At 41.3% G+C, this 143,418-nt stretch overlaps 9 protein-coding genes across 12 annotated transcripts in view; 1 reads left to right on the forward strand and 8 right to left on the reverse strand.

Moving 5' to 3' along the window:
* sars1 (seryl-tRNA synthetase 1) overlaps positions 1-368 on the reverse strand; it is a 6,831-nt gene extending 6,463 nt beyond the window's left edge. The window contains exon 1 of the mRNA XM_085394288.1: positions 163-368. Within this exon, the coding sequence (XP_085250414.1) occupies positions 163-298 (136 nt within the window). The 5' untranslated portion in view covers positions 299-368. The remainder of the gene's footprint in view (positions 1-162) is intronic.
* Positions 369-17,443: 17,075 nt separating this feature from the next.
* Positions 17,444-32,221, reverse strand: LOC146645090 (interleukin-17 receptor D). 2 transcript variants are annotated; one of them, XM_085393463.1, is made up of 12 exons: positions 31,909-32,221; positions 29,045-29,129; positions 28,174-28,332; positions 27,704-27,822; positions 26,427-26,550; positions 26,214-26,252; positions 25,973-26,118; positions 25,779-25,853; positions 19,574-19,640; positions 18,947-19,090; positions 18,627-18,799; positions 17,445-18,464 (listed from the first exon to the last, which is right to left on the reverse strand). In XM_085393463.1, the coding sequence occupies exons 1-12, from the start codon at positions 32,020-32,022 to the stop codon at positions 17,949-17,951; spliced, it is 1,761 nt and encodes a 586-aa protein (XP_085249589.1). In that variant the 5' UTR covers positions 32,023-32,221; the 3' UTR covers positions 17,445-17,948. The 2 variants fall into 2 exon arrangements, with proteins under 2 accessions (XP_085249591.1, XP_085249589.1); XM_085393465.1 differs by lacking the exon at positions 18,947-19,090 and having other exon boundaries at positions 17,444-18,464.
* A 134-nt stretch (positions 32,222-32,355) lies between these two features.
* Positions 32,356-46,593, reverse strand: fam50a (family with sequence similarity 50 member A). Its single transcript, XM_085393466.1, has 13 exons — positions 46,354-46,593; positions 45,534-45,618; positions 45,315-45,414; positions 40,576-40,697; positions 39,618-39,691; positions 39,168-39,234; positions 38,229-38,290; positions 38,015-38,091; positions 37,380-37,434; positions 37,127-37,175; positions 35,483-35,553; positions 34,397-34,507; positions 32,356-32,571 (listed from the first exon to the last, which is right to left on the reverse strand). Exons 1-13 carry the CDS (start codon positions 46,462-46,464, stop codon positions 32,563-32,565), a joined length of 993 nt encoding a protein of 330 aa, XP_085249592.1. The 5' UTR covers positions 46,465-46,593; the 3' UTR covers positions 32,356-32,562.
* A 450-nt stretch (positions 46,594-47,043) lies between these two features.
* Positions 47,044-50,716, reverse strand: cav4b (caveolin 4b). 2 transcript variants are annotated; one of them, XM_085393862.1, is made up of 5 exons: positions 50,451-50,716; positions 50,120-50,213; positions 49,751-50,029; positions 48,587-48,774; positions 47,044-47,532 (listed from the first exon to the last, which is right to left on the reverse strand). In XM_085393862.1, the coding sequence occupies exons 3-5, from the start codon at positions 50,027-50,029 to the stop codon at positions 47,349-47,351; spliced, it is 651 nt and encodes a 216-aa protein (XP_085249988.1). In that variant the 5' UTR covers positions 50,120-50,213; positions 50,451-50,716; the 3' UTR covers positions 47,044-47,348. The 2 variants fall into 2 exon arrangements, with proteins under 2 accessions (XP_085249988.1, XP_085249987.1); XM_085393861.1 differs by having other exon boundaries at positions 49,751-50,034; positions 50,451-50,714.
* Positions 50,717-51,146: 430 nt separating this feature from the next.
* Positions 51,147-82,494, reverse strand: LOC146645093 (SLIT-ROBO Rho GTPase-activating protein 3-like). 2 transcript variants are annotated; one of them, XM_085393806.1, is made up of 24 exons: positions 82,225-82,494; positions 73,188-73,545; positions 71,194-71,365; positions 70,921-71,083; positions 70,048-70,110; positions 69,779-69,952; positions 69,454-69,582; positions 69,052-69,273; positions 68,541-68,642; positions 68,200-68,385; positions 67,976-68,060; positions 67,526-67,553; positions 66,655-66,682; positions 64,875-64,935; positions 64,633-64,710; positions 62,181-62,309; positions 61,440-61,545; positions 61,082-61,309; positions 59,308-59,363; positions 59,039-59,210; positions 58,034-58,132; positions 57,728-57,835; positions 55,952-56,054; positions 51,147-54,170 (listed from the first exon to the last, which is right to left on the reverse strand). In XM_085393806.1, exons 2-24 carry the CDS (start codon positions 73,255-73,257, stop codon positions 53,946-53,948), a joined length of 2,787 nt encoding a protein of 928 aa, XP_085249932.1. In that variant the 5' UTR covers positions 73,258-73,545; positions 82,225-82,494; the 3' UTR covers positions 51,147-53,945. The 2 variants fall into 2 exon arrangements, with proteins under 2 accessions (XP_085249932.1, XP_085249931.1); XM_085393805.1 differs by lacking the exon at positions 66,655-66,682 and adding an exon at positions 67,197-67,293.
* Positions 82,495-84,070: 1,576 nt separating this feature from the next.
* On the reverse strand, positions 84,071-91,456 carry LOC146645094 (U8 snoRNA-decapping enzyme). Its single transcript, XM_085393625.1, has 5 exons — positions 91,369-91,456; positions 89,035-89,166; positions 88,842-88,882; positions 84,973-85,213; positions 84,071-84,882 (listed from the first exon to the last, which is right to left on the reverse strand). The coding sequence occupies exons 2-5, from the start codon at positions 89,164-89,166 to the stop codon at positions 84,637-84,639; spliced, it is 660 nt and encodes a 219-aa protein (XP_085249751.1). The 5' UTR covers positions 91,369-91,456; the 3' UTR covers positions 84,071-84,636.
* A 106-nt stretch (positions 91,457-91,562) lies between these two features.
* On the forward strand, positions 91,563-102,759 carry gss (glutathione synthetase). The gene is made up of 13 exons (XM_085393624.1): positions 91,563-91,764; positions 92,051-92,192; positions 93,566-93,711; positions 93,875-93,950; positions 94,948-95,087; positions 97,442-97,558; positions 97,892-97,972; positions 98,091-98,168; positions 98,293-98,362; positions 99,305-99,499; positions 99,643-99,724; positions 101,353-101,542; positions 101,667-102,759. The coding sequence occupies exons 2-13, from the start codon at positions 92,055-92,057 to the stop codon at positions 101,788-101,790; spliced, it is 1,437 nt and encodes a 478-aa protein (XP_085249750.1). The 5' UTR covers positions 91,563-91,764; positions 92,051-92,054; the 3' UTR covers positions 101,791-102,759.
* Positions 102,760-112,059: 9,300 nt separating this feature from the next.
* On the reverse strand, positions 112,060-112,999 carry mrpl49 (mitochondrial ribosomal protein L49). Its single transcript, XM_085394873.1, has one exon. The coding sequence runs from the start codon at positions 112,949-112,951 to the stop codon at positions 112,421-112,423; it is 531 nt and encodes a 176-aa protein (XP_085250999.1). The 5' UTR covers positions 112,952-112,999; the 3' UTR covers positions 112,060-112,420.
* Positions 113,000-143,191: 30,192 nt separating this feature from the next.
* The window catches only part of pim1 (Pim-1 proto-oncogene, serine/threonine kinase), a 4,016-nt gene continuing 3,789 nt past the window's right edge, over positions 143,192-143,418 (reverse strand). Inside the window, exon 6 of the mRNA XM_085394131.1 lies at positions 143,192-143,418. This exon is cut by the window's right edge and continues 1,490 nt beyond it. The gene's annotated coding sequence lies outside the window, so the exon portion shown is untranslated.

The raw sequence follows: 143,418 nt of genomic DNA on the forward strand, positions 1-143,418 counted from the left end.
CGGATCAAACAGTTAACCACAATTAAACTGTAACAGTTTAAAAAAGACATTTTGTTAAATGGAGTCTGGCGTGAACTCTTCTCCATTATAAGATTCATTGACGGCTACGCTAACATTAGCATCGTTAGCCACCGCGTTGACGTTAGCTGCAGAGTGACTTACATTTTCTCCACTCTGTGTCTGCGGCCACCAGCTTGTCAACCAGGGTAACATCTTTAAACCTCTTTCTTTGAGTCTCACGGACGACTTCGGGGTCGCCGCCTTTGTCGGTTCGAAACAGGTCCAAGTCGAGCACCATCTTTCCACGCTGGCTGTCAGAGAAGAAACCGATAGAGCTCTTGCCGACGCCGCCTCCCACCGAGTTGCCAGATTCTGTTGTTCACGTAAAAAAAAAAAAAAAAAACCCCTAACCACGTAATCCTAGTTGTACGGAGTCCCCGACGTCCATTGAGTTCTTTTGTTACTCCAATGCAAACAAGTATTTTAACTTGAATGAGATCAATATTTTGTTCATGATAAATACAATAGACCCAAATGCTCATGTTAACTAGGGTGTATTGTCAGTTTTTAAATACATTTAATTTATGAAATTAATTGTTAAAAAACATTTATACAGAAATTATCTCTGCTGGCTAATATGTTATTCAACAATGAAGTGCCACAAACTGCATTTCCTCTTATGTCTACTTGAGGCTACCTTGTGTGAGATTTCAAGTGCTGTGGGGGGCTGCCTGGTTAGTCTGCTTATCCCTGGAGGTGTTGAACAATATCAAAATGCATGCTCCACCAGTAGATCACAAAGCAAAACCAGATCAGGGAATTTCTAATTCATCGCCTGACGATCTGCCTCCCATCACAGCTGTTCCCTGCACCAAGCAGAATGAAGTTTCTCAAATACTCTTCAAAAACAGACCTTCAAAACACAGTTTAAATGTCTGGCAGAGCAGAAGGTGAAGACCTTGTCGATGGAAGCAGATCCTGATGCATTGTTAAAATGCTTTGAAAAACCAGGGTATTCTAGAATTCGAGGACAAACTCGGGGAGCATTTAACTCAATGCATAATCGTGATAAATGACTGTGATCTCAAATTTGATCAAAATAATTGGGCCCTGATCATTAAGTTTTTCTGGTAGAACCATTCAAAAAAGCTCTGTAAAACTGCTGTGGTGCAGCTCTACATAAGAGTCACTCTTGCATTTGCAAATGCAGAAGAAGTGAGTGACCAAAAAAAAAAACTAACTAACTAACTAATTAGCCAATTGAGATTGGCACACTGAAAAATAGCATAAATAAGAAAACATCAGCTTCTTCTTCCTCATGGGGAATAAACATCTCAGTTGGGACACCATAAAAACAGTATGTGTAAAACATGGGAACAGGGGCTGTCACAACTGGTAAGCACCTACTGTGTGTCCAGATGTACAAAAGAATTGGAAAAGTATCTGGAAACCTAAGCTCAGTGACTCACACTTGATCCCTGAAGCAAAAGCCTAAAATGTGAGTAATATACAACCTGGAGATGGACTCCTTTAGCTCAGATAATATGGCTCTCAAAATCTGCAGCACCTGAGCGACCCCTTCTTTGAAACACGTTCCGTTAAAAATAGGAAATACCGTATATTGCAATTATATTAGCAGTAATTATAATCATAACTGACCATTTATATATCCTACATTTGGAATTAGATGGTGTGTTCTCAGGGGTGAGAGACTGGTGGTTGGAGAAGACTTCAGAGGACATGTACCTGAAGGGAACAGAGGTGATGAGAAGGTGTTGCGTAGGTAAAGTGTAGAAGGACAAAAATACATATAAGAGTGGAGGAAGGTGCACACAGGTGAACTATTCTGTGCACACAGGTGAGCTGAGAATGTGCTGCCTGGCTTCCTTCTCTCCTGAGAAGAAAGCTAGGCAAAAATCGAAGTCACATTTTTCCTCTGGGGAGAATGTGACAAGGCAGCATCAGGTGGTAGTATGTAGGATGAATTTAGTCATTAAGAAGAGAAAACAAGTTAAGGCAGTCAAAGATTAAATGGTGAACATTGAAGAAAGAAGGATGTTGCAGAGAGTTCAGAAAGGAGGTGAGATAGAATTACTAGACGACTGCAGATGTACGGCTGAAGTAGGATAGTCAGAGAGATGAAGAAAGTGGACAGGGGTCCTGAGAGGCTAGGATTACAACAAAAAAAAGAGAGGTGACTTTTACAGAAAGACAAGCAGAGCCTGGACTTGCAAGAGAGTAGAGTGATTAAGGATCAAGATGGAAATGTACTAACCATTGAGGAGAGTCGCTATCTTTCTGCTGCTCCCTTTAGGGGTCACCACAGTGCGTCTTCTGCCTTTATCTCAGTCTATCCCAAGCATCCTTCTCCATTTTGTGTGACATGTTGTGTGTCCATCCTGGTTACTTTCAATGAAAGAGTTAGCATCTTAACATCTTCAACACAGACACACATACACCTTTGTTTTATTGGTAAATGTAAATGGGATTGCTTTTTCAAACAGGGCTGCTTGTTGCTTCAGGACCTGGACCTTCTTCTTCCTGGCGTTTGTCCCATGTGACAGGGTCAGCTTTGCGAAAAATCCGTCTCCATTTGGCACGATCGAAGGCGTCTTCTGGGGCGACATTGACGATCTTCATGTCAGCAACGCGGTTACTGGCCACCGGGCTCAAGCCTCATTGCTGTTTTTGCCACTGAGCTGTCGTCTAAGCGTACCACCTTAGATAGCTAAGGTCAGGACCTGGACCCCTGGCCATAATTGATGGCTCTGGCTCTCTACCAGAAAGCATGAAGGAGATTGAAATGCTAAATATAGATGATTCTTTTATTCTTGTTCTTTTGCCAAAAAGAATACACTCAAACATGGACAGACTTCTTTCATAAACCCCAACAAAGAAAGTAATTTCCAGCGTAGCAGAGGGTGTAATGTGAATATTTACAATAGACCCTTTTTCAAGTTTTCTTTGTTAGTTATTTGTTGATATATTAACAGTAAAAGGAAGTTCAACTTCCCATAAAATAATTTGTCCTTTTAAAAACACCTACTGGTGTTATGGAGGCATTTTGAGAATCCTAGAATACTCTTCTTAACCACGTGGAGGAAAAACTTTGTTTAATCATAGATGCTGATACATACAGAAACAAATCAAATCAAATCACTTTTATTGTCACATCACATGTGCAGGTACACTGGTACAGTACATGTGAGTGAAATTCTTGTGTGCAAGCTTCACAAGCAACAGAGGTGTGCAAAAATACAATAACATAAGACAAGCAACATATAAGAATGGCTAAATCTGAGAATTATATGAATAAATATATGTACAATATAAGGGTGTATGCATATTACTGAATGTGTATACTAAATATGTATATCTACGTGTGTGTATATATATGTGTGTGTGTGTACATATTTTACAAATAAATAGAGTAAACAATAAAATAAAAGTATATAAAATATACAGAGGTTGGTAGTTGGATATTGTGCAAAACAAGTGGCATTTATATACAGTATGGAGTGCATAATGTTGAAGTTCCAGTAGTGAAGGTGAGGTGTCTATGAAGTGTTCAGCAGTCTGATGGCCTGGTGGAAAAAGCTGTCTCTCAGTCTGCTGGTACGGGACCGGATGCTGCAGAACCTCCTTCCCGATGGAAGTAGTCTGAACAGTTTATGCTTTCCTCAGGCAGCGCTTCCTGTAGATGTCCTGGAGGGAGGGAAGCTCACCTCCAATTATCCGTTCAGAACACCGCACTACTCGCTGGAGAGCTTTGCAGTTGTAGGCGGTGCTGTTGCCATACCAGGTGGTGATGCATCCAGTGAGGATGCTCTCAATGGCACAGTGATAGAAGCTCCTGAGGTTGCGGGGGCTCATGCCAAATCTTCTCAGTCTCCTGAGAAAGAAGAGGCGCTGTTGCGCCTTCTTCACTGTTTTTGTTTATGTGTACTGACCACGTAAGATCCTCAGCCAGATGTACACCCAGGAAGCGGAAGCTGCTCACTCTCTCCACAGCAGCGCCGCTGATGGTGATGGGGGTGTGTACTTCTCTGCACCTCCGGAAGTCCACTATCAACTCCTTTGTCTTTGCGATGTTGAGGGTGAGATGGTTGTCTTGACACCAGTGGGTCAGGGCGCTGACCTCCTCCCTGTAGGCCGTCTCATCACCTTTGGTGATAAGACCCACCACTGTAGTGTCGTCCGCAAACTTCACAATGATGTTGGAGCTGTTAGTGGCCGTGCAGTCGTAGGTGTAGAGTGAGTACAGGAGAGGGCTCAGTACACACCCCTGTGGAGCACCAGTGTTCAGTGTGATGGAGGATGAGGTGATGCTGCCCAGTCTGACCACTTGGCGTCTGTCAGACAGGAAGTTAAGGATCCAGCTGCAGAGGGAGCTGCTCAGTCCTAGATCCTGCAGTTTCCTGTCCAGCTTCGAGGGAACGATGGTATTGAATGCTGAGCTGTAATCTACAAACAGCATTCTCACATACGTGTCTCTCTTCTCCAGGTGTGACAGGGCAGCATGGAGTGTCAGGGCTATGGCATCATCAGTGGACCTGTTGTGGCGGTATGCAAATTGCAGAGGGTCCAGTGAGTCGGGTAGTGCGGAGCAAACGAAGTCCCTGATCAGCTTCTCTTTTTTTTTTTTTTTTTTTTTTGCCTGTCCCGTTTGGCTCTTTTGCCCTCAGAATTATTGTCTAAAGGCAAAGAAAGATGCCCAACGGATTTACTTTACCAAATTGACCATCCCAGCCTTGCCGTAATGGTCCATTTGATTCACCTTTTATTGTTTATTTTATTTTCACTTGCTGAATACGGGACAGACTGGACTGGAGGAAAGAAGGGGAGAAAGAAAGAGGGAAAGAGAAACAGCTGAGAAGAGGGACGGGGAAGAAGGGCAAAAAACAAAAACCAACAGAATGGGCAGAAAAAAAAATGCATCTATCGATCACCTGGATCACCTGTTGAGAAAGAAAAAAGAAAACAAGCAGAAGAGAATAAACAACATCACAATGATATATGGGAATATGACAGTAAATACTAAATATTAAACATTATTGTGTAGCACATAAGATCAACAGAACACAGTGTGCTTTGAGGTAGGAGCCAAAAAGGGTGTAGTTTGTGGGTGTGATCACCCGTGTGTACACCTGTGAGCATGGACGCGCTTGTTTTTTTTTTTTTTTAAAAGGTTCCTTCATGTAACGATCTGCTAGAGGGTGTGGTGGGGCCACAGCCCCGTCCTCCAGGGCATGAAGCAGGTATGGAGGAGATCAAAACTCCAGACATCCAGAGGCCCCCAGAACACAAGAGACATGCAATGTTGCGTGGAGATCAGGGGCAGTACAGGGGCAGTGGTCCCCATCTTTAAGTAGGGAGACCGGAGGGTGTGTTCCAACTACAGGGGGATCACACTCCTCAGCCTCCCTGGGAAAGTCTATGCCAGGGTGCTGGAAAGGAGAGTTCATCCGCTAGTCGAACCTCGGATACAGGAGGAACAATGCGGTTTTCGTCCTGGTCGCGGAACACTGGACCAGCTCTTTATCCTCTCAAGGATACTTGAGGGTGCATGGGAGTTTGCCCAACCAGTCTACATGTGTTTTGTGGACTTGGAGAAGGCATTCGACCGTGTCCCTCGGGGTGTCCTGTGGGAGGTGTTGCGGGAATATGGGGTGTCTGGCCCATTGCTACGGGCCATTCGATCCCTATACAACCGTTGCAAGAGCTTGGTTCGCATTGCCGGCAATAAGTCGGACTCGTTCCCGGTGGGTGATGGGCTCCGCCAGGGCTGCCCTTTGTCTCCGGTTCTGTTCATAATTTTTATGGACAGGATTTCTAGGCGCAGCCAAGTGGCGGAGGGCTTTCACTTTGGTGGCCTCAGAATCTCATCTCTGATTTTTGCGGATGATGTGGTTCCGTTGGCTTCATCGGGTGAGGGCCTCCAGCTCGCATTGGAACGGTTCGCAGCCGAGTGTGAAGCAGCGGGAATGAGGATCAGCACCTCCAAATCTGAGGCCATGGTTCCCAGCCGGAAAAGGGTGGAGTGCCTACTCCGGGTCGGGGATGAGTTCCTGCCCCAAGTGGAGGAGTTCAAGTATCTTGGGGTCTTGTTCGCGAGTAATGGGAGAAGGGAGCCGGAGATCGACAGACAGATTGGTGCTGTGGCCCCAGTGATGCGGACGCTGCACCGGTCCGTCGTGGTGAAGAGGGAGCTGAGTGTAAAAGCGAAGCTCTCAATTTACCGGTCGATCTACGTCCCTACCCTCACCTATGGCCACGAGCTGTGGGTAGTGACCGAAAGAACGAGATCGCGGATACAAGCGGCAGAAATGAGCTTCCTCCGAAGGGTGGCTGGCCTCTCCCTTAGAGATAGGGTGAGAAGTTCGGCCATCCGGGAGGGGCTGAGAGTAGAGCCGCTGCTGCTCCACATCAAAAGGAGCCAGCTGAGGTGGTTCGGGCATCTGACAAGGATGCCTCCTGGGTGATAAGCATCGGACAAAAGACGTTGGACTTCTGGGACCATACGGCGCACCGGATTATAAAGTGCATTAAGCTGAAATTAAGCACTTAAGCTTAAAGGTAAATTGATTCGTTCTAAAATCCGTCATTATTATTTATAGAAAAAAAACAAATATACTGTATGTTTATTTTTCAAATAAATATTTGGGACTGAAAACTGGTTTTGATCTTCGGTTTCATTCTATAATACTGGACTTTTTTTTTCTTGAACTTTGAGTGTTTAAACGAGAGAGAAAAGTGGGACAATGTCGATGCCTGTCTGAGAAAAGTGTATAAAGTGAGTGTCACGGTTTGCCGGGGCAAGCCGTGTGAATAATAATGGATCCAAACTGCAGGCTGCTGAAGTGGAGGGTGAGTTTATTTGCAACCAAAAGGTACAACAGACAGGGTGGCGAAGAACAGAACGGTGAAAACTCTAAACTGGGAAAACTAAATAAAACACTAACCGGAATACGAACGTGATTTGCAGGGAGAATGACCAGAGAAACAACACAGAAGGGTGGAAGGGAAATAACACAGACGAACCAGCAATTACTATGACAGAAGACACAACTTAAATACAATCAGAGAACACAGGGAGATTACATACAGGTGGGAACACAGCTGGGAGTGATTAACATGACGAGACTAGGGAGGCAAACTGAAAACACTCACATAAGACACAGACCTTCACAATAAAACAGGAACTTACACAAGAAAAGACACAAACTAAGAAACGCGGACTAGATACAGGAACACACGGGCAGAACAGAGTAAACACTAACCAGAGAATTAACAGAACCACAATCACGAAGAGAAAACACAAAACGCTGGGTCAAAAGGACCCAGGATCATGACAGTGAGGGGTTTTACAGCCTTAAAACATCTAAAATAATTGTATAAAAATAAAAATAAAGTAGGCTACTTTGCGGATTTCACCTATTGCTGCTTATTTTTTAGAACATAACACCCGCGATAAACGAGAGAACACTATATACAAATACTGAGAAATATAGAATTTGAATCCTTTCTCTATTTTGCTCTGAGGCCAGGGGGGAAAGTATCACAAGTCGATGAACGCCATTTACAGATGTAGGCCCTATTCGGTAAATGCTCAAGACATCTTGAGAAATGTAAATCGCTGCTTGAGTCATCCATTTGGTTGACTTTTTTTTTTTTGGAAAATCGACCGTAAACAAGGTGCGAATATCACACCGAAAACGAAGCGCCTTACAGGAGTTTCCCCACCGGAAATAGCATATGCTATGGAGGAAAGGCTAATCAACGCCGTAGCAAACCCGCAGCTGTACGACACCAGTTCCTTTCTGTACCGAGACAGGAATAAAAAGGACCGAGCTTGGAGGAAGATATGTGAAAAGATCGGGCAACCTGGTAAGTTCATTCATTTCTCTTTTGAAATTTTTGACTGAGCCGAAGCCGCGCAAAAACTATTAGTACAATAGTACTAATAGGAAGGAATAATAGAGTTATGAAGATACTTGAAAAACACATAATTTTTGAATTCTATATACCCCTTTGTAACCCCTGTTCACCAAAGTCTATTTACCAACAAACGTAAAGCTATTACACATAAAAAATACACAGAAACATTGGAAATCACTTTTTGGTGTAACAGAGTCATAAATCACATTGTTATAATTACACAAAATGTGTTCTAAACCCCCAAACGGCTCCTTTTATACTTGACTTTTAGGACCTCCAAGCCTGTAGTTGTGTTCATTATCAGTTAGAGCCCCTCCTCATTCTTTTCTTCTTCTTCTTTGGTGCAATACTATAAATACAGTGTACCCCTTTTGCCTCTCCCCTTTTCCTACAATTCCCCTGTGGGAGAGGAGCTGGAGTGGGCAAATTATTTACTTGGAGGTCTTTCTTTCTTTTACCTTTTTTTTATCAGACACAACGCAGAATCACACCGGTTACATTGGCACAACACCGGCCTACTGTCTCGCTATTTTCCCATTGATGTACAAATACCTTTCTGCTTTTATGCATGTTGTCATATAGGAATATATGTTATTGTTTATTAATAAACAGCACACAGTGGTCCCGCTGTTCATGTTGCCTCGCTTTTTCGCAGATTTGTTTATTACACAGTACAGCTTTCAACAATGCGCATTGCATTCTGCAGCCTGATCGACAAATCTCCTCCGTGTCGCGTCTCCTGCACTTGCCAAATTTACCGTGTTTGGTTTTGATAACCATCACGTCCAATAGAAAAGACAACACAAAAACACCCATAAATGACCCTCATAACTTTTAATAATTTGTTATTTCTTACTCAGTTCAAACTATGGGTAGAAAATGCTGTGCTGTCATGTGACCTGTTCTCTCTGTCTCTGTCTCTGTCTCTGTCTCTCTCTCTCTTTCTCTCTCTCACACACACACACACACACACACACACACAGGTTTGATTAAACAAACAAAAAAAAGGAGCAATTTAAAAAACACCAGCATGCTCTCACCCAGGTGATACTTGAGCATACCTGACAGCTGCTGAGGGTCACCTGGACACAGAAACACAAACAGGTCTGATCTCATTTCCTTCTTCATGCTAAGCTCTGCTATAAGCCACAACTTGCTTTGCCGCGTGTTTGTAGATGACTGGAATCAGAGCAGAGTCTCTGCATGTCTTTATTAGGGTGGAAGCTGCTACTGATATTTGTGCAGCAGACTAAACAAACAGTTTGTGAACATTCAGCATGTTCAGTCCAATCAAAAAGCAGGAAAATAGCCCCACTGAGAAATCTCTACAAGGCACCTCTCAGCATAAGCTGCTGTAAAGAAGAGAGACGCTTTACACACGTGTGTGGAAAGTGTCCATGTGGATAAATTAAGAAAGTGAATGAAGAGAAGCTGTGTAGTTGAATAAAACTCACACATCAGCCTGCTGAGTTCATCCTGCGGCAGTGCATTGAAGGCATCGTCGTTGGGAGCGAAGAAGGTAAACACCTTCTCCTGGTTCAAAAGCTCAGTCATACCTGCTGTCTGGATGGCACTGACCAGCATGCAGAAACAGCATTAAATGATGTCAGCTTGAATAGAAACTACACAACAACACACTAACACCTCTGTTTGCTTTCAGTCCATATGCTACACCTGTGGGAAGCAGAAAGCTTGATGTGGTCTGCAGAGTTCATTACTAAGCAGACAACCACCCACAAACCAGACCTGGGACATGTTTCCTTTAGTTAGTTTGCCAAGTTCACACAACACAATACACAGCAAACTACCACTGAAAATAAAAAAAACTATTTAAAATATTTTAAATGAACTAACTGAAGCAAAATTGACTCCAAAACAACTATAAAACTATAAAAACAGACGATTCTGTCCACGGGTGCAAGAAGAACAACCTCAGTCCTTGAAATTAAAACAGGAGTACCAGAATTAAAAGCCAAACATCTAAAATCTTCAACGTAAAAACCAAAAAACCAACAGGAAGTATAACTGAAGAAATCGACTTTCTCCCTGGAAGGGCAGGAAAAGTCTCCTGTATCGGTTACCTGTGTCCTCTGGGCTTTGCTGCATGTATTTAGTGATTTCATGCGAAGACGAGGATCAATTATTGTCCTGTGAAGGTCTCTGTAGCTTACAAAGAAAAATGAATTAAAGAGACACACACACACAGAGGCAGCTAGACGAGGTAAAAACACTCCTGACTTCCTCTGTGATTTGTGGACAGCTGCAGTGAAGAGCAGCGCTGTGTCTGATCACACCACCTCAGTCGAGTTCAACACAAGTCCAGATCTGGAGTCGAGTATGAAGACCGAGTGCCAGCAAAGTCAGGAGGCTGGAACACACGTTTACAGGCTTTTCATTTCAGATGTGTTACTCCCCAGTCTAGGGGTACAGGAACGTAGCAAACGTAACAAAAATACACAGCCGGTGTTCTGGGAATCCATCCTACCTGACAAACCATCCTACCCGTTGTTCTGCACATGCGCACAACACGAAATTAAGTGGCGAACCGTCCTACCTTTATGAATATTAGCTAGAAGCATACTTTAACGGCTACAATTAAGTGGCAAATCATCCTACCTTTGTTAATAAGAGCTAGGAGAGCTGCTTTTGAGACACTAAGAACTCTGACTGTAAGCTTGACATAAGCTTCCTGCCCTTAGTCTCACTTCGTAGTACAATCCTGAGGTGATGGGAATGAGTCCGACTCCAAGAATCTGCTCAAACTGTGGCTGTAGTGTGAGGGACTTGCTGCCCAATCATGGTTTACAAACCCTAAAATAACATGAAAAATTCTTCTTCTTTTTTTAGGAATTGAAAGTTTTGAAAACATGTGAACTTTATTGATTCACTGATTCATTTATGAGTGTGGAGTCTAAACTCAGACCCCGCCGACTCAGAGAGTTATTCCCGTGAATGAAAAAAGAAGGCAACAGCATTGATCGATTTACTTACGCAAGGGAGGCCTCAGTCGCTATCTCAGAAACGCACTTCGAATCCCATCACGACTGACCCCGACTCCGGCCTCCGCTCGCTGCCTTTTATTGAAAAAAAACTGTCACAATAAACAATGGTTTACACAAGTACCTCCCCTCATAAACCCCCCTTGGTTACAAAGACAAGGCACTGTGATTGTGTGTGTGTGTGTGTGTGTGTGTGTGTGTGTGTGTGTGTGTGTGTGTGTGTGTGTGTGTGTGTGTGTGTGTGCATGACTTCCTGATCACAACTGTTTCTAACAACATCCTTGGTCATAAAGGGGGTAATCTCCCCCACACCCAATGTATGGCTCAATTCCTGTATTGGTTCACCATACACAACACAGTGAAGCCATAAAAAGGGCAGGAACCCCCCCTAGTGGTGCTCTATGTGAGTAAAATGACGCTGAGCAGTCTTGTTTTTGAATACCACGTTATTAAATGTGTCTGTTCTTCTTTGCAGCGTCACTGATAATTAGATAAGAGAAATCTGCATTAAACTGCACAAATTGTTGATGGAAGTTGTCCTTCCGTTTTTGGTTATGCCACTGCACCCAATGGTATCTTGATCCCACGGGCCCTGTTGAAACTGTCATTATATACCCCTGAATTAGAGGATGACTCTGCAGTATACTCACAGCTCACCTGGACCTGCATTTATGCCAAGTTGAATTAGTTACATCAGTCATTTTGGTCAATTATTTTGTGCCTATTTTAAAAATCACGCCTTTTAGGAGTAGTTACTGCCATGATAGCAACAAAATTCAAATATTTTTAGAAATCTGTTTTTAATAGTTTGATGTTGTGCTTCCATTGACCCATTGGTCAGATATTTATTTGCCTGCTTTAGTCTCTTATATGTGGGTGCACTTGATGTGTGTCTTTGTATAACTGGAGGGGACTTATTAACATGCACATAGTTGATCACCTCACTTGATTTGATGCCTTCATGGGCCTTAAGGTTTAAAGCTTCAGCTGAAACCGCTCACATTTTCTTCTTCTTTTGGCTGTTCCCTTTATGGGTCACCACAGAGGATTATTTCACCCTGTCCTCAACACCCTCTTCTGTCACACCAACCCTCTGCATGTCCTCCTTCGCTCCATCAGTCTTCTCCATTGTCCTCCTCTTTTCCTTACTTCGAGGCAGATCCATCTTCAGCATTCTTTATCCAACATGTCCAAATGATCTCAGCCTTGCCTCTCTGACTTTGTCTTCAAAGTGCTCAACCTGAGCTGTCCCTATGATAGACTCATTTCTAATCCTGTCCATTCTGATCACTTCCAGCAACCATCTTAACATCTCCAACCATCCCACCTCCAAGTCCTCTCAAAGGACACAACTGAATCAAGTAACTAATGCTTCCAGTGAAGAGCCACAGTGGGGAAATAATGGACCCCGAGGTGTCTGTGCTGCTGCACTGTGCACACTGGCAAGGGCTGCTCGGGTCTCAAGTACAAGTGGAACTTTCCGGGAGGGAAAAAGGCGCACAAAAGTGGCGCGCAGACGAAGGAAAACCCTGGAAAAATAATACTTTTACGTTTTGAAATCTACAAAGGTTTGCACTTTGAGAATCAACTTGTGAGAACTGCGAGTAATGCTCCTGTATGTGTGAAAAAAGCAGGCTCTCCAGGGCAGAAACAATGTTCCTATTTTTCTCCTCCTTCTCCCTGATGCTCTTCCACTTTAAGCTGGGTCCTTTTTATTCCTGTCTCTCTGTAAATAGTTATATTTTATATATTTATGTTTAATGTTTTTCTGTTTGAGAATTTTAATATTATTTCAAATTTTTGTAATGACTAATGTCTCAGTTCTATTACACAGCAAATATTGGCACACAGCTTGACATATGTAGAATTTATTTCATGTTATACTAATGGAAAAATATCCTACTATATAGGAACATAGTGAAGACCAATTATTTAAGAGAATAAAGAGAGGTTAGTTTATTTTGGAGGCAAGCTCCATTTATTAAGAATTTTTTTTAAAAAAGGCAGGAATGCTCTTTAGAGGTTTGTGGGTGGCTCAGAGCCGTTGTGGGGAAGTTACTGGGACTTCAAATGGGCTATTCGTTTGGCTGCCAAGACACTGCTCCCTCCGTCGAGAAGTGGGCCATGGACTTCTCCCTCACCAGGACAGCCTCTCTGGAGGAGTTGTTGGCTGCTACACGACCCAGGCCTTTGCCTTTTTTGAAAAATTAACCTGTGATAAGACACAGCATATCAAGATAGAATTGTTATTATCATATAACTAAAGAGGAACTGTTCACATTTTTATCTAGGTCTGAGTTTTAAGAAAGGCTGGTGACCCCTGCTATAGAGTCTGACAGCTGCAGGGATTATATACAAATATTCAACTGGTTCTATACCAGAATTAAACCAGGTCTAAATGCAAAAAAAAAAGGACCTTATAAGATAGACCTTGTGAGTATCACTGGAAATATTATAATCAGTTGTCTCCATACCACAGTTTATTATCAGTTAGGCAGTTGATGGCGGTAACCTCGGTCGATATATCCCGGCTCCCTGTGACGTAAAATTGGAAGAAGAAAAAAAAAGAGCCAGAATAAAACTTTCTACTACACGTTAGTACCATTCAAACAAAAAATAAAAAATGTTTAGTCAAATGAGAGCGCAGAGTGCAATAGTTTTAAGGCTGATTTACAGAAATTGCATTTTTTTCTAAACACAGGAGAAGTCCTCTCATTTCAATTGTGACATTTAAACTACAAAAAATGAAGACAATTATTTTTTTTATTGTTAAAAATCAGCACAGTTGGAAGTAAACTGTGTGTAGCAAACATTTGTTTGATGAGTTTGCTCACTTGATTTAAATGTCTGTTAAGGTTCTCAGTCATCCAGTTCATCGTAGTCTAAGGAGCTTGGAAAGAAAAGCGTCTGGACTTCTTTGCTAGAAGACGTTGCGCCTCTCATCCGAGAAGCTTCTTCAGTTCTAGGGTCAGATGGTGGAGAGCCCCATGGTTCAAGCTTCCTCTTCAGTAACCATTAATAGGGACCAAAGATTTGTCACATTGTCCCCATAAACATGTTTTTATAGAAATCATTGTGACACAAATATTTAGATTCTTATTTCACAATGTGCATGAACTCAAAATCTTTAGTTTCATATTTATAAAGTATCGAAAACAAGGGCGTAGATTTGGCATGGAAGGAAGGGACATGTCCCCACCAATATCCAGCGATTATTGAATTGTCCCCACCAATAATTTGATCTCTTCGAGTAAAGAAAAACTAACCCGATAGAAAGAAAAAACATCTGTCAACGTCTCATTCACCCAGCGGTGCAGAAAGACTTGAGTCCTACGTCATGTGACAAATATGGCCAATGTGATTGGCTGTGCCTTTCAGGGAGCTCTGTTTAGTTTTAGCAGCGGCAAGCCTGCGCTGGAGGAGAGGAGGATGGCAGCGCAAAGGAAGAACCTGGATATAAGAAAGTATTTTTCAAAGGAACCTGTAAGTCACTTAAAGCCAAGTTCACTCATAAAATATGTCTGTAAAAAGATGGGTAAGGTTAACAGTGACTCGAATGAGATTAAACAATGCTGCTGTATGTCCACCAGGAGAGACTGGACAGTATAGATGTAAAACCAATATGCCAGCAGTTTATCTCAGTTAACGAGAGGAGAAGGCATGTGTTTGGATCCTTCACATAGAGGACATTGAGTTGTTGTGTGGGACACCAGTAGTCCGTCTCTGTTGCTGTAACAGTAGTTCATGTTTAGAATTTAAAAAATCCCAGCTCACTGAGTTGATTGGGCCAATAGTGCCTAAAATGTTGCATAATCTTGCTGAGAGATCTTTTACTTTGTGGTAATCTTAGATGAGTAGTTTTATGGACAAAACCCACCAGGTCATTCAGTGTTCACTTAGTGCTAATGTATAACAGATGTTGGTGTAACTGAAGTAATGTTGTTAAGTCCTTAAAGTCATATTCTTTTATTGTCATGACTGTATTTGAAGCTATTTTTATGTTTGTATGATACCTGATTTATATGAAATATGGCTGAAGTGAACTAAAGCCTAAAATACTTAGTCAGTCATTTGTTTAAAAGTAATTTAACATTATATAATTCAAATGTAAAACTATGAATTGTAATTTTAAATGGTTTAAAAGCATGTAGAATAGCATATGTAGGAAAGTGTATTTCTCCTTTTATCAAGAAGCAAAAACAAAAAGGAAAAAATAAGAAACAGGGACTGGTGGACCTAAATCTTCACCTCCAAGTCCGTTCACATACAAGAGGAAGGGGAGTGAGCGGGTCAGCGCTCAGGGCACAGAAACTACGCTGGCTTGGAACACACACCATTTATTTCCATAAAAAACACAGCCAGAATCACAAATACAAGTTAAAATCCCCCGTATACAATAAAAAAAAAAAAAAAAAAAGAGTTCTCAATGCGCTAAAAACCCTGCCGGCAGAAATAACTATACACTATTAAAACAAAGCTAAACGAATGTCTCCCATATGCTAAAATTCCCCTCCCACAGTCCCATAATCCCACAGTACAGCCACACGCGGGCGAATGTTCCTTATCTGACACAGGAGAGGAATTTCTCTTCCGGGATGGAAACCACGCCGGGCAGAAGAACAAGGAGGGGGCTCCTGTCGCAGACCTGTCTCCTCCTGACAGCACGTCACCGCACAGTCTCGCCCCACTCCATACCTGCACCTACCTCCCTCGTAGCACTGTCAGATGCAGGCAGAGGGGCATCCCTGCCCTGTTGTGAATTGCGGCCATCGCCACCCACTGTTGTTGTTCCTGCCGTTGGGAGTGGATCGCCGAACGACTCGTGGCACCCCACAGTCAGGCAGCAGTTCCTTCAACACACGTGCGGGCTTACACGCGTTCCTTTTTCTCCTGCTCACCTTTCATGCATCGCTTCTCTTGTTTCTTCTTCTTCTTCTTCTTCTTCTTCTTCTTCTTCTTCTTCTTCTTCTCCTTCTTCTCCTCCTTCTTCTTCTCCTTCTCCTCCTCCTCCATTTTAATGGCGGTTGGCAAACAACCTTCTCTTGTCTCTGCGCTCACTATCCCCTTTAACAGGTCAGCCCGGCGGCTGATAGGGCATCTTAGTGAACGCCCCCACCTCACAGGTGCCTACAATTGTCTGCTTAGTCCACAGTGGATTAAAGGAATATGGTACAACAACACTAACACACATAATATAAATATGAGGATAAAACTATGCAATATAAATATCAATAAACAAACATGCAATATAAATATCACAATAAAATCATCTGTCTCAGCTGAACTATGGACACGCACACACATACACTTACACTGATAAGCACTCATACATCCCCCCTCCCCTTCCAATGCCTTTGATGCTTGTTCCCTCCTGGGAACACGAGGCGGGTCTGGGCCCGCGCTGGAGAGTCGGTACAGTGGCAGGATGGCTGCTGTGTTGCCTGGGATTACTCCTCATCCCTTACCCAACCCTGTTGCTGGTCACGTGCTCCATAATGTTGTACTGTGGACATTTATGTGCTTTCTGTGCAGAGGAGTGTTTTTGTTTCCTGTTCTCATGCTGTCCTCTATAGCCCAGCATGAATAGACGTCTCTTTTTTTCCTCTTGTACTTTCCCATTGTAGTGTATATTTCAGTGTTTTTTTCAGTAATGCAACCGTTCTCTGACTTGTATCCCCATGTGATGTCTGTGTACTGTGTGTAAGGTCGGGGGCGGGTTCATTCCACTGCCGGGCAACCTGCCACTGCTTGTGGCAAAAAAATTTGAACTTGAACTTGAACACACATTCACACACTGGTGATGGCAAGCTACAGTGTAGCCACAGCCGCCCTGGGGCGCACTGACGGAGGCGAATGGTGCCTTTCCAGATGTGTAAGGTGCCAATTCCATCTTCACCAATGCACCCCCATTGGTGCAAAAGAGATGCAAACTTTTGAACAAGCTGGATGTTCAGTCTCCTCTTTAATCCAGACAAAGCAGCGTCCATGTTTTCAAAAAGAATTTCAAATTTAAATTCGTCTGACCACAGAACAGTTTTCCACCTCGTCTCAGTCTATTTCAAATGAACTCTGGCCAAAATTAGACAACAGTGATCTGGATTATGTTCACATCTGGCTTCTTTTGTAAACTCATATCGTAAACTGTTGCCATTTAACCATATTAGTTGCAAATTGTTCCTCCAGCTGTTTCATTTTAGTGTCACTTGACTTTTCCAGCCTTTTGTTGACCTATTCCAACAAGTGAGCTGTTAGTTACGCTGCTGACATTTGGTAATAAACAGATAATCTTCAATTATGGTCTGTCTTGTAATTGTTATATTCAGAAAAATGGAACAGTGATTGACGATATAAAATTTCCCCCTGTTTTTAATACAGTGTGTGTATGAGCCAATATTTAACCAAGACTGTTTCTGATCAAAGACAAGCTGAGGACTTACAGCACCAGCAAAATGTTAAAAAACAAACAAAAAACAAGTCGCAATAAAATGGCATTATTTGAAACTTTTTTATTTTATTAAAATTTTCGATGTAAATAGATTTTATTATTTTACACAAATATAATGTAATATACAAGACGAGACATTTATTCATATGTTTAAATGACATGAAGCTTTGATTTCCATTTGTACGCAGAGATGTACACAGACACGTGAAGCATGGCTGTAAATTTGCTTGTTTACAATATTTAAAATTCAACTTCAAAATAAACAGTCTTACAGAGTAAGCTTGATAATAAGATTAATAGCTGATGTATTCATGGAACCTATTACACAATACTGCAAGAAAATTGACTGAAAATATTTGAGAAAATATCTTTTTGGCCAGGACACATAATACTGGGTGCATATTAAGTTGCATATTAAGGCATTGCAGAGGTCATAGTGTGTGCTGAGGCACAGGTGTAGATCCACTCCTCACGTTTGAGGTGTAAACTCACAGTTTCATTCAACTATCACATATCGAGCTGAGAACTATCATTAACTGAGGGTGTGTAAGTCCCTTCTTCACTATCTAGTCCCCTTCTTCCAGAGAGTGCTGTCCTTTTCCCTCCAATGCCATTCCAGCCTCATAGATAGCCCACTGCAGAGCAGCTCCAGCTGGCACCTTGGCAAAGCCTTTCTCTGAGATGTGGTCTATCTTAAGGTAAGCCCCAGGCCTGTGCAGGGCCACTCCATGGAGGTGGGAGAAGAGCAGTGGTAAGTCACTTGTCAGTACATAGTGAGAAATGAGCCTCAGTTCAGTGGGAATGTCTGTCTCCTCTGAGTACTCGAAAATGGCTGCCATGTATTTGGACAGGTCCTGGCCCCAGGCTTTGGCTCGGCCCACCTCTGCACCAATAAGTTGGATGATTGCATCAGAGCTGTAGGCCTGATCTTCATCACCATCATCATCCTCTGGCTTGGGTCTTTGGTTAAAGCCCCTAGAACACATCACCAAGACAAAGTCACTTTCCCGGATCTGCCGGCAGTGCCAGGCCATGCTGCCTTCCTCAGCCACGCTCAGAGAGTCCCAAAGATCCAGACACACCTTTGAAGAAAAATAAGTGGGAAGACTTTGTTAATATAAACCGAATCCCATCTCTTTCTCTTATTAAATGCATCTCATACTAACGAACACTTTGGCAAAATGTTGCCAAAACTGCCCTTACAAAATGTGCTGCAAGTTAAGAGATAAAATGTAAAACTGTACCTGAGTGGCCATGTGCTGCTGTATGAAAACACCTAACTGCATGACAGCTTTGACATGAGCGGGGCCCTCATGGCTGCTGTAGCAAATCAGAAGACGAGGAGGGGTCAGCCTGTTTTTGCGCAGTGATACCAATTCTTCCTGATTCCCAACTTCCTCGTGTTTGTTGATGATATCTGATGATTAAAAAAACAAAACATTTTCATGTGCTGCTGGGGAAAGGAGCAGATGGATTAGAGATACTAAATGAAAATGTATAAACGTAATAACTGGCAGTGGTTCAAATACTGATTTTACATGACATGTCTGGGTTGTTTTTGCACCTAGTTGTATGTCAAATTTCTTCATCTGCAGCTTGGTCCTCCTCCTAATGACAATAGCCAGACAGCCTCCAAGTACGGCTACCGCGACCAGACTCAGAGGAAGGACAAAAGCCAAGGAGGGAGTGACAGAGCGTGGAGAGGCATCTTCGGATAACACCAAAGTTTGAATTATTTCTTGAGACAGTTTAGTGGATTATCCCACTGCTTTTCAAAGTATTAGAATAGTTAAAATAAAAAGACTTATTGCATTGGCCACAAGTGTGTATTAGTAACAAACAGACAGCGAAATACGTATAACAAGTATAACTAACAAAGTAGCATTAATGTGTTTCCTATTTTACACAGAAGTCGGCGTCATCTACACAAGGGTGGAAATCTTGCGACCAAAACAATTAGGAGGGTTGCTTGCTGCCGCACCTTCACCTAGTGAAAGCCAGTAACTGCTTGCCATTGGGGAATACACATTTTTCATGTCCAGTGATAGTTCTTGAGAAATTTGTGCATGCATGCAAGAAACCTGCATATGGTTCAGGAGATATAACTTTACAACTAAAAGTACAGAAAGCTTTGTACACACTGTGACATAGTAATTGTGTGAATATGCAGCAACAAAACAGCTTTCCTTACCTTTCTGAGTGTGCACGACATGAACATTGAACATTTTCCTAACTGCATCCACTTCATTAGCTGCAATCTGTGGAAAAAAGTCAAATAGGTGAAGCATGAAAGTACATATCTGACTGAGCAAGTGAAGAGCAAGTGAACATTTTGTCCTCTAAGTTAATGTGTTAGGAGCAGGAAGATTAGGCAAGCCCAAGGATTTGAGCAACTTTGCCAAAACAATGTCGGACTCTGTAGTTTTCTCTGGTCCCCTCCCCAATCAGACCAGGAGTGACATGTTTAGCCGCATGTTCTCCTTAAATTGCTGGCTGTCTGAGTGGTGTCCCAGAAACGATGTGGGCTTCATAGATAATTGGCAAACCTTCTGAAGGAAACCTGGTCTTGTTTGGATGGAGCAGCTCTCATTTCTAGAAATATGGACAAATTTATTAAACCCCCCAAAATATGACTATCCAGAGTTGGGACCAGGAAGCAGAGTTGCAGTCTTACACGCCTCTCTGCAGCTTCTCTCCTCCTGCTACCCCCCCAAAAACCCATCTCCATAGAGACTGTGTCAGCTTCCAAAAAGACAAAAAACAAACTAAAAACCAGCAACAAACAACTTAAACATAAACAATTACAAAGAAAGAACAATACAGTATCCACATCTGAACCAAAGAGTAAAACAGTGAAATGTGGATTATTAAATATTAGGTCTCTCTCCTCCAAGTCTCTGTTAGTACATGACTTAATAATTGATCAACAAATCGATTTACTCTGCCTTACAGAAACCTGGTTGCAGCAGGATGATTATGTTAGTTTAAATGAATCAACACCCCCGAGTCATTCTAACTACCAGAAACCTCGAAGCACAGGCCGAGGGGGCAGTGTGGCAGCAATTTTTCACACCAGCCTATTAATTAATGAAAGACCAAGACAGACTTTTAATTCATTTGAAAGCCTGATGCTTAGCCTCGTCCACCCCAGCTGTAAAACTCAGAAACCAGTCTTACTTGTTATCATCTATCGTCCACCTGGGCCTTACACAGAGTTTCTGTCTGATTTCTCAGACTTTATATCTAATTTAGTTCTGAGCTCAGATAAAATAATTATTGTGGGTGATTTTAACATCCATGTAGATGCTAAAAATGACAGCCTCAACATGGCATTTAATCTGTTATTAGACTCAATTGGTTTCTCTCAAAATGTAAAAGAACCCACCCACCACTTTAATCACACTCTAGATCTTGTTTTAACATATGGCATAGAAACTGAACATTTAACAGTGTTTCCTGAAAACCCTCTCCTGTCTGATCATTTCCTGATAACATTTACATTTACAATAATTGATTACACAGCGGTGGAGAGTAGACTTTATCAAAGTAGATGTCTTTCTGAAAGCGCTGTAACTAAGTTTAAGAATATAATCCACCCACTGTTATCATCTTCAATGCCCTGTACCAACATAGAGCAGAGCAGCTATCTGAACGCTACCCCAACAGAGGTCGATTATCTTGTTAATAATTTCACCTCCTCACTACGTACGACTCTGGATACTGTAGCTCCTGTGAAAACTAAGGCCTCAAATCAGAAGTAACTGACTCCATGGTATAATTCTCAAACACATAGTCTAAAGCAGATGACTCGTAATCTGGAGAGGAAATGGCGTGACACAAATCTAGAGGATCATCATTTAGCCTGGAGAAATAGTTTGCTGCTTTATAAGAAAGCCCTCCGCAAAGCCAGAACATCTTGCTATTCATCACTGATTGAAGAAAATAAGAACAACCCCAGGTTTCTCTTCAGCACTGTAGCCAGGCTGACAAAAAGTCAGAGCTCTTTTGAGCCAACAATCCCTTTAACGTTAACTAGTAATGACTTCATGAACTTCTTCACAAATAAAATCTTTATCATTAGAGAAAAAATTACCAGTAATCATCCCACAGATGTAATATTATCTACAGCTACTCTTAGTAGTTAAGTTAGACTCTTTTTCTCCAATTGATCTTTCTGAGTTAACTTCAATAATTACTTCCTCCAAACCATCAACCTGTCTTTTAGACCCCATTCCTACAAAACTGCTCAAAGAAGTCCTGCCATTAATTAATTCTTCGATCTTAAATATGATCAACCTATCTCTAATGATCGGCTATGTACCACAGGCCTTCAAGCTGGCTGTAGTTAAACCTTTACTCAAAAAGCCATCTCTAGACCCAGCAGTCTTAGCTAATTATAGGCCAATCTCCAACCTTCCTTTCATATCAAAAATCCTTGAAAGAGTAGTTGTCAAACAGCTAACAGATCATCTGCAGAGGAATGGTTTATTTGAAGAGTTTCAGTCAGGTTTCAGAGCTCAGCACAGCACAGAAACAGCTTTAGTGAAGGTTACAAATGATCTTCTTATGGCCTCTGACAGTGGACTCATCTCTGTGCTTGTCCTGCTAGACCTTAGTGCAGCATTCGATACTGTCGACCATAATATCCTATTAGAGCGATTAGAACATGCTGTAGGTATTACAGGTACTGCGCTGCAGTGGTTTGTATCATATCTATCTAATAGACTCCAATTTGTTCATGTAAATGGAGAGTCCTCTTCACACACTGAGGTTAATTATGGAGTTCCACAGGGTTCAGTGCTAGGACCAATTCTGTTTACATTATACATGCTTCCCTTAGGCAGTATCATTAGAAGACATAGCATACATTTTCACTGCTATGCTGATGACACCCAGCTCTATCTGTCCATGAAGCCAGATGACACACACCAATTAGTTAAACTGCAGGAATGTCTTAAAGACATAAAGACCTGGATGGCCGCTAACTTTCTGCTTCTTAATTCAGATAAAACTGAGGTTATTGTACTCGGCCCTGAAAAGCCTAGAAATATGGTATCTAAGCAGATTCTTACTCTGGATGGCATTACCTTGTCCTCCAGTAATGCTGTGAGGAACCTTGGAGTCATTTTTGACCAGGACATGTCCTTCAATGCACATATTAAACAAATATGTAAGACTGCTTTCTTCCATTTGCGCAACATCTCTAAAGTTAGAAATATCCTGTCTCAGAGTGACGCTGAAAAACTAGTTCATGCATTTATTACTTCCAGGCTGGACTACTGTAATTCATTATTATCAGGATGTCCAAAAAACTCACTCATTAGCCTTCAGCTAATCCAAAATGCTGCAGCAAGAGTCCTGACAGGGACTAGAAAGAGAGAGCATATTTCTCCTGTTTTGGCTTCCCTTCATTGGCTTCCTGTTAAATCCAGAATTGAATTCAAAATCCTGCTCCTCACATACAAGGTCTTAAATAATCAGGCCCCATCTTATCTTAATGACCTTGTAGTACCATATCACCCTATTAGAGCACTTCGCTCTCGCTCTGCAGGCCTACTTGTTGTTCCTACAGTATTTAAAAGTAGAATGGGAGGGAGAGCCTTCAGTTTTCAGGCCTCTCTTCTGTGGAACCAACTTCCAGTTTGGATTCAGGAGACAGACACTATCTCTACTTTTAAGATTAGGCTTAAAACTTTCCTTTTTGCTAAAGCATATAGTTAGGGCTGGACCAGGTGACCCTGAATCCTCCCTTAGTTATGCTGCAATAGACATAGGCTGCTGGGGATTCCCATGATGCATTGAGTTTTTCCTTTCCAGTCACCTTTCTCGCTCACTATGTATTAACAGACCTCTCTGCATTGAATCATATCTGTTATTAACCTCTGTCTCTCTTCCACAGCATGTCTTTTATCCTGTCTTCCTTCTCTCACCCCAACTGGTCGCAGCAGATGGCCCCGCCCCTCCCTGAGCCTGGTTCTGCCGGAGGTTTCTTCCTGTTAAAAGGGAGTTTTTCCTTCCCACTGTTGCCAAAGTGCTTGCTCATAGGGGGTCATATGATTGTTGGGTTTTTCTCTGTATCTATGAAGCGCCTTGAGGCGACTTATGTTGTGATTTGGCGCTATATAAATAAAATTGAATTGAATTGAATTGAATTAAATTGTGATGGCTAGATGACTGGGTCAGAGCGTCTCCAAACCTGTAGCTCTTGTGGGCTCTTCTGGGCCTGCTATGGTCAGTATCTATCAAAAGTGTTCCAAGAAAGGAACAGTGGGGAACCAGAGACTGGGTCTGTGGGGACTGAAGGCTGGGCAGTGTAGTCTGATCCAACAGATGAGCTACTGTAGCTAAAATTGCCAAAAAAGTTACCTCTGATTCTGATAGAAAGGTGTCAGAATACACAGTGCATCACAGTTTCTTGTGTATGGGGATGCATCGCCAAAAACAAGTGAGGGTTACTATGCCAACCACATCCACCATGGAACGTGCCAACAATGGACAAGTGAGCATCCGAACTGGACCACCTGACCATCACGTGGATGGTCAGGTGTGTGATGGCTTACCTAGGGGAACACCTCCACTGGGATGCACTATTGGAAGCTATCCATGTCAATGTTACTTTGACATGTAGCACCTACACTAGCAGTCAAATGTTTGGACACACCTTCTCATTTAATGGTTTTTCTTTATTTTTTACTACTTTCTCTACTGTAGATACATACTGAAGACATCAAATATATGAAGAAAGATATATGGAATTATGTAGCAAAGAAAAAAATTGATAAATAACTCTAAATATGTCTTATACTTCTGATTCAAGAGTAGCTACTCTGTGCTGCGTTGACAGGGCTCTAAACCCTTCTCTCAAGCTTCATGATGTAGTCTCCTGAAATGGTTTTCACCTCACAGCTGTGTCTCATCAGGGTTCATTTGTGGAATTTCTTGCCTGCTGGCAGCCCTATCTGACAACTGTTAGAATTTGTGTTATGGCAAGAACTAATCGGCTAAGTAAAGAGAAAGAACAGGCCGTCATTACTTTAAGAAATGAAGGTCAGTCAGTCCAGAAAATTGCAAAAACTTTGAATGTGTCCCCGAGTGCAGTCGCAAAACCCATCAAGCGTTATAATCAGTGATGGGAATGACGGCGTTACTTTTTTCAGTAACGAGTAATCTAACTAATTAGTATTTCTATCGTTACAACGGCGTTACTGTTACTAACAAGAGAATGCGGTGCGGCCGCGTTACTATTTTCCAACAAACAGACGGTTGAAGCTGTGTTCAGCTTTCCACACCTTGGGGTGAGATAGACTGCAGAGTGAAGGCAAAAGGGCCAACGAGTGCATCTCCGGGAACTCCTTCAAGACTCTTGGAAAACCATTTCAGGTGACTACCTCATGAAGCTAATCGAGGGGAATGCCAAGAGTGTGCAAAGTAATAAAGGGAGCCTATTTAAAAAAAAAACAAAACTAAAATCTAAAACATGTTTTGAGTTACTTCACACTTTTTTGTTTACTAAATGATTCCATATGTGTTCATTGATAGTTTTGATGTCTTCAGTGAGAATCTACAATGTAAATAGTCATTAAAATAAATAAAAACCATTAAATCAGAAGGTGTGTCCAAACTTTTGACTGGTAGTGTACCTAAGAATTATTGCAGAACATGTATATGCTTTCATAGAAACGGTGTTCCCTAATAGCTGTGGGGCTCTTTCAGCAGGATAATGCACCCTGCCACAAAGCAAAAATGCTTCAGGAATGGTTTAAGGAGCACAACAACAAGTTTGAGGTGTTGAACTGGCCTCTAAATACCCTAATCCAATCAAGCCATGCATGTGCTGGTTAAACAAGCCAGATACCAAAGCACACATTCAGGAATGGTAATAAAGTCCATGATTCGATGGGTCAGGGCTGTTTTGGCAGCAAAAGGAGATTAACACAATATTAGGCAGGTGGTCACAATGATATGTGTGATCTTCGTATATGCATTTCACAACCACTTATTTGCTAACTTTGATTGTGTGTGTGTGTGTGTGGGGGGGGGGGGGGGGGGGGGGTTGAGCTGTTGTATCAGACAAAGTTAGCTGTTTCTGGGAAAGAGAACAATGAAAGTGCACAAAAACAGGAAAGCTGCTGTCCATAAAAATTGAACGGTTAGTTAAAAGACAGTAAAAGAATATGAAAAGACCTACAATGTCATCACCTCGCGCAATATGACTGATGAGCAAACTATTTTCTGATGAAATCCACACATGTGGTAAAAAGATTTGGGGGAAAAAGTCAATAAACACAAAGTCCATTCAAGTATTCAAGTTTATTCATCAACCAAGTCTTTTGGTGGAAAACAGTTATACTTATGTCCACATATACTATAAACAGTGTTAGTCATAATTCTTTTACCTCACAGGTGTAATTGGTTCCTTCTTGAAGGTCGCTCAGCTGATAGCTATGGTGAGTTTTATTTGTAGTCAGATCCTAAGATGATGAAATTAATGCTTGTTACATTTATAAAGAGAACCTAAATGATCAGAAATATCTAAAAATAAATAAAAGGCACTGACTGAAACAAAGGTGCAGCACAGGAAATTACTTACCGGTATTATGTTGGTGTATTTTTTCCTGCCATTTATGTAACACAGCGAGAAGTAGCTTCTTATTCCCAGATTTGGAGGAGCCAAGTTAAAGGTCACAGTGATGGCACTGCCTTCCTGCTGAACCTCAATATGTTTAGGGTACCAGTCTGTAACCAGACCATAACATAATGTCATGAATAAAGCAGATCTTTGGAGAAAGACTGTCACAGACTGGACTTCACATGAAAATAAGTTTTCTCACCATTTTTACACTGCTCAAAGCCATTCTTCTCTGCACATGCTGCAAGAACATGAAGCACATGTTACTCTAAATATTGATTTAATGCAGTGTTGACAGAATAGCAGAGCTGATTGGTGGCAAAATATGTAAATTTATGATAATGCTATTCACTGAAGTTGGACCAAAACTAAAAAGGCAGATTTAAATAATAAAGGTCACCAAACAGCATCTTACATCGTGTAGAGAAGATCTCACTGCGGTAGAACCTCTCCCACTCCTCAGGCACTGGCAGAGCCATGACAGTAACAGCATACTGGGATCCAAGGGAGAGGCCGGGGAACGGGTCTGACTTGTACACCTGCAGAATAGCATGGGCACATTATACACTTCATATATGGTTTGGGGCAGTGAACTGTGATCACAGACGATGGTTCCTGTGCTCCTGAGCTCATGCAGGGATTTCAATGACAGAATCGTGTCTGTTTTTAATGCAACGTCACCCAAGAGGGTCCATGAGGGTCCGGAAATTTCAGCCTTGTCCCCTACTTACTGAGATTTTTTCAGATTCTCAGAATCTTTAGATTAAATTGTGTACTGTAGATGAGATATTTAATCTTCTCAATTTAAAACTGAAACTATTCTGAAAGAGGAATTTGTAGATGCTGCCTTTTTCCAGATCAGTGAACTTCTGCTCATCTTTACTTCTGAGACACTTTGCCTCTCTAAGAACCTCTTTTTATACCCAATAATATTACTGACCTGTTGCCAGTTAACCTAATGTTCCTCCAACTGTTTACTCAGTTCAGATTTTTTATGTTTTTCCTTGTTTGCAAATCATTGCATTGTGTTTTTATTTAAATTTTAGGCAATATCGCACAGGGGAACTTTAGTGTGAAAGAGCGATTCTTCGTCAAGAAGAAGTAAAAAGAAGCTAGTTACATGTTGTTGTTACTGTCAGTAGTGTTGCTGCTTTTTCATTCTTTGAGACTTACCAGTTAAAAAAATTGAATGGAGCTATTCATTGTTGTGTCCATGTGGTTTGAATATATGTAAATAATTTAAGTCCACTGCGGACGAGCTTGTTAAAAAAAGGCTTCATCTATAAACAATAGTCTTCTATGTCCTGCCTCATATTTACAGCATTTGGATGATCTTTAGTATAAAATGTTAAACTATTTCCTCCAAGGACATGTTGTCAGTTTTATGTTTGATCGTAATCTCATCCAGAACATTATTTTGTTTTATTCTGTATTCAGTGTTTTGCAGTTTTCACCCCAAAACTGAAAGATGCTGTTTAAGCTCTGGTTCAAGGGAATGTAACTGAGAAAAATTTAGAAACCACTTGTAACTCAAAACATTTGTAAATGGAAATATATCCACATGAAGCCAGTTATTGTCATAACTAGCTGTAACTTAAAACTTTAAAAGCTTCACGTTTTCTTTGTGTGGTCTAACACAATAAAAGGAAAAATAACACAGCCAAAGGCCAAAGCCAGCGGGGCTCTTCCTACCCGTTGAGCATGTGAAGTTGGGAGGGATAAGTTGCGGTGGAAGAGAAAGAGCTGACAGGCAACGCTAGTCCCTCCCAGAGCCTGGAGGGACACCTGAAAGCCACGAAGGAAGGCGATCCCTGCAGCAAACACAAAAGAAACAAAGAATTAGCAACAACCCTTCATCAAACTTGCACACTGTGTGTACGAGTGTTTACGTCTGAGAGTTTGTTCTTTCTTTTGTTTTTTTATCAGGCTCCGACGTTGTCATGTGTCAGTGCCTCAGTCACATAGTACAATAAGAAAAATAATTTTGGAGACATCTCGCATATGTCTCATAATTGAAGTCAGATGTCTTTTTTAACCTCTCATAATAATAAAGAAAAACAAATCATAGATATCCCACCACCAAGTGAAAAATTACTCTTTTCACTTAGGATACGACATGATAAATGATAGGTATATATTCTCAATAAGCAAACAAATTTTACCATAGTAACTGGGTTTCCAGGAGACAATGATGGTGTCAGATTGGGAGTTTGAGTCATTTAAAAACTCAACCTTCACATCATTTGGTGCTTGGACGTAGTGTTGACAGATTTTAGGGTCTTCATTTCCCAGCAGCTCAAAACATGGCCATGGAATACAACCTGAAGAGGAATAATGAGGAAAATACTTCAATAATAGCTCTGAGAGGCTGCACTTGCTAATCCCAACATGCTAACACATTTAAATTAATATGGTTGGAATGCTAAGATGGTAATATTTGCACCACAAATAGTTACCAGTTATAGTATATAAGGGCCCAATGGCGTGGGATAGTGGAAGAAATTTTTGGAATGGAAAGACTTACCTTTGTCCTTAGACTCGAGCTCGAGAAATTTAAGAAGCTCTGGGAAAAATGGGTTGTGTACTCCTTTTGTACTGAATAATTGAATATTACCATGATGTAAGAAGATGCTATTACAGGAATTGTGTATGTCTCCTAAGTTTTGTATTCTCATACTGTAAACTGACAAATAAAAAGTTATAAAAAAAAAAGAAAAAAAGAAAAAGAAAACACTGAAGACAATGTTGAAAGGAGTGGACATCTCTGCCAATTCTGCAAAAGTTAGCATGTTAAATGTTGAAATTAATCACAGTACAATTAGAAAAAGATTGAGCACGGAAGGTGGAAGGGTCGGAAGTTTACCAGGAAAGAGAGAAAAAAATGATGGTTGAAGCAGATGCTGTGCAGAGATAATAATTACAAGGTGAACCACATTCTTAGCACTGTGGAAATAGGTGTGAACCAAGTTCATTCAAACCTCAAACTCACATAGAGCTCAGATATTTGCAGTATGATGTTTGAACCTGACTTACTTCCAAACCTTTCCATGGATTTAAAGCCCAGAGCCTTTCTGACATCACTCCTGGTTATTCTGCAGTATTCACATGCTGGACCGCCCTGCATAGGAGAAAATAAAGAGGTCAAACTGTACACACTCATCTATATCTCTTTCGTAGTTTTGTGCACACAAGGTTCAATTTGACCTTCCCTTTAACTTTATAATGAAAAGCAGGACTGTGTACAATCCCTGTTCAGCTGCCAAAAGTGAGGAGGAGTAGGGAAGGGAAAAATGTGACTTAATAGCAGCAACAATAAAATGGATGTCACAGAACTGTGACAATTCCTGCTTCCCAACAATGAACTAATATCCTTTGGCAGTTTTGCTTTACTCTTCATAGAGCTTAAGTTTCAGTAACTTACGTATCTGAAATGTATCTGTCCAACACTATGAAAGCCTTCCATGAGAGACAGTCTGAAAACGTTCAACTGTGCACTCTTCCAAAGTGTGTCTTTATCCTGTCTATCTCCCCTCACCCCCAACCGGTCGTGGCTAATGGCCACACTTCCTGTTAAAAGGAAGTTTTTCCTCCCCACTGTTGCCAAAGTGCTTGCTCATAGGGAGTCATGTGATTGTTGGGGTTTTCAGTGTTTTCTCTTTATTATTTTGGGGTCTTTACCTTACAATATAAAGCACCTTGAGGTAAGTGTGGTGTGATTTGGCGCTGTAAAAGTACAATTGAATTGAAAAGAATTGTATTGTAAGAATTGTAAGAATTGTATGTTCAGTTTGCCTGCCATAAAAAAAGGTAGTGCACCACTTCAGTTCAGTTCAGTTGAGTTCAAGTAACAATCATCAGAGGTGCTTTGATTTCCAAACATCTGCACATAGTTACCTATCACAGCTTAAACAGTGGATCAGCACTGACAACCCTTCATGGTAAGTTTGGAGAACCTTGTTGCTATATTACAAACAATATGGTTCTTGTTTTTATAAGATTCTCCATGTAAAATCTGATTCCCATCTGTACAGTATGTGCTGCGGCTTGTTCTTGTGTTTAAACAGTGGATGCTTCTCAACATACTGTGTAGTGAAGGCACTGATCAGGGTTGACTCACTGTGCTCTGCTGTTGAGTGAACATTATCAATGAAGAGCAGGACAGTGCATTTCCCAAAGCATCGCTTTTACGGGGTGTTTGTGTAATTATAGTTAATGCTGCTTCACACTCAAAGCACGCTAAATTACAGAAGGACATATTTGACTTGTTGGAGCAGTGAAAGTGTGACTGGGTCACTGAATTTGTTATAGTTTCTCTGTAATAAAACAGCTGTTTACCTCCACCTTCTGTGAAAATGAAAGTCTGGTGTGCCCCTAGACAGATATAGCACTGGTTGTTGGTGTTTCTGTCATTAAAAAATTGTTTCATCACTTTCTTACACTGCTGACTTGCTCTACAGGTTTTAGAGATCATGACTAATAAGATGATAAAAGAGAAACCGTGTGTGCGGAAGGTTAGGTAGAAAGTCTGCGTAGCCTAAACCTTCGTTTTCTGGAGCATACCAGCTGAGCAAACATGGAGGAAGTCTTAATCCATATAAAAAGCCCACACAAATTAAGTTTTGGAGAAAAATCAAAGTCTAATTTCTACAAGATGACTGAGTGCCCCACTTTTCATTAATCAAAATAAAATTTAAAGGAATACGTGAGCATGGCCCTTTGGTTTAACCATCTCACTGTGGTATGGTAACCCAGGGGTAATATCTTTTCAAGTAAAAACACTGCATTACTGACAGCAAATCAGACATCTGGCTCAAATAAAATCAACATTTTGGATAATCGCTCACGACTGGATCCATTTTAATGAGTTGCATCATAAATCTCTGTGGCACAAGCTCCAGTGAAAAGTCTCCAAATGCTCTCCTCCTTTGCTTTTTAAACTTTTTCACATTTAAAATCTCTCCATACGCGGGTGATGAATTTATCTTTGTGCCGGGAAATCATTACAACTCCCCCCTCCCCTCTTCTTCTTGTGACACCTAAAACTAAAGGTAACTGCTGCAGATTTCCTTCTCTGATAATAACAATCATAGGTTCATTATGTGAATACACACCACACAGTCATCACGGTATAATCTGTTTACAGCCAGTATGTGTAACTCCAGCCAACCTAAATTACGCAGTGAAAACATTCCGACATCCACTGAGAGTGTGGACAGATTGAAACTGTTGGAGCTTGTAGTGTGAGACGATAGCATGAGAAAATCCACTCAAGCCCCCCTCAATTTCTAACTTGATTTATGTTCAAGATTACAGGGTTACACACACACACACACACACACACACACACACACACACATTAAAGGAACATAAGATTTGTTTCTTAGATGATAACAAATATAGGAAATCTTGTACACGTCATACTTTCCACTACAGAGAACAACATACCCACTGAAGGGGCGGGAAATAAAATGTGACACCTGGGATTTTAAACCATGCAGCAGTTTGACGGTTTAAAATGAATTTTTTTCCCTACTAAATTTGGATCTTATATTTGAAGAATTGAGGATGTCGTTTTCTGTGTAACTCATCAGTTACGCAGCAGGAACTCAATCTGCAGGTTGTTTATTTGCTATTCTTTAGATTTATCTTGCGACCACTTAACGAAGACCTAAACTTTTCTTAAAACCAGGACAAACTGAATAATTCTCTTAAAAAAATGTGTTATGTGAATTATCTTTAGTCGGGAGTTTTTCTTACTTTTCAAACAAAGGCTGAGAGAACATCTGTCACAAAACAAAAAATAAAACATGATGCTGCATATTGTACGAATTATACAAAGTTACTGAATTAAGGTGAGTTAACAGTTGACTATGAAGGAGATACAACCTCCAGCTTACCTGCTGGATACAGTCCAGACTGCAGCTCTGAGGGGTGACAGGAGCAGCTGTGGCCTCAGCCTGACAGCAGAGCAGCTGACAAAGCGTCAAAAACAGGTACAAAAGCTTCCACATGCTTCTAGGGCCAGGACCTCATTGTCATGGCGAGCACTGGATCTCAAACTCTCACCGACACTCTGGCAGCTGAAGCACCTCCAAGTTGTGCTCGAGCATTAAGTGACAGCAACCTTGGAGAAGGAAGAAAGACGTGGAGGGGAGTGGTATCTTCAGGCTACACGGGGGAGGTGTGGCCTATAAACTCCCTGTACATGTTGGAACAGCTCTGCTGCCACAATAAGTTATTAGAGTGCAGAAAAAACACAAACATCTCATGGCAAGTCTATTAAACCTAAGTATCAGGTGAGGAAAAACAAGTCATTGCACAAATTTCACCAAAGACCTTTGAGGTGTTAGCCAGGTTCATTTTATTCAGCAGATGTTCCAACAAAGGTTTAGGAGTAATCAACTATGTACACAAAAAATTTTGTTTTCAAATAAAACCAATCAAATGTTGAAAAGAAATACTGACATTAAAACAAATAATAGAACAAGTAAAGATGGAAATTAGCAACTATTTGCGTCGAGGACCGGACATAGCGATGGAGCATCGGCGTCTCATCGGATCTGGAAAACAAAAAAATATTATGTAACGCCAAAAGAATCAAATACAAACACGCTGATTAGATAGAGTGTATCATGCATGCTTCTCATCAAACTGCCATATTTTTTTCCAGGTCCTGAGGCTGAAAACAATGAAAAACAAATAAGAATAAAAAAATCGCCTTGTGCAATACCACAAAAGGCCACTAGATGCTCAACAAACACTTGAGCTTTTCCCCTATTCCCACTGCAAACAGTCATCCAGTCATTGGAGTGTCAATAAACTATTTACTCACTAACAATCAATGATAAAGTAATATCTAAATAAGCTGAAACAGCTGCTTATTTGAAGTATTACAGAATTTTGCTCATTTTTAACCTCCTAAGACCCAAACTCTTTCATGGCAAGTATTTTTAATTTCTCTTTGATATTTGGGCTGATTGGAACCTGATGAATGTAAAAACAAAGAATTTCCTGATTTCTGTTTCTAAGAAAAATTAGAGCCACATACATTTGTTTAAAATTTAGATAAAACAGTGGCAGTATAATGTCCTCGTAAGTGGATATCAGGCCCTTGTAGAGCAAGATTTAGTATTTTGGTCTAAATAACCCAAAATGTGATGTGATGCCAGGTCCTAGGAGGTTAAAGCAGTTCTGATTATGTTCATTTCCAGCCTCAAAGCCTTTTTTTCTTGGACTACTAGAGTTTCCAGAACCATCAAGTCAGCCTGAAACCAGCGGTTAGACCTCACTGCTCTGAAGCCGCCTCGTGTAAGAAAGCACTGATGAGGGAAGAAGCTGTACCATGCAGCTTGCAGAGCAGAGTCCCAGAGGTGCTCATTAAAGTTTCACTACATTTGTAATATATGTGCTTAACAATTTCCATGCAATTTTCTGCATTTAAAAATTAAATGCATGCCATAAAGTGAAAAGCATCTTCTCAGTCACAATGTGACAGTACAAAGCTCTGGACTTCCTTCCAGCATCCCTCTGAACAATTACAAAGAAAACTCGTGCCACAAATCATCCTGTCAGCACGCAGCAATGAGCCTGACGCAGGGAGCAGAAATATCATTACATTTCTCCCATGCTGTTTCTCTTCACTGACTCATCATTGAATCCAGGAGCAACTTTAAAACCCTGCTCATTACTCAGGCCACAGCTACAGTACCACAGCTTTCATGTAGAGCAGCTTGCTCTGACCTTGGATTTTCCCCTTTATTATGCTCTTATAAGGATGCCACAGGATCAGACTGCCAGGTACACTCATAGATTTCCCATGATGCACTGAGCAGTATACATGTACCTTCTTCTTTTCACTCCTCATGTGCTTTTGCCAGCACTGCATGTCATTAACTCTTGTCTCACTGTGCTCTTCATTTTGGTCTTTCCTTTCTCCTCACCTCATTCAGCAGATGGCTGGCCCTGTCTGACCCTGGTTCAGGGTCACTTCCTGTTTAAAGGGAGTTCTTCCCATCCTGCTTTTCACAGGTAATCCAATATTTGGGGTTTTTCTCTCTAATATTGTGGGGCTTTTATGTCCCATATAGAAGCGCCTTGAGATGACTGTCACTGTGAAACAGCACTATATAAATACAACTAAACTGAAACTGAACTGCACACATGGAAGATATATTAGAGTAATGAGGTCCAGTCATCTCCCCTCTGCCTCGCATTCTGGTGCTCCACCTGCAGTTAATGATGAACCTGAGAAAAGCTGGGTCAGCTTCAAAGCTTTGCTTGCAGCGTTGGTGGTGAGGCCACACAGAGCCAACGAGACTCCAATTTAAAATGAAACTGGGGAAATAACCAGCTGATTAATTTTTGCTTGGCAGAAATGACTCTTACCGTGTATTTGTCCCATTTCTTCTCAGGATCGTATGGCTCCCAGCGACTAGCAGGGAAGATATGCTTGTTCTTCTCATACCAGCTCCTCAGCACCACTTTCCCTGCATGAGACTTGAGGTAAAAGAGCAAAGCTGCACTTAATATTTTTGTTTGTTTTCACAATACAGCATGGGTGGAGAATACATTTTACAGAGATATTCAGACATTTCTGTCCCTAAAACCAGTCAGGACAGCCAGACCTCCAAAGCCTTCAACGATACACAATCCATATGACATCAGACCCCCACTGCTCAGTTTGTGGGTACACAGTGGATTGGACCCATGTGTCTCAGCCACATATGCTTGGCAAGTCAACAAGTCCAAACGTGGCTCTAGGGTGTGGTATTGGTTTCTTCTACATTAGTGTCAGTGTAAAGATGATTTCTGGGTAAGCAAAATCTGTTTTCAAACTCTGAAAACACAACTGCAAACTACTCAACATTCTTCCTGTCAAAGAGGACAATTTAGGACATTTTAAAGGATTTTTATCCTTCTAAATTAAGTGAAGAGAAAAAAAATCCTACTAATACATGATGAAGAGACTGACTCATTTCAAGTTAGACGTTGCACAGGACAGTAAACTATTAAATTAATGCTGTTTTTACATTTTACAATCAGAATTCAGTGACTTGTGATACTTTTAGACTCCGACACTGATGTATCAGTCCAATTAACAGTGTGTGTCTGTGTCTATTTTTGTGTCAGTTTTACATTTTATCTCCATTTTGGTCCAGAATTGATGCTTGCTTAATTTTTTCAGTCTACCTATATGTAGCGCGCTGCCTTGTTTCTTCTGTTTGCTCTCTCTCTGATCTCGGCTTGTGTCTGACTTCAACATCACACTCTTTCTGTTCATTCCTCTATAATCTTATAAACTCCCTTTCCTGTATCAGATACACAAATATTTCATCTTTCTTATGAGTATTTCTAATCAAAGCAACTGTAGAAACAGACTTATGACATTTCTTTTTTTGAGTACTTTAGGAGTAGCTCTAATCAGCTAAAAAAAAAGGAAACCATTTCCCATAAACTGTTTTTCCCCCTCACCTCATCTTTCTCCACAGTGGCATCATTGACCAATCGGATATCATCGTGGACATCAAAGCTGAACAGAGGGCCTGCGGAGAAGAAATATCAACTGGGTGAAAAAGCAGAAAACTAAGAAGCATGAGGCATTTAAGAAAGAAAGAATTTCCGACACATAATTGCCTCATGATAATATAAACTACAGAGACTATAACATCCCCCATGGGCCCAGATTTAACCCCTATAGGGCTGGTGGAGGGACTCTCTGCTTTTGTTTCCAAGCTTCTTAGACTATCAAAGTGCAGTGATTAATGAGACTCTGTTAGAATGAAGCCTGAATGTTATAACTAGTGATGGGATTTCCGGCTCTTTTTAGAGAAACAGCTCTCTCGGCTCCGAACCGGCTCTTCAGGTTGTTTTGTTGCGTTAATTAATTTATTATTAACAACAATATAAAATTATGCACAAAAAGAATGTTGAAATTATTTTTAAAAACTGTTCATTTACCTGTTACCACACACCAAATCTGGTCGATGGTACTTCCTGGCTTGTGTAGCCACTAGTTAACAAAAGCTCAACACTGCGCTCAGCATCCTGGAGCACTTCTGTTGTGCTTCGGAATTTGCATTTGTTTTGGAGTTTGTACTAAACTAAATAAACTATAAAATACAAAAACCAACTATTTACATTTCAACTTTTAACTATTTAAATTTTCAGCTTTTTCCTTTTAAACACATTTAAAGTGAAACAGCACAAAACACTGCAAACCACAACACAATTAAATATATATTAAAATATGCAAAACAAAAAAAAAAGATGCACATTCTCTGTCATATGGGCCGGGGATGATTTTTTGGGAGAGTGTTTTCCTGCTTGGAATTCCATACACAGGATTCACTGCATGAATAAACTTTCTGAATCCTTTATCATCCGCAACTGAACAATAGTTGTGGATGATTACTATACCTTTCTAATGTGACGTTGTTGTCTCTTTCTCTCTCTCTCCCTCCCGCTCTGTTCCTGTGCTACTGCGAGTGTAACTACCGCCCCTCCCCCCTCTTCCCAGCGCAAAGCACAAGGCTTGCATGCGGAGTGAAGCGGAAAAAAAGTGCGAGAGGGGGTGAGAGAAAAAAAAACAAAAAAAAACACGACTTGCATCGTTGACTTCAAAGATCCGGCTCTAAGAGTCGTTTCGTTCGCGACCGACACATCACTAGTTATATCAGATTAGGGGTAGCCAAATGTGGACAATATTCCTGGTCTCGCGCTTTTCTCTTTAGACACCCGCAGTCTAAAGCAACAACATACAAACATGTCCAGAATAAAATCCCCCGTCCACTTATCGCGATTGGACGAGCTGTGCTATTTAACTTTAAATTGAATATGAAATATTGTGTAAAAAAGGAACGACACAAAATGCTATTAGTTTAAAAACAAGGATTAATAAACACTAAACCACAGTTGATTTCTAACAAAACATTCTGGTTTAATGAGGGACTATTTATGTTTGGGCCTTTGTGTCACATGTCACTGTGGCTTGGTTCATCTTTTATATACACTCTATAGCACAACAAAAATGTTTTATATTAGAGCTTTTCTATCGTCTGTAGCAGGAAATTGGGATATTGGATGTCAACAGTGTGGAAGCTGTTGATGCCTGATTACCTGATTTGCCTCTGGCTTTGGTCACAATGAAGTCATAGAAACTGTGATGCTGAAGGAGACAAGGAGACAAACAACTTTACATCAAAAACAAAATTCTCTTTCTGATTACAATCTACTAGTGTGACTACACTTAACTATCAAAGTGAATTTGAATGGCGCACAGGTGTTTAAACAAGAGAGGGAGGAAAAAAGGGAAAAAACAAAGTTAAGCAAAGGTTTGGCAGCAGTTAACTGGGTGTGTCACAGCACTTACATGTGGGATTATCAGATCTTCTTTAATGTACATCAGCTGCTCTACTCCAGCAGATCTGTGGAAAAAAATCCCATTTATCATTTTGTCACATCCATTAACTCCAAGGTGCCTTTTTTTTAATGTCTCCATGGGAACTGAAATAAAACACTGGGGCTGACAGCAATGCTTCAGTTTATCACTCTAGCGTTAAAAGATGGAGAAACTGAGAAGGACACATGATGTGCGCCAAGTCAGTTCTGGCAAGTCAGAAATTGGCCAGCTGTTCACTGCAGGAGGTCTCTTACAGACAGCACTTACACCACTGTCAAAGCTTTTTTGCAACTGTTTGGCTAAACTACAGAAAAGCTTCTATTTGGGCTGATGGAAAATATTCTTTTATTTTCAAACTCCCCTAAAATCTTTTTTTCCTTACACAGACAACATCTTAGTTTGTTTTTCTTCACTCTACTTTTACTCATCGGTGTCAATTTCAGCTGATGCCGCATTCAGTTATATGATGGCCTGTAGTGATGAACACTCCCACCATGGAACCTTCTTTTCGTATGGCATAACTGCAGCTACTTTTGTAAATACCTGCATTCTCAAACAGTCCGAGTGAAAAACAAAAATGATCCTATTTTCATGTCTAAACTCACCGGAGCTCGCTGAAGTCCTTTCTGAGGACTTCCAGGGCTTTCTGCAGGAAGTTCTGAATGGTGTTACCTTTCTTCATCTGAAGCAGAAATACACAAACGGAGAGAAAACAAAAGCATGAGGAGAGAAACCGGTGTGTAAAGTGTTGCTACGCACGGTGCAGATAACATTTTTTTTCTCCTTAAAAACCTCAGTGCCAGTTGGTTCAATCTTTACCTTGACAGTTTTCCGATGTCCAGAGCCGTCCCAGTAACTGAACGTAATCTCAATCTCTTCATCTGATGACACAGATGTACAGTTATTACAGATTTAGAGAGACATAGGGTTGCGCACTGCTGTACTGCCACACTGATTTCATAATAATGCAATAGCAACTTTTTAATTAGGATGTTCGTTTTCAGATCACCGGGGCCCTGCAGCCTGATGCACACTGCACCCAGCCCCTGCAGTGCCTTCTAAAAGTAATGAGGCCCCAAGAGGGTGAGTCTGGGTTGTATGGAAGCCCCAAACGCAATTTCATTGTTCTTGACAATGACAATAAATAAATAAATACTAAAATACTAAATACTAGTGGTGGTAATCCCTGAACCAGATGGTAGACACCAGAGGTGAAGGGAGCTTTCAAGCTAAAGCAGGAGTCTTATCGAGTACTGCCCGAGAAGAGTTTGGCTGTGGCGGTTGCTGGTATGGGACGGTTCAGTGAAGTTGTACAGAAAAAAAAGAGTTGAGATCACAGCGATCATGGCAGTTGAACTTTGACTGTTTTCATTGTACTAGTTTGCGTGCAAATATAGAGACCTTCAGAGCTTTTCAGTAAGCCATTCATTCAACGGCTCTGGGGATTTCAGGAGGAAAACAGTTCCCATTGTTATTTAAAGGTTGTGAGATGACGGTTAGGCGGCTGGGTCAGAGCAAACAGCGATGTGCACAGCACCTTGTCACACTGCCACTAGCACAGTGACACTCCCATTGCAAAGAACTAAAAAACATGCTGGGCTCAGGGGAAAACACTTTGGTCGGCACTTCACTTTGAGGAAAGTGTCAACTGTCCTCACGGAAAACATCCAAAATGGATCATTGTGTAGCTCCTGCCTGCCTCCTTGTATTCAGTATTAAAGTGATCATCATTACTTACTTTGTAATCCTGATACTCACTCTTAATTTTCTCCTGTTTGAGCTCCCACTCCTGCCTGAGCTCCTCTCTGAGCCGGTTCTCCTCCTCCTGAGTACACAAAGCCCATCAGTGGAGCAAAAATACTTACAAACAAGTTTTACATTTAAAGACGATCAGATTACAGAAGATTGACAACACCACCAACTGATCAACAGTGACACCAACTCTTAACTTTTGAGCTCCAATTATTCAGAAATCTGTTTGTTATTTTGCTGACATGGACAACTGACAGTGAAGTGGAGCTACTTGTGGAGAGGTAATCATTCATCACTTCTTAGCCTTCGCGTTTCTTAAGATTTGCAGTGTCTGGCAGCTTGCCAGGTAAAACAGAGCACAGCTGAACATACATGCAGAGCTAAGAAGAGCCAGAAGTGCAACCATATTATGTTATCACACGCTCATGGAGTTAATGTGATTTACAACCACCTCACCTCTCTGTCTCGATCAGGCAGGAAACTTGTGTCCACATCTGGATTTTTCCCCAGTTTTTTCTTCTTGACTGGATCTACAAGACAAAACCAAAGATCAATAAGAAATCATGTGACATCTAGATTATTTATGTTTTAGCAGTACAAGAAAAAAAAAAATCACAGTTATTAAGCAGACTTTAAAATCCAAGACTGTGTTAGTCACCAAGTCTAATTAAGACTCTTACAGTCTCTAATGAGAAAGACCAAACCAAGTCACTGTATACATGAAGATAGACAAGGCCATCAGTCGAATTTCCCAGAGGAACCCACCCGAGGGATTAATAAAGTTCTATCTTATCTTATCATGACTGAAACCCCATTGTGGAGACGTAAACTGAGGCCATCTTTGAGGGGTGGCTCAAGATTTTCGCACATTAACTTTTGATCTTTCTGGAATTTTATTTGGCAATAAGAAAATAACTGTGATCACCACCATCAGTCTGCACTTGTTGCCTCACGGTAGTGACGAAATCTCTGAGTGGGGTGTTTTGTTACCTTTAATCTGTATGAACACACAGAAAAGACTTTGGCTGCTCCTGCACCACTGCTGCTCTTAACATAACTCTTATGCTTACACGTGGGGTCTGGCCAGCAGTACTGAGTATTATCAATCCCTCTAATCTGATGATCTAAACGACTTGTAAGGAGTGACGTATAACTAATTGTATAGTTCAGAAAAAGAGAAGCGACAAATCAACAAGTTCAAATTAACCTTTAACAAGTATAACGAGATCTCTGCCGTTTCTGGAATTCAGATTAGTCTCCCTGCAGGGCTCGGTCTGAACATGTTCATTTCAGCAGTAAGGCTCTGACCTAATCTAACAGATTTAGAAGAGATTTTAAACAAAGTTACAGATAAAGAAAGAAAACTGCTTCAGATGACTGAGGCCTTAACGTCCCAAACAGAACGAATGCTCACAGTCTTGCTCTTCCTCTTCATCCTCCTCCTCCTCTTCCTCGTCCTCGGGATTAAATGACAAGCTGGCTATTTTCCTCTTCTGCTCCTCCTTTCTCTTTTTCTCTTTCTGCTTCTCGAGCTTGCTGGAAAGAGAAGAGAAAATATAAATATTGACCCATCGAGACACAAGAGGGTGTCCGTGAAAGCAAATACTTACAGTCAAACAATTATTTGCTGCTGAGCTGAGCTAGAGCCCAGAAAAGAAAATTTACTGTTTACACGCTGTGATAAGCTGCTTGTAGGTTTCATATGTTTGGCAACGCAATTCAGGTTGGACAGCACCAAGGAGTGTTATTCATCTGTATTTTATTTGGGTCCTTAGAGGGACTGTTTAGAGTTTCCTTAAACTGTTCACACACACGTATTTAATGATCTGGCAGCATTCGTTCACAAATGCAGAATTACTGCCAACTTAGTAAGAATACACATGTGAGGCATCTGGTGAGAATTTTAAAAACAAAAATTTAGAAGAGTTTGTTTCCAAGAAGCCCAACATTTCAAAAACAGGATCTGCAGGTCGGTGCACAGTCTGCATTCTTTCTGTTTCATCTGCACGGAGACTAACAGCCAAGATTTAAAAAAAAGAAAACATTGATTTCAATTCAGCTGAAGTGAAATTATTACAGTGCACATAACTGAAGCGAGGAAGCTCCTGAAGTAGAAGGGTAACGTGTTGCTTACCAAAAAGGCCAAAAAGCTAACAATTTCCATGGGATGTACACACATCAGATACATTTCAGAAGAACTGAACTCAGGAACTACATTCACTATCCATCAATGTAAATTAGGCCATTTTAATAGTTTGATAAGCCAGTAAACAATAAACCAAAACAAAAAGGTACATCACAATTTTCTGTGACGCAGATGACATCTTCCACAACTTTTAGTCCAAAACTCAAAGATAGCAAATTTTGTAATCTGGTATTTAAATGTTTGGTATTTATGTTTAGCAATTATTTCCCAGAATTATTAGCCTGAAAAATGTGTGGGTATCTCACAAGTAGAAGGTTAAAAGTAAGAAAGGAAATAAATAAATGAACTTTTTTTTTTAAATGTGATCATTTGGCGGCCTCTTCTGGGGGGAGCAGGGTTTGAACCACTGCTGCTGGAACGCTTCCTTTTAGACCACATCATTAAGCAGTACACAAAAGGACACCCCACAGCTGGTTCTCTGACATTTACTGTCATTACTTCCGGCGCCGCTCCGAGCTGGCAGCCAGTATCAGCAGCTCCGACCTGACCGAGTCCTTTTTTCTCTTTAATAGTTGTTTCTTTGTTGTTCTTGTGTTTCTTGTTTTTGGACTGTTGTCCCCACAATGGAGCTCAGAATTCTATGGACAATCGTGTTCTTTATTATATTTTTTACAGCAGGCTGTGAGGTCCTGCACACTGTAACCAGCAGACTCCAAACACAGCACCCTCAGGCCCTTTTCCTGATCTCTGGGGGCTTTAATCACATCACATGTCCTCCACTCTCCCCACCTTCACCCAGTACGTCACCTGCCACACCAGAGACAATAAAACATTGGACTTATTGTATGCCAACACCAAGGAGGCATACAGCTCATCACCTCTCCCTCCCCTGGGGGGCTCAGATCACAGCCTGGTTCATCTCCAGCCTGTGTATAAACCTCTAGTACACAGAGAAACAGTTGTGAAACACCCATTAAGCAAATGGTCGGCAGAGACTGAAGAGGCCCTGAGGGACTGTTTCCGTTCTACTGTGTGGGACAACCTCTGCAGCCCCCTGGAGGATGACCTCAACAGCATCACAGACTGCATTACAGATTACATGAACTTCTGTGTGGACAACACCGTACCCATACTCATAAAGGTACGGTGTTTTTCTAACAACAAGCCATGGATAAATCCTGAAATTAAGGCTCTCCTCAAGGAGAAGAAGAGAGTCTTTAGATCTGGAGACAAACAGGAGCTGAGAGTTGTTCAGAAGAAGCTGAAATGGAAGATAAGGCAAAGGAAGGAAAACTACAGGAGGAAGATGGAAGAGCAGCTGCAACAGGACAACTTCAGAGGGGTTTGGAACAGCCTGAAGACAATCTCAGGACAAAAACCAACCCCCAGGCTGCAGGAGACTTGGGGTGGGTGAATGACCTAAATAAATATTTTAATAGGTTTGATCAACCACCCACCCCTCCCCCAGCATCGTCCCCCCTGCTGCAATCTCCCTCATCTTCAGGGCCTGCCTGTCTTTCATCACAGGACTTCACACCTCTCAGCTCCCAGTCATTACACCCACCCCCGGCTTCTATAGACTCCAACATACACCCCCCTCCCCCAAAATCCACTCTTTCTATCTCAGCACTTCAAGTGAGGAACGAGCTTCGCAAGATCAAGGTGCGAAAGGCTGCAGGTCCAGATGGCATCAGCTCCAGGCTCTTGAGGTGCTGCGCAGATTAACTGTGTGGCATCCTAGGATATCTGTTCAACCTGAGCCTGTCACTGGGGAAAGTACCACAGCTGTGGAAGACCTCCTGTGTGGTACCGGTACCAAAGACCTCCCATCCCAAGGACCTCAGCAGCTACAGGCCGGTAGCCCTGACATCACATCTGATGAAGACCCTCGAGAGGTTGGTTCTAAACCATCTGCGCCCCCTGGTGAGTTCTTCATTGGATCCGCTGCAGTTTTCTTACCAGCCTGGCATCGGGGTGGAGGACGCCATCATCTACCTCCTGCACCAAGCTCTGACTCACCTGGAGAAGCCTGGAAGCACTGTGAGGATCATGTTCTTTGATTTTTCCAGTGCTTTCAACACCATCCAGCCACGACTTCTGAGAGACAAGCTGGAGCTATCGGGAGTGGACCACCACATGTCCTAGTGGATACTGGACTACCTCACAGAACGCCCACAGTATGTGAGGACACGGGGCTGTGTCTCTGATACGCTGGTCTGCAGTACGGGGGCCCCACAGGGAACTGTGCTGGCAGCGTTCCTCTTCACCCTCTACACTGCAGACTTCTCCATCAACTCCCCACGCTGCCACCTACAGATGTTCTCTGACGACTCTGCCATAGTCGGCCTCATCCCAGGTGAGGACGACTCAGAGTACAGACAGTGGACTCTGGACTTTGTAGACTGGTGTCAGCAGAACCACCTGCTGATCAATGCTGGGAAAACCAAGGAGTTGGTGGTGGACTTCCGGAGACGCAGACCCACCACACTGACACCAGTGAACATCCAGGGAGTGGACATTGAGATAGTGGACTCTTATAGGTATCTGGGTGTTCACCTGAATAATAAACTGGACTGGAGCCACAACACTGATGCTCTTTACAGGAAGGGTCAGAGCAGACTCTACCTGCTGAGGTCATTTGGAGTACAGGGAGCGATTTTGAAGACCTTCTATGACTCTGTGGTGGCATCTGTCATTTTTTACAGTGTTGTATGTTGTACGAGGAAGGACATTTCTGCAGGTCCTTCCTCCCTGCAGCTGTCAGACTATACAATCAAAACTGCTCCCAACAATCACAGATGTTTACATCTGCGCTGTAACTGCAATAATTCAATCAACCAATTCGCACTACAACCTGGTTTGCCTCTTATCTGTAGTTAATTTTATTTTATTTAATAACTGTACAGTACTCTGTTTATAGTAACCATTGTCCTTAATGTAAATATCTAAGAAAAATTGTGTATGTTTCTGTTCTGTGTCCTGTTTGTATATGTGTCTTTCTGGCTGCTGTTACAACCAAATTTCCCCTTGTGGGACAATTAAAGAATTATTCTATTCTACTATTCACACACCACACCACCAAGGAGAGTTAGATCAGCCAGACCAGATGCTACATTATCTGGATACACTTATCCTAACTTGGGTAATCCTCTCATTAATCTCAGCGTTTCCCCTGCACATTCGCACGACAGGGCTGACCCTGGTTGCATCTAACTAATCGCAAATATGGATAAGTATCCTCGCAGCAGAGCGACTGATTTCATAAAAGAAGATCAAATTATAGTGCAGGAAAATATGACGAGGTAAAACACATAATAGAAACTGAAATTCACACGGCGATGTGAGTGTGAGGAAAAGCACTGTGGAGTGTTACAGTATTAAAAATGTGCACTTTAACTGCTCCGGTCAGTAAGACTGGAAAACAGCTGCTATATTCAGAAGAAAGAAAACAAAACTGACTGTGTGAGTCAACAGACTTATCAATATCACAACTCTATCAATAGGACATGAGAGAATCTGATGGATAGCAATCAATTATTTCTGCAGCATCGGTGCCGTTTAAGAGAATAAAGAATTCATATTAAAAGAAAATTCAAACGTAGGCTTAGTCTACATGCAAGTTTGATATGAGGTAAGCAAATACAAACAGGCGCTATGTCATATATTAATTGATTAATAATTAATTAATTATTGCTCATAGAATAAAACTGCTGTAAAACCATTCGCAGACAATAGGAATCAAATAATAAAGTGGTGTTTAAGAATCTATGTCCATCTGTGCTCGTTGGGCAAATACAAAAACTTTAGACCCTCCTCCAAATGTCCACGCCCAGAAGTCTGGCTGATCTTCTGGGAACGGTGACGCTAATTTCTGGAAATGTAGTTGTTGTTAAATTACTGGAAATCCAGCTGTTTTCCTCAACCAAGGTTGAAACTTGAATTTAACCAGATAAGACTGAATCCTGGATCGTAACAGAGGCCCCAGAGCATCAGTAAGAAAAACTCACAGCTGGAGTTCCTTGGACTGCTCCTTCTTGGCCAGCTGTTTCTCTCGCTCTTTTACCAGCGCCTCCTGCTTGGCTTTCATATCATTCAGTGTCACCAGACCTGATCAAGAGATTTAAGAGAACAAAGAAACAAACAAAAACCACAACAGGTAAATTTAAAAGTAAGCAAGAATGCCAGAAACAAATCATCCTAATCTAAATATAACACAACACACTCACCAACTGTGCTGGACTTCAGCTCTGCCTCTACAGCATCATAGTGAGCCGAGAACTTCTTGTCAATGTTGGACTTGACCATGTTGTCCTATGAGAAAACACACACACACAGTGAAGGCTCAGTGAGGAGCAGGTCAGGCATGTTGTTATCCTGGTGTGGTCACAATATTAGAACAGATCAGAGAGCCCTTACAGCCTTTGTCTCAAAAATCTTAGAATTCAAACAGAAATTTGGACAAATCTCTCATTTTAAACATTTTTTCCCATGTTTTATGCGATTGTAACGGTAAAGTAGTTTGTTTCGTGTATAAATACCTGGATCGAACTACATAAAAAAAAGTTAATTATGTATCTGTGTCTGTGTATCTTGATGACACAGCAGATTAGCTCATAATACTGCTGATCACCATAAGCTAAACTCAGCACAGTAGTAATACACAGTACAACTGTCTATAAGTGGTGCTACATTTGTATTGTGCTTCTTTGTTACTTTATCTGCACAAATAAGAAAAAATGTTAGAGATAGCATTTGATCTTTGCCACCACTACCTAGATTCAAATATTGTACAGGCGTGTAGTTTAAGGAGCTTAAATAGCAATACAATATTTTGTGAGAGATGTATGCCCTCTAAAATCATCACAGATCCATCCTGGCCACCCCACGGACAATTTCCTGGCTCCGCCACTGTCCTTCACTCGCTTTGCTCCCGGCCTTACGCGACTGCGTTCTGTCGTTTTGACCACTTATAAACGGCTAAAGTAGCTCTCATTGACACTGAACTATTATTGGACTTGTTATAATCAAGGGGGAGAAGTTCCAAACCTCTGCAATCTTCTGCTTTAGTTGCTCCAGCTGCTCTCTTTCTTTTTCACGCTTCTTCATGAGCTGCATGGCCCTGCCAGCCTCACTGGCAGCGCCTTTGTACTGCGCCATGTTTTCAAAATGAGCTTAAAAAGATATTTGTTCAAATACAAGATTAATAATAAAATCTCTCAGAGACTTTTCCAGAACTGTAAAGACAGCGTATCTCGCAAATCACAACAAGAAAAATGGCGACGGCGAAGTGCATGCCGGGTAGTTACGTATTAAACGATGCCTTCAAGGGCTTCAGGGAAGCTCGGAATAATTGTGGAAAAAAAATTTCTCTCTCGAAGCAATTAACACTAAGTTCGCATGCTTCAACTACTGATTAAGCAATCAATCAAAATGTTCTGATTAATTTGTGAAAATCATCCATAGTTTTTTAGGAAAAGCTGAAAAAAAGCCCCAAAGCCAAGTTTGAAACAAATGAATAGGACTTATATTTTTGCTTCATAAATTATTTTTAAGACGAGATAATTATTTGAACATTTATATTTTATAGTATGTGTAAACTTTCTACTTAAAAAAAAAAACTAACTAAAAACAAAATATTTGTGACCTTAATATTTCTTGAAAGTTGTTTGATTTACACTCATATCTATTTCATTTTGGAAAATAAATAAATACCCAATATAAAAAAAAATACCCGTGGAAGTCTTGACATTTTTATTTGTAGTTTGTTTCAGCTTTCATACAAATAAACCAGAAATCAAATGATTAACAACAACAACAACAATAATAATAGTAGTAGCAGTAGTAGCAGTACATTTCTTTATAGCCTGATGGTGGAAATAATAGCAGAAATTGGTTTACATGTAGAAAACATTTTGAGTAGGATTAACAGAGCAGGTTAATAAAACATAAATAAAAAAAAACATGAAGAAAAAGAAAGAAATGAGAAATAGGCCCCCAATTTAAGCATTCACTCAGTCACCCACTGAGTGCATATCTTGCATTCATACTGTGTCTTTGTCTTTCATTTGAATCCAGTCCTTGTTCGACAGTGAAATTGCGATTTGGCTGCAGCAGAGAGCAACAGATGCACAGAATGGAGAGATGACAACGTTGACGGCACACATACACAAGGACCGCAGGCATGGAAGGAAAGTGTTGCTCAGCTGTATGCAGGGAACCAGAAACCTAGGCACAGACAAAGATCAGAGTAAGTTAGTGAAGACGGCTTAGGCAGCAGAAACACCTGTGTAATGTGTCTGAACACTCATGTGGCAAACAGCTACAGGAAGAGAGGCTGAGTTTCTCAGAAGTAAAGAGGGGCAGAAGTTCACCAGCTTGCAAAAATAAATCTATAAATTGTGAAACAATTGTTCAAACACCAGTAACAAAAACACAAGACTTGTCCAAAGCTGCAACAGCTGCACATTTACAAAGATTTTACATATCTCATCATCTATAGGACATAATCAAAAGATTCACACAAATTGGAGAAATTTCTGCGCGCATGTAACAAAGCTGAAAATTTGTACTGCTGAATATCTGCTGGCTGTGGTGCGACCACACTTGCAGTACAACAACAACAAAGTCTTATTTGACCCAAAAATCCTTTTACATTTATAAGTGAGACATCTGCAATACTGCTAACAGGATAGCCAAGACTGTAAATAAGGTTTCTTTTGCTTGTGTATGGAAGAGGATTAGGGCCACTGGAAAAAGAAAAGTGGGCTCTTCCGTACTTATGACCTTAGTCCACTGAGGTTTCATTTTAGTGAACCTTCCTCAGTGTCTAGAAGAGAGTTTTATTCATGTGACATTGGTATAATGTCAAGCAGGAATCTGCAAAGAAAGCTATTAAACATGTGACTGTCTGCAAACGTATTTCTGCACATGTGAATTGCGCCATAAAGAACTGCCCCTGCCCCTTAGTCCTAATCCTAACTGTATACACACAGTAAAACAGGATGCTGGTATGAACTGGGCAGAGACGAATATGTAAGGGGTTACGTGACAACTTTGTCCATCTCTGATATATAGTCCATGCACTCAAATGTTATATTGAACATGTTTTAAAGTAGAGACTGTGTCTGATGTTTCATTAGAGGCTAACTACACTCTTTCTTGCTAGGAAAAAAAAAACATGCCAATAATCCTAATAATACTGTGGATGTGTGTTTGTGGTTATTTGCAGATAAAGCAATGTGTGTCCAGAGGAGAAATATTTAATAACTCTCCAACATACCAGACATGAAGGCAGGCAAGAATGGCCAGGAAAATGCCACAAACGAGAGCGCAGGGCACAGCAAAAAGCAAGGAGAGGCACTGGTACGTCCAGATACGAGCATTCTCAAAGCCAGTGACGCTGTAAATCCACACTTGGTCTATGCTGTGAGGTTTGCTGGGTTCTGCCAACACATCACTGACCTCCACCTGTAAAAGGTAACAGGAGAGAACGCTGAGGCTGAACACAATAAACTAGCCAAAGTTAATTCTATTTTTATCAGGATAGTTTCAACTGCTATCTTGATCAGTTAGATCTTTAACATGACAACCATGCACAATGTGCTTTGGGAACATGCAGGTTTTGGTTTGTGTATCTGTACTGAAAGCTATTTCATTCCTATTCCTAGATATTCCATTATAACAGAAATAATTTATTATATTTTATGTTTTTTCACTCAGACAACTCATGTTGGAAACTATGTTTGCAGCAGGAAATTATCTGGAATATCTGTATCTGAGCGATCACTCTGGGAATACCATTCACAGCATTTCTGGTCAGCTTAATGTTATATTAAAAATGATTAAAAATGATCTAGTTAACTTCAAAATAAAACAATATAAAATGATTTAAATTCGTTTTATTATCAAAATGTCACAAAGTTTGGGAAAATGAAATGTGTCATGTCTGGCTTATCTGAGGTTTTCTGTTGCATTAACTCTTTCAATCAATAAGGGTTATTTCACTGCTGTTTTGTTGTGTTCTTTGGGGTTTTATTTGTGTCATCTATAGATTGTCCCATTTAACTCTTTCCAAAGAGAAAGAGCCCCCTCCCAAAAAAGCCAAAAAGAAACCCAGGGGAAAAAAAAAATAAACAGGGACATCTGTCTGTCGGATGGGAAAATGAGGGTGAAAATGATTGTGTAGCCTCACAAGTGTGCAGCATTTTAAAAACCAAGATAGTCTTATAAAGAGTGTACAAATTCCCCCAAAATACATTTTTATCTCAGATATTTTGTCATAGATATAGATAACAGTTCTGAGACTGGTCAGATCCAATTAGAAGGTTAAAAAAAACAATTTTCTGGTAGGACTGTGTCTATGCATGTGACATCTGGATTTTAGGACTCAAGGGCAGATGTTGTGACAAAGCAGACTGATAATAAAGAGAACAAACATCAGGACCTTTAGGTGCTGGTTGATACCATGAGGATCCCTGCTGACAGGACGAGTAGCTGCTGCTGTAGGAGGAGCAGCAGGTGGAGCTGGAGCTATGGGTGGAGTCGGGGCCCTGGGCGTAGTCAGAGCTCCAGGTGGAGTTGGAGCTTTGGGTGCAGGGGTTGAGGATTTGGATGCAAACTCTGGGGGAGGAGGGGGAGTGTTTATCTGTTCTTCCCCTTCGTCGTTTTCATCGCTGTCGTCAATCTTACACTCCACCAGGCAGTCGTCGCTCACCATCATCATCTTCGCTAAAAGCAAATGTAAATGTTTGCATTCGAATCACGCAGAATTGTTGAAGCCAACTAGATTCAACCCACAGACAGAGAGACTCACTCCTCCAGCTGATTGCAGGCCAGTGTAAAAGCGAGCTGAGCTCTGGCACTTCCACCTGTTCTTCAGCCTCCCGAAAAAGAAGTCAGTCCAAAATCTGTAAATAGCAGCTGGTAATTTTAAGACGGCATTTTTAAATGGAAAGCTCTGCAGTGCGGCCAGTGGTCGCATTAGATACAGTGCAGCCAGTGGTCGGATCTAACACGTGTGCATTTAGAACATTTCTATCAAAAAGGTGAAAAAATATATCGGTGCGTCCTATGAAACTTTCAATTCAAGATTTACGATTCACCACAGAGACAGCAAAGATATGAATAAATCATGTCTGACTTACCTTTTTTTTAAAAACAAAATGCTATCTTAATCCTTTCTCACTGACAGAGACCCTCAGAGAGAGAGAAAGATGGGGCAGGGGTGCTCTGCTTAGTGCTAATCTGAAATGTCAATGAGATCAGTTCAACGGCTTCATCACAATGTCCCTCGAAGCTGAAGTGGAATTTACAGGACATGCAGAGACACAACACAGACACCTACAGTGTCTGACACCGACTTAGTGTGTCAGGAGTGCAAATGCGGTACAGTAGCTCTCTATGTGTGTGTGTGTGTGTGTGTGCGTGTGTGTGTGTTGGGTGGCTGTGTCAAGGGGTTATTTTAGGAGAAGGAGCAGACGGGTCCGAATGATCGCATTACAGAATTGGTGTGGTTTCCTAAAACAGAAACAATGACACATGCACCCACAGAGACCAATTATGTCGTAAACATGTTTCAATTAACATTAATACAACACTGATTCACCACAGTGATGAGTCAGACTGCAAGAGAGACTGTCACACGCAGGAAGTTGGGGTTGCTTATTTTTCCAGAGGCAAAATCTTTGAGTGACTACTGGACAGCCATGTTCAGAAGCACAGCGCAACCACTTGTACCCCCATCATGCCCGAGTTCAGCTGAACCACGTGTGGCAGTCACACCAGTCAAATGAACAACAATCCCCTTAAATACAACAACAATCTGTTAACCATTCATCACTTTGTCATCTTTATTCATTTTTTTTAACCACATATACAGTTGGACGCAGTAAACTTAGTGACATCATCGAACAGTGATCCAGAACAACAGGGTGTTTTAACCATAGATGCAGAATCAATAAAAGAAGGGAAAACAAAACAACTCTTCTTTCATTTTTCCAATACTGAAACACAAAAAATGTGAGATGATGTATGTAAGATTTTAAAATGCTTTTAGAGTCAAAGGAGCTGTTCACCTCGCTGCAGGAATCCTGAAACACGTTTGAATGGGACCTGTGGGGAAAAAACATGCTTCCTGGTCCTAAAAATAAAGCCAATGCAGAAGTGCCTAAAAACCTGCATTCTCTCTGAAGGCCACCAGATGGCAATAGCTGTTGTTGAAAAAGACTGTAGGGGTCTTTGGGTAAAACTTTAATTTAGTCACTTGTTTTGGGTCATATACAATAATAATAAAAAGTAAAATCTTGGTTATATCATGTCTCAAAAAGGAAGATTAGCAGTGGCATTTTCTGCTCATGCACTGTCTAACGACTTGTCAGGCACAAGATATTGAGCAATGAGCAAGCAGTTTCACTGCTGCTTGTCCTCATTGGAGCCAGTGTCTTGCAACCAAGATGGCGACAACAGAAATGTTCATCTTGTGGCTTCAAAACGGGACCTCAGACACCAACAGGTGACATCACGGTAGCTACGTCCATGTTTTATAGTGCCTATGATGATGCCATAAACACAGCAAGGGGGGCCCAAAGTGTGGATGAATGAGACAAGAGTTTCAATTGTGGCACCAAAATGGCGCCATGGTGTTCACAGTTTAAATCAGAGAAAGAGTCGGACACCTCTCTGATATAGGGGCCGTTTTGGCTCTCGAGACAAGGGCACAGTTTCCAGCTGAAGAGTAAGTCGACCTAAGACCTGAGAGAAAACCTTTTCTTATTCCTTCTAAGCCAAACCTGAGTTAGCCTGTCCTTAACTCTGCATAAGCCCTGAGATTTGGCCAACATATCAGGCCACGTCACATATGAAGGGGAATGTGTTTTTCTTCTCTGTGTTTTTTCAACACAACATGCTGTTATGCAAAGACCAAGTATACCAACCTCAATGCTAACAGCGTATCTAGCTAACACACACAGAGTCTCAAAGTGTTCAGTTTTCAATAAATTAATATGAAATAAAAAATCAACAGAATAATAAATGTAAATGTTAAGTTGTAATTTGTGAGATGATTTAGGATATAAACATTATAAAAAGTTGTTTGATCATTTTTTTTTAGCTTGAAAGGAATTTTTCAAAAAATATTCACAAAATATTAAAAAAAACCTTTTTGTTTCATTTTTTTTCTCCAATAACACACTATTTAATGACAGAGGTGTTTTTCCACTACCTTTTTTTTAGCAGTATGCTACCGTCCTAAAGCAGCTAACAGCTAACCTTGCTAGCTGTTGAGCTAGCAGGGTTAGCTGCTAACCAAACCAAACCAATTCTAAATTAGCTACTGCTGTAACTCCAATAAACTTATTTTATATAAAGCAACAAATATGATGTGCCTAGCATGTTGTTCTCCAAAAAGAGTCAGCTGGAAAAAACAAATGGGTTAGACAGTAAACTTTCGTTAACTGGTGAAGTAGTTAGCTGATGTCATGTTTAAAATCGGCCATTTCCTGTTCCATACAAACCATATTGGATCAGTGTTTTTCCAGGTATACTGCTAATAACTTAAACTTTCTAAATGAGGCCTGTTCACTCAGTTGTAGCTCATATCACTTCGGGATAAATTTCCCAGGACATTCACTCCTGAGAAAATTGACAACATTCCTAAATATTTATCACTTGTAAATATTCCTTTCCACTGTAGAATGATGGACTTCAGACTGTTTGGAATGTGTAAAAAAAACCTTTCCAGACTGATGGACAGCAACAGATGCCTCCCAAGATCATTGCAGATGATACATGGTGACACTTGCTTGTTGATTCAGTTAATCAGGTGGATTTAAATAGCAGCACCTGGACACTATTTCTGTTACTTCATATGAAAGCAGTAAAGGAGTACTTAATTCTTCACACACTTCAATACCTCAATAAAATGTGTTGTATTTTGTATTTCATCTGAGGCTTTATTTACTTAATTTTAAGATCTGCTAAAGATTATTTTTATTATGCAGTGATGTGTCAAACCTTTAGAATTGAAACAGGGAGCACTTTCTTTTTATCATGCCACAATGTTTTGCTGCTAATACTGAACACTTTGGGTTCCATACACATCTGCCTGGGTCACATTTTTATTATAATATGCAGAATTGAAAATTATCAGATCTTTTCAAGTGAATTAAACATGTAGAGTAAAAGATGTGAAGGCACTCCTAGACACAGGCCCCAGATCAGTTTTCTTTTCTCTTTTAAATAAGGAAAAAGGTTTTTGGGTGAACTGATCTCAGACCTGCCACTAGGGGGCAGTTTTAGTCTTCTGTTGTTGATGTACAGTTAGTATCATGGCAACTGTGTTTAAATAGTCAGTCTGGTGAAGTCACATCCCTGATTGAGAACAAAAGCAGACCAGGCCATAAAAAAACAACAACAAAGCAAAAAAAGAGACCAAAACCAGACACACTGGACATACACGGCACAGAGAATAGTGGCACTATGAGATGGCAGAGACTCACTTATTATACACGTGTCCAAAAAAAATGGGAAAAAACAGAAGAAAAAAAATCAAGATCTTTCCCAAATGCACAATTGGCATCAGCGGGATAATTATCATTGTCAGACAATGAATCAATAATTTCCTGGCTGTCCCCTCCTTAGTCTCAGTCCACCGGTCTGAAAAGGGCCCGTCCCCTGAGACCGAATCCTGCTTTTTTGGCCACAGGGGCAGCCTGAGGAACAGAGGAGGAGGTGGACAATGAAGAGGAGGAAGAGGAGGGTGCAGGGGCTGCAGTGGCCACAGGTGCAGTGATGCCGGACCCCTGCAAGGGAGGCTGGCGAGACAGGAGCTCCTTGAACACCGAGTTCATCTGACGGTTGATCATCTCCTGAGAGAGCGAGAGGAGGAGGAGGAGGAGGGGAGGTGAACATCAAAGTTTTTCTGTTACATACTGCATTATTCTACTGCTGCATCCTGACACTGTTAAAGACTGGAAGGTCCTTTTTTTTCATCACTTTTTTGTGAAGGCTCTAACTTGGAATCTCATAACTGAGCGACTCTGAAGGTGGAGTTTTGTATACAAAGTCAATTTAATCTAGACTTTAACAGAAAGTCCACTGACTGAACAACATAAGTTGCTGGTGGTGTTCTCACTGCAGAATGAATTCACTCTCACATCTAACATCATAGTTACTTACTCAGAATCAAGAAGTGATGTGATCCAAATATCATATAAAGCAGCGGTCCCCAACCCCCGGGCCACGGACCGGTACTGGTCCGTGAGTCGTTTGGTACCAGGCCGCCAGAGTTGTGGCTCGGGTGTAAATTTTAAGGTTTTCGGGGGCTTTTATCGTTAACTCGGTTTCCCGTGTTGAAGTTGTGTGTCTTATTTTGAAAGAAATATTTATGCGTTACCATAGCGACCAGAGAGCTTTAAGGGGCAGAGAGGAGGATGTTATTCTCAATGTTGTTGGTGCATTTCAGGATGCTGCTAATAAAGTTACACAATCACACAGTGAATTTGCGTTTATTATTATATTTACAAAATACCACAGTTTTTGTCTTGATCGTATCATTTTATTTTGTTGTATTTATCACAGACACCTTAAAGGCCCGTCCGTAAAAATATTGTCTGACATTAAACCGGTCTGTGGCGCAAAAAAGGTTGGGGACCGCTGATATAAAGGACCATTTCCAAGAAAATGGATGGTGTCATTCTTTGTTTAGATTATTGGAGTGTTTTATCACATGCGTTACTTGTCCAATTTAACAAGGATGGAAAGAGTATGAGGAAATTGCTCTCAAGAAGTAATGCTACACAACCACACACTTATTATGTGAAAACATGCTTTGATTAAACATTACTGTATGCTGGGAAATAATTATGTGATGATAGTAATGCCTTAGAGCAGTGATTGATCATGCATGGTTTGCAGTGGTGGTAAGTGGTTAGTTAAGTTACTGTGCAGGTTGACAAAAATGCGTCACTTGGAACAAATATGGCAACTGATTGTTTAAATGAATTTTTTTAAAGCAATCTGAACTAATAAATGAAATGAACTAATAAAAACAGCCGTGATGAAGACCTCAGAGTTTCAGTGGGCTCCAGAGGATTTTCAGATTTTTCTATCTAGAGCCCTTCTCTGTAAAATAAAAAGTACTTCCCCTCTCTAATCATCAGTTCTGAATATATATAACCGCCTTTCTCACAGTTGCATTAGTGGTGTTAACCAGAAAGAAGAGCAAAAAAACCCCCAAAGCCCACCACGGCTGCTTTTAATAGTCTTTATGTAGTAATACCAACCTTCATAAATTGCACCAACATCTACTTTTAGACTATGTGAGTGCATAATAAACCCCCAGTAAAGCAAGCCAGGACAGAGATGCAACTCTAACATTTTAAAGCAAAAATAGACCTGCAGCTGTGAGCCACAATGCAAAAGTCTCTAATATAAATCTAACGTCAACGAGCAAAACTAGCAAGCTAACACTCGTCAGATGAAACATCGTAAAAAAACACCACCAGCAAAGTTACTGCTTCATATTGTGCATACATTTGAACTTCTGGATGTTTTTTATAAAAAGTCATACCCACATTTTAGAATTTTTCGTAATGTAATGCTTTTGTTTTGGTTGTTAACAAAGGGTTGAATATGTTACACCGCTAACCTTATCAATTGGTGTTCTTTCTGCCTGAATGAATGGAGGTCTGTCAGGGGGTCTGAAGTTTCCCTGTCTCAGAGTGTCCAACGTGTGCCTTCGCTCCTGAGACCTGAAAGAAAAAAACATAAACAGCTTAACAGAGATGTTGAAAGACACGGGCAGATGCCACCTCTGATCTGAACCTTACTTTAATGTGTTGGAAAAGTTTCTCTCCATCTTCTCACACTATAAAGACTAAAGTTTTGGGCTTTGCCTCATTTATTCCACAGCTGAATTGTGCAATTGTGGAAAGCAGTGTTCTGACCTGCTATGTTACTTTCTATGCTGTAGCTCTGCTTTTCCACAATCTGATTCCGAAATCCACAAATTCCTCATCCTCAGCAGCAGAAAGTGCTGCTCCCGCCTAAACCTGTAAGCAGCTGCAGCTCTTCTCAGAAATACTGTGGAGATGAGCCAAATCGACAAATTTCTGCATCAGTGTGTCGGGCTACTGATACAAAGACACAAGGACACCGGCACCATGAAGTAAAACTAAAAAATACAAGAGTAGTGACTAGCAGTTTAACCCAGAATAGTGCACTGTTATTAAGAGTTCTGAAACATTAAAAAAACAAAACAGACAGCCGCTCTACTCTTAAGATTAGGCTTAATTTCCTTTTTGACAAAGCTTATAGTTAGGGCTGGATCAGGTGACCCTGAACCCTCCCTTAGTTATGTTGCAATAGGTCTAGACTGCTGGGGGCTTCCCATGATGGACCGAGTGTTTCATCTCCATTCACCTTTTTTTACTCTGTGTTTATACACCAGTCTGCATTTAATTATTATTATTTTTTATTATTAATCACCCACAGCTTGTCTTTTATTCCTCCCCCAACTCCCCCACCCCCAACTGGTCAAGGAAGATGGCTGCCCCTCCCTGAGCCTGGTTCTGCTGGAGGTTTCTTCCTGTTAAAAGTGAGTGCTCAATCCTAGCATTCGTTTCAATGTCTCACCATGGGATGCTCCTCCCTGCGTATTTCTCAAAAGCAACAGTCTCATTCCACCAATCCTGATTGGCTGGTGATTGCCACAACCACTTCGGGAAAAATCACCCACCCTTAAATAGTTTACACTTTTACATAGACGTCATTGTAGGGTCCTTACGGTACTAAGAGCCTTGAGTTATGATTGGGTGCTATATAATAAACAATTGAATTGAAGCGAATTATTGTGTAGGCTGTCAGATTGCTGTTTAACTCAGCTGTCAATGCCAGGTGAGAAGCGTGCACCTTTACTCTGGAAGAAGCTGTAAAACTTTGGGAAAGTTAATGAGAATGCATCAGTTTGTTTCAAGTTCTGTGTAGACTTATGATACAGTTTTTTGTAATTCATAACCTAAAAAAATTACTGAATGTACCTGACTGTAAGTGGAAAAAAATGAGATATTACAGTGGATGTAATATGCCTTCAGTTTGCGAATGACCAGATGTATGCAAATAAAGACTGTGTACTACTATGTAAATGGTAATGTTGCACATTGTTTATATAGACAGATGCACACGTATATAGATAATGACAGTTTTATTTTCTCCCACTGTAACCCTCAGTAAGCAGTCCAAACAGAGGGTGATGTGGTGCTGTACAAAAAATGTATACACGTGTACATTACTTCCCCTCATGCAGTTTTTTCCTGAACAGAGTTTATCCACAGTCTCAACTGGCTGCAAACCTAATTTATATCAATCTGAGTAACGCTGCACATGCATGAGGCCTGCAGTGCGTCAAGATAGGTGCGAGTCTTACACTGGCAGGTGTCGTGTGGCGGGGGAGGTTGGTGGCTTTCGACTAGGGCTCCCCTCACTTCCTCTCTGCCGTCCTGGCAACGAAGCGCTATCGCTGTTCACCCGCATCCTGTGAAGACACACACAGAAACTTCTGAACTTTCAAGTCTATTTACGCACACGAGCTTATATGCTTCTTTGTACAAAAATGTGGAGCTGGGTAGACGTATGAGTTTGTGTACTTAGATGTTTATGGCTATTACATGTTTTTAATAAACTGCAGTGTGCATTTGAGTGTGTTTGTTCGTCTGTGTATGCTTCTGTGTACCGGGTTGTGTTCTCTGTCTGTGGATCTTCTGCTGTCAGGTTTCCAGTGCTGCCTCCTCCTCCACCTCCTCCTCCTTCTTCTCTTTTCCCTCGATCTGACCTAAGGGAGGAGAAGGAGAGAGATATATATTTCACGAGAGAAAGCACAAGCAGTACAGTTTTAAATATGGGATGAAGACTGAGCAACAAACGTTTTGTAGGAGGGACCAGCAGCAGAGGTGAACTTATGTGTGACAAGAACAAAATAACTTCAAAATAAAGCAACAGCTCCTCAAAAAAGAAAATGACCTTTGAGAAACTTGTGATGTCCTGGTGGTGCTTAGTCTGCACTGATATTTAATCACCCTCCTGGGAATGTTTGAGGCCACAGTTTTTAACTTTGATAAATGTTGGATATCATAGCACTGTTATCTCTTCATATCTGTATTAGAGATAACTGGGGATTGGTATAAGGCGCTATGAATTAGATATGCAGTTCAGACACCTACACACAAGCAGAGAATATGAATTGATGCTGAAATACTTTCTCTCTCCACTTGTGGGTTTTAAATTCTACCAGTTTATCTGATTTAATGGCATCCAATCAGCATACACACACACACAGACGCTGTTTTTCTTTCATTTTGTCACTTCCTGTCACTTTAACTGGTAAAGAATATTAGTGGGGCCATTTGTAATGGAGAGGTCCAGTTCAGTGAATCGAATTACCCAAGGTGCCCGTGTCGGCACTTGTCGTTCAAAGCAGCCACACTCCTAACTTTAAACCTTAACAGTATCCAAACGTATGAGTTATTAAAGAAAATCTATCCAGTCATACTGCAGGCTGCCGTGGCGCTCACTCAGGGAAACCGATTTGCCTTAATTTCACTTTGAATTGTGGCACTGAATAAACTGACCTGAATAGCAGGCAAAAACAGTAAATTCTGTATGAAATGATAATGATGCCTTAAGGGTGTCATGAAATTTCATTTTGGCAGTGGTTATGTGACATAGAAATGTCACTCACCCTTCCAGCACACTGATGTACTTGTGAGGGATGAGGCCCTTAACCCCTCCCACCTCTCCTCGCCACCAATCAGAAGAGGCCTTGCTGTGAAGGATGAGAGGCTCTCCCTGCTTGAAGGAAAGCTCCGCCGGGGATCTCGCCACGTAGTCAAACATAGCCACCGCCTCCCATTCTGTACACACCAGCAGACACACAAAGCAAGGTTATAATGTACCTTTGTGGTGTAACAGTACAATAATGTGACAGGGTTGGTGCTTATGTGTACTGACCATCCTCACTGGGCAGATGCTCGGTCTCACCATCTCCCTCTTCTGTGATTGGTTCACTGCAGAAAAGCAGAAAACCAAAGTCATGCTCGGTTCCTCTTCTCTTCCGCTAACTGTCACACCACAGCCTCTCTTTATGCAAGACTTCATACTGCTGTGAGATTTCCCAAATGACCCTAAAACCTCAGGCTTGGTCTAATGTCATACTGAATGATTTTTAATAAAAAGATCATGAAGGAAACAGACTGACTTTGGGTTGTAGGGGGTTAGCCTGGAGGCTAGTGTTCCATTTTAGCGAGCAATCGGCTTAATAGCATTAAGCGTTATGTTTTTACACAAAGCATTATGAGCTACACAGAAGTGCCTTTGGCGTGGCATGAAATTCTGTTTCAAGAGGATGAACCATGAAAAGGGGGCTGAGGGGTGAAGATGCTTTATGTACTTGGAACCATCTCAGCCTGAGTCTTAAAAGTTTGACATGAACAACAAATCTCTGGAGCAAAAAGGCTGCTGCCCAATTATTTACTGACGACAGTAAATACTTCAACAAATATCTTTTCAGACTGAGCGTGATAGGCACTTTTATGTATTTACTTAATTTACTGCTCAAAAAAGCCCAAAGGTACACTTTTTAATCCGAGTACAGGATCAAACATCAGCCGAATTTCTGGGATATTGATCCTCTCAGTTTTGTAGCAGAGGGGGTATTAATCAGTTTCAGTTGCTTTGGTGGTAATGCACTAGAGGGGCAACAATGGGACAACCCCTAAAACAGAAATGCTTTTACAGCTGGAGGCCTCTGACATTTTTTCCCCTCCTCGTATTTTTACTTTTTCTCACTAGTTTTGCATTAGTTTAGTGTCACTACTGGCAGCATGAGGCAATACCTGGACCCTACAGAGGTTCCACAGGTAGTCCAACTCCTCAAGATGGCACATCAATACGTGTCATTGCTAGAAGGTTTGCTGTGTCTCCTCGCAGTCTTAAGAGCATGGAGGAGACTCCGGGAGAGGCATTTACTCTAGGAGAGCTGGACAGGGATGTAGAACGTCCTTAACTCATCAGCAGGACAGATATCTTCTCCTTTGTGCAAGGAGGAGCAGGCTGAGCACTGCCAGAGCTTAAAAATGACCTCCAGCAGGACACTGGTGTGAATGTCTCTGACCAACAATGTGAAACAGACTTCATGTGGTGGCCTGAGGACCCCACCTGACCTAATGGAACACCTCGGGGAAATTATGTTTCCGTCCATTGATGCTTCCAGGTTGCACCTCAGCCTATCCAGGAGCTCAGCGATGGTCCAGTTGTGGGAGGAGATCCCCAGGACACTATCCACCATCTTATTTATAGTGATGCATGTATACGAGCAGGTGGGGGCATACAAATTGAGTACCATTTTGAGTTGCTACAATTAAATTTCTGCAAAATGAACTAGCCTGCTGCAGAACTTTTACACTTTGATTTTCAGGGTGTCTTTGAAATCAGTCCTCTGTAGTTCGATGTAAACAAAGAGCCCCACCCACCTGCATTTCAAACCATCGGTTTGTGAGGGGCAGCCAATGCAATGAACGTTGGCTTAAACAAAGGGTTAACAAAGGGACTAGACAACATTATTTTCATGACTAGCAGGTCGCAACTCGCTGCTTCTGATGTCAAACTGAAAAAGTTGTTTTCTTACTTTGCGTTGTGTTCACTGAAATTGCTGTCTGTTAAGAACTTAGAGTTGTTGTCTTTTTGCAGCAAAAACAACATTTTTATCAATGAGTACTCCTCTCACCAGTACTCCTGCTCCAGAGTCATGTGCTTCTCGTAAACAGGGCCCGGCAGCTCCGATTGGCTGGGGAAGATGCTGTCATGCTGAAGGATCATGGTCTTGACAAGGTCGTTAACCTGTGGCTGCCTAGCAACAGCGTCATCAGAATCCATCCCCCTCAGCAGGCTTGGACCAAAGCAAACAGCCAGGTTGTAGGGCTGCATCATGTTCTCGTCGCTGTACTGAGACACACTGAGAAAAAAAGAGAAACACAAACACGCACATGGTGACTTTCTATTTCTGGCACGAGTGTGCAGTTTTATGAGGATGGCACATATCTGATATGTGAAAATATCCCACACTGGGTTTTGGTGCAACTTACTGGTTGAGGAAAGCAAAAAGGTAACGCATCACAATGAGGAGAGGCCTCGGGAAGGTCGAGACAATCATTTTAATCTGGACGGCTTTGTCCACCTCCTCCTCGATTTCTGATGACAGAAAGAAAACAAAATGACCTGATGAACTAAAACTTTTAGTTGTTGCATTTAAGTTTTTCCAAGCCTGCATTGACCAAAATTCACCCAAAATCCTTCCTTAAAGAAAGAGGCGAGGAGGATGGATTGATTATGCTATGCCACTAATGGAAAATCTACAAATTTAAGGGGAGTAAACAACCCCCAGGCAGGTTTGCTGCACTGGTTAGCTGTGCAAATTGTGACTCAGAGCATCTGTCCTGGAAAAATAAAAAAACTGAATTGGGAAGAGACCTACAGAAATAACAGGGAGATAGTGGAAGGGATAAACACACAGCAAACTATGCGCTGCAAGAACCAGCTGTATAAGTTGCATCTTCTTGCATCAACGCTGCATTGTTTTTGCTGCTTTGTGTTTGAGCATCAGTGAAGTTATATCAAGATAAACAGGATCACAGGCAAAAAATGGTTCACTGCACAGTACGCGACGGGCTGAGTCAGCTTAACCAAGGTTGAGAAAGTATCTAGGAACTACAATGTTCCAGAAATACTCGAGTAACTGAAAGCAGACATGAAAAAGCCCAAGTGAAACCAGTACACAATCTGAAAACAGACACACACACATAGAGAAGTTACATAAGGGGTCTTACGGACACACTCCAGCAGCTGAGTGTAGCTGTCGTAGGGGAAGAGAGGAGGCTCGAGGCCTCTGAAGTACAGCTTCAGCACACCGGCCACAGAGTCCAGGTCACACTCACTATCTGACAGAGGATCCTCTCCTACACAGAGGTTAAACACACGTGAGATGACTGAATCGGAGTAGCAGAGGACACAGGCATGAGCTTTTTCCTTCACTCTATGAAGCCTTTTAGCTCTATGTTGTTGTCTCAGATCTCACAGTGTAAACTGCATGCTACCAGCTCAGCGCTGAAAAGACAAAGTTAGCGAATAGATGATGAAAGTCACTGGCAAAAAGGATTCATGCCAGTTAGAATTTGCAAAACTGTAAAGGTAAGATGTATTTGCAATCTAACTTAGACCAGGTTACAGGTTAATACTCGCTTGCTGACTCAATCATGAAGAGCTGCTGACAACACGGACAAGTGGGTGATCCTATTATACTCGTTTAGTTCCACTTGAGTAAACTGAAAGGATTTGTTTCACTCACACACATTAAAAATCTCTCTCTCTCTCTCTCTCTCTCTCTCTCTCTCTCTCTCTCTCTCTCAAAAAAGCGACATCCACATGAGGAGAAAATGATGAACTGCTTTGGTATTAAAAACTGCAACACAGAAGAAAAGAAAAGTGAAGAAAGTGCTATGTTTGGCGCTCTCCAAGCAGATCCAAGCCCTTGCAGAATCATGAGGAGGACACTGTAACGTTGGTGTCAGCCTCTTGGAACATGGTCTGCTTTTCAGGGCTGTAACTAAAGAACATTTGAGCCAAAACGTTGTGTACTAGTTCTTGTTTATGAATACAAAGAGCTATTAAGAAGCTAAAACTGTCAGCCGGTAGTTTGAGGTTGATTTGGGAAAAACGTTTAGTCTTCTGCACTTCACATGACCTTTTTACAAGCTCGCAAACAAAGCCACTGGCTGTCAGTACCAACCGAACTAGAAGCGGACCAGAAACCAGAAAGCTTTTAGAACCAAAAGTCACGTCCCCTACCTACAGATATCTGTGTGGTCATATGCAGATATTTATTTATAGACGTATTATATTTGTAATTTCTCCCAGACCTATTTTATGTGTGCTGTTGTGGGGTGTTTCTTAAAACTCATTGTGGCCAATGGTTAGCGGGAAGTTAATAATTTTTACATTATCTTTTTCATCAAAAAAACAAAAAACCATGTCAGACCTAAACTAGGGTTCAGAGATATCCTGAGGCACATGCAATTTGACATCTGAGCATCCAGAGCAGATGGGCAAGCAGGCCGCAGACAAACTTGCTGGGGTATTTGGACAATGTTGTGTGTGTGTGTGTGGATAAGGTTAGTGGTTTTAGAGACAGGTGCAGTTTCAGGCAGTGCATCCTGTCTAAAACAGCCACATATGGCATAATGATTTGGTGGAACATTGATGCCAAAAAAATAACTGAAAACTGATTACTGACACGGCCCAGAATGTAGCATGCATCTAGCCCTATGGTGATTGGTAGATGGATGGATGGTTGAAAAACTATAATTAATCACATTAAACCATTTTAGGATGGTATGTTGGTGTGGTAGTTAGCATCACTGCCTCACAGCAACAACAAAAAAGTGTCATGGTTCTGGAAGAAACAGGACCCAAATACAGGACTCACTGGCAAACTAGGTAAACAAAAAAAATGTTTTTAATTACACAGCAGAAACTACTTAAGGTTATGAGAAAAGGAAAACAACTACCTAATGGGAACAAAGAACACAAAAATCTAAACAATAAACACCTGAAACTATGAAACCACAGAGATTGGTGAATAAAAGGAAATCAAACGTTGAGGAACAATAAATCTCTAGTACAAATGGAAACTGGAACTAAAGAGATTCTAAAGACATCAAACTCATTTTGTGAGTAATAAAAAACCCAACTGATTGTACAAAACTAAAAATGTTCAAAATTCCAAGCTCAAAAATCCCAGGACTATGACAGGAAGTTTCCTGGGTTTGAATCCACGAGCCACCCCAACAATGATCCTGAATTGGATAAGTGGAAGAAGATAGATGGCTGGGAAACAGTGCAAGCTTGATAAAGACAAATGTAGTATTCCTGTGTAAATAAATGGCCATGAATGATCCAGCTCACTCATTCGAGTTGCTAAAATTTACTTGGTCGATTGAGGTCAACCCTCAGTTATGCTAGACTTACATTCACTGGCTCTGGCTTCATTGCAAACGCAGTTTTTGTAAACCACTAGTTTGTGCTAATGGAACAACTATAGTGTTCTGCAGTTTTAATTGTGTAAACTTTAACTGACATATTTATTGCAATGTAAATAAACAACTTCCCTTCTTTGATTTAGTTTTCTCCATCTGAGGAAAAAGTTCTGCTATCTCAGCACATGTACAAAAAACAAACAAACAAAAAAAAAAAAACGAAAGAAAAAACGAGGAAAGCACTTACCTCTTTCAAATGCATCTCTGAGGAGGTTCACCTCCCTCTGTGAGCCTGGAACTCTGAAAATTCCTTCATGGTGGAGGCCTGCGATACACACAAACACATATTCACACCATATGATGCGTTCATAGATGCCTGATATGCACAAGTGCACAAAAAAAAATACAAAACAGGTCCTTCCACCTACTCATTTTCACTGTCCAAAGCTCTCACAGCATGACTTACTGATATGACAAAAACTGACTCACCATGAAGGTTTATGAAGCGAATGCAGCTTTCAACCACCACAGGAATCTGCTGTCCAGAGCTCTGCAGAAAAAAGACGGTTAGAAGAAGAGAGATGAGACGAGAATGCGGTGCTGAAGACAGAAACAGAGTGCAGAGGGAGATGCAAAGAGAGGGGGAGGAAAAAAAGGATGAAAGAAAGGAAGACCAATAACAGGGAAGGGAAATATGCAAGACAGAAAGATGCAATGCAAGAAACTAAAGATGACTGAAAAGTACAAGTTTCATCAATTGAGGTTCTTTTAAGGGCACTTGGCTACAAGTAACTAAAAACTATACAACCACCGTTGTCCATTATGTAAAGCTAAAACAAAGACTTTATAAAAGCAAGTCGACACTTAAAGAGTCCTGAATAGAAATCTATGGGACACTTCTGTAATGTAATGATGATCCTTTTTGTATTACTGCAAGATTCAGATGGGATATGCAGCCTTAATGAAACTTTGCACATGCACAGGAAAAGTTTAGCTAACCTTTAAAGCATTTTCTAAACAGATTCGACTGTCGATTCTACACATGATGTTTTTAAGACCAAGCGATAATTAAAGGGTTATGGCTCTTTTCTCATTCATTCAAATAGGGGCATCAAAAATAACTGCCCACATAACTGCACAGGGCATTACCAGTCACAAGACTTACTTCTAGAAAGACTTTGGCTAAAGCTAGTAGCTTAGCACAGTGGAAACAAGAGCTAGCATGCAGACTGACAGTGTCCTATGTTAGTTTAAGGCACACAAAAAAAGAAACATCTAAAAAATATTTTAGAAAAAACTACTTTTTCAACAAAACTCAGCTAACTCTTCTTCTCTGCATCCAGTTTATGCGCTATGCTAGGCTAACCGACAGCTGATATTTTCAACGATTAAAGTGCTACAGTAAATTAGGGCTGTGACACTGATAATGACTGTCAATTTGATAGTTCACCAGTAAAGGTGATTTTTAGGCAATTTCCTCACTGATGCATAAAATTAATATCATTATTATTAGGTTCATAATAAACTCAACCTTCCAGTCTCGTGATTGTGCACAGAAGTTCATGCCTGAACTTTTGTGTGCATTGAAATGACTGAGCTATCATCATCATCAAATGAGAGAAAATGGGAAATATTTTTGACTCTTTAGTTGTTAAATTGGAGCTTAACGTGACTGTGCATTTGCAGCTGCACCAGTTTTTCTTGTCTGCTCTTTTTTGTCTACTGGGCATTTTAGTCGGTGAAAAACTCTACTCAAATGTGTGTGGAAGGTGAATGATGAAGACAATGAAGAGATGAGATATTGTACACAGAAAAAAAAAAATCTGTATTATATAGTACAACTATAGGTGTAATGTAAATAAATAAAAACCCAGCAACTTCTATGACTTTCAGCTGTTGTACTGTATGTAAACATGCAAATGGTTAGATTAAGAGTATTTCACCAGTTTTTCAGGGCATCAGTAGATTAAACATTTACGGTGCGTGTTGCTGAGGCCAGGCTGCCAGTGTCAATTCTATTTCTATAGCACATTCTATCGTAAAAGGTTGAGCAAAGTGCTTTACAAGTTGGCTAATGAACATGAGAGACCCAGACTGAAGGGGGAATACTGCATACACATTTCATAAAAAGAGCTTTACACCTGCTGCTAAAACTTCCCTGAAAAAAGCTGCACTGGACTCGACTTAGACATGGTGACTGCTTTTTTGTGGTAAACAGTCCCAAGTCTGCATGCACTGCATAAGCAGTCACACAGACGGTGCTGAGTACCTGTGTCCGAGACATTCGCCTTCTTCTTCTGCACCAAGCCAAACACAGCAGAGCGGGGACACAGAAAAAGCAGATTAGAAGAGAAGGGAGAGGGGACAATAAGGGGAATAAAGATTTAGAGGCAGTGGGAAGAGGCACACATAAGCATACGCGCACGCACACATACGCTCATGTACACACACACTGAATAGAGGAGTCGAGAGGAGGCAGCAAAGAGGCCAGTGCATTTTAATCCTTTCACAAGAGAGAGAGGAGGAGATAAAAGGGGGAATGGATTGAAAGGAGAGAAAGCCAGCAGTAAGCCATAAGCATGACCATACACACGAAGGCAGCAGTAACTACACTGGAGGGGGCAAGGGGGGTGGGGGGCTGTCATTGTGCGCATGTGCTGCAAGAACCCTCAACAATCCCCAATTCTTCTGCATCAATGTGGCAGGTTTTCATTTGGAAGGTTTGAACAGCAGCGCAGCAAACAATACAAGACAAGTAAAAACAAATGAAGAGCGGATTTGGTTTTCTGTGTGAATGAATGTGAGTGTTACCTCTATGTAGGACAGTATGTCTGTATTGAAGAGTGTGTGGCAGAATTGGGAAACAGGTCTGGACTTCCGAACGCGCACTGACCGAGCACATTGCATTCTGGGAAATATAATAGATAAAATGCATGATCCCATAGTGACAGTCAAGATGTAGTATTGTTGATAACTGCAAAGTCAGGTGTCCGCCCCTCTAGAAATAGATTCGTATACATCATGGAAAAAGCAATTTTGGTTTAAATTTAGCCCATCACTGTCCTCTCTCCATGTCCTCTGTACTCTCTCCATTTCAGTCACACTGATTTATTCTCAGCTCTTATATACAGTCTGTTTACCTGGAAGGGTCGCTGTCAACGGCTTCAGCTGGAAGACAGAAACAGAAAATATGTGAAAGAGTGACATCATGGCTATGTCCATCTTTTGTATACAGTCTATAACTTTGGAGAGCGTGAGGACATCTCTCGTAACATATGTATATGTGTGTGTATGACAGAGTTCAGTGCAATGCACAGTATCAGAATCTGAGACTACCACTGATGCAGTCTTATTATACTTGGCCTGTTGTAGCTGCTCTAAATGTTACTGTGGAGCATGTACAGTCATGCTTTCTTTCTGTTTTATTTTTAACAGGTTTTTTCATATGAGTGACAAAACCTGCAAGATGCTCATTAAGCCAAGAGGCAGTTTGTGGCCATGTTGGAATTTGGTTAATGTATGTGGATATTTTGCAGACATAATCAAAGGCAACACTGGAACAAACTGCATTAAATCCATCCTCCTTGTACCTTTCTGTATGGCATCTTGTAGGATATCATGTTTGGCTTGAAGTTTGGAGGCCAGAGAGCTGCTGGTAAGGAACTCTTTCACTTTCTAAGATGAAAAAAAGAAAGAAATAGTGAATAAATAAAAAACAGTTGATCATTTTTATCTGTGTTTGGAAAAAAAAGCCACTGCTCATTTAAACTGCTATCAGGAAACTCCTGTCAATCATGTCAATTCATTAACTCACTGTGAAGTAGTAGGTCTCTGTCTCCTGTTGATTGGCTCGACGCTTGGCAAGGGTAAGTTTTGGAAGGGTGCCTCCACCGGGCGGCTCGTGTGATAGGTTGCTGGGCACATCGGGGGAGGGGTTACAGTCGCTGTCGCACATAGTGTCCAGAAGGGCTGCGAGTGTGGCTTTAAGCGTTTTACTGATCTGAGAAAGGCAAAAAAAAGGCGATTTGTGGGTTTAGCTGCTCCGAGTTCAAGGTTTAAGGCTCATGTTGCAAAGCTCCACCCTGGCTAACGCAGTGTCAGACAGACTAGGGCAGACAGACCATTAAGGAAACAGGCAGAAAACAAATAGCTGACCTCCTCTGTTTCCAAGGTAACGGCAGCAAGTCGAGACTGAAGTTGCTGGAACCTGGTCTCCAACTCGTACCTCACCTGGCTCTCCGCACTGACCTCGCACACCTGAAATGCACAAGAGATATAAAACTAATGTCAAATAAGGTATAGTAAAAGAAAAGTGGTGCTGATCTCAGCAAACATTCAGGTATATTTTGACCAGTGAAATCACACAGCACTAGGAAATGAAAACTTGTAACTTGTATTGTTTTTAAGATGTTAGGGGAGCATTTTAGCCTTTATTTCATGGGACTGCTCAGAGAGAGTAGAAAGAGAGAGAGGCGAATGAAATAAAGGAAATGGTAGAACCCTGTGTATAGGTCTGTTATTAACACATAGGTCACCTATAATAAATGAACCTTACCTTATCTTAAATGGATGTGGCTGTTCTTGCATTTATACTTAGACTTTCACACATTTTATTGAACACTTTGAGCTGGGTCATACAGCTCTACCAGAGGTACGGTAGCTTCACCTGGTCTCCTTCATGTGGGTGGTAGTTGAATCTGAAAGGAAGGCAGAAGGCGGCGTCATGTTGCTGCAGCAATGCATCTCTGTCTCCGCTCTGGTCCAGCGATGTCACCGCAGTCTCCAACTGCTTAAGCCCCGTCTCCTCAGTCTTTTGGATGCGCCACCTGCTGGCCAGGTAGCATTTCATCACTCTCTCCACAGACAGATGGAAACCAAGGTCACAGCACTGGCAGGAGAGAGGGAGAAGAAATGAAGGGTGTAAGAAAAGCGTGAGAAAATGTGGATGAATGTGCATTCAAACTATTGTTTTTCTTCTCCCTGTGACAACTTTCATTTATTATTCTGCTGAGGTGTGTCATAAATGCATGAACATACAATCACCCGACACAAAGTGCATGTTTCTTACGTCGATGAGGGTGCTGACATCCTGCAGGTAGTACTTGTTCATGGCAGCATTTGCTCCTGCTAGATTCAGCAGGTAGTCATTACGAGCCTTGGTACACTTCAGCTGGGTCTCCTGCACTCTGCCATGCCTCTGCGTGTGCATACACAAACATAAAAAGTAAGAAAGAGAATTAGCACGAATAACAACTTGAAACCACATCTAGTGATAAATATCCGGATGTACAGTACTCAAGTATCTGGCACTTGAATACAGGAAGTGGTTTGCTTTGTGAGAAACATATTAAGACTGCTGTTGTTCTTTATCGTTCACAGAAATACAGGCTCACCTTCTCCATCAGTCTTTCCATCTTCTTAACAGAGCTTCGCCTTTGCCCTCCCAGCTGTCCGGGGCCCAGTTCGGCTGACTTGCCGGTGTGTCTCTCCTCCAACCGCTCGGCTTCCTTCAGTTTCCCCTCAGCTATTAGGCAGTCGGTGTGGTACTGGTTATATGTCTTCAGAGCCTTCATCAATAGCACAAACCCATGTCAACATGCTAGTCTCAGTGACTGTAGTATTTTGTCTTGTTACACTCAGGACGGCTGTATAATGTGCTCACCGTCTGCAGTTCAGTGGTAACCTTCAGCAGCTCATCTTGCATCTGGATTCCAACTTCTTTGCTCTGAAATAAAGACAAAATATATAAAAATGGCTTCCTGTTGCCCACCAATGCAATATGCCCTTTACACTTTAAAGGCCTGTTACACTAAGTCTCCTAGTACAGGTAAGAGTACTAGAAATAGTACTAGCAGCTAAACGCTAGAATTAGGGTACCATTAGGAGTGAAAAGGGTGAAAAACATGGAACCTTTAAATTTGAGTCTGTGGGAATTTAGGACCTTCAGAGCTTGACAGCATTAAAACCTGGAGGTTTATTAAATATGATTTAGTTATTCTGTCTTGGTAAAATTATCTCTTCACTTCATATTGTTTCCATAGTATTACTTTGATCTGTAGCAGTAATTCATTTAATACAGTGCTGAAAGTGATATTAGAAAAACTAAAAGAGTTCCTCTGCTTGATGTCGGGCCAGACAAAACCTCTTAGCTCCTCTGACATGTCTGTAGTGGCTTAATTAAGATTCTGCTCACATTTCAACCACAAGAAGGTACGGAGAGCATGTCTGACATCCAGTAATTTGAACAAGATGAGTCTGTGTAATGTTTTTTTAAGTGAATGAGGCCCAGCGTTACCAAGACAAATTAGGATCTATATTAAAGCCGTCACTGTATTTGGTATTTGTCAAAGCTGCAAGTTCATATCTGGGAGCCTGCTCAGTTTTAAAGGAGTCATTTTAGAGTAAAGTAAAAGAAGTAAAATCATCTTTTTATTTGAAAAAAATAAATGATTGGCTTGTTTTGGAGTAGAAGGACTCTCCCTCTACCTTTTGCTGCTTTTCATACATGTGACCTTACACTATAACATCCTCTCACCCGTTTGTGCAGGCGATGTGTGTCCTCTGTACCATGTGCCAGCCTTTGTGTGAGCGTGTTGCAGCAGGTGTCACCCAGTGCTGCATGTTCCCGGCTCTCCAGACGGGTCTGAGTCAGCAGAACAGACCAGACCTGACACACGGACTGACCCCACTGCTCCTTCCTGTACAGTAACAGAGATGCGCACCGAGATTATGGCACGATCACGCACGTCAGACCCATGAGAGGAACAGAAAAGACCCAAATGTATAAACACAACTGATGCAGCCTTACTTTTTTGTTTTATGAGTAAACCTCTCTGTGAGTTTGTCAAGGGCCCGTGCATATTCAGACTCGATGTCACCCCGACGGCGGAGAAACTCAGACAGGTCTGAGAGCTGCTGCTGTTTCACCTCCACCTGGGAGTCTAAAATCTTTATCTGGTCTGTCAGCTGGGCCCGCAGGTCTGAGATGCGAGGGAGATGGAGACAGGGGAGACAAAAAATAGATTAGACACCGAAGTAAACACATGCTCACAACCTCTAACAATCACAGCAAATGTAATTACCTGCTCAGCCAGTGCATAAAATACAGTATGTGCCTGATGTCCAACTGAATCACTAAATAAAGGTTTGGAAACGAACTTTAAAATAACATAAGCACAGGAAAATAAATAAGGATTATGATTTTTATAACTGATTCAAAAGCTACTATAGAGTATTGTATAGGTTGTTTTCAGTGTTTTTTTCTTTAATTTTGTTTATTTAAAGCGTTAGAAAGCAACACAGTTTATCTTCCCTGTGTGTGTTTAATAACATTTGGATTATTAACAAAAATTAAAATGTGGATAATTGCACAACCCTATTCGGGGCATCTGTCTTCACTGACATTATAAATAGAAAAAAATACTGAATAAGGAGTTTGTGACTTATATTGACTTATTATTGCTACACGCACTCAGACACTTTATCAGGTGCAACCTCTCGCTTACCTAAATATCCAATCAGCCACTCAGAAAGCAGCAACTCACTGCACTGAGGCATGAAGATGCAGACAATATGAGTATCTGAAGTTCAAACATGAGCATCAGGATGAGGACTTAAACCAGATTAAAACAGTGTTTACAGTCTTAAAAGGTGTTCTCACAAGGGCCAATCAGCTCAAACTTTTCATGTTTAAGGACATTTTGTACATTTGTAAGTATTTTTTTTTACTTTTAATTGCAAAGAATGAGAGTACGTCTACCACCACCACTCAAAGACAGGCATCCCCAGACACCAATAACAGAGGACAGGAAAAATAAAAACCCCTATCACAACGGCTCCTGAAGTACAAGCTGGAGACACACTGTATCTCTGCACATTTGGAAATAATGCACGCACATTCACCATTAGTATATGAATCATTTCACTGGAATTCTTTCCCTCTAACTCAGATAGAGGATCAATAATAATTCATGTCTTATGATCAGGTTTATAAAACGCAGCCAGTGGTGTGACCGATACAGCTGTTTGACTACCCCTGTAATGTGATAGTGATATACTAATTGTTATAATCATATCGATATGTATTACACACTAGCTTGTATGCAAACCCAACTAAAGCAGTAGCACAGCGACCCAGTGCTGCTCTTTGCTCTAAAAAGGCTAATACAAACAGCCTTCTCTCAGAAAACACCACCTTCGCTTGGCTCTTTCACCTCACCCCCTGCCCCTCTACCCCCACCCTCTCATTGCTCATCCCTCTACTCCGCCCGCTCCTTCTTTCCCCTCTTTACTCTTTTTCCTCTGTCTTTGTGTGAGTACACAGCCCGGGGCTGACTGGATGTGAGGAGACAGCATCACTAATACTAGCTATAAATACACCCTTGTAGTACAGTACACAGAGCCAGGCAGCCACGGCATGAAGCCTCCAAATCACGACGCACACATGCGCACACACAAACACACAAAAACATGCTGGTGTCACGAGAAAACCTCATTACGCCAGCACTGGTCATTTTTGCTGTTGTTTTGTTTTCACTTACACAAAAATGATTTGCTTCTTTCTAGGCAAGCTTTTCTGCTCTCCTCCCTTTACTCTGCACGGAGCTTAGGTTTGAGTACGCACACATATGTTCAGATACTGTGTGTGTTATGTATATTTGTGTGGGTGTGTGTGGATGACTGCGCAGTGCACACATTCATGCATGACTGCCCGTGTGCTGTCTTGTGTGCAGTCATGTGTGCAGGCAAACGCACATGTACAAACGCAAGCGTATACACGGAGACAAGCGCATGCATATTCACCTTTCATCTGCGATTCATACTCAGCCAGGCTCCCCTTCTCCCGCCTCAGCTTTCCGTGTGAAGTCATCATCTTCGATCCCCTGGCCCTCGTCTGTCACTGAGACGCTCCTTCCCGATAGCTTCTCGGAGTCTCGATGTCCTTCCCTCTTTCTGAAACCTTGTAACCTCAGCTTCTGCTCTTGATCAGTAGCCTGTGACCTTTCACCCTTGACCCCTTGGCCTCACTGCTCTACAGCTGAGTGCAGTGCATCGGCATCAGTGTCGATTGGCTGCTCTTGGCGGGGATGTGAGTCAGGTCGATGCGTCCATGGAATCCCCTGGGTTTCCGATGTGAGCGGTGATCCATAGGTGAGCTGGCCTGAGCAGCGGGCAGGGGAGAAAAAAAAAGATAGAAGTACAATGAGATTGGATATGGATGAGGAAAAAGGCAGCAGGAACAGATTTACGGAGGCCGCAATGAGAGAGTGAACGAATGAGAGGAAGTGGACACATGGGGGCAGGGTGACAAGACAGAAAGGGACAGTGACACCAGAGATGGAGATATAATAGGAGGGGTGGAGAGACAAGGGTGGTGCAGAGAAGGGACAGTAAGAGGGCAGAGTGATGGGGATGTGAAGGATTAAGGACTGGGGTGGGAGGGAGATGAGAGATGATGAGTAACACCAATAATGAAGGACAGTCGTAGCCTCGTAGGTTGGTTGTTGGGGATGTCCGTGAAGGTAATAGGCAAGGAAATACCTCCAGTGATTCAGTGATTTTTCTTTTCTTTTCCAGAAGCACATATATATGAATGCTGGTCTATGGTCTATGTTTTTGTTTTTTCAATCACTGGTGGTTTGCTGATCTATTAATGACTTGTCATTCTTGGTTTGAGGGTTGGTTTGTGTTAAGAGGTGACCCCACTAACACAGCAAAGTCAGTGTATGTGCTACTCAGGCTGAGAAGAACATCAACCATCAGGTAAAAGACATAAAAATCTGTTGTGAGATCCCCTAATTCTGCTCCTCAACTTTAATCCGAGACAACTTTATTTATGAAGCACTATAGAGAACATTAGTTCAAGTTATACCCATTATAGTATTGTATACTTGTTATACCCATCTACAGGCATTGGTGAAACAAGAGGCCACCTTCAAGATGAAAAGGGATGCTAACATGTAAGAGACAAAAAACTGCAGTTCCTAAAAATGGCCAGTAGAGGCCGACTTCAGAAGTGAGTCAATTCCCATTTTAAATTTCCCAACAGTTGGGCATTATTCACAGTCTCCTCTGAAAAAGCAAGTACACACTTACTGCTTCCATAGGAATTAAGCGTAACTTATGGGTAACTACTTAAGAGTGAGTAGCAGCCAGGTAGTGATAATCAAATGTACTTCATTAATTGATCAGTAGCCTGCTTGAGCACCTCTATAAAACCAGACGTTCTGGCAGTTTTCTGGTCCAGAGCATCCAGGTGTGTGTTCACACAATGTCACAATCTTCCCAGGAGTGGGTAGTCCAATAAATCCAACTCAAGGTCAGACTGTGCAGAGCTCACACAAACTGCAAAAAACCCAAGAGTCACATCTCAGACAGTACAGGCATCAGACAGCATGTTAAATGAGAGTGCATGGAAACACAGCCTAGGTTTACAAAGTTGTATCTGAGCAAACAACATGAAGAAACCACAAGACTTCTGTAATAACCTTTTCTGGACAGACCAGACCAAACTGGAGATGACTGGTCACAAAGCACAGCAACAACCAAACACAGCTTAACAGCGCAAACACCTCATCTCAGACATTGCTTATGAGTGAAAACGTAGCGCTTCCAGTCGATTTTAAGTGGAAACTCTGAGAATAGCCTGTTCCAGACAACATTATGTGTTCAGCATAAGTTACCGTGGTGTTTTAGCCGGATGAAAAAGTTAGCCACTTCTCGGACACGGAAAACTTTGACATAGCTAAAGCTCGACTGAAACTGGGTGATGCAACAGGACAATGATCCCAGCTAATCTAGAAAAGAATAGCAGAAAAAGAAAAGAAATAAGGGGCTATCATCCTGGCTAGTGGCATTTCTGAAACAGCTGCAATTATGCACTAATAAACTATGTTTAACCTACTAGCATTTCTGACGCAGACGAACAAGAGCAGCAACATACAAATGTCCCGACGTGCACATCCCCAGCCTAAATATAGTTACTACTTCTTCCAAAATACTAAGACAGCGCTCTGACTTTGGGGTTTCATAAAAGGACTTCATGAAACAACAGTGGCTACATCCATCACATATATACAGTCTATGTTTGCTAATGATTTCTACTGTGCAAACAGGTGGTGTCTATTCCCTACCTCAGTGTATTCAGTTAGTGGGCAGGTTTTTCATTGGTTGAACCTCGTAATATCACACTGGGTTGGGTTTTAAAAATGGCTACAAGCTGATTTCTCCAACACAGAATAACCTTTTAAGCTTGGTAACTGGGTGAGGTTTTTTTTTTTACTTAAATCATCTTCTGGTCTAGTGCTCTTAATATTTAAACATTTTTACCATTCACTGTGTAATATAAGGTCTGGTTATCTTTTGTTTGTAGTCAAATCATAGTGCTGTGACGTGTCATGTTCACAAGTTCACAATGTAAATATATTGTGCCTATGCATAACTAAACATACAGAGAAGAGAAGCCAACAGGAAAGAGACCGGGAGAAAATAACATATTTAGAGAATGCAAAGTGCGCTTGATTTTCTGTACTTTGAGGACGACTTTCAAGTCCTTCGAGGCTGTCAATGAAAATCAGTTTCTTACTCATCTCTCACTTTTAACTTCAACACACATGCAAGGAAGCACACACACACACCCATATATACAGAGGCAGCTTCACCCCCCACATCCTGTGTCAGTTTCTCAACAGGTTTCAGAACCCTGTGAAGGATACAAAAAAAAAATCCTTCAGTGGAAATTGTTCCTCAATCCGCCACAAGCAATCAATTGTGTTCAGTTCACAAAAGTAACTGAAGTTAAAAGACACCAGGTGGTTTAATGCAGTTTCATTTATACTGTAAAGTTAATACTGTTGATGCAGGTAGATTGTACGGCAGTACGGCACACTCAAGGAGATAAAAAACAAACAAGAAAGCTGGCCTGGCATCTCTTCAATGCCATCTTAACAACTGTTGTCAGACCTGTGCTTTCATTTCCTCCAAAAACAGTGCACTGAATGTGATCCAGACATAGTCAGTCATGGTTTCAAGTGGAGAGTAAATCTGGAAGCAGAGCGAGCGAACGCGAAGAGAAAATCTGCAAATGAGACTCCAAGGGTCCCGAGACCTCTGGAGGCACAGGAAGCCTTCATCAGCGTGCGACCTTAATCTGCACAGAACAAAGCCACTGTAAATGATCTGAGGAGAGAGGAGGGGATGTGAGGGATTCAGCAAAAGACGAGGGAAAACAGTGGGGGTGGGTGGGTGGCGGCCGGGACAGAGAGACAGAGGTTAGAGGGGACCAGTGTTTCATACTTAAAGTCAAGGTCACTGAATGAAAGAGGTCACGTGGTGCACGTGGTGAATATAAAGCAGACTGACGACAGGGCAGGATAAATGTGGTAGCGTGTCTTAGAGCTTTACTGCCATCAAGGGGGTTTCCTGCTAATGTCAGTTAAAGGAAAAAAGAAAAAGGGACACTAAGCAGAATCAATACAAGGATGATATTGTGTTAGATGTTATGCTGATACTGCACGGGGATTTCCTGACACTACTGTTAGCCAGCAACGATTTGCTATGTTGACCGTGTTAATGTGCAGAACTTTATGTTGTGCTGTCTAATTGCAAATTGTAAGACTTCTCACAGCTGCCTCGGAGGAAAATTATCCCAAAACCCCCTGAACTCAGGACATAGCCAAACTGTAAAAACAAACAAAAAAAATCATAAAAACAAGTAAGGAAACATATGGGTGTCAGCCAGCGGGACCCTCGGCCAGATGATCTAACTTCCCGAAAAGCTGACTTTTGGGAACTATTAGGCTTCCGCTCAACAGCACTGCAGACACAGGTGCTGAAGCAGCTTCGTCACCACAGATGAATGTTGAAAATCATGAATGCATGATCATGCTAATGTATGCTCTAGCTGTGCATTGACTGATGTGAAAGCCCAAGTCAGACAGAGTCAGGTGTGACACCGATCAATTGACGTGCTGATTGGAGAGCCTCTTTTAGATGCAATCAGGACCTGGGACAGGATGGAGCTGGTTGCAGCTTATACTGCAGGAGGAGTGAGTAGGATAAACATCAGCTAACAAAAATGTTACATTACATGGCTTACAAAAAAAAAAAGAAAAGTATAGACCCATACTGTGTCTGGCACGTCATATTATTGTACAATGTGCAATGTAAAAAAAGCATACTGATGAAACAGAATTTGCATAAATGATCAACAATCTGGACCTGTGGATGGAAAAATATAGCTGCATCATGTATTTTTAAGCATATATTGTTCCACACATAGGGAGGTAACCTAAATGAGGGATCACACCTTCGGCCAATTCTGTTTACTAATCATGATAAGTACTTCTCAGGACATGATCATAAATGTTTAATGGTCTAGAGGAAACCCTGATGATGTAATCAGAGTTATCTAAAGAGTAAGTGCATGCCACACATCGTGGGTGTGAAATTAAAAAATAAATAAAACTTCTGTAGTGGGCAGAAAGAGACTGAATAAAACCCGCTGTCCAGTCACGATATGGTTCATGAAGAGCTTTCTCATATAACCAGCTGAATGTGTAGATATCTTAGAAGTTGGCTGCTTCCGTTTTGACTGCTGTTTCTAAAAGTCGTCTGGTTTGAGTATCCCAGTTTTGTGAAAATGCAACACTGACTTTCTGTAGTAACTCTTACAGTGAGTTTTTGTAGCCTTTTTTTTTTTTAATTTTCACCTCTGTGACTACAAATCACAGCTGGAGATTGACACATGCTAAAAGCCAACAGCAACTTCAACAGGTTTTACATTTAACCAAAGTAGATGAACTGAAAACTACACTTCCTTTATTGTCCACTTGATGCTGGCTCCAAAACTGAGTCACGTCCCATTTGCTCCATTGTTAAAATGTCCAGCTTAAGCCTAGATTAAAAACAAAACAAAAGTTTTGCCTTCATCGTTAACCAAGGTATGGTGGACAATGTTACCCATACTAGTGAGCTGTAAAATTAGAAATGCGTCTACTTTTGCTGGCAGGTTGCTTGACCTCTGCTGATTCCTGAACTCAACCAGCCTCAACCATGTTTGTGTTGTTTAGGGCTGCCACAAACTATTATTTTGATAGTCGACTAGTCACCGATTATTTTTGCGATTAGTCGACTAATCAGATCATCATCCATTGGACGTAAAACGTACAGCTTATTGCACCAGCAGCATCTGCTCTTATATAACTATCATTAGCTTACAGCTTTAAGTGTTTAAGGTATGTGCTAACTAAAAATAAAGACAAGATGATAGTTTGTTTCAGTGAAGTTTAATAAACTCCTTGCTATCTAAAATATAACAGGACACCGGAGTAGATTCTCCAGCATCTCACACTTCTGATAATCAGTTGTCTGCTTGACGTTTATTCAGCTGTGTAAAAACTAGAACTTTAATCTCAGCCAAACAGATTTACTCAGGAACAAATAAAATACTAAAAGAAAAAAAAAGCCAAACAGTAACATTTTTAAGTTATCTAAGTGACTCATATGTTTAACCTGAGTAGCGAAAGACGGCGGTGGGTTTGAAAACGATTTGCCGGGAGTCCGGTGTTCTCACGGCTCTAGTTAGCCTAGCCCCCGGCTAGCTATCGAGCTAGTGGGTAACAGACGTCTCCGAAAACGTCGGAGCGCTTTTGAAAATATGCGGTGTCTTGATAAACTGAGCAGATATTTGAGGTTTCCACAGCTACATTCTCGCCTGAAAATATGTTAAACGTTTATTTTGTGACCCAGAAAGAATAATAAGAGTAAAGTTAAAACTAACTAGCTGCCGCCATTGTTGGAAACTGAACTGGGCCGCGCTATGAATTCTGGGACACAGCTTCTTCTTCGGGGTTTAACGGCAGCTGGCATCCTTGTACATGCAGTGCTGCCATCTTCTGTTTCAATCCGTTATTACACTCTTAAATCCTACTACATATTCCTGTGTCTTTTGTGATCTTACAAAGCTTCAAACGACGCGTCGACTATTAAATCAGTCGTCGACGATTTTGATAGTCGACGTAATCGTGACTAGTCGACTAATCGTGGCAGCCCTAGTGTTGTTGGTGCCACTTGGCGGATTTTTAAAGAAAATTATCTGATCAATAATATGGCCTGCTGTGTGGTGCGGAGTTTCTTGCCCAAAAAGTTAATGATTCAGTTTTAGTGAGTGAAATCCTACGTAGCATTAATTAGCAGGTTTACAACCTGATGCACCTTGCTAAGCTTGCTAGCATTAACTAATAACTTAGCACTTAGAACTCCCTTCCAGATATGGTTATATGGATCTACAAAATCCCCCCGCACAGCACAGCAGAAGGTAAAATGCTAACGTTGAGGTTTCAAGCTACGGAGTCTAAAACCCAAGTGATGATATTGTGGCTACATCCATCTTTGATATACAGTTTTTTTGCTTAGACTCTACAAAAGAACAGTATTAGTGAATGGCTGAGTGTGACTTGCAGTGTAAAATGATTTGAGTCATCAAGATAACTAGAAAGGTAGTGGGTATCAACCGACTTTCAACTGCTGGAAGTTACCTTATTTGTCAGCCAACTGGCTGCATGACGGTAATTCTGAAACCACAGTATACAGCCAACGTGACTGCATCACAACAAAAGGTAGCACAAACTCATACCGACTCCAGGCCCATAACTTATTAAGAATCTGCCATGAGATTTAGGACGCTATATTCGCCATGCAAAGTAGCCAAAATCCAGGTTTGTTTGCTTCTTGCCAGAGTTTCTATACACTCCTGTGTACCCTGTGAAGTGCTGCTTGTGCAGAAACTTCCACAGCAAACAGGAAACTGCATAATAGTATGCTACCACAGGTTTTTTTCCTCTCACAACCATCTGTAGAGAATTACTCTGTTACCTGAAAATCTCACCAAATCTTTTTAGCAGCAGCTTAATCCTGGCTCGCGTCACTGCCAAAAACACACAGCACAGGGTCAGCTAGTTTCAAGGTGGTAGAGGAGAACCACACGGAATTCATCCCATAAAAGAAAGTGCGGCCAGCAGTCCACTAAGTACCGGCACAGAGCAAAAAGATTTACATTTGCAAAAGGACATACATTTTTTCTGGCAGTAGCACAGTAGCCATATTATACACATGGCAGGCGCCTTTTAGATTCTGGCATGATACCTAATTGCAAAAGCACGGAGAGTTGACTTTAATGCAGAAGATCATTTACAGGCAATGTTTGTGGAATGCATACCTGTAGATCCCGTCAGATATCAAAAAAAAAAAAAAGGTGAAATGAAACAGTTGGGCAGTGTGAGGGGGTGGAAGGCTGTCAGGCCACATCCGCTCCTCAGGCACAGCTGAAACTGCCTGAGCACAGCGCTGAAACCTTCTCTAAGTGAGATAATTAATCAGCGCTTTAGGTTTAGTTCTACTGATATTTTTGCTCCTCGGGTCTACAGTACTGAAAGAGAAAATCTCACTGCTGTAATATGAAATCAGGGACATTTACACAAATATCTCCACTGCTACTAAATCTAACTACAGTTTTTTTAAGATATGCATATATATTAATAGTAAGCATATTTGAGGCCACTTTCCATTTCCATTGTTCTACATTTACGGAAACAAAACTACTTTTGACTCCACCATCTTTTAGCCAGACCTGCTATTACAAATTTGAAGTTATGGTCATAAAATAGTTATAAAGCAGGTCCACCCTACCTGACATACATTCACCTATATTGAATTGGTTACAGCATATGACTGCATCAATAGATAGAAAGTAAAATTACTGTTAAATTGTTCTGCATCCTTTGGGTTAAAATGACTGTGACCTAAAGACTGTGACCACATGTGGTTTCAAATTCTGTGGAAAAAGTGTCACGCCTGATTTCCTGTAATGTCACTTAAGTGTCCGGCACAGCTCATTGGCAAATCAACACATGAGGGAAGTGGAGTAGGTCAAAATTAGCACCACGTTATGCATGTGCAAGCACAGCAAACACGCTTGAAGCACACCACTGTCTGTGCAGTTGTTTTGATGCAGTGAAAGCAAGGACGCTCGTGTTGCCATCTGAGGTCAGGGATTTGCATCTTAGATCAGGCCAACCTGTGAGCCGGAAGGGCTACGATTTCAATCAACGTGAGAATTTCAAGTTTTATCGTGACAATGTCGCTCTCGAATCTGCTGCTCCTCCTGGGTTTAACTAAAGGTAAACTCATCAAATAAGAAAACAAAACACACCATTCGGCTTCCTACATAAGCTTTTGAGCTTGCTGTGTCTGTACTCGAGCTGCTGTCTTACATTACCATCACAATCTTTGTTGTTGCACTGTGAACCAACAGCACAAAGGGAGCGCTACTTTGCAGATGCCTCTGAGAAGCTTGTTTATCTGCGTGCCTTAATAACATAACATGAAAATAGCTGTGAACTCCTTATAGGTGAGAAGGCCAGCAGGTGGGATTTAAGGTTCCACAGCTCCATCAGCACTGGTGTTTTTTTGTTTTTAACAGTGGCTGTAAATCACCCCATATGGTCAAGGCACAGTGGCAGGGCTCCACACAATGGCCACATAAACACCTCAGCATAATTACACAAGCACGCAAACACACACACTCTCTCTCACACACACTCACACTCATATACAGAGCATCAACAGTGAAAATGGTGCACACTGTATTACATAATTGATACTCCTCTAACAGCCAGTAGCTCCATTTGTCCACTTACAAACCCCCCAAGAGGACACAGTGTCCATTTAAGACACCAAACTATATATAAACACACAGACACATTCACTTCAGTCACGCATGCACATGCTCACACACACAGGTTGTTTCTGGATTTATGAGCAGCATGACAGCCGTACATACCTCACTTTGTGGTCCTCTTCGGTCTCTTTCTATGTGTTCCTCAGCTCTCCACCTCTCTTTACATCCTTCGCTCTCTTTCTACCACAGACACACACACACACATACACACACACACAGACAGTGTGTTTGAATCTGACAGATTTCTCTCAGCTCAGTACTCTCCACCCTCTCTCTCTATTTCTCAGGGACACACACACACACAAACTCGCTCACTCAAAAAACAGCCCTCCCTCTCTCCCGCCTTTCTTTCTTCCTTCCCTCTCCTGCCAAATAGCCTCTCCTCTCGCTCACTCACTCGCGCCAGAGCTGCCTCTCTCCTCCCCACTCTCCCTCTCCGCCATGCGAAGCAGCGCAAAAAGCCACGCCCCCGCGCTCTCTCCTCTCCTCTGGGCGGCTATAAATACCGCTGCTGCTATGAATATACCGTCTTTCTCCCTCAGCATCCCTCGCTCCTGCTCTCTCCCCCCTGCATCCATCCTTCCCCCTCACCTACACTGCACCACCCTTCAACCCCCACCAATCTTTTTCTAAATGTTTCCTAATGACCTTGTATTATTTTCCCTTGCAGCACACGACAGCATCCTTTTACCCCCCCCCCCCCCCCCCCCCCCCCACACACACACACACACACCTTACTGTCATGCAAGATGCAACCGTCGACACACAAAAACACAAAAAGGGCCACAGGATCACATAAAAGGCAACCACAGACAGGAGCGATTGGTACTACCAGTCTCTTTTGCTTCCTGTCTATCGTGTCGGATGTGGTGCGTATTCCCCCCCTCCTCCTCACAGCTCAGAAAAACACGCTCGGATCGAGAGACGCGCACCGACAGCAGATCGCACCGTACTCCGCTGCACAAATTAATTCTACCTTCATCACTAATAGCATTAACACCTGCTCGATGATGAGTCAATCTGCATGTAGCCATGATTAATGGACACCCCTGTAAGAATGCAATAAGTCCCCATGAAATCCATTATGTTAGATGAGTGAACGAGCGGGATACTCTGCACATTTCTTCCACGCGTTCCAGCTTTTATCTGATGAATGCAGGAGGATGAATGCAGTGTAGTAATAATATGACATGGATAAATGATGCTCCTGCACCTGCAGAAGTTGACTGATTTAAAAATAAATAAAAATAAAATAAAACCAGAGAATGGATCTTATACTTTCAGTACAGTAGGTATCATGAACGCTGAGCAACATCCTGTCTCTGCTCTTCCTCACTGGCAGCAATAATGTTGGGGAATGAGGTTACTAACATCTGGAGCAAGCGCGTTATGTGCACCAAGGGTGCACTTAAACAGAATCAAATCTTCGCCTGCAGGCTGTATAGTATGTCACGGACGTAATTAATCCTCCACCACCAGCACCACCACTGCTGATGTGCTACAACTTCAAATGAAACCTACCAACAACAACAAAAAAAGAAAGAAAGAAAAGGAAATGTGAGGAGCACACAGACAAAGAATCCCTTCTGACTGAAAAGGCTGTAGATCATACACATCCTGCCTCATTATTGATACCAGCAGATAAAGGAAACCACAGGGTGCCTATGCAATGCCATATAAGGTAACCCCTCATCTTATGTTGCTTCTCTGAGTGCTGTGTAGCACTTTTGATAGATGCCTGTGAGATAAGTGTCAAAATTGCTGCTAGAATAACAGAAAAGTAACCTTCACCAGCACATAAAGATGTGACTGTAAATGTAAAAAAAAAAAAAAAATTTAAAAATGCTCTCGCGCCTTGTAATTAGCATTTCAATTTTGGCTGTTTGAAATCAACACAGTGCTGACGACTGAAATGAAGAGAAATGACAGGAAAGACTCAGACGTGATGGGCAGTGTGAACAGCTTTATTTCCATTAATTGTAAGGGAGCTGATAATGTTTTGCCCCAAACTGTTTGGTGCACAGTATGCAATTATGAGTCACCAGCTCAGAGTCAGCGTGACAGCATGAGTGTGAGTGTGGAGGTTTATGTGTGAGATTGTGCTGCGGAGGGTCAAAACCGAGCATAGGGTTAGTTCAGGCGGGCCACGGAAATCAAGCTCAGCTGAGACCCTTCTACACAGTTAATTGACAAATGTCAAATAGGGCACGCTATTTAAGCCGGTTCAGTCTGCCCACGGTTACTGTGCATCTACAAGCCGCTTTGGAACCCACCTCCACTCCTGCCTCTCTTATTTTAATGCCATGTCTGACTCAATTAGTGTCATATCCGTTGTCCTTAATGCCTGCTCTGTTCTTGCTGCTGGCCTCCCACCTTTGGCTTTCCATACTCATGTATGGCGGGGAGTTTCCAGAGTATAAGTTACAGTGGATTTGAAATCATCTTTTGTCTATAACAGTCCTGATGGATCTGTATTTACATTTTGAGAGGATGTAGCAATGCAGCTGCATTTTTTTAAAACTGTTTCCTCAATCCCTGGGTCAGTGCCAGGGCTGCTTGCAGGTCCTGTTTCGTGTGTGCATGAGTCTTTAGAGAGTGCGTCAGGGCTTTGTGCAACTCCCCGGGGGCGACCAGGTTGAGTCTCAGCATCGAGTGGACCAGCTGGGAGCGAGCGTTGCCGATGAAAGAGTGTGACAGGAAGGATGCGAGCCCTCCTCCTCCTTTCATGGTGTAGAGAGGGACTCTGACCATTCCCAGGACCTGGAGTCAGGCAGAGAAAGAAGGTGGTGAGGATCAGAGCATGAGATCAGGTAAATCGCTGCAATCAGTCACTCTGGAAGGACACATTACCTCCAAACCGTGATCTGCTGCAGTGGATGCAGCTGCCCTCTCCACCTCCCTAATCTGCTCTTCATCCATCTTCTTCACGTAAAAGTGAGTGATAAGACGTGAAGAGGAGGAGGGGGAGGAAGGAGGTGCATAGCAAGAATCCACATGATCTTCAACAGAGATTGGCAAAGCCAGGCCTAGCTCTTCTGACAATTCCCTGCTAAGCCCCGACTCAAGGGTCTCCTCCGAAGGGTTAACGAGCCTGAAGTGTGAGAATCAAAGGTCAGCAACAGATGTGAAAGTAGATAAACGATGTCAGAGGCACTGCTCTCCTGACAATAAATCACACTAATTGAAAGGCTAATTCAATTTAAAGCCCTAAGTTAGTTTGTCCAGGTGATGGTGCTGATCACTTCTCCTTCAAGTCACTAGATTTCGAGTCTCATCTTAGAAAATGTGCAAAAAAAATATAGTAACAAAAGCTCAACCTGAGCTGTTACAATAACAATATACCGGACATAATGGACGAAATGCACAGAGGCTAAAGATACAGTTTCACTGTGTTTGACAGTGCGCAAAAATAAAAACATTTGCCAAAGTGATCAGAGTGACGTTTGTATCCAGAAGAGCACAAGTACAGCAAAAGGAAAGCAAAAGGTAACAGCTAGCGGGATGTTAAATGCCTAAAAGCAAATCGCTTTGGATATCAGCCAACAACCGTTTTATACGGAACACTTGCTTATCAACAGCTCCGTGTGATTCTAACATATCAAGTTTGTCACGTTTTCTTTTTTTATATATATTTCAGAGCAATTTATAGGCTTCTATAAAAATCTCTGAAGGAGTTTAGGTGTGTTTTGTACTGTTGCCATAGTGTCAAAGCATTGGTCAACATCCAGATGCACATTTCCATTATCATTAGGAGAACACCGACAACTAAGAGCAGCTCTTTAGAGAGGTTCTTAACCCTCATAAATGTCACTGGAAGAGACAGAAAAGGCCACTTGCTGTCGTGCAATTAACTGAAGTGACCGCTGCTTTTACATGTATCGTGTCTCAGCAGGTCACTCTCTAACAAAGCTGTGTGGACAGAACTGTGACTGGGCACAGTTGGGAGTCCTTTTTAACACGTTTATTATCATTATTGGTATCATTATCAATCTTTGTTACGCTTACTGAGTATTTTCTGCTGTGGTGCTTGGATTCTTTTGTTTTTTTTTCCATAGAACATGAGTGATAACTCATGCACAGCTTAATTGTGGCCCCACAATTAATAATAGGTTAAAATGGTGCTATTATGCATGTCCATATTAACAGGGCTAAAGATTTAAATAATGAGGAAAATGTGAGTTAAGGCAATCCTCATGAGCCAACAGTTCAGGCTTCAGTGTTTGGGTCACAGAGCGGGAACAGCCCCACCCAACAACATCTCTTCTTGAGGGGCAGCCAATCAGAAGAAAGTTGTCTGAAAGGGAAAGTGAACTTAAAGGGACAGTAGCTAAAAGTGTGGCTACATAGAGGCTCAGTATAAGATGAATGACTATTTTGAATTGTGAATCATGCAAAGCTACAATAGTAGATCAAATCAGTTAAAAAAAAACTAAAATGGAAATAAGCAGGGCAGCACGGTGGCACGGTGGTTAGCACCGTTGCCGCACAGCAAGAAGGTCCCGAGTTCAATTCCACCATCAGGCCGGGGTCTTTCTGTGTGGAGTTTGCATGTTCTCCCTGTGTTTGCGTGGGTTCTCTCCGGGTACTCCGGCTTCCTCCCACCGTCCAAAGACATGCAGCTTGTGGGGATAGGTTAATTGGATAATCCAAATTGCCACTAGGTGTGAATGTGCGAGTGAATGTGAGTGTGAATGGTTGTCTGTCCCTATGTGTTAGCCCTGCGACAGACTGGCGACCTGTCCAGGGTGTACCCTGCCTCTCGCCCTATGACAGCTGGGATAGGCTCCAGCGCCCCCCGCGACCCTGAAAAGGATAAGCGGAAGCGAATGGATGGATGGATGGATGGAAATAAGCAGTAGAGGGCCCCTTTGATGATGCGAGACGAGTGTAGTGCAGAATGAGCTGTGGTTCAAATAAACTCAAACTTTTTTTTTCCAGTTTGAGATGATTTTGCTTCCAACTTGGCACTGCTGCAGAGGGCAGTGACCCAGATGCTGTCTACAACAAATATATGGCTAAAAGTAACCATGAAATGTAGTGACACACTGTGTCAATACACAGACTTCAAAGAGCTCAGAAATTAAAAAACTTTTTTTTTTTTTTTTTTTAGAGAAACGTATAACCACATTTCAATAGAACAGCCATCTGTGGCACAACCTGCTCTAATGTAATTCTGGTATAACCTCAAACTCAAAATCAGCCAATAACTATTTGTTTGACTGGTCTAAGGCATAAGAAAGCCAAAGAAACTCAAACTCTCACTCAATTTATCCAGGCATGTAGAATCAGTCACAGTGCCAACAGACTGATGATTTGAAGATATTAGTTTAGCATTCATAAGCAAAAAAACCCAAAACAAAAACATTTTGTCGCAAATAAAATGTAAATTTCTCATTTGAGCTGACGATGGCCACTGATACAAAGTGAACAGACTGCCTCCAAAAGGGCGACATGAATGTTTGTTCCAAATTGCAAATCGGAATTACCGTAACACCTTCAAGTCTGAGACCATGGTCCTGAACTGCAAAAGGGTGGAACACTCAGGGATGAGTTGTTGCCCTAAGTATATCAGGATCTAGTTTACAAGCGAGGGTGAGTGAAGCAGCAGACTGGCAGATGGATTTCTGTGGCGTCTGCAGTCATACAGATGCTGTACAGGTATTCTGTGATAAAGAAAGAGCTGAGTGTGAAAGGAAAAGTGTGAGTTTACTGGTTGATCTACGCTTCTGCTCTCACTTATGACCACAAGTTCTGGGTGGAGGCAGCGGAAATGAGCTTCCTTCAAAGGTTGATCCCTTGGCCAAAGAGTTTGAGGAACTTGGACATTTAGGACGCACTCAGAGTATAGCCTCTACTCCTACATATCAAAAGGAACCAGTTAAGGTGGTTTGGGCATGTCTTACTGACAGAAGATGCCAGGGCAGTCCCAGGACACAGATCATGTGTCCTGGCTGGCTTGGGAATGCCTCGGGGAATGCCTCGGAGTCCCTCCCAGATGAGAAGGAGGAACTGGCCGGGGAGAAAGAGAGGGGACTTGTGCTTAGACTGCTGCCCCTGTGACTCTGACAAAAAATGGATGGATGTGTATGAATGCCTGCACAAGTCTAACCGCTAACTTTAGTAGCAGACCAAATTTACACAACTAACTAGTGTTTTGGATGTTTAATGTTGCCAGGCACACGTTTTTGAAAGATTTCTTCATACACCACCTGCAGCAGTATATTAAAAACAGAGGCTACACAATTCATATGTAGTTGTATCAATAGAGCTGCCACTGTTGCTATTTGCTGACGTAGTTTTCTCTTGTTTTGCATATGTCTCTATCATTTTTCAGCCCTGTCTCTTTGCCTCCTCGTTATATAATTTCACTGTGCTGGCAAATGAAATGCCAGAGATCCTGGCAGCGACTACAGTAAATCACAAAGGCACAAGTGATTCATTTAGCAGAATACTAATTAAGCAGTATGTGACAATCTCAATCTTTACAAATAGGGGTTTAAGGCAAGATAAGTCGCTTTAAACAAGAAGCCGTCAGGCACATTTTATCATCGCCAATCCTTGCAGGACGAGGATTGTAGCATCAGTGTTTGAATGTTTGTTCTGAGCTGTAAAGGGTTTCTTTTTTCTTTCTTCTGTGAAGAACAAGAAGGCTTTACAAACCAAAAGCTAAAATGTACCTATGTTTGCAAGGAGCAAAAGCAGCACCAGGAAAGACTCACCCGCCAGGGAAACCCAGCAGACCGTCAAAGCGCATCTGCATCTGTGGAAGTGACACACAGAAATATGCCTGTTCACTCAAAGAGGCAGACATGTAAAGGTGCGTGTGTGTTAGAGTAGCTCAAATGACACACACACACACACACACACACACACACACACACACACACACACACACACACACACACACCTCACCAGTATGATATGTTTGATGGGAATTCTTCCAAACAGCTGAGCTTTCGTGTCAGCGTAGAGCATCACATGGCACGCATGCCTGCAGCCTGAGCATGCCAATGCCTCCGCCCTCGACAGCTGTCCACTCGCCATCTACAAGCATACACACAAACACAGTGCTAAATTATACAGTCACAGTTCAGTGCTTCCTGAACACACTGGCTGGATGCCCTCTTTTGCCATGTGCTACCAAAGTGACATCATCCTATTATAGCTGCTCTTTTTGGTCATTTGTTCTCCCTCATATGCTGAGCCAACAGACCTTAATGAAACCTACTGATTAGCTGGAAGGCCTGTGGGCTTGTATGCAGAAAAAAAAACACAACAGATCTGAGTGACTTGCATTGGGAAAGCTTTAGCTCCCTCTACTGGGGTGGAGCAAACTGTCGAGTGAGATAATCCCTGTTCCATAGTGAACTTTTCCTCAAAATTTGGAATATGATTATGAATTTTGACACAGTTGCCTTTCATTCAGTATCATAACCAAGTCAGCACAGAAACGGCAAGTCTATTTTATGAGGATATGGAGGAGTATGTGAGACTCAGAAGAAGAAAGACAAATGAGCTGGGATTGATCAGAGATGTGTGTGAGACTTGCTGAAAACTACAACAAATGGTTGCAGGCTGTTCCAGCAAAAAGGAATCACAACTGACTATTAGCATTGGGGAGGGAATTAATTTAGACCTTGGTGGTTTTCATTTTTATGAAATTATTTTGTTTCTGTGTGCAAAGTAAAACAATGTAAGCATACAAAATAAAACAATTAATCTGTATTTCCTCAGATCTCAGATTAATGTATTCTTTGGTCAGCTTTTTAAAATTCTTTATAGTTCATTAAAATTGAAAGAGGCTGTCATTTAAAAATGGACTAAAGATGCTTTGCTCAAAGTCAGTTATTTAATTTTGATTTTTTTTTTCAGTTTCAGTCTTTTATACTTTAGGCTCTAACTGGAAAAATTATGCTAAATCCTCAGCAGCCAGGGTTAGTGTTGTATATTAGCAAACCATATGGGCCTTACGGGCACCACCGACTGGAGACCCACTACAGAGAAGATCCAATTAAGACTCAGTGAGTCAGAATATTGTTTAGTGAAAACCAACAATGAACAGCATTAAAACACGCTCTAAAATCAAGGTTTTTATGATTGAAGTATGACTGCCACCTTCTGACAGTGGTAGAACATTACATCCAAACAGCTGGCACTAAAAATAAGGTGAAATATACATTTCAGACCAAAAAAACCCCAAAACCGTCACATTGGCCATAACATTTTTAGATATTTTTTAACTTTATATCCAGTTAAATATTGGAAACTCATGCTCATTTCTAATTTTGATCGATTGCCTATCAAAATAAATCATGTCTGGCCTATGATGACATTTTGTGTGCTGAAGTGGCTGAAGGTGCAAACACAGACGTCTCTGCAACAGTGTATGAATAAAATACATCACCATGTAATCCAGAACTGAGAAAATGCTAATAACCCACAAATTTGTTTTGTGGAACTCTTTCCTTTGATCTGTCAAAACATATATATTTTGTCAAGTTTATTCCTTTTTTCAGTTTTCCTGCTCGAATTCAAATCCATTCTTTGCAGTTGTGCGCATGGATGTTTTAATGATCCGTAGATGGCTCAACAATCTGGTCCCCCAGATTCGTCCTTTTCACCGAGCGGTCGTCTCTATTGCCAGTATGACACACAGGTATCACTATCATCTTCAGACAACAATGAAATTATTTTTTATTAAAAAAATAAATAAATTATTTAATATTGACACGTGTATGCATTTGCACGAGCTGGAGATGGAAACCTTTTTTGTCGAGGTCTTTAATCTTGTCAAACTATATGACATACGACCACGCGGTGAAAAAGACGAATCTGCGGATCCAACATCTGAAACACGGAGAATGGAATATGTAAACAAATCCAACCAGTTAACAAAACAGTTAACCTGCAACACCGGCACTCTCCGCTCTGCGCTTACACTTCCCCATCGTTTAGCAAGCTAAAATGCGCGGTAAAGGCTGGGTAAGCATGGACGTTATAAACATGAGTATATTTCCCCAGCATTAAGTTCTCTTAATAAGTGTGTGTTTCTATTTGTTTATTTAAGGAGATTGATGTCTTAACTAACATTCAAACACTGTTATCGTACAGTTTATAAATTATTTTCTTAATATTTTGACATAATAGCAACACGAAATAAAGGTTAGTGCCGCGTTTGGTCAAACAATATTACTTCTAATCAAAAATGAAGTAAACCCGCTTGTTTAATAAGTCACACGCATTTACCTCTGTTCTACATTAAATGCTGTCTCATTCTTCAGTCAGCAGTGCCTTTTCAAAACTTCTGGCTTTTCCGATGACGTTCTGGCCGTTGATTGGCTAAGCGAAGCATGTGGTTCCGGTTAGCTCCCCGGTCAACCAATCAGCTTTGGTTAGTAGTAGCCGTTCAGCCGGTTCATCTAGTTTATGCGTCAGGGATTGAAGTGTGTACATGCTCCGGTTAGGTCTTGTGATGCACCGTGGAAGGTAAAGGGTGGCAGTCTTAATCGCTCTCTGCATAAGTGTGCAAGTACTTGATGAGAACACAGTCCAAGGGAACCTTCTAGGTTGATGGCTAACTAGCTTCTACTACCGGTGACTGCTAACAGACGGTGTTAAACGACCTGGTTAAAACTTAAGCAGGTAAGTTAGCCACATGTGTTGTTTTGATGTTATAAACTATCCTATAACACGATTATTACAGAAAAGAAAAATATTTAATGTATTGTTTAATGTTACTATCGATGTATGACGTGTTTCATTGTAATTATTGTTATTTAAATATAATTGATTTTAGTATTTACGCTTGTGTATTGTGTATATGTATATGTGTATCATTTAAAGCAGTTTAGGAAATTTAAGTGATGAGCAAACACTGCGGTAATAACGTTAGCAGTAATAGTAATCTTATTTGGTTATCCTACTTCAGGTGAATGAGAATGGCGCAGGGGCTACCAGACGAGATGCTGATGAACTCGGCTTTGATAAAAAAATTGGCAGAGGAGGCAAAAGACTCAGCCGTTACACAGGGTGTCCTAATGAGGCTCCAGGAGACCCCCAACTCATCTGAGGTGCGAATTATACACACATGTAGCATGTAGCGGTTGTAGCATTGAGGGTTGGCCTGTAGGTCAGGAGGTAGAGCAGGTCATTGATCGTGGCTGGCTGCTCCAGTCTGCATGCCAAATGTCACTGGGCAAGATACTATCCACAAGTTGTGTGAATGTGTGTGAATGTTAGATAGAAAACACATATAAAAAGTATAGAAAAAAGTGCCTGTATGAATGGGTGAATGAGGCAAGTTGTATAAAGTACTTTCAGTGCTTAGGTAGAGTAGAAAAGCACCATATAAGAAACAGTCCATTTACCATTTACATGTAGAAGCACTTTCACTGGTTTTTCATTGCTGGATAAGTGTTAGTATAGTTATATAATCTTAAAGAGGGAATGTGTACTTGTGAAACTCATATAAAATTTGCAAGTCTGCTCAGGTATGATTTTGAATCGTCTTATTATATTCATTCTTGCCCCATCCAACAACTGCACCTGAAAGAGTAAAGCTACAGACCATGAGAATACATTTCCTCAAAATATTTATTCAGGGGAAGACGCTACATATTTGTAACATGTAGTGTATATTTGTAATATTATACTTTTCCTGGTGTTAGGTTTAGTGAAGCCACGTAACAAAGCACGTTCCCTTGTTGCTTTTGGATTATGGAACTACTGGGAACATGTTGACTGACTGATTCTTAAACAAACAGGTAACCAGTGAAGGGAGGCTAAAATTTCAGTAATCTGGTCTTGCTTCTCTTTAGCCATTAATAGGTAACCTACAGTATTTTAGACCAGCTGCAAACGTGTAATAGATGTCATATTAAGACCAATGCACAGTTCTCCTGGCAACGGACAAACCCAGAGTCGTCCATCGGATTGCCAGACGGAGACTTTTGGGAATATAGCGTATGACCAGTTGCAGGTCTTTAAAACAAAGGGTTAATTCAATCATACTGAACTGAATGAGACTGACCTTAACAACTGATTTAATCTGTTTGTCCAGTTTTAGCTGAATGTGATTGAATGGCCATGAGCAAAGTAGTGAAGTAGTTATACTTTAAATAAATGCTTAAACTAAAAAAAAAAAAGTAAGTAAACATTTTTTTCAGCATCTTTAACAGAATTCATATGTTAGGTAATAAGCCTCAACAACAAAGATCACATACCAGTGGAATGTTAAACCGTTGCTGATGAAAAGGCCGTGTTGAATGTGAAGTCATGTTAGGAATTTGTTCTGCCTTAGGGCAGAGGATTTCAGAGAGATCTTTATTAAGCCCGTGTTTTGAGTCCACAAGCCATCTCCAATGTTTGTCCAACAGTTTTGTTTGTTTTGTTTTGTTTCCCCTGGTCAGCATTCTTTTCTCACATTTTACATCTTGTTTTTCAGGTGGTCTCCTTTGCTCCATTCACACTGTTCCCCACACCTGTACCTAAAGCTGTATTCTCCCAGGCTCTGGCAGTGCAAACACACTACAACACCCTGGTGGACAAGATTAGTCAGGATGCAGACTTCCTACAAGAAGCTTTGGCTAGGTAGGATGCATTATGACCTCATGTATGTGGTTTGGAAGAAAAAAACTCATTATTGTCACAGTCTCTGAAGTCTGTCTTCAAATGACCCGTTAGTTTAATTCAAAATGAATACACTGTGATGAAAAACCTGCTGACAAGATTTGAACAAAGTGTCTGTTTACAGCACCATCGCTGTGGATGATTTCACTGCAAGGTTGTTCAAAATCCACCAACAGATCCTTAAAGAAGGCAGGTCACAGGTACGTCAGCACAGCCCCGATGACACTGGTGTTAGGGGGAGCTCAGGAGGCAGAGTCTGTAAGTTGGAAGTTTGGCGGATTGATTACCCAGTTTGTCCAGATTCCAGTTTTCTTAGGCAAGATGATGAACCCTGAGTTTCCCCCAGTGCATCCAGTGTGTGCGAAGTTAGACAAGGCAGTTTGGATGCTTTTGTGTGGTTGGGTGAATAGGGTTTGCAGTAAAATGCGCCTTTCAGTTAGAGCAAAGTGCTGCATAATTATCATTCCATTTCCCATCATCATTGTACTTGAGCTGTTTGGGCTCTAAGGCCTTGGTATGTTGCTAAATCCAACAAAGCTGTTTGCTTGCACTCAATAAGGATTCAAAAGTAGTGAAAAGAAAGAGTGTATAAAAAATCAAACAGTTTCTAGTTAAGGAAGATTGGATTTCAAATAGAGTATTTGTAGAATGAACATCTTGGGTCATCACTGCAGGTGTGAGGTTGTGTAAACATTTACAGGAATGATTTTTCAGCCTATCTGTTCCTTTGGGGTGTTGGCTGTTTTGGGTTACCTTCACCACTATGTATTTTCACCATGAAAACCTTTCTATCTGGCTTCTTTTGGGGCCATTTTTGGAGGGAATTTTTTAAAAAGTTGGAAATGGAACGATGATGCAGGCTCTTTTCTTTTTGGGCTTCGTATGCTAGCCATTAAATCCTGAGAGATTTCTTATGAGAAAAAAAGACAGGGAACGACAGGGAGGAGAGGGGTGAGAGGCAAAAGCTATATTTTGGCTAAAACTAAAATCTTGTTTCAATTATCAGCTGTTTTGCTTTATTGCTTGACAAAGTTCTTCACAATTTTCTAAAACTCTGTGACATCTTTAGATCTGCTGTAGCATAGAATGAAGAAAACCATTAGGTTCTTACAACAGTGTAGCTGGGACCATAAAAATCTATTAATGGATTATAAAGTGACCAAATGCTGCAGCTGGGATTCTTTGCCTTTGTTACAGTCCATTGTGTTGGGTCTCAATCGGTCTGACTACATGCTGGACCAGAGAGAGAATGACACGCCATCGCTAAAGCAGATAGAGATCAACACCATTGCTGCCAGTTTCGGAGGCCTTTCATCGCGCACGCCAGATGTACACAGGTAAGCAGGTCATTTATGTGTCACCCATATTCTGTAGGTTAGCCACTAGAACTCAGCAGTAAGAGTGATCATGTTGGCCAAGACCTTCAAATATATTTACTGTCATCTTTATAGCCACCGTTTCACACAGCTACTTTACCCTTATTTAAAAAAAAAGATAAATAAAAACCCCACATTCCTTTATTTCCCTTACAGTTGACACCAATCTCTTTGCTTTGCTGTCAGTAGGTTTGGGATTTAATACAGCTATAAACAATCTACAGGGTGGGCCATTTATATGGATACAGCATAATAACATGGGAATGGTTGGTGATATTAAAGTCCTGTTTGTGGCACATTAGTATATGTGAGGGGGCAAACTCCTCAAGATGGGTGGTGACCATGGTGGCCATTTAGAAGTCGGCCATCTTGGATATATCGTTTTTTTTTTCAATAGGAAGAGGGCCATGTGACACATCAAACTTATTGGTAATTTCACAAGAAAAACAATGGTGTGCTTGGTTTCAACGTAACTTTATTCTTTCATGAGTTATTTACAAGTTTCTCTTAGTTCACAGCCATTGACATGTCAAAGAGGTTAACACGTGAGGAGCGGATCGAAATTGCGTTAATATCTGGTGATACCGGGTCATTGCAGCAGATTTCAATGTAAGACACCCTACGAGATCACCCATCTCCCATGCTACAGTTAGCAAACTGCTTGCTAAGTTTCGTGAAACTGGTTCAGTGTTGGATTTGCCAAAATGTGGACGCAAGAAAACTGTCACTAATGAAGAAACATCAGTGGCTGTCCTAGCTTCATTCAGCAAGAGCCCACAGCGTAGCACTCACCGCATGTCACTGGAGAGTGGCATTAGTTGAACATCCCTTCGGCAGATATTAGCTACTCACAAATGGCACCCTTACAAACTCCAGCTACTGCAGCATCTCAATGAGGATGACCCAGATTGGCACACAGAATTTGCAGAATGGGCAAAACAAAAATTGGAACAGGGCCCTCAGTTCACGAAGAAGATTTTGTTCAGTGATGAGGCAAACTTTTATGTGAATGGTGAAGTTAACAAACAAAACCACCGCTATTGGTCTGACACTGACCCACATTGGATGGATCCCTCCAAGACTGTTGGAACAACAAAAGTGATGGTTTGGTGTGGTATATGGGGTACAACGATAGTGGGTCCATTCTTCATCAATGGAAACCTCAAGGCCACTGGATATTTGAAATTGCTACATGATGATGAGTTTCCCTCTTTATGCACTGAAGCTGGCACGTTCCCTGAGTTTTTCCAGCAAGATGGTGCACCACCACATTATGGGTGCCAGGGCCGAGCATTCCTAGATGAACAGTTTCCTGGAAAGTGGATTGGTCGTCGTGGGCCAGTTGAATGGCCCCCAAGGTCTCCCGATCTGACCCCCCTTTTATCTTTGGGATCATCTGAAGGCAATTGTCTATGGTGTGAAGATATGACATTTGCAACACCTGAAACTACTGATACTGGATGCCTGTGCTGGCATTTCTCCTGCGGTGTTGCTATCAGTGTGTGAAGAGTGGGAGAAGAGGGTTGCATTGACAATCCAACACAATGGACAGCGCATTGAACACATTTTATAAGTGGTCAGAAACTTGTAAATAACTCATGAAAGAATAAAGTTACGTTGAAACCAAGCACACCATTGTTTTTCTTGTGACATTACCAATAAGTTTGATATGTCACATGGCCCTCTTCCTATTGAAAATACAAAAGTTATATCCAAGATGGCCGACTTCTAAATGGCCACCATGGTCACCACCCATCTTGAGGAGTTTGCCCCCTCACATATACTAATGTGCCACAAACAGGACTTTAATATCACCAACCATTCCCATGTTATTACGGTGTATCCATATAAATGGTCCACCCTGTATAAAAGATAGACATAGCTTTTGTGTCTGAAAAATGAAGCCACTGCAGAAGTTCTTTTAATCTGCATTCTTTTCAGTGGCCAGGGGGGGGCGCCTCTTGTGGTTGTGAAAGATATTCCGTTGTATAGACGTCTACATGAAAATGCCCCTGTTATGAGTTTATAGGCTCATTAATGTCATGTCTTATTAAATACAATATAAAGTTAATTTAATATAGACTATAAAAGGCAGGATTGATCGACAAGTTGCTAGCCTATGGCTGTACAATTTCCCTCAGTTTATCAGTTTCAAGGTGGCAAGATGATGGCAGCGAAAATGCTCATCTTAAGGCGTCACATGCGACTTAGAGTGAGACTGGATTGTTCGAGGCATGGTCAGGAAATAATGATGATAATAATGATAATGTGCTGTGATTAGGTTTGCTGAGAGTGCTTACAATCTTGCTTGACAGACATATCCTGAAGATGGCCGGCAGGCTGGAGGAGAGCGAGCGTATCCTGGATAATAATCCTGCAGCTGGTCTGGCCAGGGCTATTGCCAAAGCCTGGGAGCTCTATGGATCAGAGAAGTAAGAATGAAGTACATCCATCGAGTACATGCCAGACATGCTGTTGATCGCTCTTTGCTTTATTCACTTGGTCTAATTATGTCACCATACATGATGAATTAATTAGTACATCCAGAATAAAACATCTTGCCAGTGGAGCTGTACATTCAAACACAGCTTCTGCTGGTGTGGTTGCTCAGTGCATCATAATATTACAAACATTTCTTCAGGACAACAAAGGCCAGTGACAGTTTTGGTAGTATGGGGCACCAAAAAGCAAATCATTTCAGTTAAAATCAAAACCGTGAGAACCAAAAGTCCAGAAATTTTGAGATGCAGTTGTTGTCGTTGCAGAGCAGTCGTCGCGTTCTTTGTGGAAGACGTCCAGAGAAATATCTTTGATCAGCGATTCGTTGAGTATGAACTTTGGAAGAGGTAGGTGTGTGTGAAGGGTTAGAGCTCTCATACCTGCATGTTTTCTTTGTGTGGAAGTTAAAACATTATCTTAAAGCATTTGAAGAGTTGTGCTTTTCACCAACATGCCGTGTTTCAGAAACATTCACGTAATAAGACTGCGGTTTGAAGATGTCTTTAAAGCAGGGTCCCTTGATCAGGACAAGAGGCTTTTTGTGTAAGTCGATTTCTGTCAGCTCACAATGCACTGACACATTATTTAAGTGTATTATTCTCAAACAAAAACTGTGTTACGCATAGCAGTGGTCCTTAATGTGTCTTTTATGTCGCTTTCACTTCAGGGACGGCAAAGAGGTCGCCGTGGTGTATTTCAGGAATGGTTACATGCCTGACAACTACACTTCTGAACAGGTCCAACTTTTGATTTGCACACAGAATGGAAGATTACATTAGAGTTTAGTTAGAAACATGCAACATGCAGACTTACTTAAAATGATTCGTATTCATGAGAAACTAGAACGTCATTATCATCCAGTTTATTTCTTTCCCTGCCTAGCAACACCAAGTCTAGCCCTGATTGGCTGATATAAGTGACAACAGACCTGTCGCCTTGTCAGTCTGAATGGGTGATTAGATGGTAAATGGCCTGTATTTGTATAGCGCTTTACACTACATTCAGTCATTCACACACTGGGGATGGCAGCTACATTGTAGCCACAGCTGCCCTGGGGCGCACTGACAGAGGTGAGGCTGCCGGACACAGGCGCCACCGGGCCCTCTGACCACCACCAGTAGGCGACCTAGACTGTTGGTGCCGGGGCTCGAACCGGCAACCTTCCGATTACAAGACAAACTGCCAACTCTTGAGCCACAATGTTCTCTGCAACATTGTGTGTAGATACGTGCAGCTGTGTGTTAATTCTGCAGGCAGGAACAGGAAGTGAAGGAAAACTGGTGAGCACCATGGAACCAACACTTAATTGGACATAACGAGTTAAAACAGTTTGCAAATTTAAGCCAAACTGCTGAATCTACTGTCCAGGCTCTCTTTGATAGTGTGACTCTGTGTTGTTCTCCTTCATTCTTCTGTCTCTGTCAAATCTCAGCATAATATAAACCAACTATTGTCACGCTCTGCTGGTCGGTGTGCTGGCTGTTTTGTCTGGAATCTCAACCACGAGAAAGTTTGTACGAACGAAGCTAAAAAAAACCTGCGACAGTGTGTAAAACGTTATTAGCAGCAGTGAAATAAGATTCCAAGAGTTAGTGAAATGATAGAGGCTATTTTATGCTGGAAAATCATCTAATGATAAAAAGACAAGCAGAGAATTCATTGTCTGTTTTCAATTACAGAGCTGGGATGCTCGTCTCCTCATGGAGCGCTCTCGAGCTGTGAAGTGTCCAGATATCAGCACTCACCTGGCTGGTACCAAGAAGGTTCAGCAAGTGCTCGCCAGACCCGGAGTCCTGGAGAGGTTCTTCCCGGACCAGCCTCAAGCTGTGCAGCAGATCCGAGCGACGTTCGCCGGCCTCTACACTCTAGACATGGTGAGAAAAAGCACACGATTTTTTCATTGTTTGGAAAGTTTGGCATTAGATAATCCTCACCTGGGTGTTGATGTTCAGTGTAAGCAATATCATTCACATTTTATTCCTCTCATTTATTTCTCTGTGGTTGTGCTCGTCTACAGGGTCCAGAGGGGGACAAAACAGTGTCAATGGCCTTGGCAGCACCAGAGCGGTTTGTCTTGAAGCCTCAGCGAGAAGGAGGAGGTAAACTGAACTTTTTAATAAAGCACACTTGATGTTAACACCAGAAGCAAATGATGGAACTTGTGTTTGCTGCTCACCATTTGTTAAACTCGGGAAGTTTAAGCAGTGCATGGATCTGCACACACGTGCAGTATTTGCTTCATTCCACGTATGAGCTAGCCTCAGTCAAAACAGTAATGACACATACATGACTGCCTGCTGTTTTGCATTACTGTGTATCTACTGTGATTCATGCATGCTGTACTGTGACTGAGATAATAGTGTGTATGAGACACACTTGACAACAACATTGATCAGGATGTGAAAAAGCTACCAGATACAAGTTGTCAGCAGGTTATGGCTGACTAACCACCCTGCCTTACATCACTCTGGGCTAATACTGTAAAAAGCAATCATTAGTTTTCTTTGTAATATCAGAGCATTTGTTTTGATAAATACTTAGGTCAGTATCAGGGTTCATATGAGCTATTTTAGCAGTAATTTTACACATGAACTGGAAGGAGAACTTTGAGGAGCTGATGAATGTAGAAGATGAAAGAGAGAGGAGGATGGAGGAGGGGAGTTAGATGAGAGGGCAATCTGACCAGACCGTTTAACAGAGACTGAGAGGATGCCCGAGGAATGGAGAGGTGTGCTGCTGCTGATTTTCAAGAACAAGACAGATGTGCAAAGCTGTAGTAACTACAGAAGGATAAATCAAGAAGCTTTGGGACAAAGTTGCTGAGACTAGGTGAAAATGAGAGGTGACGTTCAGTGAGCAGGAGTGTGGCTTCGTGCTGAAAAGAGCACAACAGATTCTCTGGAGAGAAGGTGAAGGAAAGTCAGCTGACGCGAGACAGAATACATGTATGTGAGTCAGAGGGAGGCAGGTATAATGGTGGAGATAGAAGAAGTAGAGATAGTGAAGGTAGATGAGATTTAATACTTGGGGTCAACTATCCACAGCAACAGACAGCACACAAGAGAAGTAAAGAGTTGGGTGCAGGCAGGGTGGAGTGGGTGGAGACAAGTGTCAGAGGGGATTTGTGACAGAAGGATAGCAGCAAGAGTGAAAGGGAAGGATTACAAGATGGCAGTGAGGCCTGCTATGATGTATGGTTTGGTGACAATGGCATTGACAAAAAGACAGGAGGCTGGGCTGGAGGTAGCAGAGCTGAAGATGGAGCTGCCAGGCAGGAGGAAGCGAAAAACCAAAGAGATTGATGGATGTGGTGAAGGAGGACATGCACAGGGTTGGTGTGACAGAGGAGGATGTTAGGGATAGCATGACAAAGGGGCAGATGATCCGCTGTGGCAACCCCTAAAGGGAGCATCTGAAAGAAAGACTACTTGAGGCAGTATTTGTTTAATATTTCTTTATTCTAAATATGTAGCAACTTGCTTGTACTAGCAAGCAGGCTAGCATTATCCAACATGAGTAGGAAAAAACCCAGCCAAATAAAGATCTCTCCATTTGCCTGTCAGACTGGCCGGGTGTAGCCAGGTGTGGTTCACTGGGTAAAACTGAACTTTCTCTTCACTAATTTTAAAAAGTGTTTTACAAAAGTTTGCTCATCTGCTAATGTGAAATAATTCCTATCTAGCCATGTCCATTTTATCTATACTTAAGTGTAGAATTGTTTTTCTAGGTAACAACATTTATGGATCAGAGATCTGCCAGGTCCTGGAACAAGTGAAGGAGAGTACCGAGCGTACAGCCTATATTCTGATGGATAAAATCCATCCAACCCCTGTAAGGAACTACCTGATGAGACAAGGCAGCCCCCTGAAAATAAGCAACTGTCTCAGTGAACTGGGAGTGTTTGGAGCATATGTAAGGTATGTGACCACTACTGCATTGATATTAAATGCATTTTGTTTGTGGCTGTTTTTTTAGAAGTATTTGCAGATTCCCAGTGTAGTGGTTGTTTCTAATTTTAGCCTTTTCTTTGTTTTCTTACAGACAGGGTAAAGACATGGTGACAAATGAGTGTGTGGGCCATCTGCTGAGGACCAAGAGCTCAGAACACTCAGACGGGGGCGTCGCAGCAGGAGTGGCCGTGCTCGACAATCCTCTGCTGTTCTGAGATTTCACACTCCTGCCTGCACATACAAACCACAGTGAAGTCACAGCAGAAATGTCTCTTTAAAAAAAAAAGAAAAAGTCTTTGTTTATTTTTTTAATAAGTTCAGTAATTAAGTGAAGAAGAGTGATTAGATAAATTGTTTCTTGCATTTTTGAATTAATGATTGTGTTTAGGATTATTTCAGAAACATGTTTAGAGGATCTTTGTAAGCCTGTATTTACTTTAAAAGAAGGGAAGCACTTCTTCATTCTACAGAAAAGGTGACACATTACAGATGAGTTCATAAAAAGTGTCACTGTCACTCTTTCAAGGCTCTGTCACTTGGTAAAGTAGGCCTAGGCTGCCATCTTGTGGCAGTGTGTTGTTACTACAACATATGAAATTGTGTTTCTATTGGAAATATAATTCAGCGCCACTGAGCCGCTCTCTCAGTTACAAACTGAACCCGTTTTTTTAGACATATAAATCACTAAAGACAGTGAAGCTTTTGGTTTTGTAAAAGTGGTTCATAATCAAAATGCACGTTAATTTTTATAAGGTTGAAGAGCAGTTAGCAGTGCATTCATGGACGTCTTTTGTCACGATGGCATGAACTACAAACGTGAGCTCCAGGTGAGACTGCACAGAAGAACAAGTGTCCTTAAACTGCATCAACTGATGACTTCTTACAATTTTATTCTGTGTTTTTATAATCTTTGTGTACACATACTAACACAAGCTACTGTAACTTAGAGAAGCTCAGCAATATATTATTAAGTATACAAACAGTTCCAGGTTCTGGACTTTTTGAATGGCCCACTTTGGATCATGTGAAGGACGTTCAGTTTTTCTTCTTCTAGGCATTGAAGGGTTAATGCTGTTAATTGCATAGTACAGTGACAGATAACTTGCTGAAGTTGGTGCACCTTGTGGACCAAAGAATAATATCCAGTATGATGTAAATGAAAAAAATAAATGTTATGACTGTAAGGCTGGACTTTCTTCTCTGTTCATTTGCCTAACCCTAGCCCCAAGTAGCCCCTATTCAGCGACAGGTTGCTTCTCCCAAAGTCAAGAACCAACAGACTTAAAAACTCCTTTGTCCCAAACGCCATCCAGCTGTTTAACTCCTCGTTGGAGGAGAGAGGGAGGGGAAACGGGGACAAACACTTAGGATTTCTTTGCTACACGAGGTAAGTATACATTGTGTTAGCATAAAATATCTGATGGATACTACTGATTCTTTAGCTAGATAGCTCTCTTCTTCACAAACGTGTGAACACATATTAACTTGATTTTAAGGACGGGGAAGTGGAATAGGGCAGGCTTGGCCAACTCCAGACCTCGAGGGCCGGTGTCCTGCAGGTTTTAGATCTCACCCTGGGTCTACACACCTGAATCAAATGATTAGTTCATTACCAGGCCTCTGGAGAACTTCAAGACATGTTGAGGAGGTCATTTAGCCATTTAAATCAGCTGTGTTGGATTAAGCACACATCTAAAACCTGCAGGACACCGGCCCTCGAGGCCTGGGTTTGGACAGCACTGGAATAGGGGCTTGCTCCGTCCACTCCACACATGAATCTGGTATTGCAGTATTTCCAGGAACGGTGCATTTCTCTAAACATCTGAAAAAACAAATCTCCTGAAGTTGGGAGTGTTACATGCAGTGTTATAGCAGCTGTTTGTCGTTCAAACAGGTTTGTATCTCTTCCTATCATTTTTAGCTGAAGCTGCAAGGAATAGAGGGTAGTGAAGTTGGACGGGTTTAAATACCCAGTAGTGTAATACTGACAAAAGTAATCCTGGTGTGGTTGGGCTGTACCCCGCAGTGACAGTTCAGCTGATTGGACATCTAATCATGCAGTATCAGCTGACCTGTCTGTGAGCTGGTCTCTTGACTCTTTGACTAATAAACTAGTGGTGGGCGGATCGACCCAAATATCGATTGTATCGATACCCAGTCGGCATCGGTATCGGATCGATACTAGCCTGGTGAGATCGATTCTTTACTTTAAGTTCCGCTCTTGTTTGCAATGCTGTGGACTGTACTTGTTTGTTTTAATTTGTTTACTGGTTTGTGTGCACTTTTTATTTAAGATGAAGAATATTAATTTTCTATAAGCATTTTCTATATAATTATAAACTTTGTCCTAATTATGTCCTGGGTTTAACTATTTAATAATACAAAAGGAAACATCACAAAAAACACTTAAGGTCATGAAAATTAATTGAGATTTGGCAATTCAATAACGCATCCACCTTATTTATTGAATAGTATCAGTATTGTTATCAGCGATACCAGCCTGTATTCACTTGGTATTGATAGATACTACACTAAATAATAAAAAGCAAAATAGTGAACCAGGCTTTGCCCTTTTTAATCATGAAGTTATTTGACTTTGAACTCACTGATAATAAATGAAAGACAGAAACGTATAATAATCGAACCATATTTGACTTCTTCATAGTACTCTCCGATCAGCCTATTTGATTATTGGACTCAGACTAATGTGTACAAAAAGTATATAATAAGACAAGTACAAGCTTTTTTTTCAACATTAATTAGGATGAGATGATATACTGTATCTTAAGTGTAGGCTTGACAGGTGTCTTACTTAGATGGCGCTCTCCCGCGCATCGGGCGACAAGAGAGCGCCATTGAACTCGGTCCATCGCGGCAGTTGTTGCTTCATCCCAGTTCGGCTGAGCGTAAATCTTCAAGGAAAGTCCTCCTCCATGTTATTTTGGGTCTTCCTCGCCATCTCTTTCCATTCTTCAGGTTCCAAAGAACCACGACACGGGCAGGTCCCGGGTCCGGTAGCCGAAGGATGTGACCGGCAAATCTGAAGCGACGCTTGGTGACTTGGACATTGAGCGGCTCTACTCCCGCATGGCGATATACTTCCCCATTGGCAAAGCGATCCCGATATGTGATCTTGAGCAGCCGTCGAAGACAACGTTGTTGGAAGACGTCGAGATGGCGGTTGATGTTTGCAGTCGATTTCCAAGTCTCCGCTACGTACAGTGCCGTCGGTATAACGATGGTCTTCAGGAGCAGCAACTTGGTAAAGGCAGTGCGGTGGTCATCCATATAGGTCGTAGACGTTGAAAGGCTGCCCATGCTTTCCCAATTAACGTCATGCTCCACGTCCCCATCACTGCTAAAAGTGCAACTCAGGTACATGAACCTGTCCACATCTTCTAGCTGCTGCTGCTCATTCACAGTAACCGCTGTGTTTGATGGTGTAGTGCAGGGGTCCCCAAACTTTTTCCAGTGAGGGCCACATAACTTTTCCCTTCTCTGATGGGGGGCCAGGGTCAGTTTGTAACAGAAAAAGTGTGACGATTGCAGGTTTGCTGAAATGTAAACATTTATTGGGCTTCATCGTTGTCGGCAACAAAAGGGTTTTGGAAAAGACGGATTTCTTTTGCATGAACATGTAGTTGATGGAATCGCACACTGAACTCCACCTTCAGCATGTCCAGTGCTTCCACACACTTTTCAGCTGGGAACGGGACCGCTGGGTTCTCTGCAGAAAGGTTTTGGGTAGCAGGGAGATGGGTGAAGTTGTGCTTTTTCACTTGTTGTTGTTGTTTAACATTTAAACCTATTTTCTGCACATTCCAGCACATAAAATAAAATATTTTTTTGTGTTTACACTCAGTCTTTCACATCAGATCACAGCAGAAAATAAATAAAATCAAAGACTAGCGGTCCTTTTGCTCTATTGTCACCTGTAAAGCAGGAGTGGGGTAGGCGGAGGTTTACCCTGGTGCAGGTGAGCCGCAGCGGTCAGTGGAAGAATCCGTGAGGTGAATTTCCCATTACGTCGTAGCGCACTCGGTGCTTGCTTGGAAGTTTAGGGGGTTTTTTTCGCTGTAAAGAGAAGTTTTCTTCCCACACACAATGGACGCTAATGTTTTTATCACAGAATGAAACTCAGTGAGGTCAGTACTTACATGCTTTAAACGTTGCATGCTCATACTCTCTCCTGCACTCGATATATTATCCATTGTTGATCTGCACACAGCTGTTGCCACAAATGTTGCACTTGCTTACGTCATTGTCATGACACATTCTGGTAAAAAAAAATCACGGTTTTAGTAACGCAGTAATGCAGCGTGCTTACGGGAAAGTAACAGTAATCTAATTACCTTTTTTGCAATAGTAATCCCTTACTTTACACGTTACTTGAAAAAAGTAATCGGATTACCATCTCTGGTCATAACTAAAGCAAGAAAACTGGTACATGCTGTCAGAAAATCATCAGTGGCAAATGAAGAAATGTCCAAAAAACATGGCAAAACTCAGATCCGGGATTGTACTGCTCGTTGGAAAAGTACTTTTGACATGTTCAGATGACTGCTAGAAACCAGAGCTGAACAAAACCAACTGCTTGAGCAGCTGGGGATGGACACACTTCTCACAAATGATTGTGCCAAGATGGAGAACCTTGTCAAGCTGTTTGAACGCTCATACAGACCATCTTCAGAGTGACAGCCAGTCGCTCTCAATTACAAGTAGTGCCATGTCTGCTCAACCTCGAGGCACATCTGCTGACAAGTCCTTTTAGGAATCAAGTGCTGCTGAAGTGTTTAAGAGAACGTTTTGCTGCTATTCTTAATCCTGATTCCACACAGTTTGATGCTACACCAGCAGGAGCCTGCCTGTTAGATCCAAATCACTGATTTCAGTCACCAGATACAGCAAGCAGCAAAGTCCTTTGTGCACAACCTGGCAGCTCAGTATAACCCAGGCACTACTTCTCAGGATGATGTTAACACTGCAGAGTAGTGATGTGTCGGTCACGAACGAAATGGCTCTTAGAGCCGGATCTTTGACATGAACGACGTGAGCTGGCTCCTTATCACGAGCCGTGGGTTTTTTTTTTCTTCCTCTCACCCTCTCTCTCACCCTTTTTTTCCGCTTCACTCCGCATGCGAGCCTTGTGCTTTGCGCTGGGAGGAGGGGCGGTAGTTACACTTGCAGTAGCACATGAACAGAGCCAGAGGGAGAGAGAGAGAAAGAAAGCCAGGGACAACATCGTCACATTGGAAAGGTATAGTAATCATCCACAACTATTTTCAGTTGCAGATGATAAAGGATTCAGAAAGTTTATTCATGCAGGCCCATATGACAGAGAATATGCATCTTCTTTTTGTTTTGCATACTGTAATTTAAATTTTAATTGTGTTGTGGTTTGCAGTGTTTTGTGTTATTTCACTTTAAATTAGTTTAAAAGGAAAAAGTTGAAATGTAAATAGTTGGTTTTTGTATTATATAATTTATTTATTACATTTTATGTGGAGTGAATAAATAAAAGTATATTTACGGTGGCCCCTAGAGACAAAGCAGCACGTACAAACTCCAAAACACAACAGAAGTGCTCCAGGATGCTAGGGGCAGTGTTGAGCTTTTGTTACCTAGTGGCTACACAAGCCAGCAAGTACCAATGACCGGATTTGGTGTGTGGTAGTAACAGGTAAATGAACTTTTTTTTTTTTTTTTTTTTAAATTATTTGAATATATATGAATGAATGTTTGTGTATAAATACACAAACAATACACACATGCTTTCATGCTTTCAATTGTGTAATTTAAGTGATCTAGGTAGCTCTGTTTTGGAAGTTCAGTTCATGCTAGAAATGTGTTTTGGAGTTTGTACGTGCTTTGTCTCTAGGGGCCACCACATATATTTATAAATAAACATATGTAAAAAACCCACGTTTTTTTTTTTTATATTAGTAATTCCGTTTGTGCATAATTTTATATTGTTGTTGATAATAAATTAATTAAAGAAACAAAACAACCCGAATAGCCGGTTGGGAGCCGAAAGAGCCGGTTCTCTAAAAAGAGTTGGAATTCCCATCACTAGTATTACCCTTCCAAATCAAATCAAATCACAAATCACTTTTTATTGTCACATCACATGTGCAGGCACACTGGCACAGCACATGCGAGTGAAATTCTTGTGTGCGAGCCCCACAAGCAACAGAGATGTGCAAACACAACAACACAAACGAGCAAAATACAAGAATGGCCAACCTGAAACTAATAAATATATGTACAATATATAATAGTGTATGCATTTCTGGATGTGTATACTAAATATTTTCCTACGTGTGTGTGTGTGTGTGTGTGTGTGTGTGTGTGTGTGTGTTACTATTTAATTTTTACAAATTAAATAGTAAAAAAATAAAATAATAATAATAATAATAATAAAATATATAAAATATACAGAGTTGAATATGTGCAAAACAAGTGGCATTTATATACAGTGTGGAGTGCATAATGTTGAAGTTCCAGTAGTGAAGCTGAGGTGTCTATGACGTGTTCAGCAGTCTGATGGCCTGATGGAAAAAGCTGTCTCTCAGTCTGCTGGTACGGGACCGGATGCTGCAGAACCTCCTTCCTGATGGAAGCAGTCTGAACAGTTTATGGCTGGGGTGACTGGAGTCCTTGATGATCCTCCCCGCTTTCCTCAGGCACCGCTTCCTGTAGATGTCTTGGAGGGAGGGAAGCTCACCTCCAATTATCCGTTCAGAGCACCGCACTACTCGCTGGAGAGCTTTGCAGTTGTAGGCGGTGCTGTTGCCGTACCAGGTGGTGATGCATCCAGTGAGGATGCTCTCAATGGCACAGCGATAGAAGGTCCTGAGGATGCGGGGGCTCATGCCGAATCTTTTCAGTCTCCTGAGAAAGAAGAGGCGCTGCTGCGCCTTCTTCACTGTTTTGTTTGTGTGTACTGACCACGTAAGATCCTCAGCCAGATGTACACCAAGGAACCGGAAGCTGCTCACTCTCTCCACAGCAGCGCCGTTGATGGTGATGGGGGTGTGTACTTCTCTGCACCTCCGGAAGTCCACTATCAACTCCTTTGTCTTTGCGACGTTGAGGGTGAGATGGTTGTCTTGACACCAGTGGGTCAGGGCGCTGACCTCCTCCCTGTAAGCCGTCTCATCACTGTTGGTGATAAGACCCACCACTGTAGTGTCGTCCGCAAACTTCACAATGATGTTGGAGCTGTTAGTGGCTGTGCAGTCATAGGTGTAGAGTGAGTACAGGAGAGGGCTCAGTACACACCCCTGTGGAGCACCAGTGTTCAGTGTGACGGGGGATGAGGTGATGCTGCCCAGTCTGACCACCTGGCGTCTGTCAGACAGGAAGTTAAGGATCCAGCTGCAGAGGGAGCTGCTCAGTCCTAGATCCTGCAGTTTCCTGTCCAGCTTCGAGGGAACGATGGTATTGAATGCTGAGCTGTAATCTACAAACAGCATTCTCACATACGTGTCTCTCTTCTCCAGGTGTGACAGGGCAGTGTGTAGTGTCAGGGCTATGGCATCATCAGTGGACCTGTTGTGGCGGTATGCAAACTGTAGAGGGTCCAGTGAGTCGGGTAGTGCAGAGCAGATGAAGTCCCTGACCAGCTTCTCGAAGCATTTGCTTACGATGGGGGTCAGGGCTACAGGTCGCCAGTCGTTCAATGAGGAGATGGTGGAGGATTTGGGTACAGGGACGATGGTGGCCATTTTGAAGCAGGCTGGGACCACAGACAGAGAGAGGGAAAGGTTGAAGATGTGCGTGAACACTCCAGCCAGCTGAGCGGCGCATGACCTGAAGACGCGGCCGGGAATCCCGTCCGGACCAGTAGCTTTGCGTGCGTTCACCTTCCTGAAGCACTTCCGCACATCCTCCTCAGACACAGTGTGCGCACTGACGTCATCCGCGTCCAGGACCTGAAGCTCAGTAAAGCACCCCTCCAACAGCCAAAGCCATCTGTTCTCTGATTAGATTGGTCAATGTCATGTCAGTCACAAATTTAACCATCAGCTGAAAGGAAGAAAAATCAAGTCAAAAGTTGTACTTTTAAGTTGAGAGTTACACACAGCCAGGGAACCTGAGCGCAGTTTTACACGTAGGTTTTTGCTTTGTATCTGTAAGCAGACCTTAAAAAAATGTGTAACTCGTGTAAACACACAAATTACCATCTGTAGATGCACAAACATACAATTTTCACATATTTTAGTTTAGAAGGTTACAAAACTCAGTTCACAAATATGCATTTGATTTACAAGTACAAAATATTTATAACCACAATTTCTGGAGTTCATTTGCAGTAAATCCTTTATATCTAGCTTAATCTTGTTTTCCCCTAGGTTTGGAATCAGTTGGCTTCTTTCTTCCTGATAAATTTGACAACGCAACAGAACATATTCAATGGTTTCACCTGTTCCACAGCGACTACATCCCCCGTTTGATGTTTCCCTATAATGAATAGTAAACTGTTTAACTCTTTAAATAGCCCTTTGAGTCCAGCTAGTACTTCCAATTGAACTCCCAGCTTGCTTTCTTCAAATTCCTACGCTGCTCAGACTTGAAACTAACCAAATTCAATCCAGATCATCATGGGTGGGTCTCTAGCCTTCACTTAATTTCATAAGATTGCAAGCAGCAGCCCCCTGCCCATGTTTAACTTCAAGATAAACTCCCAAGTCCTTGAAAGCAGTTAGCCTGTTACCTCCAGCTTCAGAAATCCCAGCAAGTTTCCCCTTCAGACCCTCCAGTCATCACTGAGTCCGGCCACATTGCTGCCAGATTCTGGTCCTACTCAGACTTCCATTAAGTTTTCTCATTGCCTGGAATTTTTCCCGATCCCTTCTCTGGCCTTTCCTTCTAAACTGGGACGGGTACATACAAGGAGAGCAGCTTCACGCAAAAGAATCCCCGACCAACTCATTAAGGTCATTGGAAGCCTACCACTTATATATTTTTTCATCAATCTTAAAGTTTATTCCATCCACCATTCACTTTCAAGAAACTATAACTGAGGATGTGTTCCCTGCTAGTGAAATTAAAATATTTTGTCTTAATTCTGGGAGTGGGACTGCACCTCATACACTCCCCTTTTAGTTTTATAACTGATTGTATTCCCACATTACACACTTTTTGTTCTCATTTTCGTGCCCACACCCTTCTCTATTCTTACTTATCATTAGTACCTGCTGTCAGTCAGAAGGGTGCAATGAAGCTTTTCCCAAACTCCAGTCTCAGACACGGATAGAAACACCGACAATCTAAGTGAAGACGTGGTTCAGATTTTACAGCCAGAAACAAAAACCAGTTTCTATAGCTAGATTATGTTCCCTTTACTTAACTACTGAATGGTGTTTTGATTGTTCTGTTTTTATAACTCAGCTGTTTTGAAACTTACACTTAGTGACACTTTGATGGGAAGGTGTGCAGACACAGGCAGCCATACAGCCAACCTCTGCCTGCTAGGCTTCAATTCATCTCATTTCACTTACTGATCTGGACCTCTCGAGGTCCTAGGTTTGGTGCTGCAGTGCAGCTGGTCATACTAATGGCTTATCCAGGCTTGTTGTACATGAAATTCTATTTATCTATTTGGCAGCACTACTTAGAAGTGTCTACTATCTTGGAAGTGTTTCACAGAGATTCTGAATCTATCTGTCCAAACGTCTCAGAAACAGTTTTAACAAAAGCTGAACCTTCAGTTAGTCAGGATGCTTTGCAGGACTGATATCAGGTCGGAGTAACCAATAAAGTAACACTTGGGTGTAGCTTCAACAGAGCTGGTCTCGTAGGACAAAAACACAGTGACATGTTCTGTCCTCTTGTGTGTGTGTGTGCATCTGTCAGGAGTTGGAAATGCTGAAGGAAGTGTCAGAAGCTTCTGAGTCCATGAGCGAGGAGGTAAAGCAGCTTCAAACACAGCCTCGCTACTGGAGCCGTCAGTTTTAATACTCACGCTCACATTTAGAGTTTGTTTAATATTTGTTTCCTCGCTCTTCTTTTTTTTCTCCACTAGCTGTTCAACTGGAAAAGGTTATCAGGTGAATTCTAGACTTTCTCTCTCAGCTAAATTAATGATGTTGTTTAGAGTGACAGACTCATCAAAATCATGGAGGAGGGTCTGAGCTGTGGTTGTGTTAAGACACAGACAACACAGCTATCATTACAGGACCACACACCTCTTTCTTTAACTGTGAGGGACAGAAAGAGGTGCGTGTTCACTGGAGTCATACACCCTGTTTTAATATGAGCATGACTGACATGTTGGGAAAGTACTGCACTCAGTGTTGATGTAGAGATTTGTGAATTTCATTAGTGAATAAATGCTTTTGGACCCTTTAAGGCTGAAAGCGTTTGTCACACTCATATCACAGACATCTGACGTCATCTTGTCGGCCAAACTGAAAATAACAAACAAACAAACAAACCGCCCACCAGTAACACTTCTGCACATTGACCTCCACAGAAAAGTGTCACTGTTAAAGCAGGTAATTTTAATGTTTGTGCGCACTCAGTCTCAGTCTGAATAATCTACAAACTGTGAGTCGAGATTTTTTACATCATTTTTGGAGAAAGCATGGATGACATTAAACAGACAGTTGCTATGCTTCAATGTTTAATCACAATGACTTAAACTGGCCTGCATCATTTTACACTCAGTGGTCACATCGCATCTCACTGCTGTCAAAGAGTTCATTAAATTGGCCCAGGTCAGCAGTCTCGCTTCCATAAGGACTGAAGCAGGCTTTGAAGTGTGCTCCTGCTGACAGGCCTCCTCCTCCACGGCTCTCTGTCCCTTCAGCAGGTCGATGCCAGCAACTGAAGCTCTTTCAGTCAAAAACCTTTGCTGACCAGCCAGTCCTTCAACTCCTTATCGAAGTGACCTTTGACCTTCAGGGTCATGGTGACCTCGTTGACCTGTGTAGGTAGCTCTTTTCCCGTCACCTCCTGCAGGTACTGCCTCACGTCCTTCTCTAGAGCCCAAATGTCGCCCTCCACTTTCCGTATCAACGTTAATTTCCGGTTGCTATTGGTCACGTCGGTATAAATCGGGATGTTGTGCATGCGGGAGCGGCGGATCATGTAGGGCAGAGACGGCGGTGAATCCGCAGGAGGGATCCAGCCCGATGGGGTAGGACCGGTGTGTTTAGGCGGAGTGGGAATCCGTGATGAGGGGATGAGCCGCTCAACGTACTTGTATTCCTCCGTGGACTCTATTATCGGCGACCGATTATCTTCTGGAGCAGCATTACTCACAAACCGGAGCCCGGCAGCAGAGACAGGAGTCCCCGGTGTCCTGCAGCACAGGCTGGAAGGTCCCAGCCACGCTCTGCGGAGTACGGTAGATCCGAAGAGGGCCGCCATGATGTGGAACGGTGTGGCGAGCGCGACCCGGAAGTAGTGTGCAACTTCCGGTACGAGGACTTTCATAGAAAAATAAAAGGACTTTTATTATTATTTTAGTTATTTTGATAAAATAAATAATTTGTTATTCATTTATTTAAATAAATAAATAAAAATAAAAGGAAGAGAGACATGTTCACATTAACTGAAAGTGTAAAATATGAAAACATTGTTTATTTATTTATTTATTATGCCATAATTATTAACAGTAGTTCAAAAGCCTTATTATATTAATGTGGACGGTGACCTCAGCTTATCCTTGTTTTATATCTCATGTGGCTTGAAGCTCATTTACAGTTGTATGATTCAAAATTCAGTCTTCAGACCGCCACGCCATTTCAGACAGTTCCCTCTACTCAGCTTGGTTTGATGTCAGAAAAAGCAGCTATCTCATCCCGTGGGAAACCTTCTGTATACAAGGAGAGCCTTTCCAAGGAAACTGGCTTAAACAAAAGGACAGGAGAGCTAAAACAATCTGTTCGAAACAAAGGTTCAACTGAGGGGTTGCTCTTAGACCCAGTATAAGATTAGAATAAATACATTGTAATAAATAAAAATCTACTCAAATAAATATGGATGGAGCAGGGAAATTTTATTATGGTAAAAGAAATAGATGAGAGATTTTAAAAACAAAATGTTGAAACTGTTTGGTCCAAATCGATCATAATGGGAACAAGATGTTGAAAAATCCCTCCTGAACATGCATCTGAACAGACCCAACAGAGCACCTCAGTAAAGGACTTCTTATCATTGCTGGCATTTTGCATGCAGACTGGCACACTGAATCATGTTGTGGGTTTGTACAACTGTGTCCTCTTTTTGTATACTGTTTACAGCTATATTACCCTGCTGATATATTTAACAAAAGCTGGGGTAGTGGGTATGTCTTAATATCTTTGGCTTTTGTTATTTGTGATATATTTATATGGTAAAGCTAGCAATGGGTATTTTGGGTATTTAAAATAGCTGAATGTAACTATGTGTTTTCTTATTGCTCTGATCCCATGTCAATCATATGCAGGCTGTACTATAACAAAGATAATCTGTACAGTATTATAATATGTTGTGTGATATATTCTGAAGAAGGCTCCAGAAAAAATAATCCATTTAGAAGTGTGGTACAGTACTGCAGCATTGTGGCTTCACAACAAGCTTCTTGATTTGAATTCGTGGTTTTATTATGAAATATTGGATCATATTCCTGACTTTGAACATCATCTTACATTATAAAATCATATAAGGCTTTTAGAACAGTCTGAATGACAAAGTGACAAAAAACAGTTGTTTAGTTCAGTGTCACTTCATCATTATTCTATTAAACTCCTTGATAACGGGGAGAGAAAGGAGGTGCATGCCTAATGTTAAGAGGAAAAATAAGAATCTTCAGTTCTTAAGACCCCTGAGAATGAACTTGTAACCCCTCATCAGTGTCTGTCCCATTCTCATCAGCTGTATGGAGAGCTGAATGATAGCTTTGGGACTCAGACATGGGCTGCACCCAGGTGTGACGTCTCACACCCTTGTGCTAGACAACCAGACTTAAGTAAATGTCTCTGCTGGCTGAAACTTTCTCTCAGTATTTCTGAGATATGTGGAGGCTTATTCAATTCAATTTTATTTATATAGCGCCAAATTACAACAGCCGCCTCAAGGTGCTTTATATTGTAAGGTAGACCCTGCAATAATACACCGTCCTGTATCAGCTCAGATCCCATTCTCTGTAAAGATGATCCCACACTTCTTCAATAATGTTAAGGCCTGAGCTCCGAACAGTCATGACTTATGATGGTCCATTGTGTTTTTCTATCCAGATAGCCATTTACTGAACTGGCAGAGAGTTTGTGATCATTGTCATGGTGAAAAATGAATTTTGCCAATATAATTGTGTGTAATTGTGTTCTCCTGTACCAACTTACAACAGAAAATAAATACCATAAAAATTTGCAGGCCTATGTGACCTTATAATGATGAACTTATTTTCCCTTCACAATCACTGTTGAAATATAGCTTTTGAAATAAGTTTTTTACAATTTAAATTTAATTTATAAACTGTATTTTGTATTTACTTTTGTGTTTAATGATAATATGCAAACAGGATAATTATGCAAAACATAACATATCAAGAAGAGGGGAAAAAGGTTCTTTCAACAGCACTATATGTAAAATATTTCCAAATGTGGTATATATGCGGTGGAAGTATACTGAGAGAAATGATGTAACATTTTAACTTTATTTTTTGTGGATAATGACAAAAAACAAACCAGCATATATCAATTTGAAAAGCTTCTTCAGGATTTGACAAATACATCATCAGACATCATCAGAAGTTTAACATCAGCCATGGGTAGCAATCTAGCAACCCTTATGGCATAGCAGTCTATAACAGCAACCTGTAGAGGCTACCAATGATAAAAGCATAAACCCACAAGATACAAGAGGTCACAAACAAACAAAGTTCTAAGAAACAGTGAGAGAGTTGAAGACGTGGAGTCTCTCTTTGTATGCTACCATAAGCTGTGTTGATGGAATAAGTCTGTGTCATGCATATCACACTAGCCTGGATCAGACTACTTCCATTGCTTGTGGATTTGCCTCACCAGATGTGAGTAAATCTCACTCACTGATTCTTTTCAAAATGTCCAGGCAGCAAAGATTATGTTGAGTTTGTCCTTGTGGTCAGGAAACATCATTTTGAGTGATGGGTCACTAGTATCTCTATACAGTGCACCCTCTCTAGAAGCATTCACAGCTGTGCTGATCACCATTTACTATTTTTAAAACAGGAAGCACACTTCAAATGCTGATGGATCATGTGTGTTTACTGATGGCCTGACAGAAGACAATAGCAGTCATTTTTTTAATCAAAGGTGTAAAAGAATATACTTTATGCTCAGTTTCATCCAAGTGCTAGTGACTGGACAATGACAAAGGAAAGATGGACAACAGCTCAAACCCAAGGAATTTTGAAGCTACGAAGGTAATGTTCTATGCATGTTATTTATGATTTTACTATGTATAAATTTGTTGAACTGTAATTTCTTGATTATTGTATAATTATAGGTAAATAATTATTTCTTGCTACAGTTTTTTGTTCAGCTGTAAATCAGAGCTGAGAGGCAAACAGATCACACCTCGAGCTAACTGTGTGTTTTTGAGTTAGATTGTCCAGCTGTTACGTTTCCTTAAAAGGGTCAAGACGATGACGGAAGGTAACAAAAAGTGTCCGGGTCAGAAAAAGGAGACAAGGAGGCAAAAGGGTCAAATTAAAGAGTTTTATTAAAGTAGCTCAACTAAAAGAGATGGACAAGCCGCTATCACCATTTAAGGAAACAAACAAAACTCAAGTGTTGGTCAAAAAAAGTAAGTCAAAAAAGAGCAGCTCACTAGCGGCAACCACACAAACACGCAGCTCACTAGCAGCAACCACTCACAGCTGCACAAAAGAAAAAGGTGGCACCTTTGGCACAGGAGAGATGGTAGGACACGCCCACACAGGCAACTTCAGGAGGAGGCCCTGCTAGGACCGCAACACATGCTTTTCTTTTCTTTCTTTTTCTTTTCTCTTATTAAAAATAAAGCATTATATTTTTTTGGGCTGTGGCTCTATGTGATGCACACAAAGTTGGGCCAAGGAGTGCTGCGTTTTTTAATCAAAATGAAGCGGCCTGCAGTTAACAGAGTGAACACAAGGTGGCAGAAGAGCCAAAGGCATTTTGCACCAGTAACAGCCAAACCTGAGGAAATCTGCAGGCAGCAGAGCTCACGAGGGCTCCTCAGCATGCAGCATGACATGCTTAGAGATTAAACTGAACATATTTACATCAGTAATGTGAAAACATCCTCATTACAATTTATTATTAACTGACTTATGCATGTATGAGTTTAGATATTTAATTTTACAAAGTAAACTGTTGATGATTCAAAGTTAGGGTATTTTTTGTGTGCATGGAATGACACCGGGCTGGTATTTAGCACTTTTCTACTATTCTACCTGTGTCTACTTTAGTCTACAAGCTACATTTAACCATGCATTCATTCTGTGCTCACATCAATGGAAAACTTAGAATCTTTGGTGCGTAATGACATGTGGCACAGGTGTTCAGCTACACTTGTTATATACCAAAAATTAATCCATGCCTTCCAGCCAGCCAGTCAGAATCTAGATCTTTATGCAAATAAGTGCTATAAGTTGCACAGCAGTTGGTCTCATCCCTTACACATCACTCATTGCTTGTGCCACAGAAATCTTCCTGTTATATATCCACCTCCTGTTTTTCTGCTTCTTCCAGATTAGAAGTTGTTGGTGCTGACTTGCGAGTGCCACATTCTAGTTAGCTGCCAGGGTCATGAAACAGAAACACATGTCACTGTCAGTGAGGGCCATCGCCACGGCACAATCTCCCACAGGAAACACGCAGCATTCATCGTTCCACTGCGATAATAGCTCCAGACAAACACCTCTGTGGAAGCGGTTTTCCCCCTAAATGTCAATGCAATGTTGCTGCTATGAATTCTGGTAGTTTGCATGCGGTTTTCATTTTTGTTTTTTTGATGCTGATATATTTTGAATATATCAGCATCAAAAATATGCTGACTAAAAGTCAAACATCAGCAAAGTTCAAACCATTGCTGATGTTTGACTTTTAGTTTCGGGTTATGATTTAATGGCAAGAATGTGCACCATCAGCCAGTTTCAAACAATTTAACAAAACCGATTATTAACAAAAAGATTTCCTTTTAAATTCTTTGATGTATTTCCTTTAAATCCTACATCTGTGTTAGTATACAGTTATGTTGCACAGGCAGAGGACAGAAGAAGAGAATTGTGATGTGGGTCACAGCAGGATGTAAGTGGGTCAGAGTCACCCTGCTCTGGTTTTGTAAAGAGGAAGAGTGGGAAGCAGAGGCATCAGCAGGATTTTGAGATGTGTTAGTGCACTCTTAATCAATAACAGTTTCTCATAAAATGTAGGGTGTGTGTCTGCGTGTTTATCCTGTGGGTCTCTACGAGGAGACACAGCGACGGCAGATAGCGCCCGCTGCTTCATTCCTAGCGTTATTTTGTACGTCCCATTAACAATAACTGGAAGTAAAAGCACCACTTTCATAGGCTGGAACATGTGCCCTCTGACTCCCATTGTATCTTTGACCACAACTGCTAATTTCCTATTGTGGTATGTCAGTTTTCCTCTCCAAGTGCCAGAACACATCTATAAATATTACCAATATATTACCCTTTATAAAAAGCAGCATTACTGGCATGCTGCTAAAAAAGGCGCTAAAAAAAATCCCATGTTATGTTAGTGGAACAAACATTCTGCTAAAAGTAAACTGCAAAAAGGAAATCCTGTGCAAAAATACAGCTTTAGCAACAGTAGCGTGGTGACTCCAAGTGCGACTATGGTGGTATGCCAACCATGTCATTGGTTGACTGGTTAGCCCAGGATATAATGAATACTTTCACAACAAGTTATGCTAACTTTCGTAACACTATCACTTTTTTTAGTATCACTGTGAGGTTGACCTTTCATATTTTTAAATATCTCAACAGCTAGTGGGTTCATATGGAAGCCCATTTTTGCCACACAAAAAAAAGAAAAGCTATACATAACTCGATATTTTGACTTATTAACTTGAAATTTTGACTTATTAGCTCTAAAGTTTGAGAAAAGTAACTCGAAATTTCGAGTTAGCTCTGCCAACCAGTAATCTACATGAATGACATCATTTTCTTGTTACCCGGAAGGATATGGCGCAGAGGAATGCGCACTCAAAACTGGATTGCAACAAATTGGCACCCTCGAGAGTACGTTTGCAGATAGTAACGCCATGTGATTCGGCTAATAACACAAGAATTTTATCATTTGTGAAGAGTTACTTTTCTCAAAATTTCGAGTTAATAAGTTGAACCTTCAAGAAAATAACTCTAAATTTCAAGAAAGATATGGATACTTTTTTTAAGAGGCAGAAACGGGCTTCCACAGGTTCAAGATGTGTCTAATGACTTCTAACTAACTGTCTCCTGAATTTTCCTCTTGTGCCACCACAGGGTGCATGGTGTATCTCAGTTGCTGCAGGATACATTTTAGTACATCCATTTGCAACCCCTTTAGAGCTAAACTGGTCATCACCTGATCAGGTACCACCACGCCTGTCGATTTTTTGTTTTTAGCAAGCCTCAACTGGATAAGCAGACAAACATGGATGGATTGATTTCCTGTGGTCCTCTGCAAGAAGCAGGTCAAAGTTTCACTCTCAACACCTGCGAGGTTAAACTTTGTCACGATTCTCAGACTTTGATGTCTTTTTTGATGACTTTCACCCACCACCGCGAGGCTCACATTTGTCAAATGAAACGACCTGATAACTGCTGCACGGACTGTTACTTCATGTAATGCAAACATATATGGGCGCCTTGGGAAGAAATGTAATTATGTTAGTGACACCATAACATTTTCTTTAGTTTCGGCTCCACTTTAGGACAAAATACTTTTAAAGATTACATAAATAGTCCATAAATGACATCAGCCCAGATCTGAATTAACAGATATTTGTTGGAGATGAGGAATTATTTACTGAAATGGATTCTTTCTGATAATGCAGAAAAAAGTGGAAGTAGCACTTTAGCTTTTACAGTCAATACCGTGTACAAAACACATTATTGTGTGTTTGTGTTTTTTAAAAAAAGATTATTCTAATGAAAGAAAATAGTGTGAAGATAATATATGTAAGTCTAATTCCTCAACTCTTTATTTTGAAAGTGCTTACCCTTGATAAGATTTGATACAGAGTGTTGGTAAGGGCGATCGGTGAATGTCTTTTTATTTGATTTGTTCATTTGCTGCAGTTTGTTCAGTGATACTATGCTGCTGAAGCAGTGCACAAGACAAAAAAACGATACCTGCTTTGGAGAATGAAGGCTTTAGCATGCTGATTCTGGCATTTAGCTTAAAGCACTGCTGTCCATGCCTCGCACACTGGACAGGATAGCGGTGTCTATTCATAGATTCTGAGCAAAGACATCTTTATATTATGAGAGCAAATGTTGAACTTTTGACAAACTAAAGTGCCCCAAGATTCAAGAAAGAAATATTTTACGGACCGGTCTTTAAGGTGTTGCGTATAAATACAACAAAATAAAACCAGTACCGGTACCAAAAAAAAGAAGATTTATTCATAACACATGTGAAAAGACCCAGGGAAACCAGGTTAATGATAAAAACGATGAAACATAACGCTAAAAACTGCTAAAAACCCTGAAAACCATAAATTTCACACTCGAGCCTCAACTCTCGCGGCCCGGTACCAAGCAACTCACAGACCAGTACCGCTCAGTTGGCCCGGGGGTTGGGGACAGCTGCTTTAAAACACTATAGCTTCCTAGTAACAACAGAGATATGAAAATGCAGTATTAAGAATTGATGCTCATCCTGCTGTCCACACATATGTTTTGTTCCAGATGTTCCAGTCTTCCTTCAGGTTTCTGTGATTAGGTTTAGGGCTTCTTTAATGTTCACCCCTTTTTATTGGAACTCCTACAAACTTTTAACAGAAAACTATAACAACAAGATGAATGAAATTTCATTTGAAATCATTTCCTGTCCTATGTGTCAGCCCTGTGACTAACTGGTGACCTGCTCAGACCTCTCGTTCCACGACAGCGTCGCTTGTGTAACGTGTTATGGTAGTGCATTGCTTCAAATTGTGCGACAGCCTTATCTCCTTTGCTTTGATACAGAAGAGGTCCCTCTTAATAAAGGAGTTTTAATTCAGAGAATTCAACCAGCTCCTCATATGGTTTCCTCACAGATACTTCTGGTTCACTTCTCTCATTTACTAGAAAACGTCCCAAGTAAAACAAGCCATTCAAACTCAATCCAAGTGTCCTGCTATTGAGGTCACATGTGCTGTGAAAGTAAAGAAAAAAACTAGCCTTTTACAATAAAATGTTTTTTAAAAAGAAGAAGAATATTACAGTTGGACAAAATAAGACATTATTTATGTTTCACGTTTGACCCTGATGTGACCCTGAAGAGTAAGCTTTTGTTTATGGCCGTGTGCAGAGGATGCCCAGCATTGTCCATAATGTCCATCAGTTTCTTTAATGTCCTTTTCTCTGCCACTGTCACCAGAGTGTCCAGCTTCATGCCGACCACAGAGCTAGCCCTCCTGATCAGTTTCTCCAGCCTGCATGAGTCCCTCTTTGCTGTGCTGCTCCCCCAGCACACCACAGCATAGAAAAGTACTCCAGTAACCACTGACTGGTAAAACATCCTCAGGAGCTTCCTGCAGATGTTAAAAGACCTCAGCCTCCTGAGGAAGTACAGTCGGCTTTGGGCTTTTTTATACAGGTGCTCTGTGTTGCATGACCAGTCCAGTTTATTGTCCACCCACAGCCCGAGGTACTTGTACTTGTTGACCACCTCCACCTCCTCCCCCTCTATCTGAACTGGCAGTGGACCTTCTCTGGACCTCCCGAAGTCCACAACCAGTTCCTTAGTCTTTGAGGTGTTGAGTTGCAGGTGGTTTGTGTGACTCCATGCGACAAAGTTCCTCACCAGACTTCTGTACTCCTCTTCTTGATCATCCCAGATACACCCCATGATGGCCGTGTCATCTGCAAACTTCTGAATATGGCATAATTCAGAGTTGTAGCAGAAGTCAGAGGTGTACAGGGTGAAGAGAAGAGGGGACAGCACAGTTCCCTGTGGTGCTCCTGTGCTGCTGACCACCGTGTCAGACGTGATGTCCTTCAGCCTGACGTACTGTGGTCTGTCGGTGAGGTAGTCGGAGATCCAAGCCACCAGGCAGGGGTCCACCTCCATCCTGTTCAGTTTTTCCTGAAGCATACAGGGCCGGATGGTATTAAAGGCACTGGAAAAGTCAAGAAACAGGATCCTGACCGTGCCTTTTCCCCCATCCAGGTGTGAGTGGGCTCTGTGTAGGAGGTACAGGATGGCATCCTCCACTCCGACACCCACCTTGTATGCAAACTGTAGTGGGTCCTGGGCATGTTGTACCTGTGGTCGGAGGAGGTTGAGGAAGAGCCGCTCTAGAGTCTTCATAAGATGTGACGTCAGTGCCACCGGTCGGAAGTCATTCAGCTCATTGGGCCGGTTCTTTTTGGGGACCGGGACGATGCAGGATGTCTTCCATAGGGCGGGCACTCTCCCCAGTCGCAGACTGAGGTTGAAGACTCGTTGTAGCGGCTCCCCAAGTTCAGCAGCACACGCCTTAAGCATCCTAGGACACACCTGTGTGTGCTGCCACGAGTGATGCCAGTAACAAGCAAGCAATCGACCAGTTTCATCACACAGGAAAGACTCCTCTGTACATTCCAGCTACAGCACACACACACACACACACACACACACACACACACACACACACACACACACACACACACACACACACACACACACATACATGGATTTCTCTACCTGCGGTGGCTCAGAGGAAGCAAGAATGTCCATTTACACACAAAGACACGCACACATACACACAGGCACATGCACACACAAACAGTCAGCAGGAAGAGTCGAGGTCAGTTCCTGTTTTTGTACCTTTTTCGAGTTCTACATTACTGTAAACCTCACACGGCTTAATCGTCAGTTTCCTCTGCTAATAATGACTGATTAACAAACAGCCCAATGGAAAGTTCAGCAAGGACACAGCTTTATGTAACCGATGGTCAGCGACTGCTGACCTTCTCTCCCTACTCAGCAGTTACTATCAGCATCGCAGGAGCCGGAAAGCTTGCTCTCACTCACAACATTCGAGTGGGAAATTCATTACACCATTTTATTCTGTTCCGGAAAATAAGCAGAGAGGAATTAAAGGTGTTTGAGATGAAATGATTTCTAAATTTTGTTTCAAAAGATAAACCGCTCTACGATGAGTATCGAAGGGTTTTGTCTTTTGTGTTAAGATAAGATAAGATAAAACTTTATTAATCCCTCGGGTGGGTTCCTCTGGGAAATTCGGTTTCCAAAAGCACAGCACCGACAGAAGTTACAGAACGTGAGCAGAATATTATATATATACACATATATAAATACAGAGACATATATAAATAAAATATACGAAAGGGATAAATGGGAATAAGAATACAAGGGAATTGCACATTTCAAGTATTGAAGTCTATTGCACTGTTGACTATTAACAAAAAGTATTGCACAAGAAGTATTGCACAGTGAAGCGAAGAGAAAAGGCCCTACAGCTTAGTTGTTCCCCCCTCCTTTGTCCTCCTGTTTCTCCTCCAGAGAGGAGTTAAACAGTTTGATGGCGTGTGGGACAAAGGAGTTTTTAAGTCTGTTGTGGGTACTGTTGGAATCGTTACTCAGAAAACTAATGATTACACATTATTCTGCACTTTACTTCAAGGTAATGCAGTAAATTAACCATTTTCAATCCCTCAGTGGAGAAAACAATTTGTTACACTTATCGTGATTCTTTAAATCACTCTGGGGTTTTGGCTAGCTTTGCGTTAGCATACCGTAATCATGTAACTGTATTGTAATTACTGATTTTAGCACAGTAATGTGTCATATTTCTACATTATTAAAAATATAATGTGATTACAGTAACATGTTACATCCAGTACTGGTTTTAGGTTGGTTTTTCTAGTCAACAAAGGCCTGTATTAGTAAGAAGGATTTGTAAATTCAGGTTTTCAGGCTCATACAGGTGGTTGGCTTCGTACTGTGGGCCTAACTACCAGGTGCTGAAAAATACAATAAAAATTGACCTTTCTCTATTGGCTGGCTTCAAAACATGAATGTTTTTCTGGTGTGTTGGCTTTAACTCATAGGTAGATGCTGACACAGTCAGGTGTGTTAGCAGCCCTCACTTGTGGTTTTGTTGAGAGAAAATTCGTTTTAGTTTGTTAGCTAGCATTAATTAGCACATACCTGTGTCTGTGGTGTGCATGCAACCAAATGTAATAATATTAGCTGACAACTGATGAACTTACCATCATCTTCAAAATCCTCCTTTTAAGGGCCAAAACCCCCAGCAAAGTTACATCTTTTTCAACATTTTCCCACATTCTTAGCATCTTAGATGAAAATTTATTACGTTTTATTTTTCCTGCTAACTGCAGAGTTAAAAAAAACCAAACATTTCGATGACAAGATTTGCAAGTAAGCCTAATCAACAGTTTTTCAATTTATTGGTTTGGTGTTTTTTCTTTAAATTTAAAGACAATTTACCAACAACATGGTTGCAGCTAAAATAGTCATTAAGAATGACTTTAGCTACATCTAGAAAAGTCAATAAGCCTATTAAGTTTCACAGTTTTTAGTCACGCCACCGACTCACTACCTTTGTGCGAAAATCATTACTCCATTGTGTCGGCCAGTAGTGGACAGTTGGTGGTATTGCAGGATGGAGGTATTGTTTTTTTTCACCTGTCTCAAGCAAAGACTCTGTGGATGTTCTATCCATGGATGAAAAATGCAGATATGAAAATAATTTAAAAATTTTCGGAAATTCATATTCTGCCCTGGGTTTATTTAAAAGTTGCAAGGTCTCTCCCAGAGCTTCAATTTAGTGATACCTATTGGTATCTTGTAAAGAATCCCTCATGTAGCACAGCTAAAGGATGAAAGCTTTCAAAGTACAGACGTTAAAGCAACGTGAAGGGCTACATAGCTATCTTAAACAAACTCTTAGTTTTGTTGACTTGGTTGATGGTGTACGGGCACAAGATTTCTGCTAGTATTAATTTGAAACATTAATGTAATGTTGTCTTTAAATAAGCGTTGTTTAGTGCATCTGATAGCACAGCAACTATCTGGTGTGTTGGCTAAAGGCTGGAGGACAAAGGACAACAGTGCTGTTTTTGGCCATCGGCAACCAGTGTGTGAATGTGTGCGTGAATGGGTGGATGGATGACTGGATATGTAAAGCGCTTTGGGGTCCTTAGGGACTAGTAAAGCGCTATATAAATACAGGCCATTTACCATTTTACCATTTTACTACTTGCAGCATCTGACGACACGTGAAAATTGGGAAATATTTTTAAATGCTCATTTTTGAGGATTGCAGCAATAAAGTAAGTCTATTCTGTGATACTAAATTACATGTTTATAAATAAACTCTTCCTTTGAACTGGTTTATTTTTTAAATACCAGGACACACTTTTAGCTTTTCAACTAGGTCACTATTTCCCCTATGCTGGTCAGGTACTGTGTTCAGTGATCGGTAATAGCCTTTTATTTGTGCTAGCTCTGAAGATTCCACAGAATCAATGGAGTGCAGAGGAGGAGTTGTTCCGATTATGAAGACATCAGTACTCAGTGTAGATGATACCTTTGCTGCTGAGGCAAGCTTTTTTCTTCTTTATTGCTTTAAGAAATCATTCCACACATCGGGAAATGAGCCTGCTTATATTCTTTCCAAGCAGTAGATGAGAAAATCAATACTGCTGTTATATCTGTTCTTTACACCAGGAAGACACTGCACATTCTTATTGATCCCTTATGCCACGTTAACGAAAAGCCTTTAAGCGTGGCCACATTGCACAGATGATTGTGGCATTTTTGTCCCAATAGTATGGGCGCGTTAATGCATATTGTCATATCTATGTGTATCAGTGCTACATACAGTTAAACATACATACAGCCATTAAAAACTGAAGTTTTCACCGGAATCTCTGCAGTCGTGTGGAAAAATAAATACACCCTATGATATATTAGCTTATGTAATGACCTTTAACAGCAGTAACTTAAAGTGCAATGCAACGTGCTCAGGTGTTATAGCTTATCACCCCTTCTGCACCATGCTTGACAGTTGGTTTCCGGGTTTTTTATGATGTGCTGTATTTGGTTCTGTTAAATGTGGTACTATGTATTGTAGCAATACATGTCCACTTTGGCTTCATCTGTTCAGAGGACACGTTTACAGATTCCTTAGATGCAAGTTTGCCGACACCATGCTGCCATTTTCTTTTTGAAGAGAAGAGACTCCCCTGGCAGCTCTTCCAAACTAGCCACAGTTGTTCAGTCTTTTTCTAATTGTACTGTCACGAACATCAACATTTAACACGCTAGTTGAGGCGTGTAGAGTCTCAGATGTAGCTTCAGACCAGCAAACTGCCAAAACGTCTGCTTTTCTACAGGTGCTCACGTTTGCTGATGATCAGTTAATGCTGCAGTTTTTGATAAGCTTTGTGTTTAATGGCTGTATGTTGAAGAAAGTGAAACTGTGCATTGTGGTGTACAGAGGACCAAAACCAAATAATATTTATACAAGCATTCCAGTTTCATTATGCTGAGAATAATGTTTTGCTATTGTCTGTATTGTTGCTACAAATAAATGTTGCATGTGTTTAATTCTTCCACAAAGTTCAGTTGTTGAAGCAGTGCATTGATTTTGAATGCAGACTTGTTTTGTTCCTTAATTAGGATTATTTTGTCATTTTCATCTATAGTTTCTCAACGGAATCTTTTTTTTTCCGATAAAACAAACAAATGACCAACACAAAAGGGAAGGATTACATTCCCGCCTTGTGTTTCCCTCCAATCCTTCGAGGTATTATGATACACTAAGCAGTATCACAGTAAAACCCTTTTTATTGCCCCTGCACCTCTTTCACACTGTTAATCATTAATCCTTGAAGTATCAGTCATCAGCAGTTGACAGTCCATAACGACGCGTTTAAGAAAATGAAGCGTGTTGTCTTGGCTTCCGAGGAGCTTATCTGTAAATAAGCATCAGACACCCTGCACTGCAGCCAGCACGAGCAGGCAGAAGTTTGAGCGTTGCCACATCAGTGTTCTTTATTAGTTTTTTCAGGAATGAGGAAGTGAGTGAGGCAGCATCTTTACGGGAAGACAGCCAGTGTGAGAGGGAGGGGCGGATGGGAATGCACGTGGGCAGGGAGGTTATGACAAATATTTGTTAAGACAGACAGGAAGAGCTGGATGAGAAGAAGGCAAAGTGCAAAGGTGGAAAACTTTAATTACATTTGAGGCTGGATAATCTCATTTCTCATCTTACTCACACTGCGGTTGGTTTGTTGTGTACCCGCCCTGCCTGTGTTACTACTTGCAATGTCTTGGCAAACCGGTGGTTGTTGTGAAAGGAGTCTTATTTGGCAAAGGGATGGCTTATTCAAAGAGGGAATTATTATAGCTGGGGGTGATCATACATTCTGTTCCCTTTCACAATGCCATTAAAAAACGATGTGTTCTACTTGGCAAGCACTGCAGCACACAGAATACACAATGTGAAGCTGATCACAGATCACTGACATGTATGTGTTTGCCTTATTGATCTGTGTGTGTCTCCTCACCCTTTGCCCAACTTCCAAACTGCCTGCTGACAGAGCGGGAAAGCAGGCTGACCTTTCCTTAACGGACGTGGCACCAACCAGCACAATGTGTAATGCTGTGAGTCAGTTGGAGAGGAATGTGGCACTCCCCTAGAATCTCCTGTAAACATCACACAGGTTCTCACAGAGTGATAGACAGCTAAGAGGGGTGTTTAGGGAAGACTGACAGGAGCTGATACCACTCACCCATATTTCCTTTCATGTTGTTACATATGAAACAACCACAAAAGTATGTTTTAGCAGAAATATTAAAATGCAATTGGAGAAAATAAGTCATGTTTATCTCATAAACCAGCCAGTACACCCACACAATACATGTCAGAACCTCGCAACATGTACTTGTTCACACCATCGATGTCACAAAAATATTCAGTGATTGTTAATGTTCAGCCCCTCAGATTCTAAACCAAAAACACGAATATATTTCAACCTTTTTCTCCCACAAAAAAGTATGAACACATGCATATTTTACCACACTTGGTGGTAACATTAAGCATTTATGCTATGAGTAGGACCTAGTATTTAATATTTAATTCTCTTTATACATCTGGGCCATCCTGAAGAAGTTAATGCTAACCTTTGTAGCAGAAGTAGCTCACAGACTTTGCAAACAACCATGCTAACATTTTAGGCTAAAAACACTGAATACTTGTTTAAGAGCAAAGTAAAGGCTTGCCCTGTCAAGCGGCTTTATTGTCATTTCAACCATGTGCAGTGGTACAGTACACAGAGAAACAAGACAATGTTCCTCCAAGACCACGGTGCTATGTATAACATATAACAACACATGACTACCTAAAGTGCAAGTGTGCAAAAATTGCAAAAAAGAAACAAAAACAAAGACAGTGCAACACCAGACAGAACAGAACCATACAGACACAAGAGAGTGCAGACACAACAGTGTAATAGAAAAGTGAACAATAACAGTGAGTTGTGCAAAATACTGAGAATTAAGCAAAAACTTGATGTATGAAGGTGTGCAAGTGTGTGTGTGTGTGTGAGAGAGATTCTACAGGTAAGTGTTTGAGGTAGTGACGTGTATGAAGTTTGTAATATGTTTGTGATGTTTTATTCTGTTCTTCAACACTTTGTAGGTCCTTTCACATTGGACACGGGCCCCACAGCGCTGTACTGAACTCCATTCTTTTCTATTGCTTGCACTGCACAATAACGGTTGCGCGCTGTGACGTACCTTTGACGAATAGAAACGAAGCCTACAGCCGTGCTAAGTTCAAACACACAATGAACAAAAGCATTCTGTGCATATCGGAGTTCAGTGAAATTTATAACTTAGGTTTATGTGCATACATAGGCACCGCCAGAGCCCTTGACTAAGTCATTCCTTTCAATGTCTCTGAGGACCTCGGGGTGAAAAGTAGTCTTCACTAGTAGAGATCATGACAAAGCTCACTTCTTTATGGATGAGAGACACATGTTTTCACATGACATGGAGCAGGCGCATCTAGTAAATGTAGAACGGGTGCAAAAAAAATGACAACAAAAAAACGCAACAGCCATCACAAATTTTGGACCATTCGCACTAGGTAGCAGTCAGCGCAGTGCATGCAACATCTGTGAAAGGGCCTTTTGTCTTCTAGGCTTCTTCTTTTGTTTTCTGTGCTTGTAGATGTGTTGCTCCACCAGAATTTGACTTCTTGTTATTGTCAAGTATCTCTGCTCTATATAAGGTTTATGATATGTACAAAAGTTTTGGGCCACATCTCTTAATCTTTGAAATCAGGCGTTTTCAGTCTCATTAGTACGGTGTATTGTGCAGTCTACCTTTACAAACATTTGTGAAAGAATGGGTCATTCTAAAGAGTTCAGGTCAACTCAATCCAATTTTATTTATATAACCCAAACCACAACAACGGTCAACTAAAGGCACTTAACTTCTTAAGCCCCAACGCCCCCAGATACGGGGGCAAAAGGCAGGATATCAGTTAGGCGTTGGGGCTTAAGAGGTTAAATATTGTAAGGTAAAAACCCCACAATAATACAGGGAACCCCAACAATCAGATGACCCCTTATTAGCAAGCACGTTGGTGACAGTGGGAACGAAAAACTGGAAGAAACAAACTTCCAGCAGAACCAGACTCATGGAGGGGCTGCTATCTGTCTCAACCAGTTGGGGGTGAGGTGGAGGGGATTTTATTGAATTCAATGATATTAGTGTAAAAGGATGTCATCATAGCAACAAATCAGTTTTGTCAAATCAAATTTCTTCTCTCCTTGATATTTCATGACTGTCTGTCTAAAAGTGGTATTACTACAGAGTGGAAGTGTCAACCACAGCCACAAAGTTGCAGACCATGTAAAATTACAGAGCCCCCTCTGGTATTAATATCAGCATAACAACTCTGTGCCAGGAGCTTCATGGCATGGGTTTGCATGGCTCAGCAGTTCCTGTAGGTTTAATGTGTAGGTGGCCCAGTACATTTGTCCATACAGCATTTATCCATAGAAAGCAATGCTTCACAAACACCCAAGTAAAATTAATAGAGCAAAGTTAATTAAGTCAAATTAACTGCAGATTAAACCATAGCACTTATAAGCACCAACACCACAAATGGTTCAAGAGGTCGAGGTCAGGAAGGCTGCCAGCTGCAGCCATGTGTGTTGGCAGTCACCTGCAAGACAGAGTGGCTACACCCCATACATAAGCCTGTCATAAAAATGTAAGCTATATTAATAATAACAGGATTAACATTCACTGGTTACAACTTTGTGGATTCTTTCACATATTAAACATACAGAACAACCTTGGTATGATATAATTGATCAGATAAAAGTGAATAGTATTTTTCTAGATAGTATTTTTTATGTGATAAAATCTCCACACTTAAAAAAAAAACATAGAAAACTTCCACCACTCTCTGACTTCATGCAGCCAAATAGTTCAAGCGATGTTATCGTTTGTTCTGGGATTTTATTTCGAAGCAGCAGAAACTCAGTCCTGTTTTCAAATAAGTCAGGTGCAGCCAACTTTAAAATGAGGTTCAGTGAATAGAGTTCCTCTCTCTAACTACTCAAAATGAAACTGAAGGTAAACAAATGACGTCTCCTAACCCTCAGCAAGAAAACAAATATGTATATCTTTTCAAAATGCTGAGTTTTTCCATTAAGGGACCAGTGTGGGGCTGATCATTCATTTATGGGGACGAGAGAGAGAATGACACGTTCAGGTCATGACATGTACTCTAGCTCACACACCATCATGAATGCAGAGCAGAACCCTTTTTTGGTGATTTTGTCCGGAACCATTCTTCCGAGCTTCCTCAACCTCCCCTTCCCATAACCTTTCAGATTTAAGGATCCGTTGCCTCCCCCTTCCGCAGCCTATCAGCTGCTCAGGGAATTAGCCAGAGAGAAAGTCAGGGTCACCCTTGGCTCAGACAAGTTACTCCCACTACCCTGGAAACCCAACAGGCATCCTGGAGACAAACACAGAGTCACTGAGCTACCACACAGAGTTCCTGGACTCCCACAGTTCCCAGCCAGGCCTGGGAAAAATACCCAGTGAAAATGTAAGGCAAATAAAAGCTGAGAGGCTGCTTGAGTTTGTTTGGTGAGAAGCTCTAACTGGCCTCTATTGCCTCACAAGTCTCCATTTCCTTCAGAGCTTCAATGTGTTATCTGTTGTTTTCCTCTGGCAGACAGAAAAGAAAAGTTCCGCTCATCCTGAGTTGCTTGGTCTGTCTGGCACAGACCCAAATTAACCTTTTGCAAATGCAAAACTCCTCATCAGTGTGTTAAAGCTGTTTCTACTGCAAATGAACAACAAGTCACATAATTGTGTGTGTTTTGTGTGTTTTATCATCTTTTAGCAGAGTTGTGGATTGACTAAAACAATTTTGCTATTCTGTTTAACCCTAACCATTGTAACCAGTAGGGGTGCAATAATACCAAGCACAACCGTTTCTTCTCCCCCACAGTGGCTTGCACACGTAAAGCTGTAATTTGCAGTTTGCATACAATTAGGAAGGAGAAATGCTTCCTGTTGACTGGTTATCGTGTAGAGTAGATCCTGGTGTTTTGTACTTACACTCTGATTCACATTCCTCAGTATGATTTCCTTCAAATTATGCTCCCAGATGTTAATTGACGCCTTTGTAGCTTGTAATTTCAATGTGCTAGACAAAAATGCCAACATGACAATGCACGCCCTCTGGTTCCTAATATTTCTTATCAGTAAGGGAGAAACTGGGTGAGAAAAGAGGTTGCCGCAAGAACACTTGCACAATATGGTGGTACCTGTGTGTTTATGCAGCCTTCCCAGGCCAAAGCTCCCTCTGTACTCCCCTCCATGTTCAGGCTTGTTAGCAGTGGAGGTGTAACGTGGCCGGTGATGGCCACAACCCATGGGATCCTGTGTAACTTCTCAGAGAGAGTGCAGAGGTGGGGCAGTGAGCTGTCAGCCCTCTCCCTCTCTCCCTTTCTTATGATGAGGGCTGAGTCATTCACAAAAATGTGGAGACAAAGTCAACAACACAGGTGTCTTCATGTGACTACAAGTTGGCAAAGAATGACTGCTGGCTGTTTGGTAGAGATTAAACCGAGCAGGGGTTGTTTAAGCACAGCGCAGAGGAAAACAGTCTTACTTAATGAGGCAATAAATAACATTGCCATGGGAACATCAGTCGACGAACAAATGCTGTGCAGCCCAGTTCGCTTTCATTATTTTCACGCACTGCTGTCTTCCGTTTGCTTCACATCTTCAAATGAACAAAATACAATTAACACCCCCGGTGCTCTGAGAATACTCTGTTCTGCAGCTTTACTATGGATACAAAACGATGATGATTTTTGCAACAGCCAGCAGTGCAAACTAAGATTAAACTAATGAATATTTTGGAAAAGCGCCTTTTAAAAAGAATTGCTTTGTTGTTTTATTTACTGCTCATACAGTCAGTTATGGGTGGGGCTAACGGCCACTGCATTGTAATTCTGACAATTATTGTGTTTGCATTCATCATCTCCTTTTCATTGGTCTGGTGGCTTCCAAAAGAAATGCAGACACTGAAAATGCCCTGCACATATCAGCACTCTTATAAATGCTTCTTCTTTTTAAAATACAAAGTAATTTTACAATTAAATGATGAAACAAGGTTGTTAAAATTCAAAATTCAACAATTTGAGTGTTTGCTTTCCCACCTTTTTAGAGCTAGTAATGAAAATCTTTAGAAATGTGTAATTTGATTGCGCTCTTTATGGTGCCAATTAAAAAATAAATAGTTAGCTTTGTTTTTGCCGAAAGGAGGATTCTGTTTTACAGTTCTGAAAAACCTGTGCACTTCCAGTAACCTAACAGCACTTATCCCCAAAAGTTGATTCTGTTTATCTGGACGTAGCATTTTAAATGAAAACGCTACGTCCAGATGAACAGAATCACCTTTCCTGGATGAGCATGCATCAAAATAATAGCACGTATGTGCTTGTGAGGTGAACATGGAGCATTTCCCTGTGGAGTTGGGGGAGTCCAAAAACGAGCATCAAACAGAATGTTGAGAGTTATTTCTCCCATTTGTCAGGTGGCTGGAAACTCCCCACGGAAGGATATGTAAATAAGGAACTGTTCATCGGGTATTCTATACATAGGATTTTTCTGTTGTAGCTGGTCAACAGAGGTAGTTTTAACTGTGGGGTTCTTCGATGATTAATGTGCGAAGAGAAGCAAAAATTATGAGGGAGACATCTGAGGAGCTTTTGGGATTAAACAGTCTCTAATATATGTTGAAATGCATTCCAGACTTCAGCAGACTGAAATAAACTATTCCAATGTTACTGACGTCTTGTGTAAAATCCCCTCTTTGACCTTCCCCTGACTGCTCAGAGACAGCAGACAGTATCGTAAATTAGGAATTTTGTCTTGAAAATTGTGTAACTCTGGAAAACAGCCACTTGATTTGTTGTACTGTGGGATCCGGAACCTCATATTAGCTTCAGAGGAATGTATTTAAGAAGAAGGAGGATCAGAAGTTCAGAAGGGACAGATTTCTTTGATGCCAGAAAAAAAAAATAAAATAAAACTTTTTTCACTGTAGTTTTTAACTCAGAAACTTTAGAATTAAAGTTCACTCCAGCTGCTAACTGTTTAAAAAGAAGATCAAACTGTAGGTTTTGTAATTTGTGAGCTTGATTGACTGTATTGTGGAACAGTTCTGACACCATACAAATGCACTGTGAAGGTTTGCAAAATTCCTCTCCAGGAAGGTTTTGTTCCAATCTTTGCAAACCCTCGGATCCCTGTCCTTGGGTGAGTTTAAATTCATGCTCAGTTTGCCCGTGGCAGAGAAACTGACAGATGTTTGAAGCAAAAACACTTTTTGCTTACTTAGATATGTCAGTGTAATATCCTCAACTTGTATCCGCTTGCTTCCGGTAATAAACAAAAAAGGTATGCGTGTTTAAAATGCTCTGTTAATGGAACCGTTTCACTGAAGCATTTCTTAAATAAAGCAGAGAGTTTAGCAGCCAAACAGCCAGATGAAGCCTTTAGAGATGGAGGAGACCAAAAACTGAGCTAAAAGTGGATCGATGTTGCATGGAAGAATTCACCAGACCGCCAGAAAAAAAGTTAAACCATCTTTCGCTTACTTGAAAACAAAACGCATAGAAACTTATAGGATGTTTATATATTACTGACACCAAAAAGGTACTGAATCTTTTTCACCCAATAGAATATCTGCAAACTGGGATATGAGCCTGCACAGGAATTATTCACACTTCATTTTATCCACCCAACTGTCTTCTCCAGCAACATATAATTTCAGCGTAAATGTAGCATGAAGTGTATTTGCGTCTTATGCACGCAACTACAGTGAGAATGTGTTTGTGGCTCTGAAGGCTGCTAAAATGTGGGTGACCTACACTTAGTGCCCTGAAGCACTGAAGCTGCTGCTGTGCTAATATGCTGCTCACGCTATCCTGTGCAGACGCTAGTGTTGGACTTACATAAAAGCTTTAAGCAGTTACTCTCTGGAAAATGAAACTCAGCTTTAGTTACTCTGCACAGCTCCGTCAGCTGCCTTTAAATAACTTCAAATGGCCCACAACCAATTCAAAATATTCTTCTTCACACAATTCATAATTTGTATGAACAGCAGCTGGTGGCCATGCGGTCTGGCGGTCTGGTGAATTCTTCCATGCAACATCGATCCACCTTCCTTCTATGTGTGATTCACTCCAGTGTGTGAGGATGGAAACTATGATCTGATCTCTGGAAAGTATTTTTTTCTTTCAATCTGGCAACAGACAGACAAATTACTCCTTATAGGCTAAATTTGATTGAGCATAGCAGCCAGGAAGGCCCCAGCAGTCTGGTGCCCGAACCCCTGCCAACACACTGAAAGAGAGAGGGAGAGAGTCTGGATCAGCTGTCAGATAGACAGTGAAAAAAAGGAAAAAAAGAAGGCCAGAGCCAAGTGGTGACATCAAGAACACTGTGTTGCTGTATGAGCAGGCAGTTCAGCTCAACCTTTACCAGAGCATCATGCCCTGGAACAAGTGACACAGACACTGGCTGACCACCATTATTACTCGTTTACTGTTTGTGTGAGTTCCATTATGAGGTTGAAGTGACCTTATCAAGGTGGAACCATGTAAGAAACTGGAGCTATTTTCCTCCTCCTCGCTTCATGTGTCAGCGTGTCCTGTAAAAATGTGTGCCATTTCCACAAAAAGATCAGAGCTTGCTTTTTGGATATCAATCTATGATGAGGAACAGTTACAAGAGTAACTCTTTAAAACTATGGAATAAGGAAAATACAGTGTGGAGAAAAAGGGTTCAAAAAAGATTATGTGTGCGCCATTTACAGCAGTGCATTCACATATTTACTTTGCTAAAAGTATTACCAACAATGTGGATTTCAAGACTCAAAAGGCAAAGTCCTCATGAGAGATGCACGTATAGGACGATAAACCATCTAGCGAATTGACGTATTTTTTTATTTTTACATACCCGCTTTAACTTCTTCGGAAACTATAAATAGTGTTCTAAGGAACTGAAAGGTGTCTTGTGCATTGTCACCTAAATGTCAACTGGCCCCACACTTGCCAGCAATAGCATTGCTTCAGAGCTGAACACTGACTTATTAGGTAACAAAATCATTCAAAAAAAGTTTCCAAATCCAAAATTCTCTTTTTGTTCCATGGATTTTTTTTATACACTTTGAGCATTAGGACCATGGGTTATAGCATCGCGTCAGCAGCAAAAATGCTCATATATTTTTGTTGTCTATTGATAATTATAATACTGAATAACAGAAACAAGCATTTGTTATCAGATGGCAGATACAGCATTCAGGGTGATGACTGTTGAAATGTTCTATAAGCATATTTGGGTACACCTTAAAAGGTGGTTAACGTCAGGTTACAAAACAGTTATAGCAAATGAAAGGGCTCCGTGTTATCTACATTTTGACACCAAGCTCATCTCATTGCCATGCGCCCACTTGATCAAAAATAATTTTCTAATGTAGTCAAATTTTTATATAGCTTGTTAAATTAAAAATAAAACAAACAAAAGACATTATTAACATGTCCTGTGGTTTTTCCAGAATGCTATAAGTGTCTGGAAACAGTTTGTTTCTTCATTTCCTGCTCACCTTTTTTTGATATAAGATGGCAAGCCCCTCTCACTCATTTGAGTTTGAGTTAACTTTAGGTTGGAACAGTCTGCTGTTTTTTTTACGATGTCTATCACCTGTACTTATGAAATTATTTATTAATGTTTTGAAAATGCTGCAAAACAAAATCTTTGAAAATTAAAAAGCACAAATTTTGACCCACCCATTTGTACTTCTTTATCAGCTGATTCTGAAGGCGTTAGGTCTGAGACACTGACTGATGTTTCACGGAACAACCCACCTATGCCACCTTCCATTTTTAACGCATTCGGCCCCATATTGTCCTACTCCAACCTTTCTATTTCACTAATAGGACTATGCTAGGGCTAAATGAGTGAAAAACATTAGACTAACTGACTAGTCTAAAACTAAGAAACACTCAGATATTAAATTAAATTTGAGAATGTTTAGTTGAAAATGTCAAAAACTGATTAAAAAAAGGCATCTGAAATAAAAAAAAAAATTAAAAATATGAAAAATTAATATTAATCACATTCTTTAATAATGAATCATGCCACGTGTAATGTATTGTACTCCAGACAGACAATGAAGAAAAAAAACCACTTACAATAAACCAATGTTTAATATGTTACTACAAAAAGTTGTTCATGTATTGTTAAAATATGACAAATTAACATCCGAAAAACCCTTAAACTATGATGGAAAAGTGTGGCCCGTTGTGCCGTGCATTATCAATGATGCGCAGTTTGAAAATTTGTGACAATCACTTTAATAAAAGTTAAAATTCTAAGATAACGAAATAATAAATCATCCAGCCATTTTCTTACGTTTATCTGAAGTTGGGTCGTGGGGCAACAGCCTAAGAAGGGAAGCCCAGACCTCCTTCTTCATCCAGCTTATCCGAGGAACCAATGAGCCTTCCCAGGCCAGCTGATAGATGTAATCGCTCCAGTGTGTCCTGGGTCTGTGCCGGGGCCTTTCACTGGTAGGACATGCCAGACCAGAACACCTTACCCAGGAGGCGACAGCCTTAGCTGGCTCATTTCGATGTGGAGGAACAGCCCTACTCTGAACCCCTCCTGAATGACTAAACCCTAGCGCTAAGAGAAAGAGCAGCCAGCCTTTGGGGAAAGCTAATTTACGCCGCTTGTATCGCTATCTTGCTCTGATAGTGTTAACAAAAGATCAGGCCAAGATAAATTTACATTTCTAACTCCATTAATGAGCTAGCAGGATTTTTATGTATTTTATCACTTTAGTTTGGAGTGACTGCAGCCCAGGAGGCAGAGCAGGGCATCTACTAATTGGAAGGCTGGTGCTACAATCATTGACTGTTCGAGTCTCCATGCCAAAGTAACCTTGGGCAAGATATTGCACCCCAAGTCGCTCTCTGATGCATTCCTTGGAATGTGTGTGTTATACCTCTTTTCCACTGCTTGGTTTGGATCGTTTTCTATTACAGTTGAGTACCACCTTAATGTGCTTGGGTTTTTACAGCACAACAATGTAGGACAATGAGGCAATTTCGTTGCTGGGGTTTCAAAAATGGCATTGTTGATTTTTAAGAAGGAGATGCACTCATGACTCATCGAGTGACCCCACTGACTGGCCAATTGGTGGCATGCAGTCTGCTGACGTCACACTTTTGGACTGACTCAAATCGCTTAGAACCACGGCCAAGTAGGTGCTAAAAAAGTACCTGGTAACAGGTACTACCACCTAATGAAAAACCTTAAAAACTGAGTTGAGTCAAGCCAAACCGAGGAGGTACTTGTGGAAAAGGGCCATTAGAAAGCACTTAGGTGCAGAAAAACGTGTTTGTATGAATGGATGTAAATGAGTGAATGAGGCATATTGTATAAGCGCTGTGTAAAAATCAATCCATTTATCACTTATGTATTAATAACTCTTGAGTTATTGCTGTTCCACTTGTGCTGTTTCTGATCCCCATTCTTTAATGTAAAGCCCAACACTGCATATTTCATAGTACTTCAACATCAACATTTCTCAAGGAGGTAAATTACAGGTTGGGCCAGGGAGCACGTGGTTTCCCATTCATCTTTCAGTAAGTCCTTTGTGCAAGAATGTAGATGTGTGTGTGTAGTGTGTCGTGTAGTGGAAGCAGGCAGATAAGAAGGGGGGCAAACGCTTACAGACTGAGAGAGTGACAGCGATAGGGGCGGGGTAGGGGCTGAAGGAAGTTCCTCAGAACATTGCCCAACTGCCCCTGCTCTACATCTAACAGTTGGAACAGGGAGGAGGTTGATTAGGCAACAAGTTGGCTTTTTGTTTCTTTCTCACAAGATAAAGGTGACGACACACGGCTTACGGGAAAAAGGCCTAGATGAACCAATCAGCTCTGATTGCTAAGGTGTTGAGAAGCCTCTGGCTCATATCGGCTGCAGATGAGAAGACCATATTCCCAACACGCTTGATCAAAACAAATGACACATTGACTGAGTCAGAATCACACACAGGGTCTCTTCACAGGGAAACATCAGCCTTATCAGTGTGCCTCTGAAAGCTAATCATAGTGTTTGCTGTTGCTCTTTCATGTTGTGGCTTATTTTTGTAATGACTCAGGGTTGAAGCAAAGCAGTCAAATGAACACAGAACAAGGGTTGGGGGATGGATGCGTGTCAGTGACTCACGACAGTCCATGCAAATACCTGAGCCTGCATTTGACTCTGAAGGCGATTTGCATGATTAGTCCTTCGAATGAACAATAGGACGAAGCAGCTCGCTGTGTGGGTTGATGCAACTGTGGCTCTGCTGGACGTTTTCTCTGCCCCTTGTTGCCTGCTTTCCACTTTTTGTCTCCGACTGAATAAAAGCCAACGTGCTCCAAGTGTGCAACAGAACAGAGGCGGCCTTTTAAGTGTTATGTGGTTCTCAGAACGAAAGGGGAAATGAATCGTGGTGTCATTCGTAGAAACTTGTGGTCTCCGATACACTGCAGCTTCTTCAGGGAAATAGAGCGGTGTGTGAAAATCCGAAAAAGAAGAAACCCAGCGTCAGATCAAAGAAACTCGAACACTGACATGACATTTTCAGTTCATGCTGCAGATGACATTTTATATTTAGTTAATTTTGTTGTGTTGTCCTTTGAAAGACACCCCTCGCATGTCTATTATTATCTGTTATAAAAATACATGTAGGGACTTGAACCACTTCCATTTTCTGCTTTTAACTCTGTGTCAAGCTGATGGGCTTAAGGGCCTGCACAAGCTGACCTAAGAACAGATAGCAGGGATAGGCTGAGGATTAAATGGTGCTCCAGGAGCGTGACCCCCAGAGTTTGATTATATGAGTGTGTGTGCAGCAGGGGTGAGGCATTAGGATGACTGAATTAAACCCCTTTATGTCACAAATCAGTGATTATGTGTCATTTATGGGGTCCTGTCTAAACTGCAATATAAGGTCAGAAATCCTGCAGCATATTAAGACAAGTCATTAAAACATTAGCTCTGAATGTTTTTCTTTTTTTTAATTATAATGAGTGGGAAAGATTACAGGCAATTAAAAGCCTAAAAGCTAATTCTGGCCACTGGAAGCCTGGTTAAATACTCTGTGAGGCTGTCCTTAGGCACAGCAGTAATTTGAACTAACATGCACAGAGTGTAAATGTTCACTGCAAATATTTAATCATCTTAGCTAATTAGCAAGTACTCTTGCAGTACTGTGCGAGCACCTCGAGTCACCCCTCATTTCTTTATATTTTACTTCCAAGAAACCAAACTTTCATGTATTTTTATAAAGTGGTTGCGAGCAATAGTTCTCTGGGCTTTTTATTGGACCTTGGCTGCTTTTCTGCTCCTTTTTAGTCCACTCCTTGTACCTGATCATTTTTAGAAGAATATTTTTATTTGCTAAGAGACATCAAATGGAAAACAAAAGTAGAAGTGCCAGGACTAGAAAACTTTTTTTTTTTTAATTCACAGGACCTGGAAGATGCCTTTGACCACACTGTTACTCATCAGAAATGGCTGAGGGGGAAAAAGGCTGAGGTTTGCTAAATTATACAGAAACTGGATTGAAATTCAATAGCAGCAGTATTTATGGAATGATGAATCCAAATTTGTATATAAACATATTTTTTTTGTCCCGATTGTCAGCAGTGAGTGTCTACAGGCTGTAAAAGACGGTGTAGGCTCTGTCATGGGGACATTATGGTTGTCTTGAGGATGTTTTTGGAATTATGAACTCAGGAAGGTACGGTGAGATTTTGATCCATCATGTAATCTGCAAAATGTTTCACTGCCAACTGCTTTTTTCAACAATGATGAGAATGGAGCAGTGCGATTTCATCTTAGCAAAGACCAGAATAAAAGGCAACAGGCCAACATTCATAGAAGACTTTGAATGTCTTTCGAGGAGCCTAGAGAATTATTCCTGAAGACTACTTAAAGAAATTATAAGAAAGTTTGCCTGAGAGGGTCCAGGTTGCATTGAATAATAAAGGCGTTGACTTTTAAACCTTTGGCTTATACATTGTTTTTCCCTCTATGTTTGCATGTTTTAAAAAAACTACACCCATTTCATTTCCCATTTTCTAGCAAAATAGAAAGAAATAAAGGGTGGCTCAGGAATGTTGCACAATACATTTTTAAGAAGTTAATGGATTCTAAAGTTGTTACATTTTATCCTGTTGCACAACAATACACAGACTGATTCTTACATAGCGCTTTTCTACTCTCCTGACGTACTCATATACAACACATTCACTTTCTTCTAAGCTTTTTAGCGTTTCCTAAACAACATTCATATTCGGATGGATGCTCTATCTCCTGAGATACAGCCACCCCTGTACACTGTGTTGGTTCTTTTGGAGCTAGAAGTTGCAATATATGAAAGAGAATAGAGTGCTAAGATATGAGCTAACATTAGCAAGCTTAATGCAAGGTAATTTGTGGGACCATTAAAGTAGTTGTGAGTAGTTGTGTTCAGGGTAGACCAAAGCTGACATTGCCATTTATATAACCATTCCTTAGCCTAGCTAAAAAAAAATATCAATACACTTGTAATATCTTTTTTTCACTTCTGGGTATCCCTAATGAACTTTGGAGCTACAAACAAACCGTTTCATCCTTTCAGCTGACACTGAGGAATGTCACCTGCTAGCTGCTAACTGGAACTGCCGGTTGTTTGATGTGAGAAAGGCTGGGCTAAATGTGTTCAGAGCATTCCTATTAAAAACTGCTTCCTGTAACCAGTGAGCTCGAGCTAAAACTGTAAACCTGAGAGCGGCGAGGCTAAAACAATAATTTGAAAGATGCTAATAAGCTTTGTTGAGCTTAGGGGAACTATAAACGCTTTCACACCCATGTCCTTTATTTCAGTTCTCAGCCGTCCATTTAAATCTCGGCTTGTAAACACACATTATATTCACCTGACAGACACTAACTGGGACTGATGGCCCGCCAGCATTTCCAACCTCCATGTAATTTGATGTTGTGTAAATCTTTGTCTCGCTGTAGGTGGGGTGCTGGCAGAGATGTCTCAAGGAAGATTAGCGGCGAGGCCGGCAGTCCCCCCGGGAGCATCACAACTGATTAAATCTACAGCTCTTATCTATCCAAGAGAACAGATCCACGATAGGCTGCTGCCCACTGGTTACTATCACCACTCAAATGTCTAGATTAACCCACAAGAGCATCTGCAGCCTATTAGTGGGATTAAACCCATGAAGACAAGCGGCCATCCTGCTGTGAATTGGCTGAGGGCAATTAGTTCAAACCTTATTCCTAATGACTGATACTTTAATGAGCGGTGGTGACGAAAATTCTCAGATCCTTCACTTTTATGTATCCATCTAAAAATACTCCAAAATAGTCCCTAATAATTCTCATTTTTTAAAGCTGCTCAGGACCCTTAAACAAGTCGATGAAGCTGTGTTGTTGGAGAATTCAGTTTTACAACTCAAATCTTGCTTTATTTGACTTTTGTAGTTTTACAGTAAGATCTTTATCTACAAAATAACTGAAGTGGCCAGATGTAATAAACCCCCCAAAACAATCCTTTAAAATGTATTTCAGTAAAAGAACAAAGCAAAAATAACCACAGATACACACATCTTAAAAATTGACTTAGTGTTGGTCCTCATATAAATATACTTTCCCTCATTGATGAGCAGCTAGTTTTACCTTACCCTTTTTATGCCCTTTATATACCGCTATTTATCATTGAAATGCAACCCTTCATCACTGTTAAGAGAGGGTACAAAGTCAGTGAAGAGGTGAAAAAGTGAAGAGGACTCCTTGTAGTACAATGAAATAAAATGCATGCAGCAGTGTTGTGCTTTATTTATTTTGTATTATATTTACTAAGACTTACTGTTGACAATTTATTGCAATTTTGATTATAAAATATTTGATCCATTGTCAACAAAAGCGTTACTTGATGTTGTTTGGGTAGAATTATATTGATTTTTACTGGAGGGTTTCATCACTCAAGACTTCAAAACTCTCCTACGGTCTCCATCGTTGTTCGTGTTATACTTAATGTTGTTTCGCTGAATTCAGGGAATAAGCGTGCCTTTTTATTTCCTGGGGTAAATGCTTTTATTCATCCATGAAAGATCACCTAGACACTAACATTCCACTTCTGCATGACTTTTGTCAGAGAAGTCTTTTCCTGTAAAAAAAAAAAAAAAAAAAAAAAAAAAAGTTCTTCCTTCCCGCATTCCCCAGATGCTACTCATAAGCAAGCGAATGATTGCCTGGGTTTTCCCTTTTTCCCTGTTATTAAAAACTGAACACTTTAAGAAGCCCCAACTCCTCTCAAAGGTCTTTGTTGTATATGAATGAACAATTATATTCTCTTGCTTAGAAATCTTTTTTTAATTTTCCTCTTTTGTTTCTTTAAATAATTATTAATACTGAAGCTAGTGCTTGAGTATATCTATCTGCACTTGAAAGCCAAGCGCAGAGCTTGTTTTCTCTTCGCTAACATAGATATAGGCACCCTGCCCTATGTTGATGCCATCTACCATCCTCTTATCTCTTCATCCGTTTCCCGTTTCTGACGCTTTTCTACAGTCTTAAACAGGAAGTTGTATAACCTTCTGGCCTAGTAAATTCTCTGTAGGCGTTAAAAACAGTGCATAGGCCATTGTTGTTTCTAGCTTAAACCCCACCCCCCAAAACAACCCTAAAAAAAAAAAAGAAAAAAAAAGCAGTGTTGTCAATCCATTTTTAGTCTGTTGCAGTTCTAAGTTTATTTTTAACCCCAGAAAACAAATGAACTCTTTGAAGCAATACAAAGGAGCACAAATTGTCATAGTTTTAAAGAAACATATTTATTGAAATTGTATAAAAATAGCTTCTAAAATAATTTACAATTCTAATTTGAAAAGATGGAAAAACAAAACAAATATCCAAGCTGCGATCATGCAGCCAGAAAAGTCTGCTGAGTCTCGCACTCACACTCACAACATTCACTCAAACAGCGCAACGAAAACCAGTTACCATCAGTAGACATTGGATGTTTACATACATTAGGATGGA

Source organism: Rhamphochromis longiceps, linkage group LG20 (genome assembly GCF_057381845.1).
Source record: "Rhamphochromis longiceps isolate RC_006_pf linkage group LG20, R_longiceps_female_GT1.1, whole genome shotgun sequence".
NCBI lineage: Eukaryota > Metazoa > Chordata > Actinopteri > Cichliformes > Cichlidae > Rhamphochromis > Rhamphochromis longiceps.

Bases quoted from the DNA above. Each gene is read 5' to 3' on its own strand.
- LOC146645093 (XM_085393805.1), bottom strand. From the start codon at position 73,257: ATGATGACTTCACACGGAAAGCTGAGGCGGGAGAAGGGGAGCCTGGCT. The intron at 71,084-71,193 runs GTAAGGCTGCAT...GTTACTGTACAG, and splicing joins TTTACTCATAAAACAAAAAA to GAAGGAGCAGTGGGGTCAGT. The intron at 69,583-69,778 runs GTGAGCCTGTAT...ATGCACACGCAG, and splicing joins TGGAAAGACTGATGGAGAAG to AGGCATGGCAGAGTGCAGGA.
- mrpl49 (XM_085394873.1), bottom strand. From the start codon at position 112,951: ATGGCGGCCCTCTTCGGATCTACCGTACTCCGCAGAGCGTGGCTGGGA.
- LOC146645090 (XM_085393463.1), bottom strand. From the start codon at position 32,022: ATGTGGAAGCTTTTGTACCTGTTTTTGACGCTTTGTCAGCTGCTCTGC. The intron at 26,551-27,703 runs GTAGGAAGAGCC...GCTATTCTGCAG, and splicing joins CAACTTCACATGCTCAACGG to GTGTACAAGTCAGACCCGTT. The intron at 18,465-18,626 runs GTACAGTTTTAC...TTTTCTTCAAAG, and splicing joins AGCAGCACATGGCCACTCAG to GTGTGTCTGGATCTTTGGGA.
- fam50a (XM_085393466.1), bottom strand. From the start codon at position 46,464: ATGGCGCAGTACAAAGGCGCTGCCAGTGAGGCTGGCAGGGCCATGCAG. The intron at 45,415-45,533 runs GTGAGTGTGTTG...TCTCTTGATCAG, and splicing joins GCTGAAGTCCAGCACAGTTG to GTCTGGTGACACTGAATGAT. The intron at 40,698-45,314 runs GTGAGTTTTTCT...TTCTCTTTCCAG, and splicing joins CAGTCCAAGGAACTCCAGCT to CAAGCTCGAGAAGCAGAAAG.
- cav4b (XM_085393862.1), bottom strand. From the start codon at position 50,029: ATGATGATGGTGAGCGACGACTGCCTGGTGGAGTGTAAGATTGACGAC. The intron at 48,775-49,750 runs GTCCTGATGTTT...TACCTTTTACAG, and splicing joins GTATCAACCAGCACCTAAAG to GTGGAGGTCAGTGATGTGTT. The intron at 47,533-48,586 runs GTATGTTGGAGA...GTCTGTGCCTAG, and splicing joins CTTGCCTGCCTTCATGTCTG to GTTTCTGGTTCCCTGCATAC.
- LOC146645094 (XM_085393625.1), bottom strand. From the start codon at position 89,166: ATGGCGAGTGGACAGCTGTCGAGGGCGGAGGCATTGGCATGCTCAGGC. The intron at 85,214-88,841 runs GTGAGTCTTTCC...CTCACACTTCAG, and splicing joins CTGCTGGGTTTCCCTGGCGG to GCTCGTTAACCCTTCGGAGG. The intron at 84,883-84,972 runs GTAATGTGTCCT...GCCTGACTCCAG, and splicing joins CAGCAGATCACGGTTTGGAG to GTCCTGGGAATGGTCAGAGT.
- gss (XM_085393624.1), top strand. From the start codon at position 92,055: ATGAGAATGGCGCAGGGGCTACCAGACGAGATGCTGATGAACTCGGCT. The intron at 99,500-99,642 runs GTGAGAAAAAGC...GCTCGTCTACAG, and splicing joins GCCTCTACACTCTAGACATG to GGTCCAGAGGGGGACAAAAC. The intron at 101,543-101,666 runs GTATGTGACCAC...GTTTTCTTACAG, and splicing joins GTGTTTGGAGCATATGTAAG to ACAGGGTAAAGACATGGTGA.